Here is a 144179-nt window from a genome sequence, read left to right as displayed (position 1 = left end):
AAAGAGCTCCGTGGAACAAAAATCAACTCGAGATGAGAGGGTAGTCCCTGGCTTCGACTCCAGAGGAATACCACCTTACCACCAGCACCTCAGGAGGAGGCTTCTCTCAGCTCTAGGTATGTGAGAGGGACCCTGAGTTTGCGGCCTCAAGTGGAATGGACACCGTGATGCCCTGACTCGAAATAAGGCCGGATATCCCTGCAGTGACTTGAATGCAGGCTCGTCTTGCATCTCCCAAGACGAAAGGATGTCTGAATTCCCTGTGGAGACCACAGAGAAAGACCTAGTTCCCCACCTCATCGCGACCGGAGGCCTCACATCCTTTGAAAACTCCAGAGGTACGCGGAGATCAGTGCCTCCAAAGGAGAAGATGCCTGAGTCCTCGTGAAACTTGATAGGAGTCCGAGGATTACTGTGGCACGTGGAAAGGGACCCTTGGTCTCCCGCCTCAGCTGGAGAGGCGTCCCAATTGCCCTGCCAAGCCTCAAGGAGAATCCCGAGTTGTCCCTCGCAACTAGGCAGGAGTCCTGACGTCGCTGAACAAACACGTGGTTGAAATGGCCATCCCCGTCGTAACTCGGGAATATACCCCAGGTTCCCGCCGCAACTCGAGAAAAACCATGAGACTTTCCCCTCGCCGCGATATGAGGCCCGATTCCCCTGCAGTGCGTGTAGAGCAATTCCGAGTTGCACATCACACATGAAAGGAGCCTTGATTTCCTTGGTGGCACTCCAGAGAAACCCCAAGAACACTGTTTCAAGGCTAGAGGGATCCTGAGGTCACTGTAGCAACACGAAAGAGCTCCGTGGACCAAAAATCAACTCGAGATGAGAGGATAGTCCCTGGCTGCGACTCCAGAGGAATACCACCTTACCACAAGCACCTCAAGAGGAGGCTTCTCTCAGCTCTAGCTATGTGAGAGGGACCCTGAGATTGTAGCCTCAAGTGGAATGGACACCGAGATGCCCTGACTCGAAATAAGGCCGAATATCCCTGCAGTGACTTGAATGCAGGCTCGTCTTGCATCTCCCAACACGAAAGGATGTCTGAATCCCCTGTGGAGACCACAGAGAAAGACCTAGTTCCCCACCTCATCGCGACCGGAGGCCTCACATCCTTTGAAAACTCCAGAGGTACGCGGAGATCAGTGCCTCCAAAGGAGACGATGCCTGACTCCTCGTGAAACTTGATAGGAGTCCCAGGATTCCTGTGGCACGTGGAAAGGGACCCTTGGTCTCCCGCCTCAGCTGGAGAGGCGTCCCAATTGCCCTGCCAAGCCTCGAGGAGAATCCCGAGTTGTCCCTCGCAACTAGGCAGGAGTCCTGACGTCGCTGAAGAAACACGTAGGTGGAAGGGCCATCCCCGTCGTAACTCGAGAATATAACCCAGGTTCCCGCCGCAACTCGAGAAAAGCCATGAGACTTCCCCCTCGCTGCGAGATGAGGCCGATTCCCCTGAACTGCGTGCAGAGCAATTCCGTGTTGCACATCACACATGAAAGGAGCCTTGATTTCCTTGATGGCACTCCAGAGAAACCCCAAGAACACTGATTCAAGGCTAGAGGGATCCTGAGGTCACTGTAGCAACACGAAAGAGCTCCGTGGACCAAGAATCAACTCGAGATGAGAGGTTAGTCCCTGGCTTCGACTCCAGAGGAATACCACCTTACCACAAGCACTTCAAGAGGAGGCTTCTCTCAGCTCTAGGTATGTGAGAGGGACCCTGAGTTTGCGGCCTCAAGTGGCATGGACACCCCGATGCCCTGACTCGAAATAAGGCCCGATATCCCTGCAGTGACTTGAATGCAGTCTCGTATTGCCCCTCCCAAGGCGAAAGGTTGTCTGAATCCCCTGTGGAGACCACAGAGAAAGACCTAGTTCCCCACCTCATCGCGACCGGAGGCCTCACATCCTCTGAAAACTCCAGAGGTACGCGGAGATCAGTGCCTCCAAAGGAGACGATGCCTGACTCCTCGTGAAACTTGATAGGAGTCCCAGGATTCCTGTGGCATGTGGAAAGGGACACTTGGTCTCCTGCCTCAGCCTGAGTGGCATCCCAATTGCCCTGCCAAGCCTCGAGGAGAATCCCGAGTTGTCCCTTGCAAGTAGGCAGAGGTCCTGACGGCGCTGAACAAACACATGGTTGGAAGTGCCATCCCCGTCGTAACTCGGGAATATACCCCAGATTCCCACCGCAACTCCAGAAAAACCATGAGACTTCCCCCTCACCGCGAGATGAGGCCCGATTCCCCTGCACTGTGTGCAGAGCAATTCCGTGTTGCACATCACACATGAAAGGAGCCTTGATTTCCTTGATGGCACTCTAGAGAAACCCCAAGAACACTGTTTCAAGGCTAGAGGGATCCTGAGGTCACTGTAGCAACACGAAAGAGCTCCGTGGACCAAAAATCAACTCGAGATGAGAGGTTAGTCCCTGGCTTCGACTCCAGAGGAATACCACCTTACCACAAGCACCTCAAGAGGAGGCTTCTCTCAGCTCTAGGTATGTGAGAGGGACCCTGAGTTTGCGGCCTCAAGTGGAATGGACACCGCGATGCCCTGACTCGAAATAAGGCCGGATATCCCTGCAGTGACTTGAATGCAGGCTCGTCTTGCATCTCCCAAGACGAAAGGATGTCTGAATCCCCTGTGGAGACCACAGAGAAAGACCTAGTTCCCCACCTCATCGCAACCGGAGGCCTCACATCCTCTGAAAACTCCAGAGGTACGCGGAGATCAGTGCCTCCAAAGGAGATGATGCCTGACTCCTCGTGAAACTTGATAAGAGTCCCAGGATTCCTGTGGCACGTGGAAAGGGACCCTTGGTCTCCCGCCTCAGCTGGAGAGGCGTCCCAATTGCCCTGCCAAGCCTCGAGGAGAATCCCGAGTTGTCCCTTGCAACTAGGCAGGGGTCCTGCCGTCGCTGAACAAACACGTGTGTGGAAGGGCCATCCCCGTCGTAACTCGAGAATATACCCCAGGTTCCCGCCGCAACTCGAGAAAAACCATGAGACTTCCCCCTCGCCGCGAGATGAGGCCCGATTCCCCTGCACTGCGTGCAGAGCAATTCCGTGTTGCACATCACACATGAAAGGAGCCTTGATTTCCTTGATGGCACTCCAGAGAAACCCCAAGAACACTGTTTCAAGGCTAGAGGGATCCTGAGGTCACTGTAGCAACACGAAAGAGCTCCGTGGACCAAAAATCAACTCAAGATGAGAGGTTAGTCCCTGGCTTCGACTCCAGAGGAATACCACCTTACCACAAGCACCTCAAGAGGAGGCTTCTCTCAGCTCTAGGTATGTGAGAGGGACCCTGAGTTTGCGGCCTCAAGTGGCATGGACACCGCGATGCCCTGACTCGAAATAAGGCCGGATATCCCTGCAGTGACTTGAATGCAGGCTCGTCTTGCATCTCGCAAGACGAAAGGATGTCTGAATCCCCTGTGGAGACCACAGAGAAAGACCTAGTTCCCCACCTCATCGCGACCGGAGGCCTCACATCCTCTGAAAACTCCAGAGGTACGCGGAGATCAGTGCCTCCAGAGGAGCCAATGCCTGACTCCTCTTCAAACTTGATAGGAGTCCCAGGATTCCTGTGGCATGTGGAAAGGGACCCTTGGTCTCCCGCCTCAGGTGGAGAGGCGTCCCAATTGCCCTGCCAAGCCTTGAGGAGAATCCCGAGTTGTCCCTTGCAACTAGGCAGAGGTCCTGACGTCGCTGAACAAACACGTGGTTGGAAGGGCCATCCCCGTCTTAACTCGAGAATATACAACAGGTTCCCACCGCAACTCCAGAAAAACCATGAGACTTCCCCCTCGCCGCGAGATGAGGCCCGATTCCCCTGCACTGCGTGCAGAGCAATTCCGTGATGCACATCACACATGAAAGGAGCCTTGATTTCCTTGATGGCACTCCAGAGAAACCCCAAGAACACTGTTTCAAGGCTCGGTGGGATCCTGAGGTCACTGTAGCAACACGAAAGAGCTCCGTGGACCAAAAATCAACTCCAGATGAGAGGTTAGTCCCTGGCTTCGACTCCAGAGGAATACCACCTCACCACAAGCACCTCAAGTGGAGGCTTCTCTCACCTCTAGGTATGTGAGAGGGACCCTGAGTTTGCGGCCTCAAGTGGAATGGACACCGCGATGCCCTGACTCGAAATAAGGCCGGATATCCCTGCAGTGACTTGAATGCAGGCTCGTCTTGCATCTCCCAAGACGAAAGGATGTCTGAATCCCCTGTGGAGACCACAGAGAAAGACCTAGTTCCCCACCTCATCGCGACCGAAGGCCTCACATACTTTGAAAACTCCAGAGGTACGTGGAGATCAGTGCCTCTAAAGGAGACGATCCCTGACTCCTCGTGAGACTTGATAGGAGTCCCAGGATTCCTGTGGCACGTGGAAAGGGACCCTTGGTCTCCCGCCTCAGCTGGAGAGGCATCCCAATTTCCCTGCCATGCCTCGAGGAGAATCCCGAGTTGTCCCTCGCAACTAGGCAGAAGTCCTGACCTCGCTGAACAAACACGTGTGTGGAAGGGCCATCCCCGTCGTAACTCGAGAATATACCCCAGGTTCCCGCCGCAACTCGAGAAAAACCATGAGACTTCCCCCTCGCCGCGAGATGAGGCCCGATTCCCCTGCACTGCGTGCAGAGCAATTCCGTGTTGCACATCACACATGAAAGGAGCCATGATTTTCTAGATGGCACTCCAGAGAAACCCCAAGAACACTGTTTCAAGGCTAGAGGGATCCTGAGGTCACTGTAGCAACACGAAAGAGTTCCGTGGACCAAAAATCAACTCGAGATGAGAGGTTAGTCCCTGGCTTCGACTCCAGAGGAATCCCACCTTACCACAAGCACCTCAAGAGGAGGCTTCTCTCAGCTCTAGGTATGTGAGAGGGTCCCTGAGTTTGTAGCCTCAAGTGCAATGGACACCGCTATGCCCTGACTCGAAATAAGGCCGGATATCCCTGCAGTGACTTGAATGCAGGTTCGTATTGCATCTCCCAAGACGAAAGGATGTCTGAATCCCCTGTGGAGACCACACAGAAAGACCTAGTTCCCCACCTCATGGCGACCGGAGGCCTCACATCCTTTGAAAACTCCAGAGGTACCCGGAGATCAGTGCCTCCAAAGGAGACGATGCCTGACTCCTCGTGAAACTTGATAGGAGTCCCAGGATTCCTGTGACACGTGGAAAGGGACACTTGGTCTCCCGCCTCAGCTGGAGAGGCGTCCCAATTGCCCTGGCAAGCCTCGAGGAAAATCCCGAGGTGTCCCTCGCAACTAGGCAGGAGTCCTGACGTGACTGAAAAAACACGTGGGTGGAAGGGCCATCCCCTTCGTAACTCGAGAATATACCCCAGGTTCCCGCCGCAACTCGAGAAAAACCAGGAGACTTCCCCCTCGCCACGAGATGAGGCCCGATTCCCCTGCCCTGTGTGCAGAGCAATTCAGTGTTGCACATCACACATGAAAGGAGCCATGATTTCCTTGATGGCACTCCAGAGAAACCCCAAGAACACTGTTTCAAGGCTAGAGGGATCCTGAGGTCACTGTAGCAACACGAAAGAGCTCCGTGGACCAAAATCAACTCGAGATGAGAGGTTAGTCCCTGGCTTCGACTCCAGAGGAATACCACCTTACCACAAGCACCTCAAGAGGAGGCTTCTCTCAGCTCTAGGTATGTGAGAGGGACCCTGAGTTTGCGGCCTCAAGTGGAATGGACACCGCGATGCCCTGACTCGAAATAAGGCCGGATATCCCTGCAGTGACTTGAATGCAGGCTCGTCTTGCATCTCCCAGACGAAAGGATGTCTGAATCCCCTGTGCAGACCACAGAGAAAGACCTAGTTCCCCACCTCATCGCGACCGGAGGCCTCACATCCTTTGAAAACTCCAGAGGTACGCGGAGATCAGTGCCTCCAAAGGAGACGATCCCTGACTCCTCGTGAAACTTGATAGGAGTCCCAGGATTCCTGTGGCACGTGGAAAGGGACACTTAGTCTCCCGCCTCAGCTGGAGAGGCGTCCCAATTGCCCTGCCAAGCCTTGAGGACAATCCCGAATTGTCCCTCGCAACTAGGAAGGAGTCCTGACGTCGCTGAACAAACACGTGGTTGGAAGGGCCATCTCCGTCGTAACTCGAGAATATACCCGAGGTTCCCGCCGCTGCTCGAGAAAAACCATGAGACTTCCCCCTCGCCGCCAGATGCGGCCTGATTCGCCTGCACTGCGTACAGAGCAATTCCGAGTTGCACATCACACATGAAAGGAGCCTTGATTTCCTTGATGGCACTCCAGAGAAACCCCAAGAACACTCTTTCAAGGCTAGAGGGATCCTGAGGTCACTGTAGCAAGAGGAAAGAGCTCCGTGGACCAAAAATCAACTCGAGATGAGAGGTTAGTCCCTGGCTTCGACTCCAGAGGAATACCACCTTACCACAAGCACCTCAAGAGGAGGTTTCTCTCAGCTCTAGGTATGTGAGAGGGACCCTGAGTTTGCAGCCTCATGTGGAATGGGCACCGCGATGCCCTGACTCGAAATAAGGCCGCATATCCCTGCAGTGACTTGAATGCAGGCTCGTCTTGCATCTCCCAAGACGAAAGGATGTCTGAATCCCCTGTGGAGACCACAGAGAAAGACCTAGTTCCCCACCTCATTGCGACCGGAGGCCTCAAATCCTTTGAAAACTCCAGAGGTACGTGGAGATCAGTGCCTCCAAAGGAGATGATGCTTGACTCCTCGTGAATCTTGATAGGAGTCCCAGGATTCCTGTGGCACGTGGAAAGGGACCCTTGGTCTCCCGCCTCAGCTGGAGAGGCGTCCCAATTGCCCTGGCAAGCCTCGAGGATAATCCCGAGTTGTCCCTCGCAACTAGGCAGGAGTCCTGACGTCTTTGAACAAACACGTGTGTGGAAGAGCCAACCCCGTCGTAACTCGAGAATATACCCCAGGTTCCCGCCGCAACTCGAGAAAAACCATGAGACTACCCCCTCGCCGAGAGATGACGCCCGATTCCCCTGCACTGCGTGCAGAGCAATTCCGTCTTGCACATCACACTTGAAAGGAGCCTTGATTTCCTTGATGACACTCCAGAGAAACCCCAAGAACACTGTTTCAAGGCTAGAGGGATCCTGAGGTCACTGTAGCAACACGAAAGAGCTCCGTGGACCAAAAATCAACTCGAGATGAGAGGTTAGTCCCTGGCTTCGACTCCAGAGGAATACCACCTCACCACAAGTACCTCAAGTGGAGGCTTCTCTCAGCTCTAGGTATGTGAGAGGGACCCTGAGTTTGCCGCCTCAAGTGGAATGGGCACCGCGATGCCCTGACTCGAAATAAGGCCGGATATCCCTGCAGTGACTTGAATGCAGGCTCGTATTGCCTCTCCCAAGATGAAAGGATGTCTGAATCCCCTGTGGAGACTACAGAGAAAGACCTAGTTCCCCACTTCATCGCAACCGGAGGCCTCACATCCTTTGAAAACGCCAGAGGTACGCGGAGATCAGTGCCTCCAAAGGAGACGATGCCTGACTCCTCGTGAAACTTGATAGGAGTCCCAGGATTCCTGTGGCACATGGAAAGGGACCCTTGGTCTCCCGCCTCAGGTGGAGAGGCGTCCCAATTGCCCTGCCAAGCCTCGAGGAGAATCCCGAGTTGTCCCTCGAAACTAGGCAGGAGTCCTGATTCGCTGAACAAACACGTGTGTGGAAGGGCCATCCCTGTCGTAACTCGAGAATATACCCCAGGTTCCCGCCGCAACTCGAGAAAAACCATGAGACTTCCCCCTCGCCGCGAGATGAGGCCCGATTCCCCTGAACTGCGTGCAGAGTAATTCCGTGTTGCACATCACACATGAAAGGAGCCTTGATTTCCTTGATGGCACTCCAGAGAAAACCCAAGAACACTGTTTCAAGGCTAGAGGGATCCTGAGGTCACTGTAGCAACATGAAAGAGCTCCGTGGCCCAAAAATCAACTCGAGATGAGAGGTTAGTCCCTGGCTTCGACTTCAGAGGAATCCCACCCTACCACAAGCACCTCAAGAGAAGGCTTCTCTCAGCTCTAGGTATGTGAGAGGGACCCTGATTTTGCGGCCTCAAGTGGAATGGACACCGCGATGCCCTGACGTGAAATAAGGACGGATATCCCTGCAGTGACTAGAATGCAGGCTCGTCTTGCATCTCCCAAGACGAAAGGATGTCTGAATCACCTGTGGAGACCACAGAGAAAGACCTAGTTCCCCACCTCATCGCGACCGGAGACCTCACATACTTTGAAAACTCCAGAGGTACGCGGAGATCAGTGCCTCCCAAGGAGACGATGCCTGACTCCTCGTGAAACTTGATAGGAGTCCCAGGATTCCTGTGGCACGTGGAAAGGGACCCTTGGTCTCCCGCCTCAGCTGGAGAGGCGTCCCAATTGCCCTGCCAAGCCTCGAGGAGAATCCCGAGTTGTCCCTTGCAAGTAGGCAGGAGTCCTGACGTCGCTGAACAAACACGTGGGCGGAAGGGCCATCCCCGTCGTAACTCGAGAATATACCCCAGGTTCCCGCCGCAACTCGAGAAAAACCATGAGACTTCCCCCTCGCCGCGAGATGAGGCCCGATTCCCCTGCACTGCGTGCAGAGCAATTCCGTGTTGCACATCACACATGAAAGGAGCCTTGATTTCCTTGATGGCACTCCAGAGAAACCCCAAGAACACTGTTTCAAGGCTCGAGGGATCCTGAGGTCACTGTAGCAACAGGAAAGAGCTCCATGGCCCAAAAATCAACTCGAGATGTGAGGTTAGTTCCTGGCTTCGACTCCAGAGGAATACCACCTTACCACAAGCACCTCAAGAGGAGGCTTCTCTCAGCTCTAGGTATGTGAGAGGGACCCTGAGTTTGCGGCCTCAAGTGGAATGGACACCGCGATGCCCTGACGCGAAATAAGGCCGGATATCCCTGCAGTGACTTGAATACAAGCTCGTCTTGCATCTCCCAAGATGAAAGGATGTCTGAAGCCCCTGTGAAAACCACAGAGAAAGACCTAGTTCCCCACCTCATGGCGACCGGAGGCCTCACATCCTTTGAAAACTCCAGAGGTACGCGGAGATCAGTGCCACCAAAGGAGACGATGCCTGACTCCTCGTGAAACTTGATAGGAGTCCCAGGATTCCTGTGGCACGTGGAAAGGGACCCTTGGTCTCCCGCCTCAGCTGGAGAGGCGTCCCAATTGCCCTGGCAAGCCTCGAGGAGAATCCCGAGTTGTCCCTCGCAACTAGGCAGGAGTCCTGACGTCGCTGAACAAACACGTGGGTGGAAGGGCCATCCCCGTCGTAACTCGAGAATATACCCCAGGTTCCCACCGCAACTCGAGAAAAACCATGAGACTTCCCCCTCGCCGCGAGATGAGGCCCGATTCCCCTGCACTGCGTGCAGAGCAATTCCGTCTTGCACATCACACATGAAAGGAGCCTTGATTTCCTTGATGGCACTCCAGAGAAACCCCAAGAACACTGTTTCAAGGCTAGAGGGATCCTGAGGTCACTGTAGCAACACGAAAGAGCTCCGTGGACCAAAAATCAACTCGAGATGAGAGGTTAGTCCCTGGCTTCGACTCCAGAGGAATACCACCTTACCACAAGCTCCTCAAGAGGAGGCTTCTCTCAGCTCTAGGTATGTGAGAGGGACCCTGAGTTTGTGGCCTCAAGTGGAATGGACACCGCGATGCCCTGACTCGAAATAAGGCCGGATATCCCTGCAGTGACTTGAATGCAGGCTCGTCTTTCATCTCCCAAGACGAAAGGATGTCTGAATCCCCTGTGGAGACCACAGAGAAAGACCTAGTTCCCCACCTCATCGCGACCGGAGGCCTCACATCCTTTGAAAACTCCAGAGGTACGCGGAGATCAGTGCCTCCAAAGGAGACGATGCCTGACTCCTCGTGAAACTTGATAGGAGTCCCAGGATTCCTGTGGCACGTGGAAAGGGACACTTGGTCTCCCGCCTCAGCTGGAGAGGCGTCCCAATTGCCCTGCCAAGCCTCGAGGAGAATCCCGAGTTGTCCCTTGCAAGTAGGCAGGAGTCCTGACGTCGCTGAACAAACACGTGGCTGGAAGGGCCATCCCCATTTTAACTCGAGAATATACCCCGGATTCCTGCCGCAACTCGAGAAAAACCATGAGACTTCCCCCTCGCCGCGAGATGAGGCCCGATTCCCCTGCACTGCGTGCAGAGCAATTCCGTGTTGCACATCACACATGAAAGGAGCCTTGATTTCCTTGATGGCACTCCAGAGAAACCCCAAGAACACTGTTTCAAGGCTAGAGGGATCCTGAGGTCACTGTAGCAACACAAAAGAGCTCCGTGGACCAAAAATCAACTCGAGATGAGAGGTTAGTCCCTGGCTTCGACTCCAGAGGAATACCACCTTACCACAAGCACCTCAAGCGGAGGCTTCTCTCAGCTCTAGGTATGTGAGAGGGACCCTGAGTTTGCAGCCTCAAGAGGAATGGACACTGCGATGCCCTGACTCGAAATAAGGCCGGATATCCCTGCAGTGACTTGAATGCAGGCTCGTCTTGCATCTCCCAAGATGACAGGATGTCTGAATCCCCTGTGGAGACCACAGAGAAAGACCTACTTCCCCACCTCATGGCCACCGGAGGCCTCACATCCTTTGAAAACTCCAGAGGTACGCGGAGATCAGTGCCTCCAAAGGAGACGATGCCTGACTCCTCGTGAAACTTGATAGGAGTCCCAGGATTCCTGTGGCACGTGGATAGGGACCCTTGGTCTCCCATCTCAGCTGGAGAGGCGTCCCAATTGCCCTGCCAAGCCTCGAGGAGAATCCCGAGTTGTCCCTCGCAACTAGGCAGGAGTCCTGCCGTCGCTGAACAAACACGTGGGTGGAAGTGCCATCCCCGTCGTAACTCGAGAATATACCCCAGGTTCCCGCCGCAACACGAGAAAAACCATGAGACTTCCCCCTCGCCGCGAGATGAGGCCTGATTCCCCTGCACTGCTTGCAGAGCAATTCCGTGTTGCACATCACACATGAAAGGAGCCTTGATTTCCTTAATGGCACTCCAGAGAAACCCCAAGAACACTGTTTCAAGGCTAGAGGGATCCTGAGGTCACTGTAGCAACTCGAAAGAGCTCCGTGGACCAAAAATCAACTCGAGATGAGAGGTTAGTCCCTGGCTTCGACTCCAGAGGAATACCACCTTACCACAAGCACCTCAAGAGGAGGCTTCTCTCAGCTCTAGGTATGTGAGAGGGACCCTGAGTTTGCGGCCTCAAGTGGAATGGACACCGCGATGCCCTGACGCGAAATAAGGCCGGATATCCCTGCAGTGACTTGAATACAAGCTCGTCTTGCATCTCCCAAGATGAAAGGATGTCTGAAGCCCCTGTGAAAACCACAGAGAAAGACCTAGTTCCCCACCTCATGGCGACCGGAGGCCTCACATCCTTTGAAAACTCCAGAGGTACGCGGAGATCAGTGCCACCAAAGGAGACGATGCCTGACTCCTCGTGAAACTTGATAGGAGTCCCAGGATTCCTGTGGCACGTGGAAAGGGACACTTGGTCTCCCGCCTCAGCTGGAGAGGCGTCCCAATTGCCCTGGCAAGCCTCGAGGAGAATCCCGAGTTGTCCCTCGCAACTAGGCAGGAGTCCTGACGTCGCTGAACAAACACGTGGCTGGAAGGGCCATCCCCATTTTAACTCGAGAATATACCCCAGATTCCTGCCGCAACTCGAGAAAAACCATGAGACTTCCCCCTCGCCGCGAGATGAGGCCCGATTCCCCTGCACTGCGTGCAGAGCAATTCCGTGTTGCACATCACACATGAAAGGAGCCTTGATTTCCTTGATGGCACTCCAGAGAAACCCCAAGAACACTGTTTCAAGGCTAGAGGGATCCTGAGGTCACTGTAGCAACACAAAAGAGCTCCGTGGACCAAAAATCAACTCGAGATGAGAGGTTAGTCCCTGGCTTCGACTCCAGAGGAATACCACCTTACCACAAGCACCTCAAGCGGAGGCTTCTCTCAGCTCTAGGTATGTGAGAGGGACCCTGAGTTTGCAGCCTCAAGAGGAATGGACACTGCGATGCCCTGACTCGAAATAAGGCCGGATATCCCTGCAGTGACTTGAATGCAGGCTCGTCTTGCATCTCCCAAGATGACAGGATGTCTGAATCCCCTGTGGAGACCACAGAGAAAGACCTAGTTCCCCACCTCATGGCCACCGGAGGCCTCACATCCTTTGAAAACTCCAGAGGTACGCGGAGATCAGTGCCTCCAAAGGAGACGATGCCTGACTCCTCGTGAAACTTGATAGGAGTCCCAGGATTCCTGTGGCACGTGGATAGGGACCCTTGGTCTCCCATCTCAGCTGGAGAGGCGTCCCAATTGCCCTGCCAAGCCTCGAGGAGAATCCCGAGTTGTCCCTCGCAACTAGGCAGGAGTCCTGCCGTCGCTGAACAAACACGTGGGTGGAAGGGCCATCCCCGTCGTAACTCGAGAATATACCCCAGGTTCCCGCCGCAACACGAGAAAAACCATGAGACTTCCCCCTCGCCGCGAGATGCGGACCGATTCCCCTGCACTGCGTGCAGAGCAATTCCGTGTTGCACATCACACATGAAAGGAGCCTTGATTTCCTTGATGGCACTCCAGAGAAACCCCAAGAACACTGTTTCAAGGCTAGAGGGATCCTGAGGTCACTGTAGCAACAGGAAAGAGCTCCATGGCCCAAAAATCAACTCAAGAAGAGAGGTTAGTCCCTGGCTTCGACTCCAGAGGAATACCACCTTACCACAAGCACCTCAAGAGGAGGCTTCTCTCAGCTCTAGGTGTGTGAGAGGGACCCTGAGTTTGCGGCCTCAAGTGGAATGGACACCGCGATGCCCTGACGCGAAATAAGGCCGGATATCCCTGCAGTGACTTGAATACAAGCTCGTCTTGCATCTCCCAAGATGAAAGGATGTCTGAAGCCCCTGTGAAAACCACAGAGAAAGACCTAGTTCCCCACCTCATGGCGACCGGAGGCCTCACATCCTTTGAAAACTCCAGAGGTACGCGGAGATCAGTGCCTCCAAAGGAGACGATGCCTGACTCCTCGTGAAACTTGATAGGAGTCCCAGGATTCCTGTGGCACGTGGATAGGGACCCTTGGTCTCCCATCTCAGCTGGAGAGGCGTCCCAATTGCCCTGCCAAGCCTCGAGGAGAATCCCGAGTTGTCCCTCGCAACTAGGTAGGAGTCCTGCCGTCGCTGAACAAACACGTGGGTGGAAGGGCCATCCCCGTCGTAACTCGAGAATATACCCCAGGTTCCCGCCGCAACACGAGAAAAACCATGAGACTTCCCCCTCGCCGCGAGATGAGGCCTGATTCCCCTGCACTGCTTGCAGAGCAATTCCGTGTTGCACATCACACATGAAAGGAGCCTTGATTTCCATAATGGCACTCCAGAGAAACCCCAAGAAAACTGTTTCAAGGCTAGAGGGATCCTGAGGTCACTGTAGCAACTCGAAAGAGCTCCGTGGACCAAAAATCAACTCGAGATGAGAGGTTAGTCCCTGGCTTCGACTCCAGAGGAATACCACCTTACCACAAGCACCTCAAGAGGAGGCTTCTCTCAGCTCTAGGTATGTGAGAGGGACCCTGAGTTTGCGGCCTCAAGTGGAATGGACACCGCGATGCCCTGACGCGAAATAAGGCCGGATATCCCTGCAGTGACTTGAATACAAGCTCGTCTTGCATCTCCCAAGATGAAAGGATGTCTGAAGCCCCTGTGAAAACCACAGAGAAAGACCTAGTTCCCCACCTCATGGCGACCGGAGGCCTCACATCCTTTGAAAACTCCAGAGGTACGCGGAGATCAGTGCCACCAAAGGAGACGATGCCTGACTCCTCGTGAAACTTGATAGGAGTCCCAGGATTCCTGTGGCACGTGGAAAGGGACACTTGGTCTCCCGCCTCAGCTGGAGAGGCGTCCCAATTGCCCTGGCAAGCCTCGAGGAGAATCCCGAGTTGTCCCTCGCAACTAGGCAGGAGTCCTGACGTCGCTGAACAAACACGTGGCTGGAAGGGCCATCCCCATTTTAACTCGAGAATATACCCCAGATTCCTGCCGCAACTAGAGAAAAACCATGAGACTTCCCCCTCGCCGCGAGATGAGGCCCGATTCCCCTGCACTGCGTGCAGAGCAATTCCGTGTTGCACATCACACATGAAAGGAGCCTTGATTTCCTTGATGGCACTCCAGAGAAACCCCAAGAACACTGTTTCAAGGCTAGAGGGATCCTGAGGTCACTGTAGCAACACAAAAGAGCTCCGTGGACCAAAAATCAACTCGAGATGAGAGGTTAGTCCCTGGCTTCGACTCCAGAGGAATACCACCTTACCACAAGCACCTCAAGAGGAGGCTTCTCTCAGCTCTAGGTATGTGAGAGGGACCCTGAGTTTGCAGCCTCAAGAGGAATGGACACTGCGATGCCCTGACTCGAAATAAGGCCGGATATCCCTGCAGTGACTTGAATGCAGGCTCGTCTTGCATCTCCCAAGATGACAGGATGTCTAAATCCCCTGTGGAGACCACAGAGAAAGACCTAGTTCCCCACCTCATGGCCACCGGAGGCCTCACATCCTTTGAAAACTCCAGAGGTACGCGGAGATCAGTGCCTCCAAAGGAGACGATGCCTGACTCCTCGTGAAACTTGATAGGAGTCCCAGGATTCCTGTGGCACGTGGATAGGGACCCTTGGTCTCCCATCTCAGCTGGAGAGGCGTCCCAATTGCCCTGCCAAGCCTCGAGGGGAATCCCGAGTTGTCCCTCGCAACTAGGCAGGAGTCCTGATGTCGCTGAACAAACACGTGTGTGGAAGGGCCATCCCCGTCGTAACTCGAGAATATACCCCAGGTTCCCGCCACAACTCGAGAAAAACCATGAGACTTCCCCCTCACCGCGAGATGAGGCCCGATTCCCCTGCACTGCATGCAGAGTAATACCGTGTTACACATCAAACATGGAAGGAGGCTTGATTTCCTTGATGGCACTCCAGAGAAACCCCAAGAACACTGTTTCAAGGCTAGAGGGATCCTGAGGTCACTGTAGCAACACGAAAGAGCTCCGTGGACCAAAAATCAACTCGAGATGAGAGATTATTCCCTGGTTTCGACTCCAGAGGTATACCACCTTACCACAAGCACCTCAAGAGGAGGCTTCTCTCAGCTCTAGGTATGTGAGAGTGACCCTGAGTTTGCGGCCTCAAGTGGAATGGACACCGCGATGCCCTGACTCGAAATAAGGCCGGATATCCCTGCAGTGACTTGAATGCAGGCTCGTCTTGCATCTCCCAGGACGAAAGGTTGTCTGAATCCCTTGTGGAGACCACAGAGAAAGACCTAGTTCCCCACCTCATGGCGACCGGAGGCCTCACATCCTTTGAAAACTCCAGAGGTACGCGGAGATCAGTGCCACCAAAGGAGACGATGCCTGACTACTCGTGAAACTTGATAGGAGTCCCAGGATTCCTGTGGCACGTGGAAAGGGACACTTGGTCTCCCGCCTCAGCTGGAGAGGCGTCCCAATTGCCCTGGCAAGCCTCGAGGAGAATCCCGAGTTGTCCCTCGCAACTAGGCAGGAGTCCTGACGTCGCTGAACAAACACGTGGCTGGAAGGGCCATCCCCATTTTAACTCGAGAATATACCCCAGATTCCTGCCGCAACTCGAGAAAAACCATGAGACTTCCCCCTCGCCGCGAGATGAGGCCCGATTCCCCTGCACTGCGTGCAGAGCAATTCCGTGTTGCACATCACACATGAAAGGAGCCTTGATTTCCTTGATGGCACTCCAGAGAAACCCCAAGAACACTGTTTCAAGGCTAGAGGGATCCTGAGGTCACTGTAGCAACACAAAAGAGCTCCGTGGACCAAAAATCAACTCGAGATGAGAGGTTAGTCCCTGGCTTCGACTCCAGAGGAATACCACCTTACCACAAGCACCTCAAGCGGAGGCTTCTCTCAGCTCTAGGTATGTGAGAGGGACCCTGAGTTTGCAGCCTCAAGAGGAATGGACACTGCGATGCCCTGACTCGAAATAAGGCCGGATATCCCTGCAGTGACTTGAATGCAGGCTCGTCTTGCATCTCCCAAGATGACAGGATGTCTGAATCCCCTGTGGAGACCACAGAGAAAGACCTAGTTCCCCACCTCATGGCCACCGGAGGCCTCACATCCTTTGAAAACTCCAGAGGTACGCGGAGATCAGTGCCTCCAAAGGAGACGATGCCTGACTCCTCGTGAAACTTGATAGGAGTCCCAGGATTCCTGTGGCACGTGGATAGGGACCCTTGGTCTCCCATCTCAGCTGGAGAGGCGTCCCAATTGCCCTGCCAAGCCTCGAGGAGAATCCCGAGTTGTCCCTCGCAACTAGGCAGGAGTCCTGCCGTCGCTGAACAAACACGTGGGTGGAAGGGCCATCCCCGTCGTAACTCGAGAATATACCCCAGGTTCCCGCCGCAACACGAGAAAAACCATGAGACTTCCCCCTCGCCGCGAGATGCGGACCGATTCCCCTGCACTGCGTGCAGAGCAATTCCGTGTTGCACATCACACATGAAAGGAGCCTTGATTTCCTTGATGGCACTCCAGAGAAACCCCAAGAACACTGTTTCAAGGCTAGAGGGATCCTGAGGTCACTGTAGCAACAGGAAAGAGCTCCATGGCCCAAAAATCAACTCAAGAAGAGAGGTTAGTCCCTGGCTTCGACTCCAGAGGAATACCACCTTACCACAAGCACCTCAAGAGGAGGCTTCTCTCAGCTCTAGGTGTGTGAGAGGGACCCTGAGTTTGCGGCCTCAAGTGGAATGGACACCGCGATGCCCTGACGCGAAATAAGGCCGGATATCCCTGCAGTGACTTGAATACAAGCTCGTCTTGCATCTCCCAAGATGAAAGGATGTCTGAAGCCCCTGTGAAAACCACAGAGAAAGACCTAGTTCCCCACCTCATGGCGACCGGAGGCCTCACATCCTTTGAAAACTCCAGAGGTACGCGGAGATCAGTGCCTCCAAAGGAGACGATGCCTGACTCCTCGTGAAACTTGATAGGAGTCCCAGGATTCCTGTGGCACGTGGATAGGGACCCTTGGTCTCCCATCTCAGCTGGAGAGGCGTCCCAATTGCCCTGCCAAGCCTCGAGGAGAATCCCGAGTTGTCCCTCGCAACTAGGTAGGAGTCCTGCCGTCGCTGAACAAACACGTGGGTGGAAGGGCCATCCCCGTCGTAACTCGAGAATATACCCCAGGTTCCCGCCGCAACACGAGAAAAACCATGAGACTTCCCCCTCGCCGCGAGATGAGGCCTGATTCCCCTGCACTGCTTGCAGAGCAATTCCGTGTTGCACATCACACATGAAAGGAGCCTTGATTTCCATAATGGCACTCCAGAGAAACCCCAAGAAAACTGTTTCAAGGCTAGAGGGATCCTGAGGTCACTGTAGCAACTCGAAAGAGCTCCGTGGACCAAAAATCAACTCGAGATGAGAGGTTAGTCCCTGGCTTCGACTCCAGAGGAATACCACCTTACCACAAGCACCTCAAGAGGAGGCTTCTCTCAGCTCTAGGTATGTGAGAGGGACCCTGAGTTTGCGGCCTCAAGTGGAATGGACACCGCGATGCCCTGACGCGAAATAAGGCCGGATATCCCTGCAGTGACTTGAATACAAGCTCGTCTTGCATCTCCCAAGATGAAAGGATGTCTGAAGCCCCTGTGAAAACCACAGAGAAAGACCTAGTTCCCCACCTCATGGCGACCGGAGGCCTCACATCCTTTGAAAACTCCAGAGGTACGCGGAGATCAGTGCCACCAAAGGAGACGATGCCTGACTCCTCGTGAAACTTGATAGGAGTCCCAGGATTCCTGTGGCACGTGGAAAGGGACACTTGGTCTCCCGCCTCAGCTGGAGAGGCGTCCCAATTGCCCTGGCAAGCCTCGAGGAGAATCCCGAGTTGTCCCTCGCAACTAGGCAGGAGTCCTGACGTCGCTGAACAAACACGTGGCTGGAAGGGCCATCCCCATTTTAACTCGAGAATATACCCCAGATTCCTGCCGCAACTCGAGAAAAACCATGAGACTTCCCCCTCGCCGCGAGATGAGGCCCGATTCCCCTGCACTGCGTGCAGAGCAATTCCGTGTTGCACATCACACATGAAAGGAGCCTTGATTTCCTTGATGGCACTCCAGAGAAACCCCAAGAACACTGTTTCAAGGCTAGAGGGATCCTGAGGTCACTGTAGCAACACAAAAGAGCTCCGTGGACCAAAAATCAACTCGAGATGAGAGGTTAGTCCCTGGCTTCGACTCCAGAGGAATACCACCTTACCACAAGCACCTCAAGAGGAGGCTTCTCTCAGCTCTAGGTATGTGAGAGGGACCCTGAGTTTGCAGCCTCAAGAGGAATGGACACTGCGATGCCCTGACTCGAAATAAGGCCGGATATCCCTGCAGTGACTTGAATGCAGGCTCGTCTTGCATCTCCCAAGATGACAGGATGTCTGAATCCCCTGTGGAGACCACAGAGAAAGACCTAGTTCCCCACCTCATGGCCACCGGAGGCCTCACATCCTTTGAAAACTCCAGAGGTACGCGGAGATCAGTGCCTCCAAAGGAGACGATGCCTGACTCCTCGTGAAACTTGATAGGAGTCCCAGGATTCCTGTGGCACGTGGATAGGGACCCTTGGTCTCCCATCTCAGCTGGAGAGGCGTCCCAATTGCCCTGCCAAGCCTCGAGGGGAATCCCGAGTTGTCCCTCGCAACTAGGCAGGAGTCCTGATGTCGCTGAACAAACACGTGTGTGGAAGGGCCATCCCCGTCGTAACTCGAGAATATACCCCAGGTTCCCGCCACAACTCGAGAAAAACCATGAGACTTCCCCCTCACCGCGAGATGAGGCCCGATTCCCCTGCACTGCATGCAGAGTAATACCGTGTTACACATCAAACATGGAAGGAGGCTTGATTTCCTTGATGGCACTCCAGAGAAACCCCAAGAACACTGTTTCAAGGCTAGAGGGATCCTGAGGTCACTGTAGCAACACGAAAGAGCTCCGTGGACCAAAAATCAACTCGAGATGAGAGATTATTCCCTGGTTTCGACTCCAGAGGTATACCACCTTACCACAAGCACCTCAAGAGGAGGCTTCTCTCAGCTCTAGGTATGTGAGAGTGACCCTGAGTTTGCGGCCTCAAGTGGAATGGACACCGCGATGCCCTGACTCGAAATAAGGCCGGATATCCCTGCAGTGACTTGAATGCAGGCTCGTCTTGCATCTCCCAGGACGAAAGGTTGTCTGAATCCCTTGTGGAGACCACAGAGAAAGACCTAGTTCCCCACCTCATTGCGACGGGAGGCCTCACATCCTTTGAAAACTCCAGAGGTAAGCGGAGATCAGTGCCTCCAAAGGAGACGATGCCTGACTCCTCGTGAAACTTGATAGGAGTCCCAGGATTCCTGTGGCACATGGAAAGGGACCCTTGGTCTCCCGCCTCAGCTGGAGAGGCGTCCCAATTGCCCTGCCAAGCCTCGAGGAGAATTCCGAGTTGTCCCTCGCAACTAGGCAGGAGTCCTGAAGTCGCTGAATAAACACGTGACTGGAAGGCCCATCCCGTCATAACTCGAGAATATACCCCAGGGTCCCACTGCAACTCCAGAAAAACCATGAGACTTCCCCCTCGCCGCGAGATGAGGCTCGATTCTCCTGCACTGCATGCAGAGCAATTCCGTGTTGCACATCAAACATGAAAGGAGCCTTGATTTCCTTGATGGCACTCCAGAGAAACCCCAAGAACACTGTTTCAAGGCGAGAGGAATCCTGAGGTTACTGTAGCAACACGAAAGAGCTCCGTGGACCAAAAATCAAGTCGAGATAAGAGGTTAGTCCCTGGCTTCGACTCCAGAGGAATACCACCTTAACACAAGCACCTCAAGAGGAGGCTTCTCTCAGCTCTAGGTATGTGAGAGGGACCCTGAGTTTGCAGCCTCAATTGGAATGGACACTGCGATGCCCTGACTCGAAATAAGGCCGGATATCCCTGCAGTGACTTGAATGCAGGCTCGTCTTGCATCTCCCAAGATGACAGGATGTATGAATATCTGTGGAGACCACAGAGAAAGACCTATTTCCCCACCTCATGGCGACAGGAGGCCTCACATCCTTTGAAAACTCCAGAGGTACGCGGAGATCAGTGCCTCCAAAGGAGACGATGCCTGACTCCTCGTGAAACTTGATAGGAGTCCCAGGATTCCTGTGGCACGTGGAAAGGGACCCCTGGTCTCAAGCCTCAGCTGGAGAGGCGTCCCAATTGCCCTGCGAAGCCTCGAGGGGAATCCCGAGTTGTCCCTCGCAACTAGGCAGGAGTCCTGACGTCGCTGAACAAACACGTGTGTGGAAGGGCCATCCCCGTCGTAACTCGAGAATATACCCCAGGTTCCCGCCACAACTCGAGAAAAACCATGAGACTTCCCCCTCGCCGCGAGATGAGGCCCGATTCCCCTGCACTGCGTGCAGAGCAATTCAGTGTTGCACATCACACATGAAAGGATCCTTGATTTCCTTGATGGCACTCCAGAGAAACCCCAAGAACACTGTTTCAAGGCTAGAGGGATCCTGAGGTCACTGTAGCAACACGAAAGAGCTCCGTGGACCAAAAATCAACTCGAGATGAGAGGTTAGTCCCTGGCTTCGACTCCAGAGGTATACCACCTTACCACAAGCACCTCAAGAGGAGGCTTCTCTCAGCTCTAGGTATGTGAGAGTGACCCTGAGTTTGCGGCCTCAAGTGGAATGGACACCGCGATGCCCTGACTTGAAATAAGGCCGGATATCCCTGCAGTGACTTGAATGCAGGCTCGTCTTGCATCTCCCAGGACGAAAGGTTGTCTGAATCCCCTGTGGAGACCACAGAGAAAGACCTAGTTCCCCACCTCATTGCGACGGGAGGCCTCACATCCTTTGAAAACTCCAGAGGTAAGCGGAGATCAGTGCCTCCAAAGGAGACGATGCTGACTCCTCGTGAAACTTGATAGGAGTCCCAGGATTCCTGTGGCACATGGAAAGGGACCCTTGGTTTCCCCCCTCAGCTGGAGAGGCGTCCCAATTGCCCTGCCAAGCCTCGAGGAGAATCCCGAGTTGTCCCTCGCAACTGGGCACGAGTCCTGCCGTCGCTGAACAAACATGTGGGTGGAAGGGCCATCCCCGTCGTAACTCGAGAATATACCCCAGGTTCCCGCCGCAACTCGAGAAAAACCATGAGACTTCCCCCTCGCCGCGAGATGAGGCCCAATTCCCCTGAACTGTGTGCAGAGCAATTCCGTGTTGCACATCACACATGAAAGGAGCCTTGATTTCCTTGATGGCACTCCAGAGAAACCCCAAGAACACTGTTTCAAGGCTAGAGGGATCCTGACGTCACTGTAGCAACACGAAAGAGCTCCGTGGACCAAAAATCAACTCGAGATGAGAGGTTAGTCCCTGGCTTCGACTCCAGAGGAATACCACCTTACCACAAGCACCTCAAGAGGAGGCGTCTCTCAGCTCTAGGTATTTGAGAGGGACCCTGAGTTTGCGGCCTCAAGTGGAATGGACACCGCGATGTCCTGGCTCGAAATAAGGCCAGATATCCCTGCAGTGACTTGAGTGCAGGCTCGTCTTGCATCTCCCAAGACGAAAGGATGTTTGAATCCCCTGTGGAGACCACAGAGAAAGACCTAGTTCCCCACATCATCGCGACCGGAGACCTCACATACTTTGAAAACTCCAGAGGTAAGCGGAGATCAGTGCCTCCAAAGGATACGATGCCTGACTCCTCGTGAAACTTCTTAGGAGTCCCAGGATTCCTGTAGCACGTGGAAAGGGCCCCTTGGTCTCCCGCCTCAGCTGGAGAGGCGTCCTAATTGCCCTGTCAAGCCTCGAGGAGAATCCCGAGTTGTCCCTCGCAACTAGGCAGGAGTCCTGACGTCGCTGAACAAACACGTGGGTGGAAGGGCCATCCCCGTCGTAACTCGAGAATATACCCCAGGTTCCCGCCGCAACTCGAGAAAAGCCATGAGACTTCCCCCTCGCCGCGAGATTAGGCCTGATTCCCCTGTACTGCGTGCAGAGCAATTTCGTGTTGCACATCACACATGAAAGGGGCCTTGATTTCCTTGATGGCACTCCAGAGAAACCCCAAGAACACTGTTTCAAGGCTAGAGGGACACTGAGGTCACTGTAGCAACACGAAAGAGCTCCGTGGACCAAAAATCAACTCGAGAAGAGAGGTTAGTCCCTGGCTTCGACTCCAGAGGAATACCACCTTACCACAAGCACCTCAAGAGGAGGTTTCTCTCAGCTCTAGGTATGTGAGAGGGACCCTGAGTTTGCGGCCTCAAGTGGAATGGACACCGCGATGCCCTGGCTCGAAATAAGGCCGGATATCCCTGCAGTGACTTGAATGCAGGCTCGTCTTGCATCTCCCAAGATGAAAGGATGTCTGAATCCCCTGGGGAGACCACAGATAAAGACCTAGTTCACCACCTCATGGCGACCGGAGACCTCACATCCTTTGAAAACTCCAAAGGTATGCGGAGATCAGTGCCTCCAAAGGAGACGATGCCTGACTCCTCGTGAAACTTGATAGGAGTCCCAGGATTCCTGTGGCACGTGGAAAGGGACCCTTGGTCTCCCCCCTCAGGTGGAGAGGCGTCCCAATTGCCCTGCCAAGCCTCGAGGAGAATCCCGAGTTGTCCCTCGCAACTGGGCACGAGTCCTGCCGTCGCTGAACAAACATGTGGGTGGAAGGGCCATCCCCGTTGTAACTCGAGAATATACCCCAGGTTCCCGCCGCAACTCGAGAAAAACCATGAGACTTCCCCCTCGCCACGAGATGAGGCCCAATTCCCCTTAACTGTGTGCAGAGCAATTCCGTGTTGCACATCACACATGAAAGGAGCCTTGATTTCCTTGATGGCACTCCAGAGAAACCCCAAGAACACTGTTTCAAGGCTAGAGGGATCCTGACATCACTGTAGCAACACGAAAGAGCTCCGTGGACCAAAAATCAACTCGAGATGAGAGGTTAGTCCCTGGCTTCGACTCCAGAGGACTACCACCTTACCACAAGCACCTCAAGAGGAGGCTTCTCTCAGCTCTAGCTATTTGAGAGGGACCCGGAGTTTGCGGCCTCAAGTGGAATGGACACCGCGATGCCCTGACTCGAAATAAGGCCGGATATCCCTGCAGTGACTTGAATGCAGACTCGTCTTGCATCTCCCAAGACGAAAGGATGTCTGAATCCCCTGTGGAAACCACAGAGAAAGACCTAGTTCCCCACCTCATGGCGACCGGAGGCCTCACATCCTTTGAAAACTCCAGAGGTACGCGGAGATCAGTGCCTCCAAAGGAGACGATGCCTGACTCCTCGTGAAACTTGATAGGAGTCCCAGGATTCCTGTGGCACGTGGAAAGGGACCCTTGGTCTCCCGCCTCAGCTTGAGAGGCGTCCCAATTGCCCTGAATAGCCTCGTGGAGAATCCCGAGTTGTTCCTCGCAACTAGGCAGGAGTCGTGACGTCGCTGAAGAAACACGTGGGTGGAAGGGCCATTCCCGTCGTAACTCGAGAATATAACCCAGGTTCCCGCCGCAACTCGAGAAAAGCCATGAGACTTCCCCGTCGCTGCGAGATGAGGCCCGATTCCCCTGCACTGCGTGCAGAGCAATTCCGTGTTGCACATCACACATGAAAGGAGCCTTGATTTCCTTGATGGCACTCCAGAGAAACCCCAAGAACACTGTTTCCAGGCTAGAGGGATCCAGAGGTCACTGTAGCAAGACGAAAGAGCTCCCGGGACCAAAAATCAACTAGAGATGAGAGGTTAGTCCCTGGCTTCGACTCCAGAGGAATACCACCTTACCACAAGCACCTCAAGAGGAGGCTTCTCTCAGCTCTAGGTATGTGAGAGGGATCCTGAGTTTGCGACCTCAAGTGGAATGGACACCGCGATGCCCTGACTCGAAATCAGGCCGGATATCCCTGCAGTGACTTGAATGCAGGCTCGTCTTGCATTTCCCAAGACGAAAGGATGTCTGAATCCCCTGTGGAGACCACAGAGAAAAACCTAGTTCCCCACCTCATGGCGACCGGAGGCCTCACATCCTTTGAAAACTCCAGAGGTACGCGGAGATCAGTGCCTCCAAAGGAGACGATGCCTGACTCCTCGTGAATCTTGATAGGAGTCCCAGGATTCCTGTGGCACGTGGAAAGGGAGCCTTGGTCTCCCGCCTCACCTGGAGAGGCGTTCCAATTGCCCTGCCAAGCCTCGAGGAGAATCCCGAGTTGTCCCTCGCAACTATGCAAGAGTCTTGACGTCGCTGAACAAACACGTGGGTGGAAGGGCCATCCCCGTCGTAACTCGAGAATATACCCCAGGTTCCCGCCGCAACTCGAGAAAAACCATGAGACTTCCCCCTCGCCGCGAGATGAGGCCTGATTCCCCAACACTGCGTGCAGAGCAATTCCGTGTTGCACATCACACATGAAAGGAGCCTTGATTTCCTTGATGGCACGCCAGAGAAACCCCAAGAACACTGTTTCAAGGCTAGAAGGATCCTGAGGTCACTGTAGCAACACGAAAGAGCTCCGTGGAACAAAAATCAACTCGAGATGAGAGGGTAGTCCCTGGCTTCGACTCCAGAGGAATACCACCTTACCACCAGCACCTCAGGAGGAGGCTTCTCTCAGCTCTAGGTATGTGAGAGGGACCCTGAGTTTGCGGCCTCAAGTGGAATGGACACCGTGATGCCCTGACTCGAAATAAGGCCGGATATCCCTGCAGTGACTTGAATGCAGGCTCGTCTTGCATCTCCCAAGACGAAAGGATGTCTGAATCCCCTGTGGAGACCACAGAGAAAGACCTAGTTCCCCACCTCATCGCGACCGGAGGCCTCACATCCTTTGAAAACTCCAGAGGTACGCGGAGATCAGTGCCTTCAAAGGAGAAGATGCCTGACTCCTCGTGAAACTTGATAGGAGTCCGAGGATTACTGTGGCACGTGGAAAGGGACCCTTGGTCTCCCGCCTCAGCTGGAGAGGCGTCCCAATTGCCCTGCCAAGCCTCGAGGAGAATCCCGAGTTGTCCCTCGCAACTAGGCAGGAGTCCTGACGTCGCTGAACAAACACGTGGTTGAAATGGCCATCCCCCTCGTAACTCGGGAATATACCCCAGGTTCCCGCCGCAACTCGAGAAAAACCATGAGACTTTCCCCTCGCCGCGATATGAGGCCCGATTCCCCTGCAGTGCGTGTAGAGCAATTCCGAGTTGCACATCACACATGAAAGGAGCCTTGATTTCCTTGGTGGCACTCCAGAGAAACCCCAAGAACACTGTTTCAAGGCTAGAGGGATCCTGAGGTCACTGTAGCAACACGAAAGAGCTCAGTGGACCAAAAATCAACTCGAGATGAGAGGATAGTCCCTGGCTGCGACTCCAGAGGAATACCACCTTACCACAAGCACCTCAAGAGGAGGCTTCTCTCAGCTCTAGCTATGTGAGAGGGACCCTGAGATTGTAGCCTCAAGTGGAATGGACACCGAGATGCCCTGACTCGAAATAAGGCAGGATATCCCTGCAGTGACTTGAATGCAGGCTCGTCTTGCATCTCCCAACACGAAAGGATGTCTGAATCCCCTGTGGAGACCACAGAGAAAGACCTAGTTCCCCACCTCATCGCGACCGGAGGCCTCACATCCTTTGAAAACTCCAGAGGTACGCGGAGATCAGTGCCTCCAAAGGAGACGATGCCTGACTCCTCGTGAAACTTGATAGGAGTCCCAGGATTCCTGTGGCACGTGGAAAGGGACCCTTGGTCTCCCGCCTCAGCTGGAGAGGCGTCCCAATTGCCCTGCCAAGCCTCGAGGAGAATCCCGAGTTGTCCCTCGCAACTAGGCAGGAGTCCTGACGTCGCTGAAGAAACACGTGGGTGGAAGGGCCATCCCCGTCGTAACTCGAGAATATAACCCAGGTTCCCGCCGCAACTCGAGAAAAGCCATGAGACTTCCCCTTCGCTGCGAGATGAGGCCGATTCCCCTGAACTGCGTGCAGAGCAATTCCGTGTTGCACATCACACATGAAAGGAGCCTTGATTTCCTTGATGGCACTCCAGAGAAACCCCAAGAACACTGATTCAAGGCTAGAGGGATCCTGAGGTCACTGTAGCAACACGAAAGAGCTCCGTGGACCAAGAATCAACTCGAGATGAGAGGTTAGTCCCTGGCTTCGACTCCAGAGGAATACCACCTTACCACAAGCACTTCAAGAGGAGGCTTCTCTCAGCTCTAGGTATGTGAGAGGGACCCTGAGTTTGCGGCCTCAAGTGGCATGGACACCCCGATGCCCTGACTCGAAATGAGGCCCGATATCCCTGCAGTGACTTGAATGCAGTCTCGTCTTGCCCCTCCCAAGGCGAAAGGTTGTCTGAATCACCTGTGGAGACCACAGAGAAAGACCTTGTTGCCCACGTCATCGCGACCGGAGGCTTCAAATCCTTTGAAAACTCCACAGGTACGCGGAGATCAGTGCCTGCAAAGGAGACGATGCCTGACTCCTCGTGAAACTTGATAGGAGTCCCAGGATTCCTGTGGCACGTGGAAAGGGACCCTTGGTCTCCTGCCTCATCTGGAGAGGCGTCCCAATTGCCCTGCCAAGCCTCGAGTAGAATCCCGAGTTGTCCCTTGCAACTAGGCAGGAGTCCTGACGGGGCTGAACAAACACGTGGGTGGAAGGGCCTTCCCCGTTGTAACTCGAGAATATACCCCAGGTTCCCGCCGCAACTCGAGAAAAACCATGAGACTTCCCCCTCGCCGCGAGATGAGGTCCGATTCCCCGGCACTGCGTGCAGAGCAATTCCGTGTTGCACATCACACATGAAAGGAGCCTTGATTTCCTTGATGGCACTCCAGAGAAACCCCAAGAACACTGTTTCAAGGCTAGAGGGATCCTGACGTAACTGTAGCAACACGAAAGAGATCCGTGGACCAAAAATCAACTTGAGATGAGAGGTTAGTCCCTGGCTTCGACTCCAGGGGAATACCATCTTACCACAAGCACCTCAAGAGGAGGCTTCTCGCAGCTTTACGTATGTGAGAGGGACGCTGAGTTTGCGGCCTCAAGTGGAATGGACACCGCGATGCGCTGACTCGAAATAAGGCCGGATATCCCTGCAGTGACTTGAATGCAGGCTCGTCTTGCATCTCCCAAGACGAAAGGATGTCTGAATCCCCTGTGGAGACCACAGAGAAAGACCTAGTTCCCCACCTCATCGCGACCGGAGGCCTCACATCCTCTGAAAACTCCAGAGGTACGCGGAGATCAGTGCCTCCAAAGGAGACGATGCCTGACTCCTCGTGAAACTTGATAGGAGTCCCAGGATTCCTGTGGCATGTGGAAAGGGACACTTGCTCTCCTGCCTCAGCCTGAGTGGCATCCCAATTGCCCTGCCAAGCCTCGAGGAGAATCCCGAGTTGTCCCTTGCAAGTAGGCAGAGGTCCTGACGGCGCTGAACAAACACGTGGTTGGAAGTGCCATCCCCGTCGTAACTCGGGAATATACCCCAGATTCCCACCGCAACTCCAGAAAAACCATGAGACTTCCCCCTCACCGCGAGATGAGGCCCGATTCCCCTGCACTGTGTGCAGAGCAATTCCGTGTTGCACATCACACATGAAAGGAGCCTTGATTTCCTTGATGGCACTCTAGAGAAACCCCAAGAACACTGTTTCAAGGCTAGAGGGATCCTGAGGTCACTGTAGCAACTCGAAAGAGCTCCGTGGACCAAAAATCAACTCGAGATGAGAGGTTAGTCCCTGGCTTCGACTCCAGAGGAATACCACCTTACCACAAGCACCTCAAGAGGAGGCTTCTCTCAGCTCTAGGTATGTGAGAGGGACCCTGAGTTTGCGGCCTCAAGTGGAATGGACACCGCGATGCCCTGACTCGAAATAAGGCCGGATATCCCTGCAGTGACTTGAATGCAGGCTCGTCTTGCATCTCCCAAGACGAAAGGATGTCTGAATCCCCTGTGGAGACCACAGAGAAAGACCTAGTTCCCCACCTCATCGCAACCGGAGGCCTCACATCCTCTGAAAACTCCAGAGGTACGCGGAGATCAGTGCCTCCAAAGGAGATGATGCCTGACTCCTCGTGAAACTTGATAGGAGTCCCAGGATTCCTGTGGCACGTGGAAAGGGACCCTTGGTCTACCGCCTCAGCTGGAGAGGCGTCCCAATTGCCCTGCCAAGCCTCGAGGAGAATCCCGAGTTGTCCCTTGCAACTAGGCAGGGGTCCTGCCGTCGCTGAACAAACACGTGTGTGGAAGGGCCATCCCCGTCGTAACTCGAGAATATACCCCAGGTTCCCGCGGCAACTCGAGAAAAACCATGAGACTTCCCCCTCGGCGCGAGATGAGGCCCGATTCCCCTGCACTGCGTGCAGAGCAATTCCGTGTTGCACATCACACATGAAAGGACCCTTGATTTCCTTGATGGCACTCCAGAGAAACCCCAAGAACACTGTTTCAAGGCTAGAGGGATCCTGAGGTCACTGTAGCAACAGGAAAGAGCTCCGTGGACCAAAAATCAACTCAAGATGAGAGGTTAGTCCCTGGCTTCGACTCCAGAGGAATACCACCTTACCACAAGCACCTCAAGAGGAGGCTTCTCTCAGCTCTAGGTATGTGAGAGGGACCCTGAGTTTGCGGCCTCAAGTGGCATGGACACCCCGATGCCCTGACTCGAAATAAGGCCCGATATCCCTGCAGTGACTTGAATGCAGTCTCGTCTTGCCCCTCCCAAGGCGAAAGGTTGTCTGAATCACCTGTGGAGACCACAGAGAAAGACCTTGTTGCCCACGTCATCGCGACCGGAGGCTTCAAATCCTTTGAAAACTCCACAGGTACGCGGAGATCAGTGCCTGCAAAGGAGACGATGCCTGACTCCTCGTGAAACTTGATAGGAGTCCCAGGATTCCTGTGGCACGTGGAAAGGGACCCTTGGTCTCCTGCCTCAGCTGGAGAGGCGTCCCAATTGCCCTGCCAAGCCTCGAGTAGAATCCCGAGTTGTCCCTTGCAACTAGGCAGGAGTCCTGACGGGGCTGAACAAACACGTGGGTGGAAGGGCCTTCCCCGTTGTAACTCGAGAATATACCCCAGGTTCCCGCCGCAACTCGAGAAAAACCATGAGACTTCCCCCTCGCCGCGAGATGAGGTCCGATTCCCCGGCACTGCGTGCAGAGCAATTCCGTGTTGCACATCACACATGAAAGGAGCCTTGATTTCCTTGATGGCACTCCAGAGAAACCCCAAGAACACTGTTTCAAGGCTAGAGGGATCCTGACGTAACTGTAGCAACACGAAAGAGATCCGTGGACCAAAAATCAACTTGAGATGAGAGGTTAGTCCCTGGCTTCGACTCCAGGGGAATACCATCTTACCACAAGCACCTCAAGAGGAGGCTTCTCGCAGCTTTACGTATGTGAGAGGGACGCTGAGTTTGCGGCCTCAAGTGGAATGGACACCGCGATGCGCTGACTCGAAATAAGGCCGGATATCCCTGCAGTGACTTGAATGCAGGCTCGTCTTGCATCTCCCAAGACGAAAGGATGTCTGAATCCCCTGTGGAGACCACAGAGAAAGACCTAGTTCCCCACCTCATCGCGACCGGAGGCCTCACATCCTCTGAAAACTCCAGAGGTACGCGGAGATCAGTGCCTCCAAAGGAGACGATGCCTGACTCCTCGTGAAACTTGATAGGAGTCCCAGGATTACTGTGGCATGTGGAAAGGGACACTTGCTCTCCTGCCTCAGCCTGAGTGGCATCCCAATTGCCCTGCCAAGCCTCGAGGAGAATCCCGAGTTGTCCCTTGCAAGTAGGCAGAGGTCCTGACGGCGCTGAACAAACACGTGGTTGGAAGTGCCATCCCCGTCGTAACTCGGGAATATACCCCAGATTCCCACCGCAACTCCAGAAAAACCATGAGACTTCCCCCTCACCGCGAGATGAGGCCCGATTCCCCTGCACTGTGTGCAGAGCAATTCCGTGTTGCACATCACACATGAAAGGAGCCTTGATTTCCTTGATGGCACTCTAGAGAAACCCCAAGAACACTGTTTCAAGGCTAGAGGGATCCTGAGGTCACTGTAGCAACACGAAAGAGCTCCGTGGACCAAAAATCAACTCGAGATGAGAGGTTAGTCCCTGGCTTCGACTCCAGAGGAATACCACCTTACCACAAGCACCTCAAGAGGAGGCTTCTCTCAGCTCTAGGTATGTGAGAGGGACCCTGAGTTTGCGGCCTCAAGTGGAATGGACACCGCGATGCCCTGACTCGAAATAAGGCCGGATATCCCTGCAGTGACTTGAATGCAGGCTCGTCTTGCATCTCCCAAGACGAAAGGATGTCTGAATCCCCTGTGGAGACCACAGAGAAAGACCTAGTTCCCCACCTCATCGCAACCGGAGGCCTCACATCCTCTGAAAACTCCAGAGGTACGCGGAGATCAGTGCCTCCAAAGGAGATGATGCCTGACTCCTCGTGAAACTTGATAGGAGTCCCAGGATTCCTGTGGCACGTGGAAAGGGACCCTTGGTCTACCGCCTCAGCTGGAGAGGCGTCCCAATTGCCCTGCCAAGCCTCGAGGAGAATCCCGAGTTGTCCCTTGCAACTAGGCAGGGGTCCTGCCGTCGCTGAACAAACACGTGTGTGGAAGGGCCATCCCCGTCGTAACTCGAGAATATACCCCAGGTTCCCGCGGCAACTCGAGAAAAACCATGAGACTTCCCCCTCGCCGCGAGATGAGGCCCGATTCCCCTGCACTGCGTGCAGAGCAATTCCGTGTTGCACATCACACATGAAAGGACCCTTGATTTCCTTGATGGCACTCCAGAGAAACCCCAAGAACACTGTTTCAAGGCTAGAGGGATCCTGAGGTCACTGTAGCAACAGGAAAGAGCTCCGTGGACCAAAAATCAACTCAAGATGAGAGGTTAGTCCCTGGCTTCGACTCCAGAGGAATACCACCTTACCACAAGCACCTCAAGAGGAGGCTTCTCTCAGCTCTAGGTATGTGAGAGGGACCCTGAGTTTGCGGCCTCAAGTGGCATGGACACCGCGATGCCCTGACTCGAAATAAGGCTGGATATCCCTGCAGTGACTTGAATGCAGGCTCGTCTTGCATCTCCCAAGACGAAAGGATGTCTGAATCCCCTGTGGAGACCACCGAGAAAGACCTAGTTCCCCACCTCATCGCGACCGGAGGCCTCACATCCTCTGAAAACTCCAGAGGTACGCGGAGATCAGTGCCTCCAGAGGAGCCAGTGCCTGACTCCTCTTCAAACTTGATAGGAGTCCCAGGATTCCTGTGGCATGTGGAAAGGGACCCTTGGTCTCCCGCCTCAGGTGGAGAGGCGTCCCAATTGCCCTGCCAAGCCTCGAGGAGAATCCCGAGTTGTCCCTTGCAACTAGACAGGGGTCCTGACGTCGCTGAACAAACACGTGGGTGGAAGGGCCATCCCCGTCGTAACTCGAGAATATACCCCAGGTTCCCGCGGCAACTCGAGAAAACCATGAGACTTCCCCCTCGCCGCGAGATGAGGCCCGATTCCCCTGCACTGCGTGCAGAGCAATTCCGTGTTGCACATCAAACATGAAAGGAGCCTTGATTTCCTTGATGGCACTCCAGAGAAACCCCAAGAACACTGTTTCAAGGCTCGAGGGATCCTGAGGTCACTGTAGCAACACGAAAGAGCTCCGTGGACCAAAAATCAACTCCAGATGAGAGGTTAGTCCCTGGCTTCGACTCCAGAGGAATACAACCTTACCACAAGCACCTCAAGAGGAGGCTTCTCTCAGCTCTAGGTATGTGAGAGGGACCCTGAGTTTGCGGCCTCAAGTGGAATGGACACAGGGATGCCCTGACTCGAAATCAGGACGTATATCCCTGCAGTGACTTGAATGCAGGCTCGTCTTGCATCTCCCAAGACGAAAGGATGTTTGAATCCCCTGTGGAGACCACAGAGAAAGACATAGTTCCCCACCTCATCGCGACCGGAGGCCTCACATCCTCTGAAAACTCCAGAGGTACGCGGAGATCAGTGCCTCCAAAGGAGACGATGTCTGACTCCTCGTGAAACTTGATAGGAGTCCCAGGATTCCTGTGGCATGTGGAAAGGGACACTTGGTCTCCTGCCTCAGCCTGAGTGGCGTTCAATTGCCCTGCCAAGCCTCGAGGAGAATCCCGAGTTGTCCCTTGCAACTAGGCAGAGGTCCTGACGTCGCTGAACAAACACGTGGGTGGAAGGGCCATCCCCGTCTTAACTCGAGAATATACAACAGGTTCCCACCGCAACTCCAGAAAAACCATGAGACTTCCCCCTCGCCGCGAGATGAGGCCCGATTCCCCTGCACTGCGTGCAGAGCAATTCCGTGTTGCACATCACACATGAAAGGAGCCTTGATTTCCTTGATGGCACTCCAGAGAAACCCCAAGAACACTGTTTCAAGGCTCGGTGGGATCCTGAGGTCACTGTAGCAACACGAAAGAGCTCCGTGGACCAAAAATCAACTCCAGATGAGAGGTTAGTCCCTGGCTTCGACTCCAGAGGAATACCACCTCACCACAAGCACCTCAAGTGGAGGCTTCTCTCACCTCTAGGTATGTGAGAGGGACCCTGAGTTTGCGGCCTCAAGTGGAATGGACACCGCGATGCCCTGACTCAAAATAAGACCGGATATCCCTGCAGTGACTTGAATGCAGGCTCGTCTTGCATCTCCCAAGACGAAAGGATGTCTGAATCCCCTGTGGAGACCACAGAGAAAGACCTAGTTCCCCACCTCATCGCGACCGGAGGCCTCACATACTTTGAAAACTCCAGAGGTACGTGGAGATCAGTGCCTCTAAAGGAGACGATCCCTGACTCCTCGTGAGACTTGATAGGAGTCCCAGGATTCCTGTGGCACGTGGAAAGGGACCCTTGGTCTCCCGCCTCAGCTGGAGAGGCATCCCAATTTCCCTGCCATGCCTCGAGGAGAATCCCGAGTTGTCCCTCGCAACTAGGCAGAAGTCCTGACCTCGCTGAACAAACACGTGTGTGGAAGGGCCATCCCCGTCGTAACTCGAGAATATACCCCAGGTTCCCGCCGCAACTCGAGAAAAACCATGAGACTTCCCCCTCGCCGCGAGATGAGGCCCGATTCCCCTGCACTGCGTGCAGAGCAATTCCGTGTTGCACATCACACATGAAAGGAGCCATGATTTTCTTGATGGCACTCCAGAGAAACCCCAAGAACACTGTTTCAAGGCTAGAGGGATCCTGAGGTCACTGTAGCAACACGAAAGAGTTCCGTGGACCAAAAATGAACTCGAGATGAGAGGTTAGTCCCTGGCTTCGACTCCAGAGGAATCCCACCTTACCAGAAGCACCTCAAGAGGAGGCTTCTCTCAGCTCTAGGTATGTGAGAGGGTCCCTGAGTTTGCAGCCTCAAGTGCAATGGACACCGCTATGCCCTGACTCGAAATAAGGCCGGATATCCCTGCAGTGACTTGAATGCAGGCTCGTATTGCATCTCCCAAGACGAAAGGATGTCTGAATCCCCTGTGGAGACCACAGAGAAAGACCTAGTTCCCCACCTCATGGCGACCGGAGGCCTCACATCCTTTGAAAACTCCAGAGGTACCCGGAGATCAGTGCCTCCAAAGGAGACGATGCCTGACTCCTCGTGAAACTTGATAGGAGTCCCAGGATTCCTGTGACACGTGGAAAGGGACACTTGGTCTCCCGCCTCAGCTGGAGAGGCGTCCCAATTGCCCTGGCAAGCCTCGAGGAAAATCCCGAGGTGTCCCTCGCAACTAGGCAGGAGTCCTGACGTGACTGAAAAAACACGTGGGTGGAAGGGCCATCCCCGTCGTAACTCGAGAATATACCCCAGGTTCCCGCCGCAACTCGAGAAAAACCAGGAGACTTCCCCCTCGCCACGAGATGAGGCCCGATTCCCCTGCCCTGTGTGCAGAGCAATTCAGTGTTGCACATCACACATGAAAGGAGCCATGATTTCCTTGATGGCACTCCAGAGAAACCCCAAGAACACTGTTTCAGGGCTAGAGGGATCCTGAGGTCACTGTAGCAACACGAAAGAGCTCCGTGGACCAAAATCAACTCGAGATGAGAGGTTAGTCCCTGGCTTCGACTCCAGAGGAATACCACCTTACCACAAGCACCTCAAGAGGAGGGTTCTCTCAGCTCTAGGTATGTGAGAGGGACCCTGAGTTTGCGGCCTCAAGTGGAATGGACACCGCGATGCCCTGACTCGAAATAAGGCCGGATATCCCTGCAGTGACTTGAATGCAGGCTCGTCTTGCATTTCCCAAGACGAAAGGATGTCTGAATCCCCTGTGCAGACCACAGAGAAAGACCTAGTTCCCCACCTGATCGCGACCGGAGGCCTCACATCCTTTGAAAACTCCAGAGGTACGCGGAGATCAGTGCCTCCAAAGGAGACGATCCCTGACTCCTCGTGAAACTTGATAGGAGTCCCAGGATTCCTGTGGCACGTGGAAAGGGACCCTTAGTCTCCCGCCTCAGCTGGAGAGGCGTCCCAATTGCCCTGCCAAGCCTTGAGGACAATCCCGAATTGTCCCTCGCAACTAGGAAGGAGTCCTGACGTCGCTGAACAAACACGTGGTTGGAAGGGCCATCTCCGTCGTAACTCGAGAATATACCCGAGGTTCCCGCCGCTGCTCGAGAAAAACCATGAGACTTCCCCCTCGCCGCGAGATGCGGCCTGATTCGCCTGCACTGCGTACAGAGCAATTCCGAGTTGCACATCACACATGAAAGGAGCCTTGATTTCCTTGATGGCACTCCAGAGAAACCCCAAGAACACTGTTTCAAGGCTAGAGGGATCCTGAGGTCACTGTAGCAAGAGGAAAGAGCTCCGTGGACCAAAAATCAACTCGAGATGAGAGGTTAGTCCCTGGCTTCGACTCCAGAGGAATACCACCTTACCACAAGCACCTCAAGAGGAGGTTTCTCTCAGCTCTAGGTATGTGAGAGGGACCCTGAGTTTGCAGCCTCATGTGGAATGGGCACCGCGATGCCCTGACTCGAAATAAGGCCGCATATCCCTGCAGTGACTTGAATGCAGGCTCGTCTTGCATCTCCCAAGACGAAAGGATGTCTGAATCCCCTGTGGAGACCACAGAGAAAGACCTAGTTCCCCACCTCATTGCGACCGGAGGCCTCAAATCCTTTGAAAACTCCAGAGGTACGTGGAGATCAGTGCCTCCAAAGGAGACGATGCCTGACTCCTCGTGAGACTTGATAGGAGTCCCAGGATTCCTGTGGCACGTGGAAAGGGACCCTTGGTCTCCCGCCTCAGCTGGAGAGGCGTCCCAATTGCCCTGGCAAGCCTCGAGGAGAATCCCGAGTTGTCCCTCGCAACTAGGCAGGAGTCCTGACGTCTTTGAACAAACACGTGTGTGGAAGAGCCAACCCCGTCGTAACTCGAGAATATACCCCAGCTTCCCGCCGCAACTCGAGAAAAACCATGAGACTACCCCCTCGCAGAGAGATGACGCCCGATTCCCCTGCACTGCGTGCAGAGCAATTCCGTCTTGCATATCACACTTGAAAGGAGCCTTGATTTCCTTGATGACACTCCAGAGAAACCCCAAGAACACTGTTTCAAGGCTAGAGGGATCCTGAGGTCACTGTAGCAACACGAAAGAGCTCCGTGGACCAAAAATCAACTCGAGATGAGAGGTTAGTTCCTGGCTTCGACTCCAGAGGAATACCACCTCACCACAAGTACCTCAAGTGGAGGCTTCTCTCAGCTCTAGGTATGTGAGAGGGACCCTGAGTTTGCGGCCTCAAGTGGAATGGGCACCGCGATGCCCTGACTCGAAATAAGGCCGGATATCCCTGCAGTGACTTGAATGCAGGCTCGTATTGCCTCTCCCAAGATGAAAGGATGTCTGAATCCCTGTGGAGACTACAGAGAAAGACCTAGTTCCCCACCTCATGGCCACCGGAGGCCTCACATCCTTTGAAAACTCCAGAGGTACGCGGAGATCAGTGCCTCCAAAGGAGACGATGCCTGACTCCTCGTGAAACTTGATAGGAGTCCCAGGATTCCTGTGGCACGTGGATAGGGACCCTTGGTCTCCCATCTCAGCTGGAGAGGCGTCCCAATTGCCCTGGCAAGCCTCGAGGAGAATCCCGAGTTGTCCCTCGCAACTAGGCAGGAGTCCTGCCGTCGCTGAACAAACACGTGGCTGGAAGTGCCATCCCCGTCGTAACTCGAGAATATACCCCAGGTTCCCGCCGCAACACGAGAAAAACCATGAGACTTCCCCCTCGCCGCGAGATGAGGCCTGATTCCCCTGCACTGCTTGCAGAGCAATTCCGTCTTGCACATCACACATGAAAGGAGCCTTGATTTCCTTAATGGCACTCCAGAAAAACCCCAAGAACACTGTTTCAAGGCTAAAGGGATCCTGAGGTCACTGTAGCAACTCGAAAGAGCTCCGTGGACCAAAAATCAACTCGAGATGAGAGGTTAGTCCCTGGCTTCGACTCCAGAGGAATACCACCTTACCACAAGCACCTCAAGAGGAGGCTTCTCTCAGCTCTAGGTATGTGAGAGGGACCCTGAGTTTGCGGCCTCAAGTGGAATGGACACCGCGATGCCCTGACGCGAAATAAGGCCGGATATCCCTGCAGTGACTTGAATACAAGCTCGTCTTGCATCTCCCAAGATGAAATGATGTCTGAAGCCCATGTGAAAACCACAGAGAAAGGCCTTGTTCCCCACCTCATGGCGACCGGAGGCCTCACATCCTTTGAAAACTCCAGAGGTACGCGGAGATCAGTGCCTCCAAAGGAGACGATGCCTGACTCCTCGTGAAACTTGATAGGAGTCCCAGGATTCCTGTGGCACGTGGAAAGGGACACTTGGTCTCCCGCCTCAGCTGGAGAGGCGTTCCAATTGCCCTGGCAAGCCTCGAGGAGAATCCCGAGTTGTCCCTCGCAACTAGGCAGGAGTCCTGACGTCGCTGAACAAACACGTGGCTGGAAGGGCCATCCCCATTTTAACTCGAGAATATACCCCGGATTCCTGCCGCAACTCGAGAAAAACCATGAGACTTCCCCCTCGCCGCGAGATGAGGCCCGATTCCCCTGCACTGCGTGCAGAGCAATTCCGTGTTTCACATCACACATGAAAGGAGCCTTGATTTCCTTGATGGCACTCCAGAGAAACCCCAAGAACACTGTTTCAAGGCTAGAGGGATCCTGAGGTCACTGTAGCAACACAAAAGAGCTCCGTGGACCAAAAATCAACTCGAGATGAGAGGTTAGTCCCTGGCTTCGACTCCAGAGGAATACCACCTTACCACAAGCACCTCAAGCGGAGGCTTCTCTCAGCTCTAGGTATGTGAGAGGGACCCTGAGTTTGCAGCCTCAAGAGGAATGGACACTGCGATGCCCTGACTGGAAATAAGGCCGGATATCCCTGCAGTGACTTGAATGCAGGCTCGTCTTGCATCTCCCAAGATGACAGGATGTCTGAATCCCCTGTGGAGACCACAGAGAAAGACCTACTTCCCCACCTCATGGCCACCGGAGGCCTCACATCCTTTGAAAACTCCAGAGGTACGCGGAGATCAGTGCCTCCAAAGGAGACGATGCCTGACTCCTCGTGAAACTTGATAGGAGTCCCAGGATTCCTGTGGCACGTGGATAGGGACCCTTGGTCTCCCATCTCAGCTGGAAAGGCGTCCCAATTGCCCTGCCAAGCCTCGAGGAGAATCCCGAGTTGTCCCTCGCAACTAGGCAGGAGTCCTGCCGTCGCTGAACAAACACGTGGGTGGAAGTGCCATCCCCGTCGTAACTCGAGAATATACCCCAGGTTCCCGCCGCAACACGAGAAAAACCATGAGACTTCCCCCTCGCCGCGAGATGAGGCCTGATTCCCCTGCACTGCGTGCAGAGCAATTCCGTGTTGCACATCACACATGAAAGGAGCCTTGATTTCCTTAATGGCACTCCAGAGAAACCCCAAGAACACTGTTTCAAGGCTAGAGGGATCCTGAGGTCACTGTAGCAACTCGAAAGAGCTCCGTGGACCAAAAATCAACTCGAGATGAGAGGTTAGTCCCTGGCTTCGACTCCAGAGGAATACCACCTTACCACAAGCACCTCAAGAGGAGGCTTCTCTCAGCTCTAGGTATGTGAGAGGGACCCTGAGTTTGCGGCCTCAAGTGGAATGGACACCGCGATGCCCTGACGCGAAATAAGGCCGGATATCCCTGCAGTGACTTGAATACAGGCTCGTCTTGCATCTCCCAAGATGAAAGGATGTCTGAAGCCCCTGTGAAAACCACAGAGAAAGGCCTAGTTCCCCACCTCATGGCGACCGGAGGCCTCACATCCTTTGAAAACTCCAGAGGTACGCGGAGATCAGTGCCACCAAAGGAGATGATGCCTGACTCCTCGTGAAACTTGATAGGAGTCCCAGGATTCCTGTGGCACGTGGAAAGGGACCCTTGGTCTCCCGCCTCAGTTGGAGAGGCGTCCCAATTGCCCTGGCAAGCCTCGAGGAGAATCCCGAGTTGTCCCTCGCAACTAGGCAGGAGTCCTGACGTCGCTGAACAAACACGTGGCTGGAAGGGCCATCCCCATTTTAACTCGAGAATATACCCCGGATTCCTGCCGCAACTCGAGAAAAACCATGAGACTTCCCCCTCGCCGCGAGATGAGGCCCGATTCCCCTGCACTGCGTGCAGAGCAATTCCGTGTTGCACATCACACATGAAAGGAGCCTTGATTTCCTTGATGGCACTCCAGAGAAACCCCAAGAACACTGTTTCAAGGCTAGAGGGATCCTGAGGTCACTGTAGCAACACAAAAGAGCTCCGTGGACCAAAAATCAACTCAAGATGAGAGGTTAGTCCCTGGCTTCGACTCCAGAGGAATACCACCTTACCACAAGCACCTCAAGCGGAGGCTTCTCTCAGCTCTAGGTATGTGAGAGGGACCCTGAGTTTGCAGCCTCAAGAGGAATGGACACTGCGATGCCCTGACTCGAAATAAGGCCGGATATCCCTGCAGTGACTTGAATGCAGGCTCGTCTTGCATCTCCCAAGATGACAGGATGTCTGAATCCCCTGTGGAGACCACAGAGAAAGACCTAGTTCCCCACCTCATGGCCACCGGAGGCCTCACATCCTTTGAAAACTCCAGAGGTACGCGGAGATCAGTGCCTCCAAAGGAGACGATGCCTGACTCCTCGTGAAACTTGATAGGAGTCCCAGGATTCCTGTGGCACGTGGATAGGGACCCTTGGTCTCCCATCTCAGCTGGAGAGGCGTCCCAATTGCCCTGCCAAGCCTCGAGGAGAATCCCGAGTTGTCCCTCGCAACTAAGTAGGAGTCCTGCCGTCGCTGAACAAACACGTGGGTGGAAGGGCCATCCCCGTCGTAACTCGAGAATATACCCCAGGTTCCCGCCGCAACACGAGAAAAACCATGAGACTTCCCCCTCGCCGCGAGATGAGGCCTGATTCCCCTGCACTGCTTGCAGAGCAATTCCGTGTTGCACATCACACATGAAAGGAGCCTTGATTTCCTTGATGGTACTCCAGAGAAACCCCAAGAAAACTGTTTCAAGGCTAGAGGGATCCTGAGGTCACTGTAGCAACTCGAAAGAGCTCCGTGGACCAAAAATCAACTCGAGATGAGAGGTTAGTCCCTGGCTTCGACTCCAGAGGAATACCACCTTACCACAAGCACCTCAAGAGGAGGCTTCTCTCAGCTCTAGGTATGTGAGAGGGTCCCTGAGTTTGCGGCCTCAAGTGGAATGGACACCGCGATGCCCTGACGCGAAATAAGGCCGGATATCCCTGCAGTGACTTGAATACAAGCTCGTCTTGCATCTCCCAAGATGAAAGGATGTCTGAAGCCCCTGTGAAAACCACAGAGAAAGACCTAGTTCCCCACCTCATGGCGACCGGAGGCCTCACATCCTTTGAAAACTCCAGAGGTACGCGGAGATCAGTGCCACCAAAGGAGACGATGCCTGACTACTCGTGAAACTTGATAGGAGTCCCAGGATTCCTGTGGCACGTGGAAAGGGACACTTGGTCTCCCACCTCAGCTGGAGAGGCGTCCCAATTGCCCTGGCAAGCCTCGAGGAGAATCCCGAGTTGTCCCTCGCAACTAGGCAGGAGTCCTGACGTCGCTGAACAAACACGTGGCTGGAAGGGCCATCCCCATTTTAACTCGAGAATATACCCCAGATTCCTGCCGCAACTCGAGAAAAACCATGAGACTTCCCCCTCGCCGCGAGATGAGGCCCGATTCCCCTGCACTGCGTGCAGAGCAATTCCGTGTTGCACATCACACATGAAAGGAGCCTTGATTTCCTTGATGGCACTCCAGAGAAACCCCAAGAACACTGTTTCAAGGCTAGAGGGATCCTGAGGTCACTGTAGCAACACAAAAGAGCTCCGTGGACCAAAAATCAACTCGAGATGAGAGGTTAGTCCCTGGCTTCGACTCCAGAGGAATACCACCTTACCACAAGCACCTCAAGCGGAGGCTTCTCTCAGCTCTAGGTATGTGAGAGGGACCCTGAGTTTGCAGCCTCAAGAGGAATGGACACTGCGATGCCCTGACTCGAAATAAGGCCGGATATCCCTGCAGTGACTTGAATGCAGGCTCGTCTTGCATCTCCCAAGATGACAGGATGTCTGAATCCCCTGTGGAGACCACAGAGAAAGACCTAGTTCCCCACCTCATGGCCACCGGAGGCCTCACATCCTTTGAAAACTCCAGAGGTACGCGGAGATCAGTGCCTCCAAAGGAGACGATGCCTGACTCCTCGTGAAACTTGATAGGAGTCCCAGGATTCCTGTGGCACGTGGATAGGGACCCTTGGTCTCCCATCTCAGCTGGAGAGGCGTCCCAATTGCCCTGCCAAGCCTCGAGGAGAATCCCGAGTTGTCCCTCGCAACTAGGCAGGAGTCCTGCCGTCGCTGAACAAACACGTGGGTGGAAGGGCCATCCCCGTCGTAACTCGAGAATATACCCCAGGTTCCCGCCGCAACACGAGAAAAACCATGAGACTTCCCCCTCGCCGCGAGATGAGGCCTGATTCCCCTGCACTGCTTGCAGAGCAATTCCGTGTTGCACATCACACATGAAAGGAGCCTTGATTTCCTTAATGGCACTCCAGAGAAACCCCAAGAACACTGTTTCAAGGCTAGAGGGATCCTGAGGTCACTGTAGCAACTCGAAAGAGCTCCGTGGACCAAAAATCAACTCGAGATGAGAGGTTAGTCCCTGGCTTCGACTCCAGAGGAATACCACCTTACCACAAGCACCTCAAGAGGAGGCTTCTCTCAGCTCTAGGTATGTGAGAGGGACCCTGAGTTTGCGGCCTCAAGTGGAATGGACACCGCGATGCCCTGACGCGAAATAAGGCCGGATATCCCTGCAGTGACTTGAATGCAGGCTCGTCTTGCATCTCCCAAGACGAAAGGATGTCTGAATCCCCTGTGGAGACCACAGAGAAAGACCTAGTTCCCCACCTCATCGCGACCGGAGGCCTCACATCCTCTGAAAACTCCAGAGGTACGCGTAGATCAGTGCCTCCAAAGGAGACGATGCCTGACTCCTCGTGAAACTTGATAGGAGTCCCAGGATTCCTGTGGCATGTGGAAAGGGACACTTGCTCTCCTGCCTCAGCCTGAGTGGCATCCCAATTGCCCTGCCAAGCCTCGAGGAGAATCCCGAGTTGTCCCTTGCAAGTAGGCAGAGGTCCTGACGGCGCTGAAACAAACACGTGGTTGGAAGTGCCATCCCCGTCGTAACTCGGGAATATACCCCAGATTCCCACCGCAACTCCAGAAAAACCATGAGACTTCCCCCTCACCGCGAGATGAGGCCCGATTCCCCTGCACTGTGTGCAGAGCAATTCCGTGTTGCACATCACACATGAAAGGAGCCTTGATTTCCTTGATGGCACTCTAGAGAAACCCCAAGAACACTGTTTCAAGGCTAGAGGGATCCTGAGGTCACTGTAGCAACACGAAAGAGCTCCGTGGACCAAAAATCAACTCGAGATGAGAGGTTAGTCCCTGGCTTCGACTCCAGAGGAATAGCACCTTACCACAAGCACCTCAAGAGGAGGCTTCTCTCAGCTCTAGGTATGTGAGAGGGACCCTGAGTTTGCGGCCTCAAGTGGAATGGACACCGCGATGCCCTGACTCGAAATAAGGCCGGATATCCCTGCAGTGACTTGAATGCAGGCTCGTCTTGCATCTCCCAAGACGAAAGGATGTCTGAATCCCCTGTGGAGACCACAGAGAAAGACCTAGTTCCCCACCTCATCGCAACCGGAGGCCTCACATCCTCTGAAAACTCCAGAGGTACGCGGAGATCAGTGCCTCCAAAGGAGATGATGCCTGACTCCTCGTGAAACTTGATAGGAGTCCCAGGATTCCTGTGGCACGTGGAAAGGGACCCTTGGTCTACCGCCTCAGCTGGAGAGGCGTCCCAATTGCCCTGCCAAGCCTCGAGGAGAATCCCGAGTTGTCCCTTGCAACTAGGCAGGGGTCCTGCCGTCGCTGAACAAACACGTGTGTGGAAGGGCCATCCCCGTCGTAACTCGAGAATATACCCCAGGTTCCCGCGGCAACTCGAGAAAAACCATGAGACTTCCCCCTCGCCGCGAGATGAGGCCCGATTCCCCTGCACTGCGTGCAGAGCAATTCCGTGTTGCACATCACACATGAAAGGACCCTTGATTTCCTTGATGGCACTCCAGAGAAACCCCAAGAACACTGTTTCAAGGCTAGAGGGATCCTGAGGTCACTGTAGCAACAGGAAAGAGCTCCGTGGACCAAAAATCAACTCAAGATGAGAGGTTAGTCCCTGGCTTCGACTCCAGAGGAATACCACCTTACCACAAGCACCTCAAGAGGAGGCTTCTCTCAGCTCTAGGTATGTGAGAGGGACCCTGAGTTTGCGGCCTCAAGTGGCATGGACACCGCGATGCCCTGACTCGAAATAAGGCTGGATATCCCTGCAGTGACTTGAATGCAGGCTCGTCTTGCATCTCCCAAGACGAAAGGATGTCTGAATCCCCTGTGGAGACCACAGAGAAAGACCTAGTTCCCCACCTCATCGCGACCGGAGGCCTCACATCCTCTGAAAACTCCAGAGGTACGCGGAGATCAGTGCCTCCAGAGGAGCCAATGCCTGACTCCTCTTCAAACTTGATAGGAGTCCCAGGATTCCTGTGGCATGTGGAAAGGGACCCTTGGTCTCCCGCCTCAGGTGGAGAGGCGTCCCAATTGCCCTGCCAAGCCTCGAGGAGAATCCCGAGTTGTCCCTTGCAACTAGACAGGGGTCCTGACGTCGCTGAACAAACACGTGGGTGGAAGGGCCATCCCCGTCGTAACTCGAGAATATACCCCAGGTTCCCGCGGCAACTCGAGAAAACCATGAGACTTCCCCCTCGCCGCGAGATGAGGCCCGATTCCCCTGCACTGCGTGCAGAGCAATTCCTTGTTGCACATCAAACATGAAAGGAGCCTTGATTTCCTTGATGGCACTCCAGAGAAACCCCAAGAACACTGTTTCAAGGCTCGAGGGATCCTGAGGTCACTGTAGCAACACGAAAGAGCTCCGTGGACCAAAAATCAACTCCAGATGAGAGGTTAGTCCCTGGCTTCGACTCCAGAGGAATACAACCTTACCACAAGCACCTCAAGAGGAGGCTTCTCTCAGCTCTAGGTATGTGAGAGGGACCCTGAGTTTGGGGCCTCAAGTGGAATGGACACCGCGATGCCCTGACTCGAAATAAGGCCGGATATCCCTGCAGTGACTTGAATGCAGGCTCGTCTTGCATCTCCCAAGACGAAAGGATGTCTGAATCCCCTGTGGAGACGACAGAGAAAGACCTAGTTCCCCACCTCAACGCGACCGGAGGCCTCACATCCTCTGAAAACTCCAGAGGTACGCGGAGATCAGTGCCTCCAAAGGAGACGATGTCTGACTCCTCGTGAAACTTAATAGGAGTCCCAGGATTCCTGTGGCATGTGGAAAGGGACACTTGGTCTCCTGCCTCAGCCTGAGTGGCGTTCAATTGCCCTGCCAAGCCTCGAGGAGAATCCCGAGTTGTCCCTTGCAACTAGGCAGAGGTCCTGACGTCGCTGAACAAACACGTGGTTGGAAGGGCCATCCCCGTCTTAACTCGAGAATATACAACAGGTTCCCACCGCAACTCCAGAAAAACCATGAGACTTCCCCCTCGCCGCGAGATGAGGCCCGATTCCCCTGCACTGCGTGCAGAGCAATTCCGTGTTGCACATCACACATGAAAGGAGCCTTGATTTCCTTGATGGCACTCCAGAGAAACCCCAAGAACACTGTTTCAAGGCTCGGTGGGATCCTGAGGTCACTGTAGCAACACAAAAGAGCTCCGTGGACCAAAAATCAACTCGAGATGAGAGGTTAGTCCCTGGCTTCGACTCCAGAGGAATACCACCTCACCACAAGCACCTCAAGTGGAGGTTTCTCTCACCTCTAGGTATGTGAGAGGGACCCTGAGTTTGCGGCCTCAAGTGGAATGGACACCGCGATGCCCTGACTCGAAATAAGGCCGGATATCCCTGCAGTGACTTGAATGCAGGCTCGTCTTGCATCTCCCAAGACGAAAGGATGTCTGAATCCCCTGTGGAGACCACAGAGAAAGACCTAGTTCCCCACCTCATGGCGACCGGAGGCCTCACATCCTTTGAAAACTCCAGAGGTACCCGGAGATCAGTGCCTCCAAAGGAGACGATGCCTGACTCCTCGTGAAACTTGATAGGAGTCCCAGGATTCCTGTGACACGTGGAAAGGGACACTTGGTCTCCCGCCTCAGCTGGAGAGGCGTCCCAATTGCCCTGGCAAGCCTCGAGGAAAATCCCGAGGTGTCCCTCGCAACTAGGCAGGAGTCCTGACGTGACTGAAAAAACACGTGGGTGGAAGGGCCATCCCCGTCGTAACTCGAGAATATACCCCAGGTTCCCGCCGCAACTCGAGAAAAACCAGGAGACTTCCCCCTCGCCACGAGATGAGGCCCGATTCCCCTGCCCTGTGTGCAGAGCAATTCAGTGTTGCACATCACACATGAAAGGAGCCATGATTTCCTTGATGGCACTCCAGAGAAACCCCAAGAACACTGTTTCAAGGCTAGAGGGATCCTGAGGTCACTGTAGCAACACGAAAGAGCTCCGTGGACCAAAATCAACTCGAGATGAGAGGTTAGTCCCTGGCTTCGACTCCAGAGGAATACCACCTTACCACAAGCACCTCAAGAGGAGGCTTCTCTCAGCTCTAGGTATGTGAGAGGGACCCTGAGTTTGCGGCCTCAAGTGGAATGGACACCGCGATGCCCTGACTCGAAATAAGGCCGGATATCCCTGCAGTGACTTGAATGCAGGCTCGTCTTGCATTTCCCAAGACGAAAGGATGTCTGAATCCCCTGTGCAGACCACAGAGAAAGACCTAGTTCCCCACCTCATCGCGACCGGAGGCCTCACATCCTTTGAAAACTCCAGAGGTACGCGGAGATCAGTGCCTCCAAAGGAGACGATCCCTGACTCCTCGTGAAACTTGATAGGAGTCCCAGGATTCCTGTGGCACGTGGAAAGGGACCCTTAGTCTCCCGCCTCAGCTGGAGAGGCGTCCCAATTGCCCTGCCAAGCCTTGAGGACAATCCCGAATTGTCCCTCGCAACTAGGAAGGAGTCCTGACGTCGCTGAACAAACACGTGGTTGGAAGGGCCATCTCCGTCGTAACTCGAGAATATACCCGAGGTTCCCGCCGCTGCTCGAGAAAAACCATGAGACTTCCCCCTCGCCGCGAGATGCGGCCTGATTCGCCTGCACTGCGTACAGAGCAATTCCGAGTTGCACATCACACATGAAAGGAGCCTTGATTTCCTTGATGGCACTCCAGAGAAACCCCAAGAACACTCTTTCAAGGCTAGAGGGATCCTGAGGTCACTGTAGCAAGAGGAAAGAGCTCCGTGGACCAAAAATCAACTCGAGATGAGAGGTTAGTCCCTGGCTTCGACTCCAGAGGAATACCACCTTACCACAAGCACCTCAAGAGGAGGCTTCTCTCAGCTCTAGGTATGTGAGAGGGACCCTGAGTTTGCGGCCTCAAGTGGAATGGACACCGCGATGCCCTGACGCGAAATAAGGCCGGATATCCCTGCAGTGACTTGAATACAAGCTCGTCTTGCATCTCCCAAGATGAAAGGATGTCTGAAGCCCATGTGAAAACCACAGAGAAAGACCTTGTTCCCCACCTCATGGCGACCGGAGGCCTCACATCCTTTGAAAACTCCAGAGGTACGCGGAGATCAGTGCCTCCAAAGGAGACGATGCCTGACTCCTCGTGAAACTTGATAGGAGTCCCAGGATTCCTGTGGCACGTGGAAAGGGACACTTGGTCTCCCGCCTCAGCTGGAGAGGCGTTCCAATTGCCCTGGCAAGCCTCGAGGAGAATCCCGAGTTGTCCCTCGCAACTAGGCAGGAGTCCTGACGTCGCTGATCAAACACGTGGCTGGAAGGGCCATCCCCATTTTAACTCGCGAATATACCCCGGATTCCTGCCGCAACTCGAGAAAAACCATGAGACTTCCCCCTCGCCGCGAGATGAGGCCCGATTCCCCTGCACTGCGTGCAGAGCAATTCCGTGTTTCACATCACACATGAAAGGAGCCTTGATTTCCTTGATGGCACTCCAGAGAAACCCCAAGAACACTGTTTCAAGGCTAGAGGGATCCTGAGGTCACTGTAGCAACACAAAAGAGCTCCGTGGACCAAAAATCAACTCGAGATGAGAGGTTAGTCCCTGGCTTCGACTCCAGAGGAATACCACCTTACCACAAGCACCTCAAGCGGAGGCTTCTCTCAGCTCTAGGTATGTGAGAGGGACCCTGAGTTTGCAGCCTCAAGAGGAATGGACACTGCGATGCCCTGACTCGAAATAAGGCCGGATATCCCTGCAGTGACTTGAATGCAGGCTCGTCTTGCATCTCCCAAGATGACAGGATGTCTGAATCCCCTGTGGAGACCACAGAGAAAGACCTACTTCCCCACCTCATGGCCACCGGAGGCCTCACATCCTTTGAAAACTCCAGAGGTACGCGGAGATCAGTGCCTCCAAAGGAGACGATGCCTGACTCCTCGTGAAACTTGATAGGAGTCCCAGGATTCCTGTGGCACGTGGATAGGGACCCTTGGTCTCCCATCTCAGCTGGAGAGGCGTCCCAATTGCCCTGCCAAGCCTCGAGGAGAATCCCGAGTTGTCCCTCGCAACTAGGCAGGAGTCCTGACGTCGCTGAACAAACACGTGGGTGGAAGTGCCATCCCCGTCGTAACTCGAGAATATACCCCAGGTTCCCGCCGCAACACGAGAAAAACCATGAGACTTCCCCCTCGCCGCGAGATGAGGCCTGATTCCCCTGCACTGCTTGCAGAGCAATTCCGTGTTGCACATCACACATGAAAGGAGCCTTGATTTCCTTAATGGCACTCCAGAGAAACCCCAAGAACACTGTTTCAAGGCTAGAGGGATCCTGAGGTCACTGTAGCAACTCGAAAGAGCTCCGTGGACCAAAAATCAACTCGAGATGAGAGGTTAGTCCCTGGCTTCGACTCCAGAGGAATACCACCTTACCACAAGCACCTCAAGAGGAGGCTTCTCTCAGCTCTAGGTATGTGAGAGGGACCCTGAGTTTGCGGCCTCAAGTGGAATGGACACCGCGATGCCCTGACGCGAAATAAGGCCGGATATCCCTGCAGTGACTTGAATACAAGCGCGTCTTGCATCTCCCAAGATGAAAGGATGTCTGAAGCCCCTGTGAAAACCACAGAGAAAGACCTAGTTCCCCACCTCATGGCGACCGGAGGCCTCACATCCTTTGAAAACTCCAGAGGTACGCGGAGATCAGTGCCACCAAAGGAGATGATGCCTGACTCCTCGTGAAACTTGATAGGAGTCCCAGGATTCCTGTGGCACGTGGAAAGGGACCCTTGGTCTCCCGCCTCAGCTGGAGAGGCGTCCCAATTGCCCTGGCAAGCCTCGAGGAGAATCCCGAGTTGTCCCTCGCAACTAGGCAGGAGTCCTGACGTCGCTGAACAAACACGTGGCTGGAAGGGCCATCCCCATTTTAACTCGAGAATATACCCCGGATTCCTGCCGCAACTCGAGAAAAACCATGAGACTTCCCCCTCGCCGCGAGATGAGGCCCGATTCCCCTGCACTGCGTGCAGAGCAATTCCGTGTTGCACATCACACATGAAAGGAGCCTTGATTTCCTTGATGGCACTCCAGAGAAACCCCAAGAACACTGTTTCAAGGCTAGAGGGATCCTGAGGCCACTGTAGCAACACAAAAGAGCTCCGTGGACCAAAAATCAACTCAAGATGAGAGGTTAGTCCCTGGCTTCGACTCCAGAGGAATACCACCTTACCACAAGCACCTCAAGCGGAGGCTTCTCTCAGCTCTAGGTATGTGAGAGGGACCCTGAGTTTGCAGCCTCAAGAGGAATGGACACTGCGATGCCCTGACTCGAAATAAGGCCGGATATCCCTGCAGTGACTTGAATGCAGGCTCGTCTTGCATCTCCCAAGATGACAGGATGTCTGAATCCCCTGTGGAGACCACAGAGAAAGACCTAGTTCCCCACATCATGGCCACCGGAGGCCTCACATCCTTTAAAAACTCCAGAGGTACGCGGAGATCAGTGCCTCCAAAGGAGACGATGCCTGACTCCTCGTGAAACTTGATAGGAGTCCCAGGATTCCTGTGGCACGTGGATAGGGACCCTTGGTCTCCCATCTCAGCTGGAGAGGCGTCCCAATTGCCCTGCCAAGCCTCGAGGAGAATCCCGAGTTGTCCCTCGCAACTAGGTAGGAGTCCTGCCGTCGCTGAACAAACACGTGGGTGGAAGGGCCATCCCCATCGTAACTCGAGAATATACCCCAGGTTCCCGCCGCAACACGAGAAAAACCATGAGACTTCCCCCTCGCCGCGAGATGAGGCCTGATTCCCCTGCACTGCTTGCAGAGCAATTCCGTGTTGCACATCACACATGAAAGGAGCCTTGATTTCCTTAATGGCACTCCAGAGAAACCCCAAGAAAACTGTTTCAAGGCTAGAGGGATCCTGAGGTCACTGTAGCAACTCGAAAGAGCTCCGTGGACCAAAAATCAACTCGAGATGAGAGGTTAGTCCCTGGCTTCGACTCCAGAGGAATACCACCTTACCACAAGCACCTCAAGAGGAGGCTTCTCTCAGCTCTAGGTATGTGAGAGGGACCCTGAGTTTGCGGCCTCAAGTGGAATGGACACCGCGATGCCCTGACGCGAAATAAGGCCGGATATCCCTGCAGTGACTTGAATACAAGCTCGTCTTGCATCTCCCAAGATGAAAGGATGTCTGAAGCCCCTGTGAAAACCACAGAGAAAGACCTAGTTCCCCACCTCATGGCGACCGGAGGCCTCACATCCTTTGAAAACTCCAGAGGTACGCGGAGATCAGTGCCACCAAAGGAGACGATGCCTGACTACTCGTGAAACTTGATAGGAGTCCCAGGATTCCTGTGGCACGTGGAAAGGGACACTTGGTCTCCCGCCTCAGCTGGAGAGGCGTCCCAATTGCCCTGGCAAGCCTCGAGGAGAATCCCGAGTTGTCCCTCGCAACTAGGCAGGAGTCCTGACGTCGCTGAACAAACACGTGGCTGGAAGGGCCATCCCCATTTTAACTCGAGAATATACCCCAGATTCCTGCCGCAACTCGAGAAAAACCATGAGACTTCCCCCTCGCCGCGAGATGAGGCCCGATTCCCCTGCACTGCGTGCAGAGCAATTCCGTGTTGCACATCACACATGAAAGGAGCCTTGATTTCCTTGATGGCACTCCAGAGAAACCCCAAGAACACTGTTTCAAGGCTAGAGGGATCCTGAGGTCACTGTAGCAACACAAAAGAGCTCCGTGGACCAAAAATCAACTCGAGATGAGAGGTTAGTCCCTGGCTTCGACTCCAGAGGAATACCACCTTACCACAAGCACCTCAAGCGGAGGCTTCTCTCAGCTCTAGGTATGTGAGAGGGACCCTGAGTTTGCAGCCTCAAGAGGAATGGACACTGCGATGCCCTGACTCGAAATAAGGCCGGATATCCCTGCAGTGACTTGAATGCAGGCTCGTCTTGCATCTCCCAAGATGACAGGATGTCTGAATCCCCTGTGGAGACCACAGAGAAAGACCTAGTTCCCCACCTCATGGCCACCGGAGGCCTCACATCCTTTGAAAACTCCAGAGGTACGCGGAGATCAGTGCCTCCAAAGGAGACGATGCCTGACTCCTCGTGAAACTTGATAGGAGTCCCAGGATTCCTGTGGCACGTGGATAGGGACCCTTGGTCTCCCATCTCAGCTGGAGAGGCGTCCCAATTGCCCTGCCAAGCCTCGAGGAGAATCCCGAGTTGTCCCTCGCAACTAGGCAGGAGTCCTGCCGTCGCTGAACAAACACGTGGGTGGAAGGGCCATCCCCGTCGTAACTCGAGAATATACCCCAGGTTCCCGCCGCAACACGAGAAAAACCATGAGACTTCCCCCTCGCCGCGAGATGAGGCCTGATTCCCCTGCACTGCTTGCAGAGCAATTCCGTGTTGCACATCACACATGAAAGGAGCCTTGATTTCCTTAATGGCACTCCAGAGAAACCCCAAGAACACTGTTTCAAGGCTAGAGGGATCCTGAGGTCACTGTAGCAACTCGAAAGAGCTCCGTGGACCAAAAATCAACTCGAGATGAGAGGTTAGTCCCTGGCTTCGACTCCAGAGGAATACCACCTTACCACAAGCACCTCAAGAGGAGGCTTCTCTCAGCTCTAGGTATGTGAGAGGGACCCTGAGTTTGCGGCCTCAAGTGGAATGGACACCGCGATGCCCTGACGCGAAATAAGGCCGGATATCCCTGCAGTGACTTGAATACAAGCTCGTCTTGCATCTCCCAAGATGAAAGGATGTCTGAAGCCCCTGTGAAAACCACAGAGAAAGACCTAGTTCCCCACCTCATGGCGAACGGAGGCCTCACATCCTTTGAAAACTCCAGAGGTACGCGGAGATCAGTGCCACCAAAGGAGACGATGCCTGACTCCTCGTGAAAATTGATAGGAGTCCCAGGATTCCTGTGGCACGTGGAAAGGGACCCTTGGTCTCCCGCCTCAGTTGGAGAGGCGTCCCAATTGCCCTGGCAAGCCTCGAGGAGAATCCCGAGTTGTCCCTCGCAACTAGGCAGGAGTCCTGAAGTCGCTGAACAAACACGTGGCTTGAAGGGCCATCCCCATTTTAACTCGAGAATATACCCAGGATTCCTGCCGCAACTCGAGAAAAACCATGAGACTTCCCCCTCGCTGCGAGATGAGGCCCGATTCCCCTGCACTGCGTGCAGAGCAATTCCGTGTTGCACATCACACATGAAAGGAGCCTTGATTTCCTTGATGGCACTCCAGAGAAACCCCAAGAACACTGTTTCAAGGCTAGAGGGATCCTGAGGTAACTGTAGCAACACGAAAGAGCTCCGTGGCCCAAAAATCAACTCGAGATGAGAGGTTAGTCCCTGGCTTCGACTCCAGAGGAATACCACCTTACCACAAGCACCTCAAGAGGAGGCTTCTCTCAGCTCTAGGTATGTGAGAGGGACCCTGAGTTTGCGGCCTCAAGTGGAATGGACACCGCGATGCCCTGACTCGAAATAAGGCCGGATATCCCTGCAGTGACTTGAATGCAGGTTCGTCTTGCATCTCCCAAGACGAAAGGATGTCTGAATCACCTGTGTAAACCACAGAGAAAGACCTAGTTCCCCACCTCATCGCGACCGGAGGCCTAACATCCTTTGAAAACTCCAGAGGTACGCGGAGATCAGTGCCTCCAAAGGAGACGATGCCTGACTCCTCGTGAAACTTGATAGGAGTCCCAGGATTCCTGTGCCACGTGGAAAGGGACACTTGGTCTCCCGCCTCAGCTGGAGAGGCATCCCAATTGCCCTGCCAAGCCTCGAGGAGAATCCCGAGTTGTCCCTCGCAACTAGGCAGGAGTCCTGACGTCGCTGAACAAACACGTGGGTGGAAGGGCCATCCCCGTCGTAACTCGAGATTATACCCCAGGTTCCCGCCGCAACTCGAGAAAAACCATGAGACTTCCCCCTCGCCGCGAGATGAGGCCCGATTCCCCTGCACTGCGTGCAGAGCAATTCCGTGTTGCACATCACACATGAAAGGAGCCTTGATTTCCTTGATGGCACTCCAGAGAAACCCCAAGAACACTGTTTCAAGGCTAGAGGGATCCTGAGGTCACTGTAGCAACAGGAAAGAGCTCCATGGCCCAAAAATCAACTCAAGAAGAGAGGTTAGTCCCTGGCTTCGACTCCAGAGGAATACCACCTTACCACAAGCACCTCAAGAGGAGGCTTCTCTCAGCTCTAGGTGTGTGAGAGGGACCCTGAGTTTGCGGCCTCAAGTGGAATGGACACCGCGATGCCCTGACGCGAAATAAGGCCGGATATCCCTGCAGTGACTTGAATACAAGCTCGTCTTGCATCTCCCAAGATGAAAGGATGTCTGAAGCCCCTGTGAAAACCACAGAGAAAGACCTAGTTCCCCACCTCATGGCGACCGGAGGCCTCACATCCTTTGAAAACTCCAGAGGTACGCGGAGATCAGTGCCACCAAAGGAGATGATGCCTGACTCCTCGTGAAACTTGATAGGAGTCCCAGGATTCCTGTGGCACGTGGAAAGGGACCCTTGGTCTCCCGCCTCAGGTGGAGAGGCGTCCCAATTGCCCTGGCAAGCCTCGAGGAGAATCCCGAGTTGTCCCTCGCAACTAGGCAGGAGTCCTGACGTCGCTGAACAAACACGTGGCTGGAAGGGCCATCCCCATTTTAACTCGAGAATATACCCCGGATTCCTGCCGCAACTCGAGAAAAACCATGAGACTTCCCCCTCGCCGCGAGATGAGGCCTGATTCCCCTTCACTGCGTGCAGAGCAATTCCGTGTTGCACATCACACATGAAAGGAGCCTTGATTTCCTTGATGGCACTCCAGAGAAACCCCAAGAACACTGTTTCAAGGCTAGAGGGATCCTGAGGTCACTGTAGCAACACAAAAGAGCTCCGTGGACCAAAAATCAACTCGAGATGAGAGGTTAGTCCCTGGCTTCGACTCCAGAGGAATACCACCTTACCACAAGCACCTCAAGCGGAGGCTTCTCTCAGCTCTAGGTATGTGAGAGGGACCCTGAGTTTGCAGCCTCAAGAGGAATGGACACTGCGATGCCCTGACTCGAAATAAGGCCGGATATCCCTGCAGTGACTTGAATGCAGGCTCGTCTTGCATCTCCCAAGATGACAGGATGTCTGAATCCCCTGTGGAGACCACAGAGAATTACCTAGTTCCCCACCTCATGGCCACCGGAGGCCTCACATCCTTTGAAAACTCCAGAGGTACGCGGAGATCAGTGCCTCCAAAGGAGACGATGCCTGACTCCTCGTGAAACTTGATAGGAGTCCCAGGATTCCTGTGGCACGTGGATAGGGACCCTTGGTCTCCCATCTCAGCTGGAGAGGCGTCCCAATTGCCCTGCCAAGCCTCGAGGAGAATCCCGAGTTGTCCCTCGCAACTAGGTAGGAGTCCTGCCGTCGCTGAACAAACACGTGGGTGGAAGGGCCATCCCCGTCGTAACTCGAGAATATACCCCAGGTTCCCGCCGCAACACGAGAAAAACCATGAGACTTCCCCCTCGCCGCGAGATGAGGCCTGATTCCCCTGCACTGCTTGCAGAGCAATTCCGTGTTGCACATCACACATGAAAGGAGCCTTGATTTCCATAATGGCACTCCAGAGAAACCCCAAGAAAACTGTTTCAAGGCTAGAGGGATCCTGAGGTCACTGTAGCAACTCGAAAGAGCTCCGTGGACCAAAAATCAACTCGAGATGAGAGGTTAGTCCCTGGCTTCGACTCCAGAGGAATACCACCTTACCACAAGCACCTCAAGAGGAGGCTTCTCTCAGCTCTAGGTATGTGAGAGGGACCCTGAGTTTGCGGCCTCAAGTGGAATGGACACCGCGATGCCCTGACGCGAAATAAGGCCGGATATCCCTGCAGTCACTTGAATACAAGCTCGTCTTGCATCTCCCAAGATGAAAGGATGTCTGAAGCCCCTGTGAAAACCACAGAGAAAGACCTAGTTCCCCACCTCATGGCGACCGGAGGCCTCACATCCTTTGAAAACTCCAGAGGTACGCGGAGATCAGTGCCACCAAAGGAGACGATGCCTGACTCCTCGTGAAACTTGATAGGAGTCCCAGGATTCCTGTGGCACGTGGAAAGGGACACTTGGTCTCCCGCCTCAGCTGGAGAGGCGTCCCAATTGCCCTGGCAAGCCTCGAGGAGAATCCCGAGTTGTCCCTCGCAACTAGGCAGGAGTCCTGACGTCGCTGAACAAACACGTGGCTGGAAGGGCCATCCCCATTTTAACTCGAGAATATACCCCAGATTCCTGCCGCAACTCGAGAAAAACCATGAGACTTCCCCCTCGCCGCGAGATGAGGCCTGATTCCCCTTCACTGCGTGCAGAGCAATTCCGTGTTGCACATCACACATGAAAGGAGCCTTGATTTCCTTGATGGCACTCCAGAGAAACCCCAAGAACACTGTTTCAAGGCTAGAGGGATCCTGAGGTCACTGTAGCAACACAAAAGAGCTCCGTGGACCAAAAATCAACTCGAGATGAGAGGTTAGTCCCTGGCTTCGACTCCAGAGGAATACCACCTTACCACAAGCACCTAAAGAGGAGGCTTCTCTCAGCTCTAGGTATGTGAGAGGGACCCTGAGTTTGCAGCCTCAAGAGGAATGGACACTGCGATGCCCTGACTCGAAATAAGGCCGGATATCCCTGCAGTGACTTGAATGCAGGCTCGTCTTGCATCTCCCAAGATGACAGGATGTCTGAATCCCCTGTGGAGACCACAGAGAAAGACCTACTTCCCCACCTCATGGCCACCGGAGGCCTCACATCCTTTGAAAACTCCAGAGGTACGCGGAGATCAGTGCCTCCAAAGGAGACGATGCCTGACTCCTCGTGAAACTTGATAGGAGTCCCAGGATTCCTGTGGCACGTGGATAGGGACCCTTGGTCTCCCATCTCAGCTGGAGAGGCGTCCCAATTGCCCTGCCAAGCCTCGAGGAGAATCACGAGTTGTCCCTCGCAACTAGGCAGGAGTCCTGCCGTCGCTGAACAAACACGTGGGTGGAAGGGCCATCCCCGTCGTAACTCGAGAATATACCCCAGGTTCCCGCCGCAACACGAGAAAAACCATGAGACTTCCCCCTCGCCGCGAGATGAGGCCTGATTCCCCTGCACTGCGTGCAGAGCAATTCCGTGTTGCACATCACACATGAAAGGAGCCTTGATTTCCTTAATGGCACTCCAGAGAAACCCCAAGAACACTGTTTCAAGGCTAGAGGGATGCTGAGGTCACTGTAGCAACTCGAAAGAGCTCCGTGGACCAAAAATCAACTCGAGATGAGAGGTTAGTCCCTGGCTTCGACTCCAGAGGAATACCACCTTACCACAAGCACCTCAAGAGGAGGCCTCTCTCAGCTCTAGGTATGTGAGAGGGACCCTGAGTTTGCGGCCTCAAGTGGAATGGACACCGCGATGCCCTGACGCGAAATAAGGCCGGATATCCCTGCAGTGACTTGAATACAAGCTCGTCTTGCATCTCCCAAGATGAAAGGATGTCTGAAGCCCCTGTGAAAACCACAGAGAAAGACCTAGTTCCCCACCTCATGGCGACCGAAGGCCTCACATCCTTTGAAAACTCCAGAGGTACGCGGAGATCAGTGCCACCAAAGGAGACGATGCCTGACTCCTCGTGAAACTTGATAGGAGTCCCAGGATTCCTGTGGCACGTGGAAAGGGACACTTGGTCTCCCGCCTCAGTTGGAGAGGCGTCCCAATTGCCCTGGCAAGCCTCGAGGAGAATCCCGAGTTGTCCCTCGCAACTAGGCAGGAGTCCTGACGTCGCTGAACAAACACGTGGCTGGAAGGGCCATCCCCATTTTAACTTGAGAATATACCCCAGGTTCCCGCCACAACTCGAGAAAAACCATGAGACTTCCCCCTCGCCGCGAGATGAGGCCCGATTCCCCTGCACTGCGTGCAGAGCAATTCCGTGTTGCACATCACACATGAAAGGGGCCTTGATTTCCTTGATGGCACTCCAGAGAAACCCCAAGAACACTGTTTCAAGGCTAGAGGGATCCTGAGGTCACTGTAGCAACACGAAAGAGCTCCGTGGACCAAAAATCAACTCGAGATGAGAGGTTAGTCCCTGGCTTCGACTCCAGAGGAATACCACCTTACCACAAGCACCTCAAGCGGAGGCTTCTCTCAGCTCTAGGTATGTGAGAGGGACCCTGAGTTTGCAGCCTCAAGAGGAATGGACACTGCGATGCCCTGACTCGAAATAAGGCCGGATATCCCTGCAGTGACTTGAATGCAGGCTCGTCTTGCATCTCCCAAGATGACAGGATGTCTGAATCCCCTGTGGAAACCACAGAGAAAGACCTAGTTCCCCACCTCATGGCCACCGGAGGCCTCACATCCTTTGAAAACTCCAGAGGTACGCGGAGATCAGTGCCTCCAAAGGAGACGATGCCTGACTCCTCGTGAAACTTGATAGGAGTCCCAGGATTCCTGTGGCACGTGGATAGGGACCCTTGGTCTCCCATCTCAGCTGGAGAGGCGTCCCAATTGCCCTGCCAAGCCTCGAGGAGAATCCCGAGTTGTCCCTCGCAACTAGGCAGGAGTCCTGCCGTCGCTGAACAAACACGTGGGTGGAAGTGCCATCCCCGTCGTAACTCGAGAATATACCCCAGGTTCCCGCCGCAACACGAGAAAAACCATGAGACTTCCCCCTCGCCGCGAGATGAGGCCTGATTCCCGTGCACTGCTTGCAGAGCAATTCCGTGTTGCACATCACACATGAAAGGAGCCTTGATTTCCTTAATGGCACTCCAGAGAAACCCCAAGAACACTGTTTCAAGGCTAGAGGGATCCTGAGGTCACTGTAGCAACTCGAAAGAGCTCCGTGGACCAAAAATCAACTCGAGATGAGAGGTTAGTCCCTGGCTTCGACTCCAGAGGAATACCACCTTACCACAAGCACCTCAAGAGGAGGCTTCTCTCAGCTCTAGGTATGTGAGAGGGACCCTGAGTTTGCGGCCTCAAGTGGAATGGACACCGCGATGCCCTGACGCGAAATAAGGCCGGATATCCCTGCAGTGACTTGAATACAAGCTCGTCTTGCATCTCCCAAGATGAAAGGATGTCTGAAGCCCCTGTGAAAACCACAGAGAAAGACCTAGTTCCCCACCTCATGGCGACCGGAGGCCTCACATCCTTTGAAAACTCCAGAGGTACGCGGAGATCAGTGCCACCAAAGGAGACGATGCCTGACTCCTCGTGAAACTTGATAGGAGTCCCAGGATTCCTGTGGCACGTGGAAAGGGACCCTTGGTCTCCCGCCTCAGCTGGAGAGGCGTCCCAATTGCCCTGGCAAGCCTCGAGGAGAATCCCGAGTTGTCCCTCGCAACTAGGCAGGAGTCCTGACGTCGCTGAACAAACACGTGGCTGGAAGGGCCATCCCCATTTTAACTCGAGAATATACCCCAGATTCCTGCCGCAACTCGAGAAAAACCATGAGACTTCCCCCTCGCTGCGAGATGAGGCCCGATTCCCCTGCACTGCGTGCAGAGCAATTCCGTGTTGCACATCACACATGAAAGGAGCCTTGATTTCCTTGATGGCACTCCAGAGAAACCCCAAGAACACTGTTTCAAGGCTAGAGGGATCCTGAGGTCACTGTAGCAACACAAAAGAGCTCCGTGGACCAAAAATCAACTCGAGATGAGAGGTTAGTCCCTGGCTTCGACTCCAGAGGAATACCACCTTACCACAAGCACCTCAAGAGGAGGCTTCTCTCAGCTCTAGGTATGTGAGAGGGACCCTGAGTTTGCGGCCTCAAGTGGAATGGACACCGTGATGCCCTGACTCGAAAAAAGGCCGGATATCCCTGCAGTGACTTGAATGCAGGCTCGTCTTGCATCTCCCAAGACGAAAGGATGTCTGAATCACCTGTGTAAACCACAGAGAAAGACCTAGTTCCCCACCTCATCGCGACCGGAGGCCTAACATCCTTTGAAAATTCCAGAGGTACACGGAGATCAGTGCCTCCAAAGGAGACGATGCCTGACTCCTCGTGAAACTTGATAGGAGTCCCAGGATTCCTGTGCCACGTGGAAAGGGACCCTTGGTCTCCCGCCTCAGCTGGAGAGGCATCCCAATTGCCCTGCCAAGCCTCGAGGAGAATCCCGAGTTGTCCCTCGAAACTAGGCAGGAGTCCTGACGTCGCTGAACAAACACGTGGTTGGAAGGGCCATCACCGTCGTAACTCGAGAATATACCTCAGGTTCCCGCCGCAACTCGAGAAAAACCATGAGACTTCCCCCTCGCCGCGAGATGAGGCCCGATTCCCCTGCACTGCGTGCAGAGCAATTTCGTGTTGCACATCACACATGAAAGGAGCCTTGATTTCCTTGATGGCACTCCAGAGAAACCCCAAGAACACTGTTTCAAGGCTAGAGGGATCCTGAGGTCACTGTAGCAACTCGAAAGAGCTCCGTGGACCAAAAATCAACTCGAGATGAGAGGTTAGTCCCTGGCTTCGACTCCAGAGGAATACCACCTTACCACAAGCACCTCAAGAGGAGCCTTCTCTCAGCTCTAGGTATGTGAGAGGGACCCTGAGTTTGCGGCCTCAAGTGGAATGGACACCGCGATGCCCTGACGCGAAATAAGGCCGGATATCCCTGCAGTGACTTGAATACAAGCTCGTCTTGCATCTCCCAAGATGAAAGGATGTCTGAAGCCCCTGTGAAAACCACAGAGAAAGACCTAGTTCCCCACCTCATGGCGACCGAAGGCCTCACATTCTTTGAAAACTCCAGAGGTACGCGGAGATCAGTGCCACCAAAGGAGACGATGCCTGACTCCTCGTGAAACTTGATAGGAGTCCCAGGATTCCTGTGGCACGTGGAAAGGGACACTTGGTCTCCCGCCTCAGCTGGAGAGGCGTCCCAATTGCCCTGGCAAGCCTCGAGGAGAATCCCGAGTTGTCCCTCGCAACTAGGCAGGAGTCCTGACGTCGCTGAACAAACACGTGGCTGGAAGGGCCATCCCCATTTTAACTTGAGAATATACCCCAGGTTCCCGCCACAACTCGAGAAAAACCATGAGACTTCCCCCTCGCCGCGAGATGAGGCCCGATTCCCCTGCACTGCGTGCAGAGCAATTCCGTGTTGCACATCACACATGAAAGGGGCCTTGATTTCCTTGATGGCACTCCAGAGAAACCCCAAGAACACTGTTTCAAGGCTAGAGGGATCCTGAGGTCACTGTAGCAACACGAAAGAGCTCCGTGGACCAAAAATCAACTCGAGATGAGAGGTTAGTCCCTGGCTTCGACTCCAGAGGAATACCACCTTACCACAAGCACCTCAAGCGGAGGCTTCTCTCAGCTCTAGGTATGTGAGAGGGACCCTGAGTTTGCAGCCTCAAGAGGAATGGACACTGCGATGCCCTGACTCGAAATAAGGCCGGATATCCCTGCAGTGACTTGAATGCAGGCTCGTCTTGCATCTCCCAAGATGACAGGATGTCTGAATCCCCTGTGGAGACCACAGAGAAAGACCTAGTTCCCCACCTCATGGCCACCGGAGGCCTCACATCCTTTGAAAACTCCAGAGGTACGCGGAGATCAGTGCCTCCAAAGGAGACGATGCCTGACTCCTCGTGAAACTTGATAGGAGTCCCAGGATTCCTGTGGCACGTGGATAGGGACCCTTGGTCTCCCGCCTCAGCTGGAGAGGCGTCCCAATTGCCCTGCCAAGCCTCGAGGAGAATCCCGAGTTGTCCCTCGCAACTAGGCAGGAGTCCTGACGTCGCTGAACAAACAGGTGGGTGGAAGTGCCATCCCCGTCGTAACTCGAGAATATACCCCAGGTTCCCGCCGCAACACGAGAAAAACCATGAGACTTCCCCCTCGCCGCGAGATGAGGCCTGATTCCCCTGCACTGCTTGCAGAGCAATTCCGTGTTGCACATCACACATGAAAGGAGCCTTGATTTCCTTAATGGCACTCCAGAGAAACCCCAAGAACACTGTTTCAAGGCTAGAGGGATCCTGAGGTCACTGTAGCAACTCGAAAGAGCTCCGTGGACCAAAAATCAACTCGAGATGAGAGGTTAGTCCCTGGCTTCGACTCCAGAGGAATACCACCTTACCACAAGCACCTCAAGAGGAGGCTTCTCTCAGCTCTAGGTATGTGAGAGGGACCCTGAGTTTGCGGCCTCAAGTGGAATGGACACCGCGATGCCCTGACGCGAAATAAGGCCGGATATCCCTGCAGTGACTTGAATACAAGCTCGTCTTGCATCTCCCAAGATGAAAGGATGTCTGAAGCCCCTGTGAAAACCACAGAGAAAGACCTAGTTCCCCACCTCATGGCGACCGGAGGCCTCACATCCTTTGAAAACTCCAGAGGTACGCGGAGATCAGTGCCACCAAAGGAGACGATGCCTGACTCCTCGTGAAACTTGATAGGAGTCCAAGGATTCCTGTGGCACGTGGAAAGGGACCCTTGGTCTCCCGCCTCAGCTGGAGAGGCGTCCCAATTGCCCTGGCAAGCCTCGAGGAGAATCCCGAGTTGTCCCTCGCAACTAGGCAGGAGTCCTGACGTCGCTGAACAAACACGTGGCTGGAAGGGCCATCCCCATTTTAACTCGAGAATATACCCCAGATTCCTGCCGCAACTCGAGAAAAACCATGAGACTTCCCCCTCGCTGCGAGATGAGGCCCGATTCCCCTGCACTGCGTGCAGAGCAATTCCGTGTTGCACATCACACATGAAAGGAGCCTTGATTTCCTTGATGGCACTCCAGAGAAACCCCAAGAACACTGTTTCAAGGCTAGAGGGATCCTGAGGTCACTGTAGCAACACAAAAGAGCTCCGTGGACCAAAAATCAACTCGAGATGAGAGGTTAGTCCCTGGCTTCGACTCCAGAGGAATACCACCTTACCACAAGCACCTCAAGAGGAGGCTTCTCTCAGCTCTAGGTATGTGAGAGGGACCCTGAGTTTGCGGCCTCAAGTGGAATGGACACCGTGATGCCCTGACTCGAAAAAAGGCCGGATATCCCTGCAGTGACTTGAATGCAGGCTCGTCTTGCATCTCCCAAGACGAAAGGATGTCTGAATCACCTGTGTAAACCACAGAGAAAGACCTAGTTCCCCACCTCATCGCGACCGGAGGCCTAACATCCTTTGAAAATTCCAGAGGTACACGGAGATCAGTGCCTCCAAAGGAGACGATGCCTGACTCCTCGTGAAACTTGATAGGAGTCCCAGGATTCCTGTGCCACGTGGAAAGGGACCCTTGGTCTCCCGCCTCAGCTGGAGAGGCATCCCAATTGCCCTGCCAAGCCTCGAGGAGAATCCCGAGTTGTCCCTCGAAACTAGGCAGGAGTCCTGACGTCGCTGAACAAACACGTGGGTGGAAGGGCCATCCCCGTCGTAACTCGAGAATATACCTCAGGTTCCCGCCGCAACTCGAGAAAAACCATGAGACTTCCCCCTCGCCGCGAGATGAGGCCCGATTCCCCTGCACTGCGTGCAGAGCAATTTCGTGTTGCACATCACACATGAAAGGAGCCTTGATTTCCTTGATGGCACTCCAGAGAAACCCCAAGAACACTGTTTCAAGGCTAGAGGGATCCTGAGGTCACTGTAGCAACACAAAAGAGCTCCGTGGACCAAAAATCAACTCGAGATGAGAGGTTAGTCCCTGGCTTCGACTCCAGAGGAATACCACCTTACCACAAGCACCTCAAGAGGAGCCTTCTCTCAGCTCTAGGTATGTGAGAGGGACCCTGAGTTTGCAGCCTCAAGTGGAATGGACACTGCGATGCCCTGACTCGAAATAAGGCCAGATATCCCTGCAGTGACTTGAATGCAGGCTCGTCTTGCATCTCCCAAGATGACAGGATGTCTGAATCCCCTTTGGAGACCACAGAGAAAGACCTAGTTCCCCACCTCATGGCCACCGGAGGCCTCACATCCTTTGAAAACTCCAGAGGTACGCGGAGATCAGTGCCTCCAAAGGAGACGATGCCTGACTCCTCGTGAAACTTGATAGGAGTCACAGGATTCCTGTGGCAAGTGGATAGGGACACTTGGTCTCCCGCCTCAGCTGGAGAGGCGTCCCAATTGCCCTGCCAAGCCTCGAGGAGAATCCCGAGTTGTCCCTCGCAACTAGGCAGGAGTCCTGACGTCGCTGAACAAACACGTGTGTGGAAGGGCCATCCCCGTCGTAACTCGAGAGTATACCCCAGGTTCCCGCCGCAACTCGAGAAAAACCATGAGACTTCACCATCGCCGCGAGATGAGGCCTGATTCCCCTGCACTGCATGCAGAGCAATTCCGTCTTGCACATCACACATGAAAGGAGCCTTGATTTCCTTGATGGCACTTCAGAGAAATCCCAAGAACACTGTTTCAAGGCTAGAGGGATCCTGAGGTCACTGTAGGAACAAGAAAGATCTCCGTGGACCAAAAATCAACTCGAGATGATAGGTTAGTCCCTGGCTTCGACTCCAGAAGAATACCACTTTACCACAAGCACCTCAAGAGGAGGCTTCTCTCAGCTCTAGGTATGTGAGAGGGACCCTGAGTTTGCGGCCTCAAGTGGAATGGACACCGCGATGCCCTGACTCGAAATAACGCCAGATATCCCGGCAGTGACTTGAATGCAGGCTCGTCTTGCATCTCCCAAGATGAAAGGATGTCCGAATCCCCTGTGGAGACCACAGAGAAAGACCTAGTTCCCCACCTCATGGCGACCAGAGGCCTCACATCCTTTGAAAACTCCAGAGGAACGCGGAGATCAGTGCCTCCAAAGGAGACGATGCCTGACTCCTCGTGAAACTTGATAGGAGTCCCAGGATTCCTGTGGCACGTGGAAAGGGACACTTGGTCTCCCGCCTCAGCTGGAGAGGCGTCCCAATTGCCCTGGCAAGCCTCGAGGAGAATCCCGAGTTGTCCCTCGCAACTAGGCAGGAGTCCTGACGTCGCTGAACAAACACGTGGGTGGAAGGGCCATCCCCGTCGTAACTCGAGAATATACCTCAGGTTCCCGCCACAACTCGAGAAAAACCATGAGACTTCCCCCTCGCCGCGAGATGAGGCCCGATTCCCCTGCACTGCGTGCAGAGCAATTCCGTGTTGCACATCACACATGAAAGGAGCCTTGATTTCCTTGATGGCACTCCAGAGAAACCCCAAGAACACTGTTTCAAGGCTAGAGGGATCCTGACGTCACTGTAGCAACACGAAAGAGCTCCGTGGACCAAAAATCAACTCGAGATGAGAGGTTAGTCCCTGGCTTCGACTCCAGAGGAATACCACCTTACCACAAGCACCTCAAGAGGAGGCTTTTCTCAGCTCTAGGTATTTGAGAGGGACCCTGATTTTGCGGCCTCAAGGGGAATGGACACCGCGATGTCCTGGCTCGAAATAAGGCCAGATATCCCTGCAGTGACTTGAGTGCAGGCTCGTCTTGCATCTCCCAAGACGAAAGGATGTTTGAATCCCCTGTGGAGACCACAGAGAAAGACCTAGTTCCCCACATCATCGCGACCGGAGACCTCACATACTTTGAAAACTCCAGAGGTAAGCGGAGATCAGTGCCTCCAAAGGATACGATGCCTGACTCCTCGTGAAACTTCTTAGGAGTCCCAGGATTCCTGTAGCACGTGGAAAGGGCCCCTTGGTCTCCCGCCTCAGCTGGAGAGGCGTCCCAATTGCCCTGTCAAGCCTCGAGGAGAATCCCGAGTTGTCCCTCGCAACTAGGCAGGAGTCCTGACGTCGCTGAACAAACACGTGTGTGGAAGGGCCATCCCCGTCGTAACTCGAGAATATACCCCAGGTTCCCGCCGCAACTCGAGAAAAGCCATGAGACTTCCCCCTCCCCGTGAGATGAGGCCCGATTCCCCTGTACTGCGTGCAGAGCAATTCCGTGTTGCACATCACACATGAAAGGGGCCTTGATTTCCTTGATGGCACTCCAGAGAAACCCCAAGAACACTGTTTCAAGGCTAGAGGGATCCTGAGGTCACTGTAGCAACACAAAAGAGCTCCGTGGACCAAAAATCAACTCGAGATGAGAGGTTAGTCCCTGGCTTCGACTCCAGAGGAATACCACCTTACCACAAGCACCTCAAGAGGAGGCTTCTCTCAGCTCTAGGTATGTGAGAGGGACCCTGAGTTTGCGGCCTCAAGTGGAATGGACACCGTGATGCCCTGACTCGAAAAAAGGCCGGATATCCCTGCAGTGACTTGAATGCAGGCTCGTCTTGCATCTCCCAAGACGAAAGGATGTCTGAATCACCTGTGTAAACCACAGAGAAAGACCTAGTTCCCCACCTCATCGCGACCGGAGGCCTAACATCCTTTGAAAATTCCAGAGGTACACGGAGATCAGTGCCTCCAAAGGAGACGATGCCTGACTCCTCGTGAAACTTGATAGGAGTCCCAGGATTCCTGTGCCACGTGGAAAGGGACCCTTGGTCTCCCGCCTCAGCTGGAGAGGCATCCCAATTGCCCTGCCAAGCCTCGAGGAGAATCCCGAGTTGTCCCTCGAAACTAGGCAGGAGTCCTGACGTCGCTGAACAAACACGTGGATGGAAGGGCCATCACCGTCGTAACTCGAGAATATACCTCAGGTTCCCGCCGCAACTCGAGAAAAACCATGAGACTTCCCCCTCGCCGCGAGATGAGGCCCGATTCCCCTGCACTGCGTGCAGAGCAATTTCGTGTTGCACATCACACATGAAAGGAGCCTTGATTTCCTTGATGGCACTCCAGAGAAACCCCAAGAACACTGTTTCAAGGCTAGAGGGATCCTGAGGTCACTGTAGCAACTCGAAAGAGCTCCGTGGACCAAAAATCAACTCGAGATGAGAGGTTAGTCCCTGGCTTCGACTCCAGAGGAATACCACCTTACCACAAGCACCTCAAGAGGAGCCTTCTCTCAGCTCTAGGTATGTGAGAGGGACCCTGAGTTTGCGGCCTCAAGTGGAATGGACACCGCGATGCCCTGACGCGAAATAAGGCCGGATATCCCTGCAGTGACTTGAATACAAGCTCGTCTTGCATCTCCCAAGATGAAAGGATGTCTGAAGCCCCTGTGAAAACCACAGAGAAAGACCTAGTTCCCCACCTCATGGCGACCGAAGGCCTCACATTCTTTGAAAACTCCAGAGGTACGCGGAGATCAGTGCCACCAAAGGAGACGATGCCTGACTCCTCGTGAAACTTGATAGGAGTCCCAGGATTCCTGTGGCACGTGGAAAGGGACACTTGGTCTCCCGCCTCAGCTGGAGAGGCGTCCCAATTGCCCTGGCAAGCCTCGAGGAGAATCCCGAGTTGTCCCTCGCAACTAGGCAGGAGTCCTGACGTCGCTGAACAAACACGTGGCTGGAAGGGCCATCCCCATTTTAACTTGAGAATATACCCCAGGTTCCCGCCACAACTCGAGAAAAACCATGAGACTTCCCCCTCGCCGCGAGATGAGGCCCGATTCCCCTGCACTGCGTGCAGAGCAATTCCGTGTTGCACATCACACATGAAAGGGGCCTTGATTTCCTTGATGGCACTCCAGAGAAACCCCAAGAACACTGTTTCAAGGCTAGAGGGATCCTGAGGTCACTGTAGCAACACGAAAGAGCTCCGTGGACCAAAAATCAACTCGAGATGAGAGGTTAGTCCCTGGCTTCGACTCCAGAGGAATACCACCTTACCACAAGCACCTCAAGCGGAGGCTTCTCTCAGCTCTAGGTATGTGAGAGGGACCCTGAGTTTGCAGCCTCAAGAGGAATGGACACTGCGATGCCCTGACTCGAAATAAGGCCGGATATCCCTGCAGTGACTTGAATGCAGGCTCGTCTTGCATCTCCCAAGATGACAGGATGTCTGAATCCCCTGTGGAGACCACAGAGAAAGACCTAGTTCCCCACCTCATGGCCACCGGAGGCCTCACATCCTTTGAAAACTCCAGAGGTACGCGGAGATCAGTGCCTCCAAAGGAGACGATGCCTGACTCCTCGTGAAACTTGATAGGAGTCCCAGGATTCCTGTGGCACGTGGAAAGGGACCCTTGGTCTCCCGCCTCAGCTGGAGAGGCGTCCCAATTGCCCTGCCAAGCCTCGAGGAGAATCCCGAGTTGTCCCTCGCAACTAGGCAGGAGTCCTGACGTCGCTGAACAAACAGGTGGGTGGAAGTGCCATCCCCGTCGTAACTCGAGAATATACCCCAGGTTCCCGCCGCAACACGAGAAAAACCATGAGACTTCCCCCTCGCCGCGAGATGAGGCCTGATTCCCCTGCACTGCTTGCAGAGCAATTCCGTGTTGCACATCACACATGAAAGGAGCCTTGATTTCCTTAATGGCACTCCAGAGAAACCCCAAGAACACTGTTTCAAGGCTAGAGGGATCCTGAGGTCACTGTAGCAACTCGAAAGAGCTCCGTGGACCAAAAATCAACTCGAGATGAGAGGTTAGTCCCTGGCTTCGACTCCAGAGGAATACCACCTTACCACAAGCACCTCAAGAGGAGGCTTCTCTCAGCTCTAGGTATGTGAGAGGGACCCTGAGTTTGCGGCCTCAAGTGGAATGGACACCGCGATGCCCTGACGCGAAATAAGGCCGGATATCCCTGCAGTGACTTGAATACAAGCTCGTCTTGCATCTCCCAAGATGAAAGGATGTCTGAAGCCCCTGTGAAAACCACAGAGAAAGACCTAGTTCCCCACCTCATGGCGACCGGAGGCCTCACATCCTTTGAAAACTCCAGAGGTACGCGGAGATCAGTGCCACCAAAGGAGACGATGCCTGACTCCTCGTGAAACTTGATAGGAGTCCCAGGATTCCTGTGGCACGTGGAAAGGGACCCTTGGTCTCCCGCCTCAGCTGGAGAGGCGTCCCAATTGCCCTGGCAAGCCTCGAGGAGAATCCCGAGTTGTCCCTCGCAACTAGGCAGGAGTCCTGACGTCGCTGAACAAACACGTGGCTGGAAGGGCCATCCCCATTTTAACTCGAGAATATACCCCAGATTCCTGCCGCAACTCGAGAAAAACCATGAGACTTCCCCCTCGCTGCGAGATGAGGCCCGATTCCCCTGCACTGCGTGCAGAGCAATTCCGTGTTGCACATCACACATGAAAGGAGCCTTGATTTCCTTGATGGCACTCCAGAGAAACCCCAAGAACACTGTTTCAAGGCTAGAGGGATCCTGAGGTCACTGTAGCAACACAAAAGAGCTCCGTGGACCAAAAATCAACTCGAGATGAGAGGTTAGTCCCTGGCTTCGACTCCAGAGGAATACCACCTTACCACAAGCACCTCAAGAGGAGGCTTCTCTCAGCTCTAGGTATGTGAGAGGGACCCTGAGTTTGCGGCCTCAAGTGGAATGGACACCGTGATGCCCTGACTCGAAAAAAGGCCGGATATCCCTGCAGTGACTTGAATGCAGGCTCGTCTTGCATCTCCCAAGACGAAAGGATGTCTGAATCACCTGTGTAAACCACAGAGAAAGACCTAGTTCCCCACCTCATCGCGACCGGAGGCCTAACATCCTTTGAAAATTCCAGAGGTACACGGAGATCAGTGCCTCCAAAGGAGACGATGCCTGACTCCTCGTGAAACTTGATAGGAGTCCCAGGATTCCTGTGCCACGTGGAAAGGGACCCTTGGTCTCCCGCCTCAGCTGGAGAGGCATCCCAATTGCCCTGCCAAGCCTCGAGGAGAATCCCGAGTTGTCCCTCGAAACTAGGCAGGAGTCCTGACGTCGCTGAACAAACACGTGGGTGGAAGGGCCATCCCCGTCGTAACTCGAGAATATACCTCAGGTTCCCGCCGCAACTCGAGAAAAACCATGAGACTTCCCCCTCGCCGCGAGATGAGGCCCGATTCCCCTGCACTGCGTGCAGAGCAATTTCGTGTTGCACATCACACATGAAAGGAGCCTTGATTTCCTTGATGGCACTCCAGAGAAACCCCAAGAACACTGTTTCAAGGCTAGAGGGATCCTGAGGTCACTGTAGCAACACAAAAGAGCTCCGTGGACCAAAAATCAACTCGAGATGAGAGGTTAGTCCCTGGCTTCGACTCCAGAGGAATACCACCTTACCACAAGCACCTCAAGAGGAGCCTTCTCTCAGCTCTAGGTATGTGAGAGGGACCCTGAGTTTGCAGCCTCAAGTGGAATGGACACTGCGATGCCCTGACTCGAAATAAGGCCAGATATCCCTGCAGTGACTTGAATGCAGGCTCGTCTTGCATCTCCCAAGATGACAGGATGTCTGAATCCCCTTTGGAGACCACAGAGAAAGACCTAGTTCCCCACCTCATGGCCACCGGAGGCCTCACATCCTTTGAAAACTCCAGAGGTACGCGGAGATCAGTGCCTCCAAAGGAGACGATGCCTGACTCCTCGTGAAACTTGATAGGAGTCACAGGATTCCTGTGGCAAGTGGATAGGGACACTTGGTCTCCCGCCTCAGCTGGAGAGGCGTCCCAATTGCCCTGCCAAGCCTCGAGGAGAATCCCGAGTTGTCCCTCGCAACTAGGCAGGAGTCCTGACGTCGCTGAACAAACACGTGTGTGGAAGGGCCATCCCCGTCGTAACTCGAGAGTATACCCCAGGTTCCCGCCGCAACTCGAGAAAAACCATGAGACTTCACCATCGCCGCGAGATGAGGCCTGATTCCCCTGCACTGCATGCAGAGCAATTCCGTCTTGCACATCACACATGAAAGGAGCCTTGATTTCCTTGATGGCACTTCAGAGAAATCCCAAGAACACTGTTTCAAGGCTAGAGGGATCCTGAGGTCACTGTAGGAACAAGAAAGATCTCCGTGGACCAAAAATCAACTCGAGATGATAGGTTAGTCCCTGGCTTCGACTCCAGAAGAATACCACTTTACCACAAGCACCTCAAGAGGAGGCTTCTCTCAGCTCTAGGTATGTGAGAGGGACCCTGAGTTTGCGGCCTCAAGTGGAATGGACACCGCGATGCCCTGACTCGAAATAACGCCAGATATCCCGGCAGTGACTTGAATGCAGGCTCGTCTTGCATCTCCCAAGATGAAAGGATGTCCGAATCCCCTGTGGAGACCACAGAGAAAGACCTAGTTCCCCACCTCATGGCGACCGGAGGCCTCACATCCTTTGAAAACTCCAGAGGAACGCGGAGATCAGTGCCTCCAAAGGAGACGATGCCTGACTCCTCGTGAAACTTGATAGGAGTCCCAGGATTCCTGTGGCACGTGGAAAGGGACACTTGGTCTCCCGCCTCAGCTGGAGAGGCGTCCCAATTGCCCTGGCAAGCCTCGAGGAGAATCCCGAGTTGTCCCTCGCAACTAGGCAGGAGTCCTGACGTCGCTGAACAAACACGTGGGTGGAAGGGCCATCCCCGTCGTAACTCGAGAATATACCTCAGGTTCCCGCCACAACTCGAGAAAAACCATGAGACTTCCCCCTCGCCGCGAGATGAGGCCCGATTCCCCTGCACTGCGTGCAGAGCAATTCCGTGTTGCACATCACACATGAAAGGAGCCTTGATTTCCTTGATGGCACTCCAGAGAAACCCCAAGAACACTGTTTCAAGGCTAGAGGGATCCTGACGTCACTGTAGCAACACGAAAGAGCTCCGTGGACCAAAAATCAACTCGAGATGAGAGGTTAGTCCCTGGCTTCGACTCCAGAGGAATACCACCTTACCACAAGCACCTCAAGAGGAGGCTTTTCTCAGCTCTAGGTATTTGAGAGGGACCCTGATTTTGCGGCCTCAAGTGGAATGGACACCGCGATGTCCTGGCTCGAAATAAGGCCAGATATCCCTGCAGTGACTTGAGTGCAGGCTCGTCTTGCATCTCCCAAGACGAAAGGATGTTTGAATCCCCTGTGGAGACCACAGAGAAAGACCTAGTTCCCCACATCATCGCGACCGGAGACCTCACATACTTTGAAAACTCCAGAGGTAAGCGGAGATCAGTGCCTCCAAAGGATACGATGCCTGACTCCTCGTGAAACTTCTTAGGAGTCCCAGGATTCCTGTAGCACGTGGAAAGGGCCCCTTGGTCTCCCGCCTCAGCTGGAGAGGCGTCCCAATTGCCCTGTCAAGCCTCGAGGAGAATCCCGAGTTGTCCCTCGCAACTAGGCAGGAGTCCTGACGTCGCTGAACAAACACGTGTGTGGAAGGGCCATCCCCGTCGTAACTCGAGAATATAACCCAGGTTCCCGCCGCAACTCGAGAAAAGCCATGAGACTTCCCCCTCCCCGTGAGATGAGGCCCGATTCCCCTGTACTGCGTGCAGAGCAATTCCGTGTTGCACATCACACATGAAAGGGGCCTTGATTTCCTTGATGGCACTCCAGAGAAACCCCAAGAACACTGTTTCAAGGCTAGAGGGATCCTGAGGTCACTGTAGCAACACGAAAGAGCTCCGTGGACCAAAAATCAACTCGAGAAGAGAGGTTAGTCCCTGGCTTCGACTCCAGAGGAATACCACCTTACCACAAGCACCTCAAGAGGAGGTTTCTCTCAGCTCTAGGTATGTGAGAGGGACCCTGAGTTTGCGGCCTCAAGTGGAATGGACACCGCGATGCCCTGGCTCGAAATAAGGCCGGATATCCCTGCAGTGACTTGAATGCAGGCTCGTCTTGCATCTCCCAAGATGAAAGGATGTCTGAATCCCCTGGGGAGACCACAGATAAAGACCTAGTTCACCACCTCATGGCGACCGGAGACCTCACATCCTTTGAAAACTCCAAAGGTATGCGGAGATCAGTGCCTCCAAAGGAGACGATGCCTGACTCCTCGTGAAACTTGATAGGAGTCCCAGGATTCCTGTGGCACGTGGAAAGGGACCCTTGGTCTCCCCCCTCAGGTGGAGAGGCGTCCCAATTGCCCTGCCAAGCCTCGAGGAGAATCCCGAGTTGTCCCTCGCAACTGGGCACGAGTCCTGCCGTCGCTGAACAAACATGTGGGTGGAAGGGCCATCCCCGTTGTAACTCGAGAATATACCCCAGGTTCCCGCCGCAACTCGAGAAAAACCATGAGACTTCCCCCTCGCCACGAGATGAGGCCCAATTCCCCTTAACTGTGTGCAGAGCAATTCCGTGTTGCACATCACACATGAAAGGAGCCTTGATTTCCTTGATGGCATTCCAGAGAAACCCCAAGAACACTGTTTCAAGGCTAGAGGGATCCTGACGTCACTGTAGCAACACGAAAGAGCTCCGTGGACCAAAAATCAACTCGAGATGAGAGGTTAGTCCCTGGCTTCGACTCCAGAGGACTACCACCTTACCACAAGCACCTCAAGAGGAGGCTTCTCTCAGCTCTAGCTATTTGAGAGGGACCCGGAGTTTGCGGCCTCAAGTGGAATGGACACCGCGATGCCCTGACTCGAAATAAGGCCGGATATCCCTGCAGTGACTTGAATGCAGACTCGTCTTGCATCTCCCAAGACGAAAGGATGTCTGAATCCCCTGTGGAGACCACAGAGAAAGACCTAGTTCCCCACCTCATGGCGACCGGAGGCCTCACATCCTTTGAAAACTCCAGAGGTACGCGGAGATCAGTGCCTCCAAAGGAGACGATGCCTGACTCCTCGTGAAACTTGATAGGAGTCCCAGGATTCCTGTGGCACGTGGAAAGGGACCCTTGGTCTCCCGCCTCAGCTTGAGAGGCGTCCCAATTGCCCTGAATAGCCTCGTGGAGAATCCCGAGTTGTTCCTCGCAACTAGGCAGGAGTCGTGACGTCGCTGAAGAAACACGTGGGTGGAAGGGCCATTCCCGTCGTAACTCGAGAATATAACCCAGGTTCCCGCCGCAACTCGAGAAAAGCCATGAGACTTCCCCGTCGCTGCGAGATGAGGCCAGATTCCCCTGCACTGCGTGCCGAGCAATTCCGTGTTGCACATCACACATGAAAGGAGCCTTGATTTCCTTGATGGCACTCCAGAGAAACCCCAAGAACACTGTTTCCAGGCTAGAGGGATCCAGAGGTCACTGTAGCAAGACGAAAGAGCTCCCTGGACCAAAAATCAACTCGAGATGAGAGGTTAGTCCCTGGCTTCGACTCCAGAGGAATACCACCTTACCACAAGCACCTCAAGAGGAGGCTTCTCTCAGCTCTAGGTATGTGAGAGGGATCCTGAGTTTGCGGCCTCAAGTGGAATGGACACCGCGATGCCCTGACTCTAAATCAGGCCGGATATCCCTGCAGTGACTTGAATGCAGGCTCGTCTTGCATTTCCCAAGACGAAAGGATGTCTGAATCCCCTGTGGAGACCACAGAGAAAAACCTAGTTCCCCACCTCATGGCGACCGGAGGCCTCACATCCTTTGAAAACTCCAGAGGTACGCGGAGATCAGTGCCTCCAAAGGAGACGATGCCTGACTCCTCGTGAATCTTGATAGGAGTCCCAGGATTCCTGTGGCACGTGGAAAGGGACCATTGGTCTCCCGCCTCAGCTGGAGAGGCGTCCCAATTGCCCTGCCAAGCCTCGAGGAGAATCCCGAGTTGTCCCTCGCAACTAGGCAGGAGTCCTGCCGACGCTGAACAAACACCTGTGTGGAAGGGTCATCCCCGTCGTAACTCGAGAATATACCCCAGGTTCCCGCCGTAACTCGAGAAAAACCATGAGACTTCCCCCTCGCCGCGAGATGAGGCCTGATTCTCCTGCACTGCGTGCAGAGCAATTCCGTGTTGCACATCACACATGAAAGGAGCCTTGATTTCCTTGATGGCACTCCAGAAACCCCAAGAACACTGTTTCAAGGCTAGAGGGAACCTGAGGTCACTTTAGCAACACGAAAGTGCTCCATGGACGAAAAGTCAACTCGAGATGAGAGGTTAGTCCCTGGCTTCGACTCCAGAGGAATACCACCTTACCACAAGCACCTCAAGAGGAGGCTTTTCTCAGCTCTATGTATGTGAGAGGGACCCTGAGTTTGCAGGTTCAAGTGGAATGGACACCGCGATGCCCTGACTCGAAATAAGGCCGGATATCCCTGCAGTGACTTGAATGCAGGCTCGTCTTGCATCTCCCAAGATGAAAGGATGTCTGAATCCCCTGTGGAGACCACAGAGAAAGACCTAGTTCCCCACCTCATCGCGACCGGAGGCCTCACATCCTTTGAAAACTCCAGAGGTACGCGGAGATCAGTGCCTCCAAAGGAGATCATGCCTGACTCCTCGTGAAACTTGATAGGAGTCCCAGGATTCCTGTGGCACGTGGAAAGGGAGCCTTGGTCTCCCGCCTCACCTGGAGAGGCGTTCCAATTGCCCTGCCAAGCCTCGAGGAGAATCCCGAGTTGTCCCTCGCAACTATGCAAGAGTCTTGACGTCGCTGAACAAACACGTGGGTGGAAGGGCCATCCCCGTCGTAACTCGAGAATATACCCCAGGTTCCCGCCGCAACTCGAGAAAAACCATGAGACTTCCCCCTCGCCGCGAGATGAGGCCTGATTCCCCAACACTGCGTGCAGAGCAATTCCGTGTTGCACATCACACATGAAAGGAGCCTTGATTTCCTTGATGGCACGCCAGAGAAACCCCAAGAACACTGTTTCAAGGCTAGAGGGATCCTGAGGTCACTGTAGCAACACGAAAGAGCTCCGTGGAACAAAAATCAACTCGAGATGAGAGGGTAGTCCCTGGCTTCGACTCCAGAGGAATACCACCTTACCACCAGCACCTCAGGAGGAGGCTTCTCTCAGCTCTAGGTATGTGAGAGGGACCCTGAGTTTGCGGCCTCAAGTGGAATGGACACCGTGATGCCCTGACTCGAAATAAGGCCGGATATCCCTGCAGTGACTTGAATGCAGGCTCGTCTTGCATCTCCCAAGACGAAAGGATGTCTGAATCCCCTGTGGAGACCACAGAGAAAGACCTAGTTCCCCACCTCATCGCGACCGGAGGCCTCACATCCTTTGAAAACTCCAGAGGTACGCGGAGATCAGTGCCTCCAAAGGAGAAGATGCCTGAGTCCTCGTGAAACTTGATAGGAGTCCGAGGATTACTGTGGCACGTGGACAGGGACCCTTGGTCTCCCGCCTCAGCTGGAGAGGCGTCCCAATTGCCCTGCCAAGCCTCAAGGAGAATCCCGAGTTGTCCCTCGCAACTAGGCAGGAGTCCTGACGTCGCTGAACAAACACGTGGTTGAAATGGCCTTCCCCGTCGTAACTCGGGAATATACCCCAGGTTCCCGCCGCAACTCGAGAAAAACCATGAGACTTTCCCCTCGCCGCGATATGAGGCCCGATTCCCCTGCAGTGCGTGTAGAGCAATTCCGAGTTGCACATCACACATGAAAGGAGCCTTGATTTCCTTGGTGGCACTCCAGAGAAACCCCAAGAACACTGTTTCAAGGCTAGAGGGATCCTGAGGTCACTGTAGCAACACGAAAGAGCTCCGTGGACCAAAAATCAACTCGAGATGAGAGGATAGTCCCTGGCTGCGACTCCAGAGGAATACCACCTTACCACAAGCACCTCAAGAGGAGGCTTCTCTCAGCTCTAGCTATGTGAGAGGGACCCTGAGATTGTAGCCTCAAGGGGAATGGACACCGAGATGCCCTGACTCGAAATAAGGCCGGATATCCCTGCAGTGACTTGAATGCAGGCTCGTCTTGCATCTCCCAACACGAAAGGATATCTGAATCCCCTGTGGAGACCACAGAGAAAGACCTAGTTCCCCACCTCATCGCGACCGGAGGCCTCACATCCTTTGAAAACTCCAGAGGTACGCGGAGATCAGTGCCTCCAAAGGAGACGATGCCTGACTCCTCGTGAAACTTGATAGGAGTCCCAGGATTCCTGTGGCACGTGGCAAGGGACCCTTGGTCTCCCGCCTCAGCTGGAGAGGCGTCCCAATTGCCCTGCCAAGCCTCGAGGAGAATCCCGAGTTGTCCCTCGCAACTAGGCAGGAGTCCTGACGTCGCTGAAGAAACACGTGGGTGGAAGGGCCATCCCCGTCGTAACTCGAGAATATAACCCAGGTTCCCGCCGCAACTCGAGAAAAGCCATGAGACTTCCCCCTCGCTGCGAGATGAGGCCGATTCCCCTGAACTGCGTGCAGAGCAATTCCGTGTTGCACATCACACATGAAAGGAGCCTTGATTTCCTTGATGGCACTCCAGAGAAACCCCAAGAACACTGATTCAAGGCTAGAGGGATCCTGAGGTCACTGTAGCAACACGAAAGAGCTCCGTGGACCAAAAATCAACTCGAGAAGAGAGGTTAGTCCCTGGCTTCGACTCCAGAGGAATACCACCTTACCACAAGCACTTCACGAGGAGGCTTCTCTCAGCTCTAGGTATGTGAGAGGGACCCTGAGTTTGCGGCCTCAAGTGGAATGGACACCGCGATGTACTGGCTCGAAATAAGGCCGGATATCCCTGCAGTGACTTGAGTGCAGGCTCGTCTTGCATCTCCCAAGACGAAAGGATATCTGAATCCCCTGTGGAGACCACAGAGAAAGACCTAGTTCCCCACCTCATCGCGACCGGAGACCTCACATACTTTGAAAACTCCAGAGGTACGCGGAGATCAGTGCCTCCAAAGGAGACGATGCCTGACTCCTCGTGAAACTACTTAGGCGTCCCAGGATTCCTGTGGCACGTGGAAAGGGACCCTTGGTCTCCCGCCTCAGCTGGAGAGGCGTCCCAATTGCCCTGCCAAGCCTCGAGGAGAATACCGAGTTGTCCCTCGCAACTAGGCATAAGTCCTGAGGTCGCTGAAGAAACACGTGGGTGGAAGGGCCTTCCCCGTCGTAACTCGAGAATATACTCCAGGTTCCCGCCGCAACTCGAGAAAAACCATGAGACTTTCCCCTCGCCGCGATATGAGGCCCGATTTCCCTGCAGTGCGTGCAGAGCAATTCCGTGTTGCACATCACACATGAAAGGAGCCTTGATTTCCTTGGTGGCACTCCAGAGAAACCCCAAGAACACTGTTTCAAGGCTCGAGGGATCCCGAGGTCACTGTAGCAACACGAAAGAGCTCCGTGGACCAAAAATCAACTCGAGATGAGAGGTTAGTCCCTGGCTTCGACTCCAGAGGAATACCACCTTAGCACAAGCACCTCAAGAGGAGGCTTCTCTCAGCTCTAGGTATGTGAGAGGGACCCGGAGTTTGCGGCCTCAAGTGGAATGGACACCGCGATGCCCTGACTAGAAATATGGCCGGATATCCCTGCAGTGACTTGAATGCAGGCTCGTCTTGCATCTGTCAAGATGAAAGGATGTCTGAATCCCCTGTTGAGACCACAGAAAAAGACCTAGTTCCCCACCTCATCGTGACCGGAGGCCTCACATCCTGTGAAAACTCCAGAGGTACGCGGAGATCAGTGCCTCCAAAGGAGACGATGCCTGACTCCTCATGAAACTTGATAGGAGTACCAGGATTCCTGTGGCACGTGGAAAGGGACACTTGGTCTCCCGCCTCAGCTGGAGAGGCGTCCCAATTGCCCTGCCAAGCCTCGAGGAGAATCCCGAGTTGTTCCTCGCAACTAGGCAGGAGTCCTGACGTCGCTGAACAAACACGTGGGTGGAAGGGCCATCCCCGTCGTAACTCGAGAATATACCCCAGGTTCCCGCCACAACTCGAGAAAAACCATGAGACTTCCCCCTCACCGCGAGATGAGGCCCGATTCCCCTGCACTGCATGCAGAGCAATACCGTGTTGCACATCAAACATGGAAGGAGGCTTGATTTCCTTGATGGCACTCCAGAGAAACCCCAAGAACACTGTTTCAAGGCTAGAGGGATCCTGAGGTCACTGTAGCAACACGAAAGAGCTCCGTGGACCAAAAATCAACTCGAGATGAGAGGTTAGTCCCTGGCTTCGACTCCAGAGGAATACCACCTTACCACAAGCACCTCAAGAGGAGGCTTCTCTCAGCTCTATGTATGTGAGTGGGACCGTGAGTTTGCCGCCTCAAGTGGAATGGACACTGCGATGCCCTGACGCGAAATAAGGCCGGATATCCCTGCAGTGACGTGAATGCAGGCTCGTCTTGCATCTCCCAAGACGAAAGGATGTCTGAATCCCCTGTGGAGACCACAGAGAAAGACCTAGTTCCCCACTTCATGGCGACCAGACGCCTCACATCCTTTGAAAACTTCAGAGGTACGCGGACATCAGTGCCTCCAAAGGAGACGATGCCTGACTCCCCGTGAAACTTGATAGGAGTCCCAGGATTCCTGTGGCACGTGGAAAGGGACCCTTGGTCTCCCGCCTCAGCTGGAGAGTCGTCCCAATTGCCCTGCCAAGCCTCGAGGAGAATCCCGAGTTTTCCCTCGCAACTAGGCAGGAGTCCTGCCGTCGCTGAACAAACACTTGTGTGGAAGGGCCATCCCCGTCGTACCTCGAGAATATACCCCAGGTTCCCGCCGCAACTCGAGAAAAACCATGAGACTTCCCCCTCGCCGCGAGATGAGGCCCGATTCCCCTGCACTGTGTGCAGAGCAATTCCGTGTTGCACATCACACATGAAAGGAGCCTTGATTTCCTTGATGGTACTCCAGAGAAACCCCAAGAACACTGTTTCAAGGCTAGAGGGATCCTGAGGTCACTGTAGCAACACGAAAGAGCTCCGTGGACCAAAAATCAGCTCGAGATGAGAGGTTAGTCCCTGGCTTCGACTCCAGAGGAATACCACCTTACCACAAGCACCTCAAGAGGAGGCTTCTCTCAGCTCTAGCTAAGTGAGAGGGTCCCTGAGTTTGTGGCCTCAAGTGGAATGGACACCGCGACGCACTGACTCAAAATAAGGCCGGATATCCCTGCAGTGACTTGAATGCAGGCTCGTCTTGCATCTCCCAAGACGAAAGGATGTCTGAATCCCCTGTGGAGACCACAGAGAAAGACCTAGTTCCACACCTCATCGCGACCGGAGGCCTCACATCCTTTGAAAACTCCAGAGGTTCGCGGAGATCAGTGCCTCCAAAGGAGACGATGCCTGACTCCTCGTGAAACTTCTTAGGAGTCCCAGGATTCCTGTGGCACGTGGAAAGGGACCCTTGGTCTCCCGCCTCAGCTGGAGAGGCGTCCCAATTGCCCTGCCAAGCCTCGAGGAGAATCCCGAGTTGTCCGTCGCAACTAGGCAGGAATCCTGAAGTCACTGAAGAAACACGTGTGTGCAAGGGCCATCCCCGTCGTAACTCGAGAATATACCTCAGGTTCCCGCCGCAACTCGAGAAAGACCATGAGACTTTCCCCTCGCCGCGAGATGAGGCCTGATTCCCCTGCACTGCGTGCAGAGCAATTCCGTGTTGCACATCACACATGAAAGGAGCCTTGATTTCCTAGATGGCACTCCAGAGAAACCCCAGGAACACTGTTTCAAGGCCAGAGTGATCCTGAGGTCACTGTAGCAACACGAAAGAGCTCCGTGGACGAAAAATCAACTCGAGATGAGAGGTTAGTCCCTGGCTTCGACTCCAGAGGAATAATACATTACCACAAGCACCTCAAGAGGAGGCTTCTCTCAGCTCTAGCTATGTGAGAGGGACCCTGATTTTGCGGCTTCAAGTGGAATGGACACTGCGATGCCCTGACTCGAAATAAGGCCGGATATCCCTGCAGTGACTTGAATGCAGGCTCGTCTTGCATCTCCCAAGATGAAAGGATGTCTGATTCCCCTGTGGAGACCACAGAGAAAGACCTAGTTCACCACCTCATGGCGACCGGAGGCCTCACATCCTTTGAAAACTCCAGAGGTACGCGGAGATCAGTGCCTCCAAAGGAGAAGATGCCTGACTCCTCGTGAAACTTGATAGGAGTCCGAGGATTACTGTGGCACGTGGAAAGGGACCCTTGGTCTCCCGCCTCAGCTGGAGAGGCGTCCCAATTGCCCTGCCAAGCCTCGAGGAGAATCCCGAGTTGTCCCTCGCAACTAGGCAGGAGTCCTGACGTCGCTGAACAAACACGTGGTTGAAATGGCCATCCCCGTCGTAACTCGAGAATATACCCCAGGTTCCCGCCGCAACTCGAGAAAAACCATGAGACTTTCCCCTCGCCGCGATATGAGGCCCGATTTCCCTGCAGTGCGTGCAGAGCAATTCCGTGTTGCACATCACACATGAAAGGAGCCTTGATTTCCTTGGTGGCACTCCAGAGAAACCCCAAGAACACTGTTTCAAGGCTAGAGGGATCCTGAGGTCACTGTAGCAACACGAAAGAGCTCCGTGGACCAAAAATCAACTCGAGATGAGAGGTTAGTCCCTGGCTTCGACTCCAGAGGAATACCACCTTACCACAAGCACCTCAAGAGGAGGCTTCTCTCAGCTCTAGGTATGTGAGAGGGACCCGGAGTTTGCGGCATCAAGTGGAATGGACACCGCGATGCCCTGACTAGAAATATGGCCGGATATCCCTGCAGTGACTTGAATGCAGGCTCGTCTTGCATCTCCCAAGATGAAAGGATGTCTGAATCCCCTGTTGAGACCACAGAAAAAGACCTAGTTCCCCACCTCATCGTGACCGGAGGCCTCACATCCTGTGAAAACTCCAAAGGTACGCGGAGATCAGTGCCTCCAAAGGAGACGATGCCTGACTCCTCATGAAACTTGATAGGAGTACCAGGATTCCTGTGGCACGTGGAAAGGGACACTTGGTCTCCCGCCTCAGCTGGAGAGGCGTCCCAATTGCCCTGCCAAGCCTCGAGGAGAATCCAGAGTTGTTCCTCGCAACTAGGCAGGAGTCCTGACGTCGCTGAACAAACACGTGGGTGGAAGGGCCATCCCCGTCGTAACTCGAGAATATACCCCAGGTTCCCGCCACAACTCGAGAAAAACCATGAGACTTCCCCCTCACCGCGAGATGAGGCCCGATTCCCCTGCACTGCATGCAGAGCAATACCGTGTTGCACATCAAACATGGAAGGAGGCTTGATTTCCTTGATGGCACTCCAGAGAAACCCCAAGAACACTGTTTCAAGGCTAGAGGGATCCTGAGGTCACTGTAGCAACACAAAAGAGCTCCGTGGACCAAAAATCAACTCGAGATGAGAGGTTAGTCCCTGGCTTCGACTCCAGAGGAATACCACCTTACCACAAGCACCTCAAGAGGAGGCTTCTCTCAGCTCTATGTATGTGAGTGGGACCGTGAGTTTGCCGCCTCAAGTGGAATGGACACTGCGATGCCCTGACGCGAAATAAGGCCGGATATCCCTGCAGTGACGTGAATGCAGGCTCGTCTTGCATCTCCCAAGACGAAAGGATGTCTGAATCCCCTGTGGAGACCACAGAGAAAGACCTAGTTCCCCACTTCATGGCGACCAGACGCCTCAAATCCTTTGAAAACTTCAGAGGTACGCGGACATCAGTGCCTCCAAAGGAGACGATGCCTGACTCCCCGTGAAACTTGATAGGAGTCCCAGGATTCCTGTGGCACGTGAAAAGGGACCCTTGGTCTCCCGCCTCAGCTGGAGAGTCGTCCCAATTGCCCTGCCAAGCCTCGAGGAGAATCCCGAGTTTTCCCTCGCAACTAGGCAGGAGTCCTGCCGTCGCTGAACAAACACTTGTGTGGAAGGGCCATCCCCGTCGTACCTCGAGAATATACCCCAGGTTCCCGCCGCAACTCGAGAAAAACCATGAGACTTCCCCCTCGCCGCGAGATGAGGCCCGATTCCCCTGCACTGTGTGCAGAGCAATTCCGTGTTGCACATCACACATGAAAGGAGCCTTGATTTCCTTGATGGTACTCCAGAGAAACCCCAAGAACACTGTTTCAAGGCTAGAGGGATCCTGAGGTCACTGTAGCAACACGAAAGAGCTCCGTGGACCAAAAATCAGCTCGAGATGAGAGGTTAGTCCCTGGCTTCGACTCCAGAGGAATACCACCTTACCACAAGCACCTCAAGAGGAGGCTTCTCTCAGCTCTAGCTAAGTGAGAGGGTCCCTGAGTTTGTGGCCTCAAGTGGAATGGACACCGCGACGCACTGACTCAAAATAAGGCCGGATATCCCTGCAGTGACTTGAATGCAGGCTCGTCTTGCATCTCCCAAGACGAAAGGATGTCTGAATCCCCTGTGGAGACCACAGAGAAAGACCTAGTTCCACACCTCATCGCGACCGGAGGCCTCACATCCTTTGAAAACTCCAGAGGTTCGCGGAGATCAGTGCCTCCAAAGGAGACGATGCCTGAGTCCTCGTGAAACTTCTTAGGAGTCCCAGGATTCCTGTGGCACGTGGAAAGGGACCCTTGGTCTCCCGCCTCAGCTGGAGAGGCGTCCCAATTGCCCTGCCAAGCCTCGAGGAGAATCCCGAGTTGTCCCTCGCAACTAGGCAGGAGTCCTGAAGTCACTGAAGAAACACGTGTGTGCAAGGGCCATCCCCGTCGTAACTCGAGAATATACCTCAGGTTCCCGCCGCAACTCGCGAAAAACCATGAGACTTTCCCCTCGCCGCGAGATGAGGCCTGATTCCCCTGCACTGCGTGCAGAGCAATTCCGTGTTGCACATCACACATGAAAGGAGCCTTGATTTCCTAGATGGCACTCCAGAGAAACCCCAGGAACACTGTTTCAAGGCCAGAGTGATCCTGAGGTCACTGTAGCAACACGAAAGAGCTCCGTGGACGAAAAATCAACTCGAGATGAGAGGTTAGTCCCTGGCTTCGACTCCAGAGGAATACCACCTTACCACAAGCACCTCAAGAGGAGGCGTCTCTCCGCTCTAGGTATTTGAGAGGGACCCTGAGTTTGCGGCCTGAAGTGGAATGGACACCGCGATGTCCTGGCTCGAAATAAGGCCAGATATCCCTGCAGTGACTTGAGTGCAGGCTCGTCTTGCATCTCCCAAGACGAAAGGATGTCTGAATCCCCTGTGGAGACCACAGAGAAAGACCTAGTTCCCCACCTCATCGCGACCGGAGACCTCACATACTTTGAAAACTCCAGAGGTACGCGGACATCAGTGCCTCCAAAGGATACGATGCCTGACTCCTCGTGAAACTTCTTAGGAGTCCCAGGATTCCTGTGGCACGTGGAAAGGGACCCTTGGTCTCCCGCCTCAGCTGGAGAGGCATCCCAATTGCCCTGTCAAGCCTCGAGGAGAATCCCGAGTTGTCCCTCGCAACTAGGCAGGAGTCCTGACGTCGCTGAACAAACACGTGGGTGGAAGGGCCATCCCCGTCGTAACTCGAGAATATACCCCAGGTTCCCGCCGCAACTCGAGAAAAGCCATGAGACTTCCCCCTCGCCGCGAGATTAGGCCTGATTCCCCTGTACTGCGTGCAGAGCAATTCCGTGTTGCACATCACACATGAACGGGGCCTTGATTTCCTTGATGGCACTCCAGAGAAACCCCAAGAACACTGTTTCAAGGCTAGAGGGATCCTGAGGTCACTGTAGCAACACGAAAGAGCTCCGTGGACCAAAAATCAACTCGAGAAGAGAGGTTAGTCCCTGGCTTCGACTCCAGAGGAATACCACCTTACCACAAGCACCTCAAGAGGAGGTTTCTCTCAGCTCTAGGTATGTGAGAAGGACCCTGAGTTTGCGGCCTCAAGTGGAATGGACACCGCGATGCCCTGTCTCGAAATAAGGCCGGATATCCTTGCAGTGACTTGAATGCAGGCTCGTCTTGCATCTCCCAAGATGAAAGGATGTCTGAATTCCCTGTGGAGACCACAGATAAAGACCAAGTTCACCACCTCATGGCGACCGGAGACCTCACATCCTTTGAAAACTCCAGAGGTATGCGGAGATCAGTGCCTCCAAAGGAGACGATGCCTGACTCCTCGTGAAAGTTCTTAGGCGTCCCAGGATTCCTGTGGCACGTGCAAAGGGACCCTTGGTCTCCCGTCTCAGGTGCAGAGGCGTCCCAATTGCCCTGCCAATCCTCGAGGAGAATCCCGAGTTGTCCCTCGCAACTAGGCAGGAGTCCTGACGTCGCTGAACAAACACGTGGGTGGAAGGGCCATCCCCGTCGTAACTCGAGAATATACCACAGGTTCCCGCCGTAACTCGAGAAAAACCATGAGACTTCCCCCTCGCCGCAAGATGAGGCCCGATTCCCCTGCACTGCGTGCAGAGCAATTCCGTGTTGCACATCACACATGAAAGGAGCCTTGATTTCCTTGATGGCACTCCAGAGAAACCCCAAGAACACTGTTTACAGGCTAGAGGGATCCTGAGGTCACTGTAGCAACACGAAAGAGCTCCGTGGACCAAAAATCAACTGCAGATGAGAGGTTAGTCCCTGGCTTCGTCTCCAGAGGAATACCACCTTACCACAAGCACCTCAAGAGGAGGCTTCTCTCAGCTCTAGGTATGTGAGAGGGACCCTGAGTTTGCGGCCTCAAGTGGAATGGACACCGCGATGCCCTGGCTCGAAATAAGGCCGGATATCCCTGCAGTGACTTGAATGCAGGCTCGTCTTGCATCTCCCAAGACGAAAGGATGTCTGAATCACCTGGGGAGACCACAGAGAAAGACCTAGTTCCCCACCTCATCGCGACCGGAGGCCCCACATCCTTTGAAAATTCCAGAGGTACGCAGAGATCAGTGCCTCCAAAGGAGACGATGCCTGACTCCTCGTGAAACTTGATAGGAGTCCCAGGATTCCTGTGGCACGTGGAAAGGGACCCTTGGTCTCCCCCCTCAGCTGGAGAGGCGTCCCAATTGCCCTGCCAAGCCTCGAGGAGAATCCCGAGTTGTCCCTCGCAACTGGGCACGAGTCCTGCCGTCGCTGAACAAACATGTGGGTGAAAGGGCCATCCCCGTTGTAACTCGAGAATATACCCCAGGTTCCCGCCGCAACTCGAGAAAAACCATGAGACTTCCCCCTCGCCGCGAGATGAGGCCCAATTCCCCTGAACCTTGTGCAGAGCAATTCCGTGTTGCACATCACACATGAAAGGAGCCTTGATTTCCTTGATGGCACTCCAGAGAAACCCCAAGAACACTGTTTCAAGGCTAGAGGGATCCTGACGTCACTGTAGCAACACGAAAGAGCTCCGTGGACCAAAAATCAACTCGAGATGAGAGGTTAGTCCCTGGCTTCGACTCCAGAGGAATACCACCTTACCACAAGCACCTCAAGAGGAGGCTTCTCTCAGCTCTAGGTATTTGAGAGGGACCCTGAGTTTGCGGCCTGAAGTGGAATGGACACCGCGATGTCCTGGCTCGAAATAAGGCCAGATATCCCTGCAGTGACTTGAGTGCAGGCTCGTCTTGCATCTCCCAAGACGAAAGGATGTTTGAATCCCCTGTGGAGACCACAGAGAAAGACCTAGTTCCCCACCTCATCGCGACCGGAGACCTCACATACTTTGAAAACTCCAGAGGTACGCGGACATCAGTGCCTCCAAAGGAGACGATGCCTGACTCCTCGTGAAACTTCTTAGGAGTCCCAGGATTCCTGTGGCACGTGGAAAGGGACCCTTGGTCTCCCGCCTCAGCTGGAGATGCATCCCAATTGCCCTGTCAAGCCTCGAGGAGAATCCCGAGTTGTCCCTCGCAACTAGGCAGGAGTCCTGACGTCGCTGAACAAACACGTGGGTGGAAGGGCCATCCCCGTCGTAACTCGAGAATATACCCCAGGTTCCCGCCGCAACTCGAGAAAAGCCATGAGACTTCCCCCTCGCCGCGAGATTAGGCCTGATTCCCCTGTACTGCGTGCAGAGCAATTCCGTGTTGCACATCACACATGAAAGGGGCCTTGATTTCCTTGATGGCACTCCAGAGAAACCCCAAGAACACTGTTTCAAGGCTAGAGGGATCCTGAGGTCACTGTAGCAACACGAAAGAGCTCCGTGGACCAAAAATCAACTCGAGAAGAGAGGTTAGTCCCTGGCTTCGACTCCAGAGGAATACCACCTTACCACAAGCACCTCAAGAGGAGGTTTCTCTCAGCTCTAGGTATGTGAGAGGGACCCTGAGTTTGCGGCCTCAAGTGGAATGGACACCGCGATGCCCTGGCTCGAAATAAGGCCGGATATCCCTGCAGTGACTTGAATGCAGGCTCGTCTTGCATCTCCCAAGATGACAGGATGTCTGAATCCCCTGTGGAGACCACAGAGAAAGACCTAGTTCCCCACCTCATCGCGACCGGAGGCCTCACATCCTTTGAAAACTCCAGAGGTACGCAGAGATCAGTGCCTCCAAAGGAGACGATGCCTGACTCCTCGTGAAACTTGATAGGAGTCCCAGGATTCCTGTGGCACGTGGAAAGGGACCCTTGGTCTCCCGCCTCAGCTGGAGAGGCGTCCCAATTGCCCTGCCAAGCCTCGAGGAGGATCCCGAGTTATCCCTCGCAACTAGGCAGGAGTCCTGACGTCGCTGAACAAACACGTGGGTGGAAGGGCCATCCCCGTCGTAACTCGAGAATATACCCCAGGTTCCCACCGCAATTCGAGAAAAACCATGAGACTTCCCCCTCGCCGCGAGATGAGGCCCGATTCCCCTGCACTGCGCGCAGAGCAATTCCGTGTTGCACATCACACATGAAAGGAGCATTGATTTCCTTGATGGCACTCCAGAGAAACCCCAAGAACACTGTTTCAAGGCTAGAAGGTTCCTGAGGTCACTGTAGCAACACGAAAGAGCTCCATGGACTAAAAATCAACTCGAGATGACAGGTTAGTCCCTGGCTTCGACTCCAGAGGAATACCACCTTACCACAAGCACCTCAAGAGGAGGCGTCTCTCCGCTCTAGGTATTTGAGAGGGACCCTAAGTTTGCGGCCTGAAGTGGAATGGACACCACGATGTCCTGGCTCGAAATAAGGCCAGATATCCCTGCAGTGACTTGAGTGCAGGCTCGTCTTGCATCTCCCAAGACGAAAGGATGTCTGAATCCCCTGTGGAGACCACAGAGAAAGACCTAGTTCCCCACCTCATCGCGACCGGAGACCTCACATACTTTGAAAACTCCAGAGGTACGCGGAGATCAGTGCCTCCAAAGGATACGATGCCTGACTCCTCGTGAAACTTCTTAGGAGTCCCAGGATTCCTGTGGCACGTGGAAAGGGACCCTTGGTCTCCCGCCTCAGCTGGAGAGGCATCCCAATTGCCCTGTCAAGCCTCGAGGAGAATCCCGAGTTGTCCCTCGCAACTAGGCAGGAGTCCTGACGTCGCTGAACAAACACGTGGGTGGAAGGGCCATCCCCGTCGTAACTCGAGAATATACCCCAGGTTCCCGCCGCAACTCGAGAAAAGCCATGAGACTTCACCCTCGCCGCGAGATTAGGCCTGATTCCCCTGTACTGCGTGCAGAGCAATTCCGTGTTGCACATCACACATGAACGGGGCCTTGATTTCCTTGATGGCACTCCAGAGAAACCCCAAGAACACAGTTTCAAGGCTGGAGGGATCCTGAGGTCACTGTAGCAACACGAAAGAGCTCCGTGGACCAAAAATCAACTCGAGAAGAGAGGTTAGTCCCTGGCTTCGACTCCAGAGGAATACCACCTTACCACAAGCACCTCAAGAGGAGGTTTCTCTCAGCTCTAGGTATGTCAGAGGGACCCTGAGTTTGCGGCCTCAAGTGGAATGGACACCGCGATGCCCTGTCTCGAAATAAGGCCGGATATCCCTGCAGTGACTTGAATGCAGGCTCGTCTTGCATCTCCCAAAATGAAAGGATGTCTGAATTCCCTGTGGAGACCACAGATAAAGACCAAGTTCACCACCTCATGGCGACCGGAGACCTCACATCCTTTGAAAACTCCAGAGGTATGCGGAGATCAGTGCCTCCAAAGGAGACGATGCCTGACTCCTCGTGAAAGTTCTTAGGCGTCCCAGGATTCCTGTGGCACGTGCAAAGGGACCCTTGGTCTCCCGTCTCAGGTGCAGAGGCGTCCCAATTGCCCTGCCAAGCCTCGAGGAGAATCCCGAGTTGTCCCTCGCAACTGGGCACGAGTCCTGCCGTCGCTGAACAAACATGTGGGTGAAAGGGCCATCCCCGTTGTAACTCGAGAATATACCCCAGGTTCCCGCCGCAACTCGTGAAAAACCATGAGACTTCCCCCTCGCCGCGAGATGAGGCCCAATTCCCCTGAACTGTGTGCAGAGCAATTCCGTGTTGCACATCACACATGAAAGGAGCCTTGATTTCCTTGATGGCACTCCAGAGAAACCCCAAGAACACTGTTTCAAGGCTAGAGGGATCCTGACGTCACTGTAGCAACACGAAAGAGCTCCGTGGACCAAAAATCAACTCGAGATGAGAGGTTAGTCCCTGGCTTCGACTCCAGAGGAATACCACCTTACCACAAGCACCTCAAGAGGAGGCGTCTCTCAGCTCTAGGTATTTGAGAGGGACCCTGAGTTTGCGGCCTGAAGTGGAATGGACACCGCGATGTCCTGGCTCGAAATAAGGCCGGATATCCCTGCAGTGACTTGAGTGCAGGCTCGTCTTGCATCTCCCAAGACGAAAGGATGTTTGAATCCCCTGTGGAGACCACAGAGAAAGACCTAGTTCCCCACCTCATCGCGACCGGAGACCTCACATACTTTGAAAACTCCAGAGGTACGCGGAGATCAGTGCCTCCAAAGGATACGATGCCTGACTCCTCGTGAAACTTCTTAGGAGTCCCAGGATTCCTGTGGCACGTGGAAAGGGACCCTTGGTCTCCCGCCTCAGCTGGAGAGGCATCCCAATTGCCCTGTCAAGCCTCGAGGAGAATCCCGAGTTGTCCCTCGCAACTAGGCAGGAGTCCTGACGTCGCTGAACAAACACGTGTGTGGAAGGGCCATCCCCGTCGTAACTCGAGAATATACCCCAGGTTCCCGCCGCAACTCGAGAAAAGCCATGAGACTTCCCCCTCGCCGCGAGATTAGGCCTGATTCCCCTGTACTGCGTGCAGAGCAATTCCGTGTTGCACATCACACATGAAAGGGGCCTTGATTTCCTTGATGGCACTCCAGAGAAACCCCAAGAACACTGTTTCAAGGCTAGAGGGATCCTGAGGTCACTGTAGCAACACGAAAGAGCTCCGTGGACCAAAAATCAACTCGAGAAGAGAGGTTAGTCCCTGGCTTCGACTCCAGAGGAATACCACCTTACCACAAGCACCTCAAGAGGAGGTTTCTCTCAGCTCTAGGTATGTGAGAGGGACCCTGAGTTTGCGGCCTCAAGTGGAATGGACACCGCGATGCCCTGGCTCGAAATAAGGCCGGATATCCCTGCAGTGACTTGAATGCAGGCTCGTCTTGCATCTCCCAAGATGAAAGGATGTCTGAATCCCCTGGGGAGACCACAGATAAAGACTTAGTTCACCACGTCATGCCGACCGGAGACCTCACATCCTTTGAAAACTCCAGAGGTATGCGGAGATCAGTGCCTCCAAAGGAGACGATGCCTGACTCCTCGTGAAACTTGATAGGAGTCCCAGGATTCCTGTGGCACGTGGAAAGGGACCCTTGGTCTCCCCCCTCAGGTGGAGAGGCGTCCCAATTGCCCTGCCAAGCCTCGAGGAGAATCCCGAGTTGTCCCTCGCAACTGGGCACGAGTCCTGCCGTCGCTGAACAAACATGTGGGTGGAAGGGCCATCCCCGTTGTAACTCGAGAATATACCCCAGGTTCCCGCCGCAACTCGAGAAAAACCATGAGACTTCCCCCTCGCCACGAGATGAGGCCCAATTCCCCTGAACTGTGTGCAGAGCAATTCCGTGTTGCACATCACACATGAAAGGAGCCTTGATTTCCTTGATGGCTCTCCAGAGAAACCCCAAGAACACTGTTTCAAGGCTAGAGGGATCCTGACGTCACTGTAGCAACACGAAAGAGCTCCGTGGACCAAAAATCAACTCGAGATGAGAGGTTAGTCCCTGGCTTCGACTTCAGAGGACTACCACCTTACCACAAGCACCTCAAGCGGAGGCTTCTCTCAGCTCTAGCTATTTGAGAGGGACCCTGAGTTTGCGGCCTCAAGTGGAATGGACACCGCGATGCCCTGACTCGAAATAAGGCCGGATATCTCTGCAGTGACTTGAATGCAGACTCGTCTTGCATCTCCCAAGACGAAAGGATGTCTGAATCCCCTGTGGAGACCACAGAGAAAGACCTAGTTCCCCACCTCATGGCGACCGGAGGCCTCACATCCTTTGAAAACTCCAGAGGTACGCGGAGATCAGTGCCTCCAAAGGAGACGTTGCCTGACTCCTCGTGAAACTTGATAGGAGTCCCAGGATTCCTGTGGCACGTGGAAAGGGACCCTTGGTCTCCCGCCTCAGCTCGAGAGGCGTCCCAATTGCCCTGAATAGCCTCGTGGAGAATCCCGAGTTGTTCCTCGCAACTAGGCAGGAGTCCTGACGTCGCTGAAGAAACACGTGGGTGGAAGGGCCATTTCCGTCGTAACTCGAGAATATAACCCAGGTTCCCGCCGCAACTCGAGAAAAGCCATGAGACTTCCCCGTCGCTGCGAGATGAGGCCCGATTCCCCTGCAGAGCGTGCAGAGCAATTCCGTGTTGCACATCACACATGAAAGGAGCCTTGATTTCCTTGGTGGCACTCCAGAGAAACCCCAAGAACACTGTTTACAGGCTAGAGGGATCCTGAGGTCACTGTAGCAACACGAAAGAGCTCCGTGGACCAAAAATCAACTCGAGATGAGAGGATAGTCCCTGGCTGCGACTCCAGAGGAATACCACCTTACCACAAGCACCTCAAGAGGAGGCTTCTCTCAGCTCTAGCTATGTGAGAGGGACCCTGAGATTGCAGCCTCAAGTGGAATGGACACCGAGATGCCCTGACTCGAAATAAGGCCGGATATCCCTGCAGTGACTTGAATGCAGGCTCGTCTTGCATCTCCCAACACGAAAGGATTTCTGAATCCCCTGTGGAGACCACAGAGAAAGACCTAGTTCCCCACCTCATCGCGACCGGAGGCCTCACATCCTTTGAAAACTCCAGAGGTACGCGGAGATCAGTGCCTCCAAAGGAGACGATGCCTGACTCCTCGTGAAACTTGATAGGAGTCCCAGGATTCCTGTGGCACGTGGAAAGGGACCCTTGGTCTCCCGCCTCAGCTGGAGAGGCGTCCCAATTGCCCTGCTAAGCCTCGAGGAGAATCCCGAGTTGTCCCTCGCAACTAGGCAGGAGTCCTGACGTCGCTGAAGAAACACGTGGGTGGAAGGGCCATCCCCGTCGTAACTCGAGAATATAACCCAGGTTCCCGCCGCAACTCGAGAAAAGCCATGAGACTTCCCCCTCGCTGCGAGATGAGGCCGATTCCCCTGAACTGCGTGCAGAGCAATTCCGTGTTGCACATCACACATGAAAGGAGCCTTGATTTCCTTGATGGCACTCCAGAGAAACCCCAAGAACACTGATTCAAGGCTAGAGGGATCCTGAGGTCACTGTAGCAACACGAAAGAGCTCCGTGGACCAAGAATCAACTCGAGATGAGAGGTTAGTCCCTGGCTTCGACTCCAGAGGAATACCACCTTACCACAAGCACTTCAAGAGGAGGCTTCTCTCAGCTCTAGGTATGTGAGAGGGACCCTGAGTTTGCGGCCTCAAGTGGAATGGACACCGAGATGTACTGGCTCGAAATAAGGCCGGATATCCCTGCAGTGACTTGAGTGCAGGCTCGTCTTGCATCTCCCAAGACGAAAGGATATCTGAATCCCCTGTGGAGACCACAGAGAAAGACCTAGTTCCCCAGCTCATCGCGACCGGAGACCTCACATACTTTGAAAACTCCAGAGGTACGCGGAGATCAGTGCCTCCAAAGGAGACGATGCCTGACTCCTCGTGAAAATTCTTAGGCGTCCCAGGATTCCTGTGGCACGTGGAAAGGGACCCTTGGTCTCCCGCCTCAGCTGGAGAGGCGTCCCAATTGCCCTGCCAAGCCTCGAGGAGAATCCCGAGTTGTCCCTCGCAACTATGCAGGAGTCCTGAGGTCGCTGAAGAAACACGTGGGTGGAAGGTCCATCCCCGTCGTAACTCGAGAATATACCCCAGGTTCCCGCCGCAACTCGAGAAAAACCATGAGACTTCCCCCTCGCCGCGAGATGAGGCCCGATTCCCGTGCACTGCATGCAGAGCAATTCCGTGTTGCACATCACACATGAAAGGAGCCTTGATTTCCTTGATGGCACGCCAGAGAACCCCAAGAACACTGTTTCAAGGCTAGAGGGATCCTGAGGTCACTGTAGCAACACGAAAGAGCTCCGTGGATCAAAAATCAACTCGAGATGAGAGGGTAGTCCCTGGCTTCGACTCCAGAGGAATACCACCTTACCACCAGCACCTCAGGAGGAGGCTTCTCTCAGCTCTAGGTATGTGAGAGGGACCCTGAGTTTGCGGCCTCAAGTGGAATGGACTCCGTGATGCCCTGACTCGAAATAAGGCCGGATATCCCTGCAGTGACTTGAATGCAGGCTCGTCTTGCATCTCCCAAGACGAAAGGATGTCTGAATCCCCTGTGGAGACCACAGAGAAAGACCTAGTTCCCCACCTCATCGCGACCGGAGGCCTCACATCCTTTGAAAACTCCAGAGGTACGCGGAGATCAGTGCCTCCAAAGGAGAAGATGCCTGACTCCTCGTGAAACTTGATAGGAGTCCGAGGATTACTGTGGCACGTGGAAAGGGACCCTTGGTCTCCCGCCTCAGCTGGAGAGGCGTCCCAATTGCCCTGCCAAGCCTCGAGGAGAATCCCGAGTTGTCCCTCGCAACTAGGCAGGAGTCCTGACGTCGCTGAACAAACACGTGGTTGAAATGGCCATCCCCGTCGTAACTCGAGAATATACCCCAGGTTCCCGCCGCAACTCGAGAAAAACCATGAGACTTTCCCCTCGCCGCGATATGAGGCCCGATTCCCCTGCAGTGCGTGCAGAGCAATTCCGTGTTGCACATCACACATGAAAGGAGCCTTGATTTCCTTGGTGGCACTCCAGAGAAACCCCAAGAACACTGTTTCAAGGCTAGAGGGATCCTGAGGTCACTGTAGCAACACGAAAGAGCTCCGTGGACCAAAAATCAACTCGAGATGAGAGGATAGTCCCTGGCTGCGACTCCAGAGGAATAGCACCTTACCACAAGCACCTCAAGAGGAGGCTTCTCTCAGCTCTAGGTATGTGAGAGGGACCCTGAGTTTGCGGCCTCAAGTGGAATGGACACCGCGATGCCCTGACTCGAAATAAGGCCGGATATCCCTGCAGTGACTTGAATGCAGGCTCGTCTTGCATCTCCCAAGACGAAAGGATGTCTGAATCCCCTGTGGAGACCACAGAGAAAGACATAGTTCCCGACCTCATCGCGACCGGAGGCCTCGCATCCTTTGAAAACTCCAGAGGTACGCGGAGATCAGTGCCTCCAAAGGAGACAATGCCTGACTCCTCGTGAAACTTGATAGGAGTCCCAGGATTCCTGTGGCACGTGGAAAGGGACACTTGGTCTCCCGCCTCAGCTGGAGAGGCGTCCCAATTGCCCTGCCAAACCTCTAGGAGAATCCCGAGTTGTCCCTCGCAACTAGGCAGGAGTCCTGCCGACGCTGAACAAACACCTGTGTGGAAGGCCCATCCCCGTCGAAACTCGAGAATATACCCCAGGTTCCCGCCGCAACTCGAGAAAAACCATGAGACTTCCCCCTCGCCACGAGATGAGGCCCGATTCACCTACACTGCATGCAGAGCAATTCCGTGTTGCACATCACACATGAAAGGAGGCTTGATTTCCTTGATGGCACTCCAGAGAAACCCCAAGAACACTGTTTCCAGGCTAGAGGGATCCAGAGGTCACTGTAGCAACACGAAAGAGCTCCGTGGACCAAAAATCAACTCGAGATGAGAGGTTAGTCCCTGGCTTCGACCCCAGAGGAATACCACCTCACCACAAGCACCTCAAGAGGAGGCTTCTCTCAGCTCTAGGTATGTGAGAGGGACCCTGAGTTTGCGACCTCAAGTGGAATGGACACCGCGATGCCCTGACTCGAAATAAGGCCGGATATCCCTGCAGTGACTTGAATGCAGGCTCGTCTTGCATCTCCCAAGACGAAAGGATGTCTGAATCCCCTGTGCAGACCACAGAGAAAGACCTAGTTCCCCACCTCATCGCGACCGGAGGCCTCAAATCCTTTGAAAACTCCAGAGGTACGCGGAGATCAGTGCCTCCAAAGAGGAGGATGCCTGACTCCTCGTGAAACTTGATAGGAGTCCCAGGATTCCTGTGGCACATGGAAAGGGACGCTTGGTCTCCCGCCTCAGCTGGAGAGGCGTCCCAATTGCCCTACCAAGCCTCGAGGAGAATCCCGAGTTGTCCCTCGCAACTAGGCAGGAGTCCTGACGTCGCTGAACAAACACGTGTGTGGAAGGGCCATCCCCGTCGTAACTCGAGAATATACCCCAGGTTCCCGCCGCAACTCGACAAAAACCATGGGACTTCCCCCTCGCCGCGAGATGAGGCCTGATTCCCCTGCACTGCGTGCAGAGCAATACCGTGTTACACATCAAACATGAAAGGAGCCTTGATTTCCTTGATGGCACTCCAGAGAAACCCCAAGAACACTGTTTCCAGGCTAGAGGGATCCTGAGGTCACTGTAGCAACACGAAAGAGCTCCGTGGACCAAAAATGAACTCGAGATGAGAGGTTAGTCCCTGGCTTTGACTTCAGAGTACTACCACCTTACCACAATCACCTCAACAGGAGGCTTCTCTCAGCTCTAAGTATGTGAGAGGGACCCTGAGTTTGCGGCCTCAAGTGGAATGGACACCGCGATTCCCTGACTCGAAATAAGGCCGGATATCCCTGCAGTGACTTGAATGCAGGCTCGTCCTGCATCTCCCAAGACGAAAGGATGTCTGAATCCCCTGTGGAGACCACAGAGAAAGACCTAGTTCCCCACCTCATCGCGACCGGAGGCCTCACATCCCTTGAAAACTCCAGAGGTACGCGGAGATCAGTGCCTCCAAAGGAGACGTGCCTGACTCCTCGGGAAACTTGATAGGAGTCCCAGGATTCCTGTGGCACGTGGAAAGGGACCCTTGGTCTCCCGCCTCAGCTGGAGAGGCGTCCCAATTGCCTTGCCAAGCCTCGAGGAGAATCTCGAGTTGTCCCTCGCAACTAGGCAGGACTCCTGATGTCGCTGAAGAAACACGCGGGTGGAAGGGCCATCCCCGTCGTAACTCGAGAATATACCCAAGGTTCCCGACGCAACTCGAGAAAAACCATGAGACTTCCCCCTCGCCGCGAGATGAGGCCCGATTCCCCTGCACTGCGTGCAGAGCAATACCGTGTTGCACATCACACATGAAAGGAGCCTTGATTTCCTTGATGGCACACCAGAGAAAACCCAAGAACACTGTTTCAAGGCTAGAGGGATCCTGAGGTCACTGTAGCAACATGAAAGAGCTCTGTGGACCAAGAATCAACTCGAGATTAGAGGTTAGTCCCTGGCTTCGACTCCAGAGGAATACCACCTTACCACAAGCACCTCAAAGGAGGCTTCTCTCAGCTCTAGGTATGTGAGAGGGACCCTGAGTTTGCGGCCTCAAGTGGAATGGACACTGCGATGTCCTGATGCGAAATAAGGCCGGATATCCCTTCAGTGACTTGAATGCAGGCTCGTCTTGCATCTCCCAAGACGAAAGGATGTCTGAATCCCCTGTGGAGACAACAGAGAAAGACCTAGTTCCCCACCTCATCACGACCGGAGGCCGCACATCCTTTGAAAACTCCAGAGGTACGCGGAGATCAGTGCCTGCAAAGGAGCCAATGCCTGACTCCTCGTCAAACATGATAGGAGTCCCAGGATTCCTGTGGCACGTGGAAAGGGACCCTTAGTCTCCCGCCTCAGCTGGAGAGGCGTCCCAATTGCCCTGCCAAGCCTCGAGGAGAATCCCGAGTTGTCCCTCGCAACTAGGCAGGAGTCCTGACGTCGCCGAACAAACACGTGTGTGGAAGGGCCATCCGCGTCGTAACTCGAGAATATACCCCAGGTTCCCGCCGCAACTCGAGAAAAACCATGAGACTTCCCCCTCGCCGCGAGATGAGGCCCGATTCCCCTGCACTGCGTGCAGAGCAATTCCGTGTTGCACATCACACATGAAAAGAGCCTTGATTTCCTTGATGGCACTCCAAAGAAATCCCAAGAACACTGTTTCAAGGCTAGAGGGATCCTGAGGTCACTGTGGCAACACGAAAGAGCTCCGTGGACCAAAAATCAACTCGAGATGAGAGGTTAGTCCCTGGCTTCGACTCCAGAGGAATACCACCTTACCACAAGCACCTCAAGAGGAGGCTTCTCTCAGCTCTAGGTATGTGAGAGGGACCCTGAGTTTGCGGCCTCAAGTGGAATGGACACCGCGATTCCCTGACTCGAAATAAGGCTGGATACCCCTGCAGTGACTTGAATGCAGGCTCGTCTTGCATCTCCCAAGACGAAAGGATGTCTGAATCCCCCGTGGAGACCACAGAGAAAGACCTAGTTCCCCACCTCATCGCGACCGGAGGCCTCACATCCTTTGAAAACTCCAGAGGTACGCGGAGATCAGTGCCTCCAAAGGAGACGATGCCTGACTCCTCGTGAAACTTGATAGGAGTCCCAGGATTCCTGTGGCACGTGGAAAGGGACCCTTGGTCTCCCGCCTCAGCTGGAGAGGCGTCCCAATTGCCCTGCCAAGCCTCGAGGAGAATCCCGAGTTGTCCCTCGCAACTAGGCAGGAGTCCTGCCGTCGCTGAACAAACACGTGTGTGGAAGGGCCATCCCCGTTGTAACTCGAGAATATACCCGAGGTTCCCGCCACAACTCGAGAAAAACCATGAGACTTCCCCCTCGACGCGAGATGAGGCCCGATTCCCCTGCACTGCGTGCAGAGCAATTCCGTGTTGCACATCACACGTGAAAGGAGCCTTGATTTCCTAGATGGCACTCCAGAGAAACCCCAAGAACACTGTTTCAAGGCTAGAGGGATCCTGAGGTCACTGTAGCAACACGAAAGAGCACCGTGGACCAAGAATCAACTCGAGATGAAAGGTTAGTCCCTGGCTTTGACTCCAGAGGAATACCACCTAACCACAAGCACCTCAAGAGGAGGCTTCTCTCAGCTCTAGGTATGTGAGAGGGACCCTGAGTTTGCGGCCTCAAGTGGAATGGACACTGTGATGCCCTGACGCGAAATAAGGCTGGATATTCCTGCAGTGACATGAATGCAGGCTCGTCTTGCATCTCCCAAGATAAAGGATGTCTGAATCCCCTGTGGAGATCACAAAGAAAGACCTAGTTCCCCACTTCATCGCGACCGGAGGCCTCACATCCTTTGAAAACTCCAGAGGTACGCGGAGATCAGTGCCTCCAAAGGAGACGATGCCTGACTCCTCATGAATCTTGATAGGAGTCCCATGATTCCTGTGGCACGTGGAAAGGGACCCTTGGTCTCCCGCCTCAGATGGAGAGGCGTCCCAATTGCCCTGCCAAGCCTCGAGGAGAATCTCGAGTTGTCCCTCGCAACTAGGCAGGAGTCCTGACGTCGCTGAACAAACACGTGGGTGGAAGGGCCATTCCCGTTGTAACTCGAGAATATACCCCAGGTTCCCGCCTCAACTCGAGAAAAACCATGAGACTTCCCCCTCGCCGCGAGATGAGGCCCAATTCCCCTGCACTGCGTGCAGAGCAATACCGTGTTGCACATCACACATGAAAGGAGCCTTGATTTCCTTGATGGCACTCCAGGGAAACCCCAAGAACACTGTTTCAAGGCTAGAGGGATCCTGAGGTCACTGTAGCAACATGAAAGAGCTCTGTGGACCAAGAATCAACTCGAGATTAGAGGTTAGTCCCTGGCTTCGACTTCAGAGGAATTCCACCTTACCACAAGCACCTCAAGAGGAGGCTTCTCTCAACTCTAGCTATGTGAGAGGGACCCTGAGTTTGTGGCCTCAAGTGGAATGGACACCGCGATGTCCTGACACGAAATAAGGCAGGATAACCCTGCAGTGACTTGAATGCAGGCTCGCCTTGTATCTCCCAAGATGAAAGGATGTCTGAATCCCCTGCGGAGAACACCGAAAAAGACCTAGTTCCCCACTTCATGGTGACCAGAGGCCTCACATCCTTTGAAAACTCCAGAGGTACGCGGAGATCAGTGCCTCCAAAGGAGACGATGCCTGACTCCTCGTGAAACTTGATAGGAGTCACAGAATTCTTGTGGCATGTGGAAGGGGACACTTGGTCTCCCGCCTCAGCTGGAGAGGCGTCCCAATTGCCCTGCCAAGCCTCGAGGAGAATCCCGAGTTGTCCCTCGCAACTAGGCAGGAGTCCTGACGTCGCTGAACAAACACGTGTGTGGAAGGGCCATACCCGTCATAATTCGAGAATATACCCCAGGTTCCCGCCGCAACTCGAGAAAAACCATTAGATTTCCCCTCGCCGCTAGATGAGGCCCGATTCCCCTGCACTGCGTGCAGAGCAATTCCGTCTTGCAAATCACACATGAAAGGAACCTTGATTTCCTTGATGGCACTCCCGAGAAACCCCAAGAACACTGTTTCAAGGCTAGAGGGATCCTGAGGTCACTGTAGCAACAAGAAAGAGCTCCGTGGACCAAAAATCAACTCGAGATGAGAGGTTAGTCCCTGGCTTCGACTCCAGAGGAATACCACCTTACCACAAGCACCTCAAGAGGAGGCTTCTCTCAGCTCTAGGTATGTGAGAGGGACCCTGAGTTTGCGGCCTCAAGTGGAATGGACACCGCGATTCCCTGACTCGTAATAAGGCTGGATACCCCTGCAGTGACTTGAATGCAGGCTCGTCTTGCATCTCCCAAGACGAAAGGATGTCTGAATCCCCCGTGGAGACCACAGAGAAAGACCTAGTTCCCCACCTCATCGCGACCGGAGGCCTCACATCCTTTGAAAACTCCAGAGGTACGCGGAGATCAGTGCCTCCAAAGGAGACGATGCCTGACTCCTCGTGAAACTTGATAGGAGTCCCAGGATTCCTGTGGCACGTGGAAAGGGACCCTTGGTCTCCCGCCTCAGCTGGAGAGGCGTCCCAATTGCCCTGCCAAGCCTCGAGGAGAATCCCGAGTTGTCCCTCGCAACTAGGCAGGAGTCCTGCCGTCGCTGAACAAACACGTGTGTGGAAGGGCCATCCCCGTTGTAACTCGAGAATATACCCGAGGTTCCCGCCACAACTCGAGAAAAACCATGAGACTTCCCCCTCGACGCGAGATGAGGCCCGATTCCCCTGCACTGCGTGCAGAGCAATTCCGTGTTGCACATCACACGTGAAAGGAGCCTTGATTTCCTAGATGGCACTCCAGAGAAACCCCAAGAACACTGTTTCAAGGCTAGAGGGATCCTGAGGTCACTGTAGCAACACGAAAGAGCACCGTGGACCAAGAATCAACTCGAGATGAAAGGTTAGTCCCTGGCTTTGACTCCAGAGGAATACCACCTAACCACAAGCACCTCAAGAGGAGGCTTCTCTCAGCTCTAGGTATGTGAGAGGGACCCTGAGTTTGCGGCCTCAAGTGGAATGGACACTGTGATGCCCTGACGCGAAATAAGGCTGGATATTCCTGCAGTGACATGAATGCAGGCTCGTCTTGCTCTCCCAAGATAAAGGATGTCTGAATCCCCTGTGGAGATCACAAAGAAAGACCTAGTTCCCCACTTCATCGCGACCGGAGACCTCACATCCTTTGAAAACTCCAGAGGTACGCGGAGATCAGTGCCTCCAAAGGAGACGATGCCTGACTCCTCATGAATCTTGATAGGAGTCCCATGATTCCTGTGGCACGTGGAAAGGGACCCTTGGTCTCCCGCCTCAGATGGAGAGGCGTCCCAATTGCCCTGCCAAGCCTCGAGGAGAATCTCGAGTTGTCCCTCGCAACTAGGCAGGAGTCCTGACGTCGCTGAACAAACACGTGGGTGGAAGGGCCATCCCCGTTGTAACTCGAGAATATACCCCAGGTTCCCGCCTCAACTCGAGAAAAACCATGAGACTTCCCCCTCGCCGCGAGATGAGGCCCAATTCCCCTGCACTGCGTGCAGAGCAATACCGTGTTGCACATCACACATGAAAGGAGCCTTGATTTCCTTGATGGCACTCCAGGGAAACCCCAAGAACACTGTTTCAAGGCTAGAGGGATCCTGAGGTCACTGTAGCAACATGAAAGAGCTCTGTGGACCAAGAATCAACTCGAGATTAGAGGTTAGTCCCTGGCTTCGACTCCAGAGGAATTCCACCTTACCACAAGCACCTCAAGAGGAGGCTTCTCTCAACTCTAGCTATGTGAGAGGGACCCTGAGTTTGCGGCCTCAAGTGGAATGGACACCGCGATGTCCTGACACGAAATAAGGCAGGATAACCCTGCAGTGACTTGAATGCAGGCTCGCCTTGTATCTCCCAAGATGAAAGGATGTCTGAATCCCCTGCGGAGACCACCGAAAAAGACCTAGTTCCCCACTTCATGGTGACCAGAGGCCTCACATCCTTTGAAAACTCCAGAGGTACGCGGAGATCAGTGCCTCCAAAGGAGACGATGCCTGACTCCTCGTGAAACTTGATAGGAGTCACAGAATTCTTGTGGAATGTGGAAGGGGACACTTGGTCTCCCGCCTCAGCTGGAGAGGCGTCCCAATTGCCCTGCCAAGCCTCGAGGAGAATCCCGAGTTGTCCCTCGCAACTAGGCAGGAGTCCTGACGTCGCTGAACAAACACGTGTGTGGAAGGGCCATACCCGTCATAATTCGAGAATATACCCCAGGTTCCCGCCGCAACTCGAGAAAAACCATTAGATTTCCCCTCGCCGCTAGATGAGGCCCGATTCCCCTGCACTGCGTGCAGAGCAATTCCGTCTTGCAAATCACACATGAAAGGAACCTTGATTTCCTTGATGGCACTCCCGAGAAACCCCAAGAACACTGTTTCAAGGCTAGAGGGATCCTGAGGTCACTGTAGCAACAAGAAAGAGCTCCGTGGACCAAAAATCAACTCGAGATGAGAGGTTAGTCCCTGGCTTCGACTCCAGAGGAATACCACCTTACCACAAGCACCTCAAGAGGAGGCTTCTCTCAGCTCTAGGTATGTGAGAGGGACCCTGAGTTTGCGGCCTCAAGTGGAATGGACACCGCGATTCCCTGACTCGAAATAAGGCTGGATACCCCTGCAGTGACTTGAATGCAGGCTCGTCTTGCATCTCCCAAGACGAAAGGATGTCTGAATCCCCCGTGGAGACCACAGAGAAAGACCTAGTTCCCCACCTCATCGCGACCGGAGGCCTCACATCCTTTGAAAACTCCAGAGGTACGCGGAGATCAGTGCCTCCAAAGGAGACGATGCCTGACTCCTCGTGAAACTTGATAGGAGTCCCAGGATTCCTGTGGCACGTGGAAAGGGACCCTTGGTCTCCCGCCTCAGCTGGAGAGGCGTCCCAATTGCCTTGCCAAGCCTCGAGGAGAATCCCGAGTTGTCCCTCGCAACTAGGCAGGAGTCCTGCCGTCGCTGAACAAACACGTGTGTGGAAGGGCCATTCCCGTTCTAACTCGAGAATATACCCGAGGTTCCCGCCACAACTCGAGAAAAACCATGAGACTTCCCCCTCGACGCGAGATGAGGCCCGATTCCCCTGCACTGCGTGCAGAGCAATTCCGTGTTGCACATCACACGTGAAAGGAGCCTTGATTTCCTAGATGGCACTCCAGAGAAACCCCAAGAACACTGTTTCAAGGCTAGAGGGATCCTGAGGTCACTGTAGCAACACGAAAGAGCACCGTGGACCAAGAATCAACTCGAGATGAAAGGTTAGTCCCTGGCTTTGACTCCAGAGGAATACCACCTAACCACAAGCACCTCAAGAGGAGGCTTCTCTCAGCTCTAGGTATGTGAGAGGGACCCTGAGTTTGTGGCCTCAAGTGGAATGGACACTGTGATGCCCTGACGCGAAATAAGGCTGGATATTCCTGCAGTGACATGAATGCAGGCTCGTCTTGCATCTCCCAAGATAAAGGATGTCTGAATCCCCTGTGGAGATCACAAAGAAAGACCTAGTTCCCCACTTCATCGCGACCGGAGGCCTCACATCCTTTGAAAACTCCAGAGGTATGCGGAGATCAGTGCCTCCAAAGGAGACGATGCCTGACTCCTCATGAATCTTGATAGGAGTCCCATGATTCCTGTGGCACGTGGAAAGGGACCCTTGGTCTCCCGCCTCAGATGGAGAGGCGTCCCAATTGCCCTGCCAAGCCTCGAGGAGAATCTCGAGTTGTCCCTCGCAACTAGGCAGGAGTCCTGACGTCGCTGAACAAACACGTGGGTGGAAGGGCCATCCCCGTTGTAACTCGAGAATATACCCCAGGTTCCCGCCTCAACTCGAGAAAAACCATGAGACTTCCCCCTCGCCGCGAGATGAGGCCCAATTCCCCTGCACTGCGTGCAGAGCAATACCGTGTTGCACATCACACATGAAAGGAGCCTTGATTTCCTTGATGGCACTCCAGGGAAACCCCAAGAACACTGTTTCAAGGCTAGAGGGATCCTGAGGTCACTGTAGCAACATGAAAGAGCTCTGTGGACCAAGAATCAACTCGAGATTAGAGGTTAGTCCCTGGCTTCGACTCCAGAGGAATTCCACCTTACCACAAGCACCTCAAGAGGAGGCTTCTCTCAACTCTAGCTATGTGAGAGGGACCCTGAGTTTGCGGCCTCAAGTGGAATGGACACCGCGATGTCCTGACACGAAATAAGGCAGGATAACCCTGCAGTGACTTGAATGCAGGCTCGCCTTGTATCTCCCAAGATGAAAGGATGTCTGAATCCCCTGCGGAGACCACCGAAAAAGACCTAGTTCCCCACTTCATGGTGACCAGAGGCCTCACATCCTTTGAAAACTCCAGAGGTACGCGGAGATCAGTGCCTCCAAAGGAGACGATGCCTGACTCCTCGTGAAACTTGATAGGAGTCACAGAATTCTTGTGGCATGTGGAAGGGGACACTTGGTCTCCCGCCTCAGCTGGAGAGGCGTCCCAATTGCCCTGCCAAGCCTCGAGGAGAATCCCGAGTTGTCCCTCGCAACTAGGCAGGAGTCCTGACGTCGCTGAACAAACACGTGTGTGGAAGGGCCATACCCGTCATAATTCGAGAATATACCCCAGGTTCCCGCCGCAACTCGAGAAAAACCATGAGATTTCCCCTCGCCGCTAGATGAGGCCCGATTCCCCTGCACTGCGTGCAGAGCAATTCCGTCTTGCAAATCACACATGAAAGGAACCTTGATTTCCTTGATGGCACTCCCGAGAAACCCCAAGAACACTGTTTCAAGGCTAGAGGGATCCTGAGGTCACTGTAGCAACAAGAAAGAGCTCCGTGGACCAAAAATCAACTCGAGATGAGAGGGTAGTCCCTGCCGTCGACTCCAGAGGAATACCACCTTACCACAAGCACCTCAAGAGGAGGCTTCTCTCAGCTCTAGGTATGTGAGAGGGACCCTGAGTTTGCGGCCTCAAGTGGAATGGACACCGCGATGCCCTGACTCGAAATAAGGCCGGATATCCCTGCAGTGACTTGAATGCATTCTCGTCTTGCATCTCCCAAGACGAAAGGATGTCTGAATCCCCTGTGGAGACCACAGAGAAGGACCCAGTTCCCCACCTCATCGCGACCGGAGGCCTCACATCCTTTGAAAACTCCAGAGGTACGCGGAGATCAGTGCCTCCAAAGGAGACGATGCCTGACTCCTCGTGAAACTTGATAGGAGTCCCAGGATTCCTGTGGCACGTGGAAAGGGACCCTTGGTCTCCCGCCTCAGCTGGAGAGGCGTCCCAATTGCCCTGCCAAGCCTCGAGGAGAATCCCGAGTTGTCCCTCGCAACTAGGCAGGAGTCCTGCCGTCGCTGAACAAACACTTGTGTGGAAGGGCCATCCCCGTCGTAACTCGAGAATATACCCCAGGTTCCCGCCGCAACTCGAGAAAAACCATGAGACTTCCCCCTCGCCGCGAGATGAGGCCCGATTCCCCTGCACTGCGTGCAGAGCAATTCCGTGTTGCACATCACACATGAAAGGAGCCTTGATTTCCTTGATGGTACTCCAGAGAAACCCCAAGAACACTGTTTCAAGGCTAGAGGGATCCTGAGGTCACTGTAGCAACACGAAAGGGCTCCGTGGACCAAAGATCAACTCGAGATGAGATGTTAGTCCCTAACTTCGACTCCAGAGGAATACCACCTTACCACAAGCACCTCAAGAGGAGGCTTCTCTCAGCTCTAGGTATGTGAGAGGGACCCTGAGTTTGCGGCCTCAAGTGGAATGGACACCGCGATGCCCTGACTCGAAATAAGGCCGGATATCCCTGCAGTGACTTGAATGCAGGCTCGTCTTGCATCTCCCAAGACGAAAGGATGTCTGAATCCCCTGTGGAGACCACAGAGAAAGACCTAGTTCCCCACCTCATCGCGACCGGAGGCCTCAAATCCTTTGAAAACTCCAGAGGTACGTGGAGATCAGTGCCTCCAAAGGAGAGGATGCCTGACTCCTGGTGAAACTTGATAGGAGTCCAAAGATTCCTGTCGCACATGGAAAGGGACGCTTGGTCTCCCGCGTCAGCTGGAGAGGCGTCCCAAATGCCCTGCCAAGCCTCGAGGAGAATCCCGAGTTGTCCCTCGCAACTAGGCAGGAGTGCTGACGTCGCTGAACAAACACGTGGGTGGATGCGCCATCCCCATCGTAACTCGATAATATAGCCCTGGTTCCCGCCGCAACTCGAGAAAAACCATGAGACTTCCCCCTCGCCGCGAGATGAGGCCCGATTCCCCTGCAGTGCGTGCAGAGCAATTCCGTGTTGCACATCATACATGAAAGGAGCCTTGATTTCCTTGATGGCACTCCAGAGAAACCCCAAGAACACTGTTTCAAGGCTAGAGGGATCCTGAGGTCACTGTAGCAACACGAAAGAGCTCCGTGGACCAAATATCAACTCGAGATGAGGGGTTAGTCCCTGGCTTCGACTCCAGAGGAATACCACCTTACCACAAGCACCTCAAGAGGAGGCTTCTCTCAGCTCTATGTATGTGAGAGGGACCCTGAGTTTGAAGCCTCAAGTCGAATGGACACCACGATGCCCTGACTCGAAATAAGGCCGGATATCCCTGCAGTGACTTGAATGCAGGCTCGTCTTGCATCTCCCAAGACGAAAGGATGTCTGAATCCCCTGTGGAGACCACAGAGAAAGACCTAGTTCCCCACCTCATCGAGACCGGAGGCCTCACATCCTTTGAAAACTCCAGAGGTACGCGGAGATCAGTTCCTCCAAAGGAGCCAATGCCTGACTCCTCATCAAACTTTATATGAGTCCCAGGATTCCTGTGGCACGTGGAAAGTGACACTCTGTCTCCCGCCTCAGCTGGAGAGGCGTCCCAATTGCCCTGCCAAGCCTCGAGGAGAATCCCGAGTTGTCCCTCGCAACTAGGCAGGAGTCCTGACGTCGCTGAACAAACACGTGGGTGGAAGGGCCATCCCCGTCGTAACTCGAGAATATACCCCAGGTTCCCGCCGCAACTCTAGAAAAACCATGAGACTTCCCCCTCGCCGCGAGATGAGGCCTGATTCGCCTACACTGCGCGCAGAGCAATTCCGTGTTGCACATCACACATGAAAGGAGCCTTGATTTCCTTGATGGCACTCCAGAGAAACCCCAAGAACACTGTTTCAAGGCTAGAGGAATCCTGAGGTCACTGTAGCAACACGAAAGAGCTCCGTGGACCAAAACTCAACTCGAGATGAGGGGTTAGTCCCTGGCTTCGACTCCAGAGGAATACCACCTTACCACAAGCACCTCAAGAGGAGGCTTCTCTCAGCTCTAGGTATGTGAGAGGGACCCTGAGTTAGCGGCCTCAAGTGGAATGGACACCGCGATGCCCTGACTCGAAATAAGGCCGGATATCCCTGCAGTGACTTGAATGCAGGCTCTTCCTGCATCTCCCAAGACGAAAGGATGTCTAATCCCCTGTGGAGACCGCAGAGAAAGACCTAGTTCCCCACCTCATCGCCACCGGAGGCCTCACAGCCTTTGAAAACTCCAGAGGTACGCGGAGATCAGTGCCTCCATAGGAGAGGTTGCCTGACTCCTCGAGAAACTTGATAGGAGTCCTAGGACTCCTGTGGCAGGTGGAAAGGGACCCTTGGTCTCCCGCCTCAGCTGGAGAGGCGTCCCAATTGTCCTGCCAAACCTCGAGGAGAATCCCGAGTTGTCCCTCGCAACTAGGCAGGAGTCCTGACGTCGTTGAACAAACACGTGGGTGGATGGGCCATTCCCATCGTAACTCGATAATATAGCCCAAGTTCCCGCTGCAACTCGAGATAAACCATGAGACTTCCTCCTCGCCGCGAGATGAGGCCCGATTCCCCTACACTGCGGGCAGAGAAATTCCATATTGCACATCACACATGAAAGGAGCCTTGATTTCCTTGATGGCACTCCAGAGAAACCCCAAGAACACTGTTTCAAGGCTAGAGGAATCCTGAGGTCACTGTAGCAACACGAAAGAGCTCCGTGGACCAAAAATCAACTTGAGATGAGGGGTTAGTCCCTGGCTTCGACTCCAGAGGAATACCACCTTACCACAAGCACCTCAAGAGGAGGCTTCTCTTAGCTCTAGGTATGTGAGAGGGACCCTGAGTTTGCAGCCTCAAGTGGAATGGACACCGCTGTGCCCTGACTCAAAATAAGGCCGGATATCCCTGCAGTGACTTGAATGCAGGCTCGTCTTGCATCTCCCAAGACGAAGGGATGTCTGAATCCCCTGTGGAGACCACAGAGAAAGACCTAGTTCCCCACCTCATCGCGACCGGAGGCCTCACATCCTTTGAAAATTCCAGAGGTACGCGGAGATCAGTGCCTCCAAAGGAGACGTGCCTGACTCCTCGTGAAACTTGATAGGAGTCCCAGGATTCCTGTGGCACGTGGAAAGGGACAGTTGGTCTCCCGCCTCAGCTGGAGAGGCGTCCCAATTGCCCTGCCAAGCCTCGAGGAGAATCCCGAGTTGTCCCTCGCAACTAGGCAGGAGTCCTGACTTCGCTGAACAAACACGTGGGTGGAAGAGCCATCCCCGTCATAACTCGGGAATATACCCCAGGTTCCCGCCGCAACTCGAGAAAAACCATGAGACTTCCCCCTCGCCGCGAGATGAGGCCCGATTCCCCTACACTGCGTGCAGAGCAATTCCGTGTTGCACATCACACATGAAAGGATCCTTGATTTCCTTGATGGCAACCCAGAGAAATCCCAAGAACACTGTTTCAAGGCTAGAGGGATCCTGAGGTCACTGTAGCAACAAGAAAGAGCTCCGTGGACCAAAAATCAACTAGAGATGAGAGGTTAGTCCCTAACTTCGACTCCAGAGGAATACCACCTTACCACAAGCACCTCAAGGGGAGGCTTTTCGCAGCTTTAGGTATGTGAGAGGGACCCTGAATTTGCGGCCTCAAGTGGAATGGACACCGCGATGCCCTGACTCGAAATACTGCCGGATATCCCTGCAGTGACTTGAATGCAGGCTCGTCTTGCATCTCACAAGAAAAAAGGATGTCTGAATCCCCTTTGGAGAACACAGAGAAAGACCTAGTTCCCCACCTCATCGCGACCGGAGGCCTCACATCCTTTGAAAACTCCAGAGGTACGCGGAGATCAGTGCCTCCAAAGGAGATGATGCCTGACTCCTCTGAAACTTGATAGGAGTCCCAGGATTCCTGTGGCACGTGAAAGGGACACTTGGTCTCCCGCCTCAGCTGGAGAGGCGTCCTAATTGCCCTGCCAAGCCTCGAGGAGAATCCCGAGGTGTCCCTCGCAACTAGGCAGGAGTCCTGACGTCGCTGAACAAACACGTGGTTGGAAGGGCCATCCCCATCGTAACTCGAGAATATACCCCAGGTTCCCGCCACAACTCGAGAAAAACCATGAGACTTCCCCCTCGCCGAGAGATGAGGCCCGATTCCCCTACACTGCGTGCAGAGAAATTCCGTGTGGCACATCACACATGAAAGGAGCCTTGATTTCCTTGATGGCACTCCAGAGAAACCCCAAGAACACTGTTTCAATGCTAGAGGGATCCAGAGGTCACTGTAGCAACACGAAAGAGCTCCGTGGACCAATAATCAACTCGAGATGAGGGGTTAGTCCCTGGCTTCGACTCCAGAGGAATACCACCTTACCACAAGCACCTCAAGAGGAGGCTTCTCACAGCTCTAGGTATGTGAGAGGGACCCTGAGTTTGCGGCCTCAAGTGGAATGGACACCGCGATGCCCTGATTCGAAATAAGGCCGGATATCCCTGCAGTTACTTGAATGCAGGCTCGTCTTGCATCTCCCAAGACGAAAGGATGTCTGAATCCCCTGTGGAGACCACAGAGAAAGACCTAGTTCCCCACCTCATCGCGATCGGAGGCCTCACTTCCTTTGAAAACTCCAGAGGTACGCGGAGATCAGTGCCTCCAAAGGAGACGATGCCTGACTCCTCGTGAAACTTGATAGGAGTCCCAGGATTACTTTGGCATGTGGAAAGGGACCCTTGGTCTCCCGCCTCACCCGGAGAGGCGTCCCAATTGCCCTGCCAAGCCTCGAGGAGAATCCCGAATTGTCCCTTGCAACTAGGCAGGGGTCCTGCCGTCGCTGAACAAACATGTGTGTGGAAGGGCCATCCCCGTCGTAACTCGAGAATATACCCCAGGTTCCCGCCGCAACTCGAGAAAAACCATGAGACTTCCCCCTCGCCGCGAGATGAGGCCCGATTCCCCTGCACTGCGTGCAGAGCAATTCCATGTTGCACATCACACATGAAAGGAGCCTTGATTTCCTTGATGGCACTCCAGAGAAACCCCAAGAACACTGTTTCAAGGCTAGAGGGATCCTGAGGTCACTGTAGCAACAAGAAAGAGTTCCGAGGACCAAAAATCAACTCGACATGAGAGGTTAGTCACTGGCTTCGACTCCAGAGGAATACCACCTTACCACAAGCACCTCAAGAGGAGGCTTCTCTCAGCTCTAGCTATGTTCTGAGTTTGCGGCCTCAAGTGGAATGGACACCGCGATGCCCTGACTCGAAATAAGGCCAGATATTCCTGCAGTGACTTGAATGCAGGCTCGTCTTGCATCTCCCAAAAAGAAAGGATGTCTGAATCCCCTGTGGAGACCACAGAGAAAGACCCAGTTTCCCACCTCATGGCGACCGGAGGCCTCACATCCTTTGAAAACTCCAGAGGTACGCGGAGATCAGTGCCTCCAAAGGAGACGATGCCTGATTCCTCGTGAAACATGATAGAAGTCCCAGGTTTCCTGTGGCACGTGGAAAGGGACCCTTGGTCTCCCGCCTCAGCTGGAGAGGCGTCCCAATTGCCCTGCCAAGCCTCGAGGAGAATCCCGAGTTGTCCCTCGCAACTAGGCAGGAGTCCTGACGTCGCTGAACAAACACGTGGGTGGAAGGGCCATCCCCGTCGTAACTCGAGAATATACCCCAGGTTCCCGCCGCAACATGAGAAAAACCATGAGACTTCCCCCTCGCAGCGAGATGAGGCCCGATTCCCCTACAGTGCGTGCAGAGCAATTCCGTGTTGCACATCACACATTAAAGGAGCCTTGATTTCCTTGGTGGCACTCCAGAGAAACCCCAAGAACACAGTTTCAAGGCTAGAGGTATCCTGAGGTCACTGTAGCAACACGAAAGAGCTCCGTGGACCAAAAATCAACTCGAGATGAGAGGTTAGTCCCTGGCTTCGACTCCAGAGGAATACCACCTCACCACAAGCACCTCAAGAGGAGGCTTCTCTCAGCTCTAGGTATGTGAGAGGGACCCTGAGTTTGCGGCCTCAAGTGGAATGGACACCGCGATGCCCTGACTCGAAATAAGACCGGATATCCCTGCAGTGACTTGAATGCAGGCTCGTCTTGCATCTCCCAAGACGAAAGGATGTCTGAATCCCCTGTGGAGACCACAGAGAAAGACCTAGTTCCCCACCTCATCGCGACCGGAGGCCTCACATCCTTTGAAAACTCCAGAGGTACGCGGAGATCAGTGCCTCCAAAGGAGACGATGCCTGACTCCTCGTGAAACTTGATAGGAGTCCCAGGATTCCTGTGGCACGTGGAAAGGGACACTTGGTCTCCCGCCTCAGCTGGAGAGGCGTCCCAATTGCCCTGCCAAGCCTCGAGGAGAATCCCGAGTTGTCCCTCGCAACTAGGCAGGAGTCCTGACGTCGCTGAACAAACACGTGGGTGGAAGGGCCATCCCCGTTGTAACTCGAGAATATACCCCAGGTTCCCGCCTCAACTCGAGAAAAACCATGAGACTTCCCCCTCGCCGCGAGATGAGGCCCGATTCCCCTGCACTGCGTGCAGAGCAATACCGTGTTGCACATCACACATGAAAGGAGCCTTGATTTCCTTGATGGCACTCCAGGGAAACCCCAAGAACACTGTTTCAAGGCTAGAGGGATCCTGAGGTCACTGTAGCAACACGAAAGAGCTCCGTGGACCAAATATCAACTCGAGATGAGGGGTTAGTCCCTGGCTTCGACTCCAGAGGAATACCACCTTACCACAAGCACCTCAAGAGGAGGCTTCTCTCAGCTCTATGTATGTGAGAGGGACCCTGAGTTTGAAGCCTCAAGTCGAATGGACACCACGATGCCCTGACTCGAAATAAGGCCGGATATCCCTGCAGTGACTTGAATGCAGGCTCGTCTTGCATCTCCCAAGACGAAAGGATGTCTGAATCCCCTGTGGAGACCACAGAGAAAGACCTAGTTCCCCACCTCATCGAGACCGGAGGCCTCACATCCTTTGAAAACTCCAGAGGTACGCGGAGATCAGTTCCTCCAAAGAAGCCAATGCCTGACTCCTCATCAAACTTTATATGAGTCCCAGGATTCCTGTGGCACGTGGAAAGTGACACTCTGTCTCCCGCCTCAGCTGGAGAGGCGTCCCAATTGCCCTGCCAAGCCTCGAGGAGAATCCCGAGTTGTCCCTCGCAACTAGGCAGGAGTCCTGACGTCGCTGAACAAACACGTGGGTGGAAGGGCCATCCCCGTCGTAACTCGAGAATATACCCCAGGTTCCCGCCGCAACTCTAGAAAAACCATGAGACTTCCCCCTCGCCGCGAGATGAGGCCTGATTCCCCTACACTGCGCGCAGAGCAATTCCGTGTTGCACATCACACATGAAAGGAGCCTTGATTTCCTTGATGGCACTCCAGAGAAACCCCAAGAACACTGTTTCAAGGCTAGAGGAATCCTGAGGTCACTGTAGCAACACGAAAGAGCTCCGTGGACCAAAACTCAACTCGAGATGAGGGGTTAGTCCCTGGCTTCGACTCCAGAGGAATACCACCTTACCACAAGCACCTCAAGAGGAGGCTTCTCTCAGCTCTAGGTATGTGAGAGGGACCCTGAGTTAGCGGCCTCAAGTGGAATGGACACCGCGATGCCCTGACTCGAAATAAGGCCGGATATCCCTGCAGTGACTTGAATGCAGGCTCTTCCTGCATCTCCCAAGACGAAAGGATGTCTAATCCCCTGTGGAGACCGCAGAGAAAGACCTAGTTCCCCACCTCATCGCCACCGGAGGCCTCACAGCCTTTGAAAACTCCAGAGGTACGCGGAGATCAGTGCCTCCATAGGAGAGGTTGCCTGACTCCTCGAGAAACTTGATAGGAGTCCTAGGACTCCTGTGGCAGGTGGAAAGGGACCCTTGGTCTCCCGCCTCAGCTGGAGAGGCGTCCCAATTGTCCTGCCAAACCTCGAGGAGAATCCCGAGTTGTCCCTCGCAACTAGGCAGGAGTCCTGACGTCGTTGAACAAACACGTGGGTGGATGGGCCATTCCCATCGTAACTCGATAATATAGCCCAAGTTCCCGCTGCAACTCGAGATAAACCATGAGACTTCCCCCTCGCCGCGAGATGAGGCCCGATTCCCCTACACTGCGGGCAGAGAAATTCCATATTGCACATCACACATGAAAGGAGCCTTGATTTCCTTGATGGCACTCCAGAGAAACCCCAAGAACACTGTTTCAAGGCTAGAGGAATCCTGAGGTCACTGTAGCAACACGAAAGAGCTCCGTGGACCAAAAATCAACTTGAGATGAGGGGTTAGTCCCTGGCTTCGACTCCAGAGGAATACCACCTTACCACAAGCACCTCAAGAGGAGGCTTCTCTTAGCTCTAGGTATGTGAGAGGGACCCTGAGTTTGCAGCCTCAAGTGGAATGGACACCGCTGTGCCCTGACTCAAAATAAGGCCGGATATCCCTGCAGTGACTTGAATGCAGGCTCGTCTTGCATCTCCGAAGACGAAGGGATGTCTGAATCCCCTGTGGAGACCACAGAGAAAGACCTAGTTCCCCACCTCATCGCGACCGGAGGCCTCACATCCTTTGAAAATTCCAGAGGTACGCGGAGATCAGTGCCTCCAAAGGAGACGTGCCTGACTCCTCGTGAAACTTGATAGGAGTCCCAGGATTCCTGTGGCACGTGGAAAGGGACACTTGGTCTCCCGCCTCAGCTGGAGAGGCGTCCCAATTGCCCTGCCAAGCCTCGAGGAGAATCCCGAGTTGTCCCTCGCAACTAGGCAGGAGTCCTGACGTCGCTGAACAAACACGTGGGTGGAAGGGCCATCCCCGTTGTAACTCGAGAATATACCCCAGGTTCCCGCCTCAACTCGAGAAAAACCATGAGACTTCCCCCTCGCCGCGAGATGAGGCCCGATTCCCCTGCACTGCATGCAGAGCAATTCCGTGTTGCACATCACACATGAAAGGAGCCTTGATTTCCTTGATGGCACTCCAGGGAAACCCCAAGAACACTGTTTCAAGGCTAGAGGGATCCTGAGGTCACTGTAGCAACATGAAAGAGCTCTGTGGACCAAGAATCAACTCGAGATTAGAGGTTAGTCCCTGGCTTCGACTCCAGAGGAATTCCACCTTACCACAAGCACCTCAAGAGGAGGCTTCTCTCAACTCTAGCTATGTGAGAGGGACCCTGAGTTTGCGGCCTCAAGTGGAATGGACACCGCGATGTCCTGACACGAAATAAGGCAGGATAACCCTGCAGTGACTTGAATGCAGGCTCGCCTTGTATCTCCCAAGATGAAAGGATGTCTGAATCCCCTGCGGAGACCACCGAAAAAGACCTAGTTCCCCACTTCATGGTGACCAGAGGCCTCACATCCTTTGAAAACTCCAGAGGTACGCGGAGATCAGTGCCTCCAAAGGAGACGATGCCTGACTCCTCGTGAAACTTGATAGGAGTCACAGAATTCTTGTGGCATGTGGAACGGGACCCTTGGTCTCCCGCCTCAGCTGGAGAGGCGTCCCAATTGCCCTGCCAAGCCTCGAGGAGAATCCCGAGTTGTCCCTCGCAACTAGGCAGGAGTCCTGACGTCGCTGAACAAACACGTGTGTGGAAGGGCCATACCCGTCATAATTCGAGAATATACCCCAGGTTCCCGCCGCAACTCGAGAAAAACCATGAGATTTCCCCTCGCCGCTAGATGAGGCCCGATTCCCCTGCACTGCGTGCAGAGCAATTCCGTCTTGCAAATCACACATGAAAGGAACCTTGATTTCCTTGATGGCACTCCCGAGAAACCCCAAGAACACTGTTTCAAGGCTAGAGGGATCCTGAGGTCACTGTAGCAACAAGAAAGAGCTCCGTGGACCAAAAATCAACTCGAGATGAGAGGGTAGTCCCTGCCGTCGACTCCAGAGGAATACCACCTTACCACAAGCACCTCAAGAGGAGGCTTCTCTCAGCTCTAGGTATGTGAGAGGGACCCTGAGTTTGCGGCCTCAAGTGGAATGGACACCGCGATGCCCTGACTCGAAATAAGGCCGGATATCCCTGCAGTGACTTGAATGCATTCTCGTCTTGCATCTCCCAAGACGAAAGGATGTCTGAATCCCCTGTGGAGACCACAGAGAAGGACCCAGTTCCCCACCTCATCGCGACCGGAGGCCTCACATCCTTTGAAAACTCCAGAGGTACGCGGAGATCAGTGCCTCCAAAGGAGACGATGCCTGACTCCTCGTGAAACTTGATAGGAGTCCCAGGATTCCTGTGGCACGTGGAAAGGGACACTTGGTCTCCCGCCTCAGCTGGAGAGGCGTCCCAATTGCCCTGCCAAGCCTCGAGGAGAATCCCGAGTTGTCCCTCGCAACTAGGCAGGAGTCCTGCCGTCGCTGAACAAACACTTGTGTGGAAGGGCCATCCCCGTCGTAACTCGAGAATATACCCCAGGTTCCCGCCGCAACTCGAGAAAAACCATGAGACTTCCCCCTCGCCGCGAGATGAGGCCCGATTCCCCTGCACTGCGTGCAGAGCAATTCCGTGTTGCACATCACACATGAAAGGAGCCTTGATTTCCTTGATGGTACTCCAGAGAAACCCCAAGAACACTGTTTCAAGGCTAGAGGGATCCTGAGGTCACTGTAGCAACACGAAAGGGCTCCGTGGACCAAAGATCAACTCGAGATGAGATGTTAGTCCCTAACTTCGACTCCAGAGGAATACCACCTTACCACAAGCACCTCAAGAGGAGGCTTCTCTCAGCTCTAGGTATGTGAGAGGGACCCTGAGTTTGCGGCCTCAAGTGGAATGGACACCGCGATGCCCTGACTCGAAATAAGGCCGGATATCCCTGCAGTGACTTGAATGCAGGCTCGTCTTGCATCTCCCAAGACGAAAGGATGTCTGAATCCCCTGTGGAAACCACAGAGAAAGACCTAGTTCCCCACCTCATCGCGACCGGAGGCCTCACATCCTTTGAAAACTCCAGAGGTACGCGGAGATCAGTGCCTCCAAAGGAGAGGATGCCTGACTCCTCGTGAAACTTGATAGGAGTCCCAGGATTCCTGTGGCACATGGAAAGGGACGCTTGGTCTCCCGCCTCAGCTGGAGAGGCGTCCCAAATGCCCTGCCAAGCCTCGAGGAGAATCTCGAGTTGTCCCTCGCAACTAGGTAGGAGTGCTGACGTCGCTGAACAAACACGTGGGTGGATGCGCCATCCCCATCGTAACTCGATAATATAGCCCTGGTTCCCGCCGCAACTCGAGAAAAACCATGAGACTTCCCCCTCGCCGCGAGATGAGGCCCGATTCCCCTGCACTGCGTGCAGAGCAATTCCGAGTTGCACATCATACATGAAAGGAGCCTTGATTTCCTTGATGGCACTCCAGAGAAACTCCAAGAACACTGTTTCAAGGCTAGAGGGATCCTGAGGTCACTGTAGCAACACGAAAGAGCTCCGTGGACCAAATATCAACTCGAGATGAGGGGTTAGTCCCTGGCTTCGACTCCAGAGGAATACCACCTTACCACAAGCACCTCAAGAGGAGGCTTCTCTCAGCTCTATGTATGTGAGAGGGACCCTGAGTTTGAAGCCTCAAGTCGAATGGACACCACGATGCCCTGACTCGAAATAAGGCCGGATATCCCTGCAGTGACTTGAATGCAGGCTCGTCTTGCATCTCCCAAGACGAAAGGATGTCTGAATCCCCTGTGGAGACCACAGAGAAAGACCTAGTTCCGCACCTCATCGAGACCGGAGGCCTCACATCCTTTGAAAACTCCAGAGGCACGCGGAGATCAGTTCCTCCAAAGGAGCCAATGCCTGACTCCTCATCAAACTTTATATGAGTCCCAGGATTCCTGTGGCACGTGGAAAGTGACACTCTGTCTCCCGCCTCAGCTGGAGAGGCGTCCCAATTGCCCTGCCAAGCCTCGAGGAGAATCCCGAGTTGTCCCTCGCAACTAGGCAGGAGTCCTGACGTCGCTGAACAAACACGTGGGTGGAAGGGCCATCCCCGTCTTAACTCGAGAATATACCCCAGGTTCCCGCCGCAACTCTAGAAAAACCATGAGACTTCCCCCTCGCCGCGAGATGAGGCCTGATTCCCCTACACTGCGCGCAGAGCAATTCCGTGTTGCACATCACACATGAAAGGAGCCTTGATTTCCTTGATGGCACTCCAGAGAAACCCCAAGAACACTGTTTCAAGGCTAGAGGAATCCTGAGGTCACTGTAGCAACACGAAAGAGCTCCGTGGACCAAAACTCAACTCGAGATGAGGGGTTAGTCCCTGGCTTCGACTCCAGAGGAATACCACCTTACCACAAGCACCTCAAGAGGAGGCTTCTCTCAGCTCTAGGTATGTGAGAGGGACCCTGAGTTAGCGGCCTCAAGTGGAATGGACACCGCGATGCCCTGACTCGAAATAAGGCCGGATATCCCTGCAGTGACTTGAATGCAGGCTCTTCCTGCATCTCCCAAGACGAAAGGATGTCTAATCCCCTGTGGAGACCGCAGAGAAAGACCTAGTTCCCCACCTCATCGCCACCGGAGGCCTCACAGCCTTTGAAAACTCCAGAGGTACGCGGAGATCAGTGCCTCCATAGGAGAGGTTGCCTGACTCCTCGAGAAACTTGATAGGAGTCCTAGGACTCCTGTGGCAGGTGGAAAGGGACCCTTGGTCTCCCGCCTCAGCTGGAGAGGCGTCCCAATTGTCCTGCCAAACCTCGAGGAGAATCCCGAGTTGTCCCTCGCAACTAGGCAGGAGTCCTGACGTCGTTGAACAAACACGTGGGTGGATGGGCCATTCCCATCGTAACTCGATAATATAGCCCAAGTTCCCGCTGCAACTCGAGATAAACCATGAGACTTCCCCCTCGCCGCGAGATGAGGCCCGATTCCCCTACACTGCGGGCAGAGAAATTCCATATTGCACATCACACATGAAAGGAGCCTTGATTTCCTTGATGGCACTCCAGAGAAACCCCAAGAACACTGTTTCAAGGCTAGAGGGATCCAGAGGTCACTGTAGCAACACGAAAGAACTCCGTGGACCAAAAATCAACTTGAGATGATTGGTTAGTCCCTGGCTTCGACTCCAGAGGAATACCACCTTACAACAAGCACCTCAAGAGGAGGCTTCTCTTAGCTCTAGGTATGTGAGAGGGACCCTGAGTTTGCAGCCTCAAGAGGAATGGACACTGCGATGCCCTGACTCGAAATAAGGCCGGATATCCCTGCAGTGACTTGAATGCAGGCTCGTCTTGCATCTCCCAAGACGAAGGGATGTCTGAATCCCCTGTGGAGACCACAGAGAAAGACCTAGTTCCCCACCTCATCGCGACCGGAGGCCTCACATCCTTTGAAAATTCCAGAGGTACGCGGAGATCAGTGCCTCCAAAGGAGACGTGCCTGACTCCTCGTGAAACTTGATAGGAGTCCCAGGATTCCTGTGGCACGTGGAAAGGGACAGTTGGTCTCCCGCCTCAGCTGGAGAGGCGTCCCAATTGCCCTGCCAAGCCTCGAGGAGAATCCCGATTTGTCCCTCGCAACTAGGCAGGAGTCCTGCCGTCGCTGAACAAACACGTGGGTGGAAGGGCCATCCCCGTCGTAACTCGAGAATATACCCCAGGTTCCCGCCGCAACTCGAGAAAAACCATGAGACTTCCCCCTCGCCGCAAGATGAGGCCCGATTCCCCTGCACTGCGTGCAGAGCAATTCCGTGTTGCACATCACATATGAAAGGAGCCTTGATTTCCTTGATGGCACTCCAGAGAAACCCCAAGAACACTGTTTCCAGGCTAGAGGGATCCTGAGGTAACTGTAGCAACACGAAAGATCTCCGTGGACCAAAAATCAACTCGAGATGAGAGGTTAGTCCCTAACTTCGACTCCAGAGGAATACCACCTTACCACAAGCACCTCAAGTGGAGGCTTCTCTCAGCTCTATGTATGTGAGAGGGACCCTGAGTTTGCGGTCTCAAGTGGAATGGACACCGCGATGCCCTGACTCGAAATAAGGCCGGATATCCCTGCAGTGACTTGAATGCAGGCTCGTCTTGCATCTCCCAAGACGAAAGGATGTCTGAATCCCCTGTGGAGACCACAGAGAAAGACCCAGTTTCCCACCTCATGGCGACCGGAGGCCTGACATCCTTTGAAAACTCCAGAGGTACGCGGAGATCAGTGCCTCCAAAGGAGACGATGCCTGATTCCTCGTGAAACATGATAGAAGTCCCAGGTTTCCTGTGGCACGTGGAAAGGGACCCTTGGTCTCCCGCCTCAGCTGGAGAGGCGTCCCAATTGCCCTGCCAAGCCTCGAGGAGAATCCCGAGTTGTCCCTCGCAACTAGGCAGGAGTCCTGACGTCGCTGAACAAACACGTGGGTGGAAGGGCCATCCCCGTCGTAACTCGAGAATATACCCCAGGTTCCTGCCGCAACTCGAGAAAAACCATGAGACTTCCCCCTCGCAGCGAGATGAGGCCCGATTCCCCTACAGTGCGTGCAGAGCAATTCCGTGTTGCACATCACACATTAAAGGAGCCTTGATTTCCTTGGTGGCACTCCAGAGAAACCCCAAGAACACTGTTTCAAGGCTAGAGGTATCCTGAGGTCACTGTAGCAACACGAAAGAGCTCCGTGGACCAAAAATCAACTCGAGATGAGAGGTTAGTCCCTGGCTTCGACTCCAGAGGAATACCACCTCACCACAAGCACCTCAAGAGGAGGCTTCTCTCAGCTCTAGGTATGTGAGAGGGACCCTGAGTTTGCGGCCTCAAGTGGAATGGACACGGCGATGCCCTGACTCGAAATAAGGCCGGATATCCCTGCAGTGACTTGAATGCAGGCTCGTCTTGCATCTCCCAAGACGAAAGGATGTCTGAATCCCCTGTGGAGACCACAGAGAAAGACCTAGTTCCCCACCTCATCGCGACCGGAGGCCTCACATCCTTTGAAAACTCCAGAGGTACGCGGAGATCAGTGCCTCCAAAGGAGACGATGCCTGACTCCTCGTGACACTTGATAGGAGTCCCAGGATTCCTGTGGCACGTGGAAAGGGACCCTTGGTCTCCCGCCTCAGCTGGAGAGGCGTCCCAATTGCCCTGCCAAGCCTCGAGGAGAATCCCGAGTTGTCCCTCGCAACTAGGCAGGAGTCCTGCCGTCGCTGAACAAACACGTGGGTGGAAGGGCCATCCCCGTCGTAACTCGAGAATATACCCCAGGTTTCCGCCGCAACTCGAGAAAAACCATGAGACTTCCCCCTCGTCGCGAGATGAGGCCTGATTCCCCTGCACTGCGTGCAGACCAATTCCGTGTTGCACATCACATATGAAAGGAGCCTTGATTTCCTTGATGGCTCTCCAGAGAAACCCCAAGAACACTGTTTCAAGGCTCGAGGGATCCTGAGGTAACTGTAGCAACACGAAAGAGCTCCGTGGACCAAAAATCAACTCGAGATGAGAGGTTAGTCCCTGGCTTCGACTCCAGAGGAATACCACCTTACCACAAGCACCTCAAGTGGAGGCTTCTCTCAGCTCTAGGTATGTGAGAGGGACCCTGAGTTTGCGGCCTCAAGTGGAATGGACACTGCGATGCCCTGACTCGAAATAAGGCCGGATATCCCTGCAGTGACTTGAATGAAGGCTTGTCTTGCATCTCCCAAGACGAAAGGATGTCTGAATCCCCTGTGGAGACCACAGAGAAAGACCTAGTTCCCCACCTCATCGCGACCGGAGGCCTCACGTCCTTTGAAAACTCCAGAGGTACGCGGAGATCAGTGCCTCCAAAGGAGCCAATGCCTGACTCCTCGTCAAACATGATAGGAGTCCCAGGATTCCTGTGGCACGTGGAAAGGGACCCTTGGTCTCCCGCCTCAGCTGGAGAGGCGTCCCAATTGCCCTGCCAAGCCTCGAGGAGAATCCCGAGTCGTCCCTCGCAACTAGGTAGGAGTCCTGACGTCGATGAACAAACACGTGGGTGGAAGGGCCATCCCCGTCATAACTCGAGAATATACACCAGGTTCCCGCCGCAACTCGAGAAAAACCATGAGACTTCCCCCTCGCCTTGAGATGAGGCCCGATTCCCCTGCACTGCGTGCAGAGCAATACCGTGTTGCACATCACACATGAAAGGAGCCTTGATTTCCTTGATGGCACTCCAGAGAAACCCCAAGAACACTGTTTCAAGGCTAGAGGGATCCTGAGGTCACTGTAGCAACAGGAAAGAGCTCCGTGGACCAAGAATCAACTCGAGATGAGAGGTTAGTCCCTGGATTCGACTCCAGAGGACTACCACCTTACCACAAGCACCTCAAGAGGAGGCTTCTCTCAGCTCTAGGTATGTGAGAGGGACCCTGAGTTTGCGGCCTCAAGTGAAATGGACACCGCGATGCCCTGACTCGAAATAAGGCCGGATAATTCTGCAGTGACTTGAATGCAGGCTCGTCTTGCATCTCCCAAGACGAAAGGATGTCTGAATCCCCTGTGGAGACCACAGAGAAAAACCTAGTTCCCTACCTCATCGCGACTGGAGGCCTCACATCCTTTGAAAACTCCAGAGGTACGCGGAGATCAGTGCCTCCAAAGGAGACGATGCCTGACTCCTCGTGAAACTTGATAGGAGTCCCAGGATTCCTGTGGCACGTGGAAAGGGACCCTTGGTCTCCCGCCTCAGCTGGAGAGGCGTCCCAATTGCCCTGCCAAGCCTCGAGGAGAATCCCGAGTTGTCCCTCGCAACTAGGCAGGAGTCCTGACGTGGCTGAACAAACACGTGGGTGGAAGGGCCATCCCCGTCGTAACTCGAGAATATACCCCAGGTTCCCGCCGCAACTCGAGAAAAACCATGAGACTTCCCCCTCGCCGCGAGATGAGGCCCGATTCCCCTGCACTGCGTGCAGAGCAATTCCGTGTTGCACATCACACATGAAAGGAGCCTTGATTTCCTTGATGGCACTCCAGAGAAACCCCAAGAACACTGTTTCAAGGCTAGAGGGATCCTGAGGTCACTGTAGCAACACGAAAGAGCTCCGTGGACCAAAAATCAACTCGAGATGAGAGGTTAGTCCCTGGCTTCGACTCCAGAGGAATACCACCTCACCACAAGCACCTCAAGAGGAGGCTTCTCTCAGCTCTAGGTATGTGAGAGGGACCCTGAGTTTGCGGCCTCAAGTGGAATGGACACCGCGATGCCCTGACTCGAAATAAGGCCGGATATCCCTGCAGTGACTTGAATGCAGGCTCGTCTTGCATCTCCCAAGACGAAAGGATGTCCGAATCCCCTGTGGAGACCACAGAGAAAGACCTAGTTCCCCACCTCATCGCGACCGGAGGCCTCACATCCTTTGAAAACTCCAGAGGTACGCGGAGATCAGTGCCTCCAAAGGAGACGATGCCTGACTTCTTGTGACACTTGATAGGAGTCCCAGGATTACTGTGGCACGTGGAAAAGGTCCCTTGGTCTCCCGCTTCAGCTGGAGAGGCGTCCCAATTGCCCTGCCAAGCCTCGAGGAGAATCTCGAGTTGTCCATCGCAACTAGGCAGGAGTCCTGCCATCGCTGAACAAACACGTGGGTGGAAGGGCCATCCCCGTCGTAACTCGAGAATATACCCCAGGTTCCCGCCGCAACTCGAGAAAAACCGTGAGACTTCCCCCTCGCCGCGAGATGAGGCCTGATTCCCCTGCCCTGCGTGCAGAGCAATTCCGTGTTGCACATCACACATGAAAGGAGCCTTGATTTCCTTGATGACACTCCAGAGAAACACGAAGAACACTGTTTCAAGGCTAGAGGGATCCTGAGGTCACTGTAGCAACACGAAAGAGATCCGTGGACCAAAAATCAACTCGAGATGAGAGGTTAGTCCCTGGCTTCGACTCCAGAGGAATACCACCTTACCACAAGCACCTCAAGAGGAGGCTTCTCTCAGCTCTAGGTATGTGAGAGGGACCCTGAGTTTGCGGCCTCAAGTGGAATGGACACCGCGATGCCCTGACTCGAAATAAGGCCGGATATCCCTGCAGTGACTTGAATGCAGGCTCGTCTTGCATCTCCCAAGATGAAAGGATGTCTGAATCTCCTGTGGAGACCACAGAGAAAGACCTAGTTCCCCACCTCATCGCGACCGGAGGCCTTACATCCTTTGAAAACTCCAGAGGTACGCGGAGATCAGTACCTCCAAAGGAGACGATACCTGACTCCTCGTGAAACTTGATAGGAGTCCCAGGATTCCTGTGGCACGTGGAAAGGGACCCTTGGTCTCCCGCCTCAGCTGGAGAGGCGTCCCAATTGCCCTGCCAAGCCTCGAGGAGAATCCCGAGTTGTCCCTCGCAACTAGGCAGGAGTCCTGCCGTCGCTGAACAAACACGTGGGTGGAAGGGCCATCCCCGTCGTAACTCGAGAATATACCCCAGGTTCCCGCCGCAACTCGAGAAAAACCATGAGACTTCCCCCTCGCCGCGAGATGAGGCCTGATTCCCCTGCCCTGCGTGCAGAGCAATTCCGTGTTGCACATCACACATGAAAGGAGCCTTGATTTCCTTGATGGCACTCCAGAGAAACCCCAAGAACACTGTTTCAAGGCTAGAGGGATCCTGAGGTCACTGTAGCAACAGGAAAGAGCTCCGTGGACCAAAAATCAACTCGAGATGAGAGGTTAGTCCCTGGCTTCGACTCCAGAGGAATACCACCTTACCACAAGCACCTCAAGAGGAGGCTTCTCTCTGCTCTAGGTATGTGAGAGGGACCCTGAGTTTGCGGCCTCAAGTGGAGTGGACACCGCGATGCCCTGGCTCGAAATAAGGCCGGATATATCTGCAGTGACTTGAATGCAGGCTCGTCTTGCATCTCCCAAGAAGATACGATGTCTGAATCCCCTGTGGAGACCACAGAGAAAGACCTAGTTCCCCACCTCATGGCGACCGGAGGCCTCACATCCTTTGAAAACTCCAGAGGTACGCGGAGATCAATGCCTCCAAAGGAGACGATGCCTGACTCCTCGTGAAACTTGATAGGAGTCCCAGGATTCCTGTGGCACGTGGAAAGAGACCCTTGGTCTCCTGCCTCAGCTGGAGAGGCGTCCCAATTGCCCTGCCAAGCCTCGAGGAAAATCCCGAGTTGTCCCTCGCAACTAGGCAGGAGTCCTGACGTCGCTGAACAAACACGTGGGTGGAAGGGCCATCCCCGTCATAACTCGAGAATATACCCCAGGTTCCCGCCGCAACTCGAGAAAAACCATGAGACTTCCCCCTCGCCGCGAGATGAGGCCCGATTCCCCTGCACTGCGTGCAGAGCAATTCCGTGTTGCACATCACACATGAAAGGAGCCTTGATTTCCTTGATGGCACTCCAGAGAAACCCCAAGAACACTGTTTCAAGGCTAGAGGTATCCCGAGGTCACTGTAGCAACACGAAAGAGCTCCATGGACCAAAAATCAACTCGAGATGAGAGGTTAGTCCCTGGCTTCGACTCCAGAGGAATACCACCTTACCACAAGCACCTCAAGAGGAGGCTTCTCTCAGCTCTAGGTATGTGAGAGGGACCCTGAGTTTGTGGCCTCAAGTGGAATGGACACCGCGATGCCCTGACGCGAAATAAGGCTGGATATCCCTGCAGTGACTTGAATGCAGGCTCGTCTTGCATCTCCCAAGACGAAAGGATGTCTGAATCCCCTGTGGAGACCACAGAGAAAGACCTACTTCCCCACCTCATCGCGAACGGAGGCCTCACATCCTTTGAAAACTTCAGAGGTACGCGGAGATCAGTGCCTCCAAAGGAGACGATGCCTGACTCCTCGTGAAACTTGATAGGAGTCCCACGATTCCTGTGCACATAGAAAGGGACACTTGGTCTCCCGCCTCAGCTGGAGAGGCGTCCCAATTGCCCTGCCAAGCCTCGAGGAGAATCCCGAGTTGTCCCTCGCAACTAGGCAGGAGTCCTGAAGTCGCTGAACAAACACGTGGGTGGAAGGGCCATCCCCGTCGTACCTCGAGAATATACCCCAGGTTGCCGCCGCAACTCGAGAAAAACCATGAGACTTCCCCCTCGCCGCGAGATGAGGCCCGATTCCCCTGCACTGCGTGCAGAGCAATTCCGTGTTGCACATCACACATGAATGGAGCCTTGGTTTCCTTGATGGCAGTCCAGACAAACCCCAAGAACACTGTTTCAAGGCTAGCGGGATCCTGAGGTCACTGTAGCAACACGAAAGAGCTCCGTCGACCAAGAATCAACTCGAGATGAGAGGTTAGTCCCTGGCTTCGACTCCAGAGGAATACCACCTTACCACAAGCACCTCAAGAGGAGGCTTATCTCAGCTCTAGGTATGTGAGAGGGACCCTGATTTTGCGGCCTCAAGTAGAATGGACACCGCGATGCCCTGACTCGAAATAAGGCCGGATATCCCTGCAGTGACTTGAATGCAGGCTCGTCTTGCATCTCCCAAGACGAAACGATGTCTGAATCCCCTGTGGAGACCCCAGAGAAAGACCTAGTCCCCACCTCATCGCGACCGGAGGCCTCACATCCTTTGAAATCTTCAGAGGTACGCGGAGATCATTGCCTCCAAAGGAGACGATGCCTGACTCCTCGTGAAACTTGATAGGAGTCCCAGGATTCCTGTGGCACGTGGAAAGAAATCCTTGGTTTCCCGCCTCAGCTGGAGAGGCGTCCCAATTACCTTGCCAAGTCTCGAGGAGAATCCCGAGTTGTCCCTCGCAACTAGGCAGGAGTCCTGACTTCGCTGAACAAACACGTGGCTGGAAGGACCATCCCCGTCATAACTCGAGAATATACACCAGGGTCCCGCCGCAACTCGAGAAAAACCATGAGACTTCCCCCTCGCCGCGAGATGAGGCTCGATTGTCCTGCACTGCATGCAGAGCAATTCCGTGTTGCACATCACACATGAAAGGAGCCTTGATTTCCTTGATGGCACTCCAGAGAAACCCCAAGAACACTGTTTCAAGGCTAGAGGGATCCTGAGGTTACTGTAGCAACACGAAAGAGCTCCATGGACCAAAAATCAACTCGAGATGAGAGGTTAGTCCCTGGCTTCGACTCCAGAGGAATACCACCTTACCACAAGCACCTCAAGAGGAGGCTTTTCTCAGCTCTAGGTATGTGAGAGGGACCCTGACTTTGCGGCCTCAAGTGGAATGGACAGTGCGATGCCCTGACTCGAAATAAGGCCGGATATCCCTGCAGTGACTTGAATGCAGGCTCGTCTTGCATCTCCCAAGACGAAAGGATGTCTGAATCCCCTGTGGAGACCACAGAGAAAGACCTAGTTCCCCACCTCATCGTGACCGGAGGCCTCACATCCTTTGAAAACTCCAGAGGTACGCGGAGATCAGTGCCTCCAAAGGAAATGATGCCTGACTTCTCGTGAAACTTGATAGGAGTCCCAGGATTCCTTTGGCACGTGGAAAGGGACCCTTGGTCTCCCGCCTCAGCTGGAGAGGCGTCCCAATTGCCCTGCCAAGCCTCGAGGAGAATCCCGAGTTGTCCCTCGCAACTAGGCAGGAGTCCTGCCGTCGCTGAACAAACATGTGGGTGTAAGGGCCATCCCCGTTGTAACTCGAGAATATCCCCCCGGTTCCCGCCGCAACTCGAGAAAAACCATGAGACTTCCCCCTCGCCGCGAGATGAGGCCCGATTCCCCTGCACTGCGTGCAGAGCAATGCAGTGTTGCACATCACACATGAAAGGACCCTTGATTTCCTTGATGGCACTCCAGAGAAACCCCAAGAACACTGTTTCAAGGCTAGAGGGATCCTGAGGTCACTGTAGCAACACGAAAGAGCTCCGTGGACCAAAAATCAACTCGAGATGAGAGGTTAGTCCCTGGCTTCGACTCCAGAGGAATACCACCTTACCACAAGCAACTCAAGAGGAGGCTTCTCTCAGCTCTAGCTATGTGCTGAGTATGCGGCCTCAAGTGGAATGAACACCGCGATGCCCTGACTCGAAATAAGGCCGGATATCCCTGCAGTGACTTGAATGCAGGCTCGTCATGCATCTCCCAAGACGAAAGGATGTCTGAATCCCCTGTGGAGACCACAGAAAAAGACCTAGTTCCCCACCTCATCGCGACCGGAGGCCTCACATCCTTTGAAAACTCCAGAGGTACACGGAGATCAGTGCCTCCAAAGGAGACGATGCCTGACTCCTCGTGAAACTTGATAGGAGTCCCAGGATTCCTGTGGCACGTGGAAAGGGACCCTTGGTCTCCCGCCTCAGCTGGAGAGGCATCCCAATTGCCCTGTCAAGCCTCGAGGAGAATCCCGAGTTGTCCCTCGAAACTAGGCAGGAGTCCTGACGTCGCTGAACAAACACGTGGGTGGAAGGGACATCCCCGGCGTAATTCGAGAATATACTCCAGGTTCCCGCCGCAACTCGAGAAAAACCTTGAGACTTCCCCCTCGCCCCGAGATGAGGCCCGATTCCCCTGCACTGCATGCAGAGCAATTCCGTGTTGCACATCACACATGAAAGGAGCCTTAATTTCCTTGATGGCACTCCAGAGAAATCCAAAGAACACTGTTTCAAGGCTAGAGGGATCCTGAGGTCACTGTAGCAACACGAAAGAGCTCCGTGGACCAAGAATCAACTCGAGATGAGAGGTTAGTCCCTGGCTTCGACTCCAGAGGAATACCACCTTACCACAAGCACCTCAAGAGGAGGCTTCTCTCAGCTCTAGGTATGTGAGAGGGACCCTGAGTTTGCGGCCTCAAGTGGAATGGACACTGCGATGCCCTGACGCGAAATAAGGCCGGATATCCCTGCAGTGACTTGAATGCAGGCTCGTCTTGCATCTCCCAAGACGAAAGGATGTCCGAATCCCCTGTGGAGACCACAGAGAAAGACCTAGTTCCCCACCTCATGGCGACCGGAGGCCTCACATCCTTTGAAAACTCCAGAGGTACGCGGAGATCAGTGCCTCCAAAGGAGACGATGCCTGATTCCTCGTGAAACTTGATAGGAGTCCCAGGATTCCTGTGGCACGTGGATAGGGACCCTTGGTCTCCCGCCTCAGCTGGAGAGACATCCCAATTACCCTGCCAAGCCTCGAGGAGAATCCCGAGTTGTCCCTCGCAACTAGGCAGGAGTCCTGACGTCGCTGAAGAAACACCTGTGTGGAAGGGCCATCCCCGTCATAACTCGAGAATATACCCCAGGTTCCCGCCGCAACTCGAGAAAAACCATGAGACTTCCCCCTCGCCGCAAGATGAGGCCCGATTCCCCTGCACTGCGTGCAGAGGAATTCCGTGTTGCACATCACACATGAAAGGAGCCTTGATTTCCTTGATGGCACTCCAGAGAAACCCCAAGAACACTGTTTCATGGCTCGAGGGATCCTGAGGTAACTGTAGCAACACGAAAGAGCTCCGTGGACCAAAAATCAACTCGAGATGAGAGGTTAGTCCCTGGCTTCGACTCCAGAGGAATACCACCTTACCACAAGCAACTCAAGAGGAGGCTTCTCTCAGCTCTAGCTATGTGCTGAGTATGCGGCCTCAAGTGGAATGAACACCGCGATGCCCTGACTCGAAATAAGGCCGGATATCCCTGCAGTGACTTGAATGCAGGCTCGTCATGCATCTCCCAAGACGAAAGGATGTCTGAATCCTCTGTGGAGACCACAGAAAAAGACCTAGTTCCCCACCTCATCGCGACCGGAGGCCTCACATCCTTTGAAAACTCCAGAGGTACACGGAGATCAGTGCCTCCAAAGGAGACGATGCCTGACTCCTCCTGAAACTTGATAGGAGTCCCAGGATTCCTGTGGCACGTGGAAAGGGACCCTTGGTCTCCCGCCTCAGCTGGAGAGGCATCCCAATTGCCCTGTCAAGCCTCGAGGAGAATCCCGAGTTGTCCCTCGAAACTAGGCAGGAGTCCTGACGTCGCTGAACAAACACGTGGGTGGAAGGGACATCCCCGGCGTAATTCGAGAATATACTCCAGGTTCCCGCCGCAACTCGAGAAAAACCTTGAGACTTCCCCCTCGCCCCGAGATGAGGCCCGATTCCCCTGCACTGCATGCAGAGCAATTCCGTGTTGCACATCACACATGAAAGGAGCCTTAATTTCCTTGATGGCACTCCAGAGAAATCCAAAGAACACTGTTTCAAGGCTAGAGGGATTCTGAGGTCACTGTAGCAACACGAAAGAGCTCCGTGGACCAAGAATCAACTCGAGATGAGAGGTTAGTCCCTGGCTTCGACTCCAGAGGAATACCACCTTACCACAAGCACCTCAAGAGGAGGCTTCTCTCAGCTCTAGGTATGTGAGAGGGACCCTGAGTTTGCGGCCTCAAGTGGAATGGACACTGCGATGCCCTGACGCGAAATAAGGCCGGATATCCCTGCAGTGACTTGAATGCAGGCTCGTCTTGCATCTCCCAAGACGAAAGGATGTCCGAATCCCCTGTGGAGACCACAGAGAAAGACCTAGTTCCCCACCTCATGGCGACCGGAGGCCTCACATCCTTTGAAAACTCCAGAGGTACGCGGAGATCAGTGCCTCCAAAGGAGACGATGCCTGATTCCTCGTGAAACTTGATAGGAGTCCCAGGATTCCTGTGGCACGTGGATAGGGACCCTTGGTCTCCCGCCTCAGCTGGAGAGACATCCCAATTACCCTGCCAAGCCTCGAGGAGAATCCCGAGTTGTCCCTCGCAACTAGGCAGGAGTCCTGACGTCGCTGAAGAAACACCTGTGTGGAAGGGCCATCCCCGTCATAACTCGAGAATATACCCCAGGTTCCCGCCGCAACTCGAGAAAAACCATGAGACTTCCCCCTCGCCGCGAGATGAGGCCCGATTCCCCTGCACTGCGTGCAGAGGAATTCCGTGTTGCACATCACACATGAAAGGAGCCTTGATTTCCTTGATGGCACTCCAGAGAAACCCCAAGAACACTGTTTCATGGCTCGAGGGATCCTGAGGTCACTGTAGCAACACGAAAGAGCTCCGTGGACCAAAAATCAACTCGAGATGAGAGGTTAGTCCCTGGCTTCGACTCCAGAGGAATACCACCTTACCACAAGCACCTCAAGAGGAGGCTTTTCTCAGCTCTAGGTATGTGAGAGGGACCCTGAGTTTGCGGCCTCAAGTGGAATGGACACGGCGATGCCCTGACTCGAAATAAGGCCGGATATCCCTGCAGTGACTTGAATGCAGGCTCGTCTTGCATCTCCCAAGACGAAAGGATGTCTGAATCCCCTGTGGAGACCACAGAGAAAGACCTAGTTCCCCACCTCTTCGCGAACGGAGGCCTCACATCCTTTGAAAACTTCAGAGGTACGCGGAGATCAGTGCCTCCAAAGGAGACGATGCCTGACTCCTCGTGAAACTTGATAGGAGTCCCAGGATTCCTGTGGCACGTGGAAAGGGACCCTTGGTCTCCCGCCTCAGCTGGAGAGGCGTCCCAATTGCCCTGCCAAGCCTCGAGGAGAATCCCGAGTTGTCCCTCACAAATAGGCAGGAGTCCTGATGTCGCTGAACAAACACGTGGTTGGAAGGGCCATTCCCGTCATAACTCGAGAATATACACCAGGTTCCCGCCGCAACTCGAGAAAAACCATGAGACTTCCCCCTCGCCGCGAGATGAGGCCCGATTCTCCTGCACTGCATGCAGAGCAATTCCGTACTGCACATCAAACATGAAAGGAGCCTTGATTTCCTTGATGGCACTCCAGAGAAACCCCAAGAACACTGATTCAAGGCTAGAGGAATCCTGAGGTTACTGTAGCAACACGAAAGAGCTCCGTGGACCAAAAATCAACTCGAGATGAGAGGTTTGTCCCTGGCTTCGACTCCAGAGGAATACCACCTTACCACAAGCACCTCAAGAGGAGGCTTCTCTCAGCTCTAGGTATGTGAGAGGGACCCTGATTTTGCGGACTCAAGTGGAATGGACACTGCGATGCCCTGACGCGGAATAAGGCCGGATATCCCTGCAGTGACTTGAATGCAGGCTCGTCTTGCATCTCCCAAGATGAAAGGATGTCTGAATCCCCTGTGGAGACCACAGAAAAAGACCTAGTTCCCCACCTCATGGCGACCAGAGTCCTCACATCCTTTGAAAACTGCAGAGGTACGCGGAGATCAGTGCCTCCAAAGGAGACGATGCCTGACTCCTCCTGAAACTTGATAGGAGTCCCAGGATTCCTGTGCCACATGGAAAGGGACCCTTGGTCTCCCGCCTCAGCTGGAGAGGCGTCCCAATTGCCCTGCCAAGCCTCGAGGAGAATCCTGAGTTGTCCCTCGCAACTAGGCAGGTGTCCTGACGTCGCGGAACAAACACGTGGGTGGAAGGGCCATCCCCGTCTTAACTCGAGAATATACCCCAGGTTCCCGCCGCAACTCGAGAAAAACCATGAGACTTCCCCCTCGCCGCGAGATGAGGCCCGATTCCCCTGCACTGCGTGCAGAGCAATTCCGTGTTGCACATCACACATGAAAGGAGCCTTGATTTCGTTGATGGCACTCCAGAGAAACCCCAAGAACACTGTTTCAAGGCTAGAGGGATCCTGAGGTCACTGTAGCAACACGAAAGAGCTCCATGGAACAAAAATCAACTCGAGATGAGGGGTTAGTCCCTGGCTTCGACTCCAGAGGAATACCACCTGACCACAAGCACCTCAAGAGGAGGCTTCTCTCAGCTCTAGGTATGTGAGAGGGACCCTGAGTTTGAAGTCTCAAGTCGAATGGACACCACGATGCCCTGACTCGAAATAAGGCCGGATATCCCTGCAGTGACTTGAATGCAGGCTCGTCTTGCATCTCCCAAGACGAAAGGATGTCTGAATCCCCTGGGGAGACCAGAGAGAAAGACCTACTTCCCCACCTCATCGCGAACGGAGGCCTCACATCCTTTGAAAACTCCAGAGGTATGCGGAGATCAGTGCCTCCAAAGGAGACGATGCCTGACTTCTCGTGAAACTTGATAGGAGTCCCAGGATTCCTGTGGCACGTGGAAAGGGACACTTGGTCTCCCGCCTCAGCTGGAGAGGCGTCCCAATTGCCCTGCCAAGCCTCGAGGAGAATCCCGAGTTGTCCCTCGCAACTAGGCAGGAGTCCTGACGTCGCTGAACAAACACGTGGGTGGAAGGGCCATTCCCGTCATAACTCGAGAATATACCCCAGGTTCCCGCCGCAACTCGAGAAAAACCATGAGACTTCCCCCTCGCCGCGAGATGAGGCCCGATTCTCCTGCACTGCATGCAGAGCAATTCCGTACTGCACATCAAATATGAAAGGAGCCTTGATTTCCTTGATGGCACTCCAGAGAAACCCCAAGAACACTGTTTCAAGGCTAGAGGGATCCTGAGGTTACTGTAGCAACACGAAAGAGCTCCGTGGACCAAAAATCAACTCGAGATGAGAGGTTAGTCCCTGGCTTCGACTCCAGAGGAATACCACCTTACCACAAGCACCTCAAGAGGAGGTTTCTCTCCGCTCTAGGTATGTGAGAGGGACCCTGATTTTGCGGACTCAAGTGTAATGGACACCGCGATGCCCTGACTCGAAATAAGGCCGGATATCCCTGCAGTGAATTGAATGCAGGCTCGTCATGCGTCTCCCAAGATGAAAGGATGTCTGAATCTCCTGTGGAGACTACAGAGAAAGACCTAGTTCCCCACCTCATCGCGACCGGAGGCCTCACATCCTTTGAAAACTTCAGAGGTACGCGGAGATCAGTGCCTCCAAAGGAGACGATGCCTGACTCCTCATGAAACTTGATAGGAGTCCCAGGATTCCTGTGGCACGTGGAAAGGGACACTTGGTCTCCCGCCTCAGCTGCAGAGGCGTCCCAATTGCCCTGCCAAGCGTCGAGGAGAATCCCGAGTTGTCCCTCGCAACTATGCAGGAGTCCTGACGTCGCTGAACAAACACGTGGGTGGAAGGGCCATCCCCGTCGTAACTCGAGAATATACCCCAGGTTCCCGCCGCAACTCGAGAAAAACCATGAGACTTCCCCCTCGCCGCGAGATGAGGCCCGATTCCCCTGCACTGCGTGCAGAGCAATTCCGTCTTGCACATCACACATGAAAGGAGCCTTGATTTCCTTGATGGCACTCCAGAGAAACCCCAAGAACACTGTTTCAGGCTAGAGGGAACCTGAGGTCACTGTAGCAACACGAAAGAGCTACGTGGACCAAGAATCAACTCGAGATGAGAGGTTAGTCTCTGGCTTCGACTCCAGAGGAATACCACCTTACCACAAGCACGTCAAGAGGAGGATTCTCTCAGCTCTATGTATGTGAGAGGGACCCTGAGTTTGGGGCCTCAAGTGGAATGGACACTGCGATGCCCTGACGCGAAATAAGGCCGGATATCCCTGCAGTGACTTGAATGCAGGCTCGTCATGCATCTCCCAAGACGAAAGGATGTCTGAATCCCCTGTGGAGACCACAGAGAAAGACCTAGTTCCCCACCTCATCGCGACCGGAGGCCTCACATCCTTTGAAAACTCCAGAGGTACACAGAGATCAGTGCCTCCAAAGGAGACGATGCCTGACTCCTCGTGAAACTTGATAGGAGTCCCAGGATTCCTGTGGCACGTGGAAAGGGACACTTGGTCTCCCGCCTCAGCTGGAGAGGCATCCCAATTGCCCTGCCAAGCCTCGAGGAGAATCCCGAGTTGTCCCTCGAAACTAGGCAGGAGTCCTGACGTCGCTGAACAAACACGTGGGTGGAAGGGCCATCCCCGGCGTAATTCGAGAATATACTCCAGGTTCCCGCCGCAACTCGAGAAAAACCTTGAGACTTCCCCCTCGCCCCGAGATGAGGCCCGATTCCCCTGCACTGCATGCAGAGCAATTCCGTGTTGCACATCACACATGAAAGGAGCCTTAATTTCCTTGATGGCACTCCAGAGAAATCCAAAGAACACTGTTTCAAGGCTAGAGGGATCCTGAGGTCACTGTAGCAACACGAAAGAGCTCCGTGGACCAAGAATCAACTCGAGATGAGAGGTTAGTCCCTGGCTTCGACTCCAGAGGAATACCACCTTACCACAAGCACCTCAAGAGGAGGCTTCTCTCAGCTCTAGGTATGTGAGAGGGACCCTGAGTTTGCGGCCTCAAGTGGAATGGACACTGCGATGCCCTGACGCGAAATAAGGCCGGATATCCCTGCAGTGACTTGAATGCAGGCTCATCTTGCATCTCCCAAGACGAAAGGATGTCCGAATCCCCTGTGGAGACCACAGAGAAAGACCTAGTTCCCCACCTCATGGCGACCGGAGGCCTCACATCCTTTGAAAACTCCAGAGGTACGCGGAGATCAGTGCCTCCAAAGGAGACGATGCCTGATTCCTCGTGAAACTTGATAGGAGTCCCAGGATTCCTGTGGCACGTGGATAGGGACCCTTGGTCTCCCGCCTCAGCTGGAGAGACATCCCATTTACCCTGCCAAGCCTCGAGGAGAATCCCGAGTTGTCCCTCGCAACTAGGCAGGAGTCCTGACGTCGCTGAAGAAACACCTGTGTGGAAGGGCCATCCCCGTCATAACTCGAGAATATACCCCAGGTTCCCGCCGCAACTCGAGAAAAACCATGAGACTTCCCCCTCGCCGCGAGATGAGGCCCGATTCCCCTGCACTGCGTGCAGAGGAATTCCGTGTTGCACATCACACATGAAAGGAGCCTTGATTTCCTTGATGGCACTCCAGAGAAACCCCAAGAACACTGTTTCAAGGCTCGAGGGATGCTGAGGTAACTGTAGCAACACGAAAGAGCTCCGTGGACCAAAAATCAACTCGAGATGAGAGGTTAGTCCCTGGCTTCGACTCCAGAGGAATACCACCTTACCACAAGCACCTCAAGAGGAGGCTTTTCTCAGCTCTAGGTATGTGAGAGGGACCCTGATTTTGCGGCCTCAAGTGGAATGGACACCGCGATGCCCTGACTCGAAATAAGGCCGGATATCCCTGCAGTGACTTGAATGCAGGCTCGTCTTGCATCTCCCAAGACGAAAGGATGTCTGAATCCCCTGTGGAGACCACAGAGAAAGACCTAGTTCCCCACCTCTTCGCGAACGGAGGCCTCACATCCTTTGAAAACTTCAGAGGTACGCGGAGATCAGTGCCTCCAAAGGAGACGATGCCTGACTTCTCGTGAAACTTGATAGGAGTCCCAGGATTCCTGTGGCACGTGGAAAGGGACACTTGGTCTCCCGCCTCAGCTGGAGAGGCGTCCCAATTGCCCTGCCAAGCCTCGAGGAGAATCCCGAGTTGTCCCTCGCAACTAGGCAGGAGTCCTGACGTCGCTGAACAAACACGTGGGTGGAAGGGTCATCCCCATCGTAACTCGAGAATATACCCCAGGTTCCCTCCGCAACTCGAGAAAAACCATGAGACTTCCCCCTCGCCGCGAGATGAGGCCTGATTCCCCTACACTGCATGCAGAGTAATTCCGTGTTGCACATCAAACATGAAAGGAGCCTTGATTTCCTTGATGGCACTCCAGAGAAACCCCAAGAACACTGTTTCAAGGCTAGAGGGATCCTGAGGTCACTGTAGCAACAGGAAAGAGCTCCGTGGACCAAAAATCAACTCGAGATGAGAGGTTAGTCCCTAACTTCGACTCCAGAGGAATACCACCTTACCACAAGCACCTCAAGAGGAGGCTTCTCTCAGCTCTAGCTATGTGCTGAGTATGCGGCCTCAAGTGGAATGAACACCGCGATGCCCTGACTCGAAATAAGGCCGGATATCCCTGCAGTGACTTGAATGCAGGCTCGTCTTGCATCTCCCAAGATGAAAGGATGTCCGAATCCCCTGTGGAGACCACAGAAAAAGACCTAGTTCCCCACCTCATCGCGACCGGAGGCCTCACATCCTTTGAAAACTCCAGAGGTACGCGGAGATCAGTGCCTCCAAAAGAGATGATGCCTGACTCCTTGTGAAACTTGATAGGAGTCCCAGGATTCCTGTGGCACGTGGAAAGGGACCCTTGGTCTCCCGCCTCAGCTGGAGAGGCGTCCAAATTGCCCTGCCAAGCCTCGAGGAGAATCCCGAGTTGTCCCTCGCAACTAGGCAGGAGTGCTGCCGTCGCTGAACAAACACGTGGGTAGAAGGGCCATCCCCGTCGTAACTCGAGAATATACCCCAGGTTCCCGCCGCAACTCGAGAAAAACCATGAGACTTCCCCCTCGCCGCGAGATGAGGCCCGATTCCCCTGCACTGCGTGCAGAGCAATTCCGTGTTGCACATCACACATGAATGGAGCCTTGATTTCCTTGATAGCACTCCAGAGAAACCCCAAGAACACTTTTTCAAGGCTAGAGGGATCCTGAGGTCACTGTAGCAACACGAAAGAGCTCCGTGGACCAAAAATCAACTCGAGATGAGAGGTTAGTCCCTGGCTTCGACTCCAGAGGAATACCACCTTACCACAAGCACCTCAAGAGGAGGCTTCTCTCAGCTCTAGGTATGTGAGAGGGACCCTGAGTTTGCGGCCTCAAGTGGAATGGACACCGCGATGCCCTGACTCGAAATAAGGCCGAATATCCCTGCAGTGACTTGAATACAGGCTCGTCTTGCATCTCCCAAGATGAAAGGATGTCTGAATCCCCTGTGGAGACCTCAGAGAAAGATCTAGTTCCCCACCTCATCGCGACCGGAGGCCTCACATCCTTTGAAATCTCCAGAGGTACGAGGAGATCAGTGACTCCAAAGGAGACGATGCCTGACTTCTCGTGAAACTTGATAGGAGTCCCAGGATTCCTGTGGCACGTGGAAAGGGACCCTTGGTCTCCCACCTCAGCTGGAGAGGCATCCCAATTGCTCTGCCAAGCCTCGAGGAGAATCCCGAGTTGTCCCTCGCAACTAGGCAGGAGTCCTGATGTCGCTGAACTAACACGTGGGTGGAAGGGCCATCCCCGTCATAACTCGAGAATATACCCCAGGTTCCCGCCGCAACTCGAGATAAACCATGAGACTTCCCCCTCGCCGCGAGATGAGGCCCGATTCCCCTGCACTGCGTGCAGAGCAATTCCGTGTTGCACATCACACATGAAAGGAGCCTTGATTTCCTTGATGGCACTCCAGAGAAACCCCAAGAACACTGTTTCAAGACTAGAGGGATCCTGAGGTAACTGTAGCCACATGAAAGAGCTCCGTGGCCCAAAAATCAACTCAAGATGAGAGGTTAGTACCTGGCTTCGACTCCAGAGGAATATCACCTTACCACAAGCACCTCAAGAGGAGGCTTCTCTCAGCTCTAGGTATGTGAGAGGGACCCTGAGTTTGCGGCCTCAAGTTGAATGGACACCGCGATGCCCTGACTCGAAATAAGGCCGGATATCCCTGCAGTGACTTGAATGCAGGCTCGTCTTGCATCTCCCAAGACGAAAGGATGTCTGAATCCCCTGTGGAGACCTCAGAGAAAGATCTAGTTCCCCTCCTCATCACGACCGGAGGCCTCACATCCTTTGAAAACTGCAGAGGTACGCGGAGATCAGTGCCTCCAAAGGAGACGATGCCTGACTCCTCGTGAAACTTGATAGGAGTCCCAGGATTCCTGTGGCACGTGGAAAGGGACACTTGGTCTCCCGCCTCAGCTGGAGAGGGGTCCCAATTGCCCTGCCAAGCCTCGAGGAGAATCCCGAGTTGTCCCTCGAAACTAGGCAGGAGTCCTGACGTCGCTGAACAAACACGTGGGTGGAAGGGCCATCCCCGTCGTAACTCGAGAATATACCCCAGGTTCCCGCCGCAACTCGAGGAAAACCATGAGACTTCCCCCTCGCCGCGAGATGAGGCCCGATTCCCCTGCACTGCGTGCAGAGCAATTCCGTGTTGCACATCACACATGAAAGGAGCCTTGATTTCCTTGATGGCACTCCAGAGAAACCCCAAGAACACTGTTTCAAGGCTAGAGGGATCCTGAGCTCACAGTAGCAACATGAAAGAGCTCCATGGACCAAAAATCAACTCGAGATGAGAGGTTAGTCCCTGGCTTCGACTCCAGAGGAATACCACCTTACCACAAGCACCTCAAGAGGAGGCTTCTCTCAGCTCTAGCTATGTGAGAGGGACCCTGAGTTTGTGGCCTCAAGTGGAATGGACACCGCAATGCCCTGACTCTAAATAAGGCTGAATATCCCTGTAGTGACTTGAATGCAGGCTCGTCTTGCATCTCCCAAGACGAAAGGATGTCTGAATCCCCTGGGGAGACCACAGAGAAAGACCTACTTCCCCACCTCATCGCGAACGGAGGCCTCACATCCTTTGAAAACTTCAGAGGTACGCGGAGATCAGTGCCTCTAACGGAGACGATGCCTGACTCCTCGTGAAACTTGATAGGAGTCCCAGGATTCCTGTGCACATGGAAAGGGACACTTGGTCTCCCGCCTCAGCTGGAGAGGCGTCCCAATTGCCCTGCCAAACCTCGAGGAGAATCCCGAGTTGTCCCTCGCAACTTGGCAGGAGTCCTGACTTCGCTGAACAAACACGTGGCTGGAAGGGCCATCCCCGTCGTACCTCGAGAATATACACCAGGGTCCCGCCGCAACTCGAGAAAAACCATGAGACTTCCCCCTCGCCGCGAGATGAGGCCTGATTCCCCTACACTGCATGCAGAGTAATTCCGTGTTGCACATCAAACATAAAAGGAGCCTTGATTTCCTTGATGGCACTCCAGAGAAACCCCAAGAACACTGTTTCAAGGCTAGAGGGATCCTGCGGTCACTGTAGCAACAGGAAAGAGCTCCGTGGACCAAAAATCAACTCGAGATGAGAGGTTAGTCCCTGGCTTCGACTCCAGAGGAATACCACCTTACCACAAGCACCTCAAGAGGAGGCTTCTCTCAACTCTAAGTATGTGAGAGGGACCCTGAGATTGCAGCCTCAAGTGGAATGGACACCGCGATGCCCTGACTCGAAATAAGGCCGGATATCCCTGCAGTGACTAGAATGCAGGCTCGTCTTGCATCTTCCAAGACGAAAGGATGTCTGAATCCCCTGTGGAGACCACAGAGAAAGACCTAGTTCCCAACCTCATCGCGACCGGAGGCCTCACATCCTTTGAAAATTCCTGAGGTATGCGGAGATCAGTGCCTCCAAAGGAGACGATGCCTGACTCCTCGTGAAACTTGATAGGAGTCCCAGGATTCCTGTGGCACGTGGAAAGGGACCCGTGGTCTCCCGCCTCAGCTGGGGAGGCGTCCCAATTGCCCTGCCAAGCCTCGAGGATAATCCCGAGTTGTCCCTCGCAACTAGGCAGGAGTCCTGACTTCGCTGAACAAACACGTGGCTGGAAGGGCCATCCCCGTCATAACTCGAGAAAATACCCCAGGGTCCCGCCGCAACTCGAGAAAAACCATGAGACTTCCCCCTCGCCGGGAGATGAGGCCCGATTCTCCTGCACTGCATGCAGAGCAATTCCGTGTTGCACATCAAACATGAAAGGAGCCTTGATTTCCTTGATGGCACTCCAGAGAACCCCCAAGAACACTGTTTCAGGCTAGAGGGAAACTGAGGTCACTGTAGCAACACGAAAGAGCTCCGTGGACCAAGAATCAACTCGAGATGAGAGGTTAGTCCCTGGCTTCGACTCCAGAGGAATACCACCTTACCTCAAGCACCTCAAGAGGAGGCTTCTCTCAGCTCTATGTATGTGAGAGGGACCCTGAGTTTGGGGCCTCAAGTGGAATGGACACCGCGATGCCCTGACGCGAAATAAGGCCGGATATCCCTGCAGTGACTTGAATGCAGGCTCGTCTTGCATCTTCCAAGACGAAAGGATGTCTGAATCCCCTGTGGAGACCACAGAGAAAGACCTGGTTCCCCACCTCATCGCGACCGGAGGCCTCACATCCTTTGAAAACTCCAGAGGTACACGGAGATCAGTGCCTCCAAAGGAGACGATGCCTGACTCCTCGTGAAACTTGATAGGAGTCCCAGGATTCCTGTGGCACGTGGAAAGGGACCCTTGGTCTCCCGCCTCAGCTGGAGAGGCATCCCAATTGCCCTGCCAAGCCTCGAGGAGAATCACGAGTTGTCCCTCGCAACTAGGCAGGAGTCCTGACGTCGCTGAACAAACACGTGTGTGGAAGGGACACCCCGTCGTAACTCGAGAATATACCTCAGGTTCCCGCCGCAACTCGAGAAAAACCATGAGACCTCTCCCTCGCCGCGAGATGAGGCCCGATTCCCCTGCACTGCGTGCAGAGCAATTCCGTGTTGCACATCACACATGAAAGGAGCCTTGATTTCCTTGATGGCACTCCAGAGAAACCCCAAGAACACTGTTTCAAGGCTAGAGTGATCCTGAGGTCACTGTAGTAACACGAAAGAGCGCCATGGACCATGAATCAACTCGAGATGAGAGGTTAGTCCCTGGCTTCGACTCCAGAGGAATACCACCTTACCACAAGCACCTCAAGAGGAGGCTTCTCTCAGCTCTAGGTATGTGAGAGGGACCCTGAGTTTGCGGCCTCAAGTGGAATGGACACCGCGATGCCCTGACGCGAAATAAGGCCGGATATCCCTCCAGTGACTTGAATGCAGGCTCGTCTTGCATCTTCCAAGACGAAAGGATGTCTGAATTCCCTGTGGAGACCACAGAGAAAGACCTAGTTCCCCACCTCTTCGCGAATGGAGGCCTCACATCCTTTGAAAACTCCAGAGGTACACGGAGATCAGTGCCTCCAAAGGAGACGATGCCTGACTCCTCGTGAAACTTGATAGGAGTCCCAGGATTCCTGTGGCACGTGGAAAGGGACCCTTGGTCTCCCGCCTCAGCTGGAGAGGTGTCCCAATTGCCCTGCCAAGCCTCGAGGAGAATCCCGAGTTGTCCCTCGCAACTAGGCAGGAGTCCTGCCGTCGCTGAACAAACACGTGGGTGGAAGGGCCATCCCCGTCGTAACTCGAGAATATACCCCAGGTTCCCGCCGCAACGCGACAAAAACCATGAGACTTCCCCCTCGCCGCGAGATGAGGCCCGATTCCCCTGCACTGCGTGCAGAGCAATGCAGTGTTGCACATCACACATGAAAGGACCCTTGATTTCCTTGATGGCACTCCAGAGAAACCCCAAGAAGACTGTTTCAAGGCTAGAGGGATCCTGAGGTCACTGTAGCAACAGGAAAGAGCTCCGTGGACCAAAAATCAACTCGAGATGAGAGGTTAGTCCCTGGCTTCGACTCCAGAGGAATACCACCTTACCACAAGCACCTCAAGAGGAGGCTTCTCTCAGCTCTAGGTATGTGAGAGGGACCCTGAGTTTGCGGCCTCAAGTGGAATGGACACCGCGATGCCCTGACTCGAAATAAGCCCGGATATCCCTGCAGTGACTTGAATGCAGGCTCGTCTTGCATCTCCCAAGACGAAAGGATGTCTGAATCCCCTGTGGAGACCACAGAGATAGACCTAGTTCCCCACCTCATCGCGACCGGAAGCCTTACATCCTTTGAAAACTCCAGAGGTACGCGGAGATCACTGCCTCGAAAGGAGACGATGCCTGACTCCTCGTGAAACTTGATAGGAGTCCCAGGATTCCTGTGGCACGTGGAAAGGGACACTTGGTCTCCCGCCTCAGCTGGAGAGGCGTCCCAATTGCCCTGGCAAGCCTCGAGGAGAATCCCGATTTGTCCCTCGCAACTAGGCAGTAGTCCTGACGTCGCTGAACAAACAAGTGGGTGGAAGGGCCATCCCCGTCGTAACTCGAGAATATACCCCAGGTTCCCGCCGCAACTCGAGAAAAACCATGAGACTTCCCCCTCGCCGCGAGATGAGGCCCGATTCCCCTGCACTGCGTGCAGAGCAATTCCGTGTTGCACATCACACATGAAAGGAGCCTTGATTTCCTTGATGGCACTCCAGAGAAACCCCAAGAACACTGTTTCAAGGATAGAGGGATCCTGAGGTCACTGTAGCAACACGAAAGAGCTCCGTGGACCAAAAATCAACTCGAGATGAGAGGTTAGTCCCTGGCTTCGACTCCAGAGGAATACCACCTTACCACAAGCACCTCAAGAGGAGGCTTCTCTCAGCTCTAGGTATGTGAGAGGGACCCTGAGTTTGCGGCCTCAAGTGGAATGGACACCGCGATGCCCTGACTCGAAATAAGGCCGGATATCCCTGCAGTGACTTGAATGCAGGCTCGTCTTGCATCTTCCAAGACGAAAGGATGTCTGAATGCCCTGTGGAGACCACAGAGAATGACCTTCTTCCCCACCTCTTCGCGAACGGAGGCCTCACATCCTTTGAAAACTTCAGAGGTACGCGGAGATCAGTGCCTCCAAAGGAGACGATGCCTGACTCCTCGTGAAACTTGATAGGAGTCCCAGAATACCTGTGCACGTGGAATGGGACTCTTGGTCTCCCGCCTCAGCTGAAGAGGCATCCCAATTGCCCTGCCAAGCCTCGAGGAGAATCCCGAGTTGTCCCTCGCAACTAGGCAGGTGTCCTGACCTCGCTGAACAAACACGTGGGTGGAAGGGCCATCCCCGTCGTAACTCGAGAATATACCCCAGGTTCACGCCGCAACTCGAGAAAAACCATGAGACTTCCCCTTCGCCGCGATATGAGGAACGATTCCCCTGCACTGCGTGCAGAGCAATTCCGTGTTGCACATCACACATGAAAGGAGCCTTGATTTCCTTGGTGGCACTCCAGAGAAACCCCAACAACACTGTTTCAAGGCTAGAGGGATCCTGAGGTCACTGTAGCAACACGAAAGAGCTCCGGGGACCAAGAATCAACTCGAGATGAGAGGTTAGTCCCTGGCTTCGACTCCAGAGGAATACCACCTCACCACAAGCACCTCAAGAGGAGGCTTCTCTCAGCTCTAGGTATGTGAGAGGGACCCTGACTTTGCGGCCTCAAGTGGAATGGACACTGCGATGCCCACTCGAAATAAGGCCGGATATCCCTGCAGTGACTTGAATGCAGGCTCGTCTTGCATCTCCCAAGACGAAAGGATGTCTGAATCCCCTGTGGAGACCACAGAGAAAGACCTAGTTCCCCACCTCATCGCGACCGGAGGCCTCACATCCTTTGAAAACTCCAGAGGTACGCGGAGATCAGTGCCTCCAAAGGAGACGATGCCTGACTCCTCGTGAAACTTGATAGGAGTCCCAGGATTCCTGTGGCACGTGGAAAGGGACCCTTGGTCTCCCGACTCAGCTGGAGAGGCGTCCCAATTGCCCTGCCAAGCCTCGAGGAGAATCCCGAGTTGTCCCTCGCAACTAGGCAGGAGTCCTGACGTCGCTGAACAAACACGTGGGTGTAAGGGCCATCCCCGTCGTAACTCGAGAATATACCCCAGGTTCCCGCCGCAACTCGAGAAAAACCATGAGACTTCCCCCTCGCCGCGAGATGAGGCCCGATTCCCCTGCACTGCGTGCAGAGCAATGCAGTGTTGCACATCACACATGAAAGGACCCTTGATTTCCTTGATGGCACTCCAGAGAAACCCCAAGAAGACTGTTTCAAGGCTAGAGGGATCCTGAGGTCACTGTAGCAACACGAAAGAGCTCCGTGGACCAAAAATCAACTCGAGATGAGAGGTTAGTCCCTGGCTTCGACTCCAGAGGAATACCACCTTACCACAAGCACCTCAAGAGGAGGCTTCTCTCAGCTCTAGGTATGTGAGAGGGACCCTGAGTTTGCGGCCTCAAGTGGAATGGACACCGCGATGCCCTGACTCGAAATAAGCCCGGATATCCCTGCAGTGACTTGAATGCAGGCTCGTCTTGCATCTCCCAAGACGAAAGGATGTCTGAATCCCCTGTGGAGACCACAGAGATAGACCTAGTTCCCCACCTCATCGCGACCGGAAGCCTTACATCCTTTGAAAACTCCAGAGGTACGCGGAGATCAGTGCCTCGAAAGGAGACGATGCCTGACTCCTCGTGAAACTTGATAGGAGTCCCAGGATTCCTGTGGCACGTGGAAAGGGACACTTGGTCTCCCGCCTCAGCTGGAGAGGCGTCCCAATTGCCCTGGCAAGCCTCGAGGAGAATCCCGAGTTGTCCCTCGCAACTAGGCAGGAGTCCTGACGTCGCTGAACAAACACGTGGGTGAAAGGGCCATCCCCGTCGTAACTCGAGAATATACCCCAGGTTCCCGCCGCAACTCGAGAAAAACCATGAGACTTCCCCCTCGCCGCGAGATGAGGCCCGATCCCCCTGCACTGCGTGCAGAGCAATGCAGTGTTGCACATCACACATGAAAGGACCCTTGATTTCCTTGATGGCACTCCAGAGAAACCCCAAGAAGACTGTTTCAAGGCTAGAGGGATCCTGAGGTCACTGTAGCAACACGAAAGAGCTCCGTGGACCAAAAATCAACTCGAGATGAGAGGTTAGTCCCTGGCTTCGACTCCAGAGGAATACCACCTTACCACAAGCACCTCAAGAGGAGGCTTCTCTCAGCTCTAGGTATGTGAGAGGGACCCTGAGTTTGCGGCCTCAAGTGGAATGGACACCGCGATGCCCTGACTCGAAATAAGCCCGGATATCCCTGCAGTGACTTGAATGCAGGCTCGTCTTGCATCTCCCAAGATGAAAGGATGTCTGAATCCCCTGTGGAGACCACAGAGAAAGACCTAGTTCCCCACCTCTTCGCGAATGGAGGCCTCACATCCTTTGAAAACTCCAGAGGTACACAGAGATCAGTGCCTCCAAAGGAGACGATGCCTGACTCCTCGTGAAACTTGATAGGAGTCCCAGGATTCCTGTGGCACGTGGAAAGGGACACTTGGTCTCCCGCCTCAGCTGGAGAGGCGTCCCAATTGCCCTGGCAAGCCTCGAGGAGAATCCCGAGTTGTCCCTCGCAACTAGGCAGGAGTCCTGACGTCGCTGAACAAACAAGTGGGTGGAAGGGCCATCCCCGTCGTAACTCGAGAATATACCCCAGGTTCCCGCCGCAACTCGACAAAAACCATGAGACTTCCCCCTCGCCGCGAGATGAGGCCCGATTCCCCTGCACTGCGTGCAGAGCAATTCCGTGTTGCACATCACACATGAAAGGAGCCTTGATTTCCTTGATGGCACTCCAGAGAAACCCCAAGAACACTGTTTCAAGGATAGAGGGATCCTGAGGTCACTGTAGCAACACGAAAGAGCTCCGTGGACCAAAAATCAACTCGAGATGAGAGGTTAGTCCCTGGCTTCGACTCCAGAGGAATACCACCTTACCACAAGCACCTCAAGAGGAGGCTTCTCTCAGCTCTAGGTATGTGAGAGGGACCCTGAGTTTGCGGCCTCAAGTGGAATGGACACCGCGATGCCCTGACTCGAAATAAGGCCGGATATCCCTGCAGTGACTTGAATGCAGGCTCGTCTTGCATCTTCCAAGACGAAAGGATGTCTGAATGCCCTGTGGAGACCACAGAGAATGACCTTCTTCCCCACCTCTTCGCGAACGGAGGCCTCACATCCTTTGAAAACTTCAGAGGTACGCGGAGATCAGTGCCTCCAAAGGAGACGATGCCTGACTCCTCGTGAAACTTGATAGGAGTCCCAGAATACCTGTGCACGTGGAATGGGACTCTTGGTCTCCCGCCTCAGCTGAAGAGGCATCCCAATTGCCCTGCCAAGCCTCGAGGAGAATCCCGAGTTGTCCCTCGCAACTAGGCAGGTGTCCTGACCTCGCTGAACAAACACGTGGGTGGAAGGGCCATCCCCGTCGTAACTCGAGAATATACCCCAGGTTCACGCCGCAACTCGAGAAAAACCATGAGACTTCCCCTTCGCCGCGATATGAGGAACGATTCCCCTGCACTGCGTGCAGAGCAATTCCGTGTTGCACATCACACATGAAAGGAGCCTTGATTTCCTTGGTGGCACTCCAGAGAAACCCCAACAACACTGTTTCAAGGCTAGAGGGATCCTGAGGTCACTGTAGCAACACGAAAGAGCTCCGGGGACCAAGAATCAACTCGAGATGAGAGGTTAGTCCCTGGCTTCGACTCCAGAGGAATACCACCTCACCACAAGCACCTCAAGAGGAGGCTTCTCTCAGCTCTAGGTATGTGAGAGGGACCCTGACTTTGCGGCCTCAAGTGGAATGGACACTGCGATGCCCACTCGAAATA

This window comes from Cervus elaphus, chromosome 9 (genome assembly GCF_910594005.1).
Source record: "Cervus elaphus chromosome 9, mCerEla1.1, whole genome shotgun sequence".
Classification (NCBI taxonomy): domain Eukaryota; kingdom Metazoa; phylum Chordata; class Mammalia; order Artiodactyla; family Cervidae; genus Cervus; species Cervus elaphus.
Note: the sequence above shows the minus strand (reverse complement) of the source record.